General features: G+C 40.4%; 1 protein-coding gene across 1 annotated transcript; it reads left to right on the top strand.

Moving 5' to 3' along the window:
- The first annotated feature begins 25,692 nt into the window (after positions 1–25,692).
- DUSP7 (dual specificity phosphatase 7) lies at positions 25,693–83,529 on the top strand. The gene is made up of 3 exons (XM_053721017.1): positions 25,693–26,390; positions 38,759–39,187; positions 81,571–83,529. The coding sequence occupies exons 1-3, from the start codon at positions 26,024–26,026 to the stop codon at positions 81,876–81,878; spliced, it is 1,104 nt and encodes a 367-aa protein (XP_053576992.1). The 5' UTR covers positions 25,693–26,023; the 3' UTR covers positions 81,879–83,529.
- Positions 83,530–144,179: the final 60,650 nt, after the last annotated feature.

The following is a 144,179-nucleotide window of genomic DNA, read 5'->3' as shown; positions in this document are numbered from 1 at the left end:
GATCAGCCAATGGGATTGAACTTCAATCTGATTGGCTGAATGAATCAGCCAATCAGATTTTTCCTACCTTAATTCCGATTGGCTGATAGAATCCTATCAGCCAATCGGAATTCGAGGGACATCATCTTGGATGACGTCCCTTAAAGGAACCTTCATTCATCGTTAGTCCATCGGGGAAGGAGGATGTTCCGCGTCGGTGGGCTGAAGATGGATCCGGAAGACAGAAGATAGAAGATGCCGCTTGGAAGAAGACATCGCCCGGATGGAAGACCTCTTCTTTGCCGCTTGGATCGAGACTTCTACCGGATGGAAGACCACATCGCCCGGATTGGATGAAGACTTCGGCTCGGCTGAGTGAAGATGGCTCAAGGTAGGGAGATCTTCAGGGGGTTAGTGATAGGTTTTTTTAAGGGGGGTTTGGGTGGGTTAGAGTAGGGGTGTGTGGGTGGTGGGTTGTAATGTTGGGGGGTTATTGTATTTTCTTTTACAGGTAAAATAGCTGATTACTTTGGGGCAATGCCCCGCAAAAAGCCCTTTTAAGGGCTGGTAATAGAGCTGATTACTTTTGAAATTTAGAATAGGGTAGGGATTTTTTTTTATTTTGGGGGGCTTTTTTATTTTATTAGGGGGCTTAGATTAGGTGTAATTATATTAAAATTCTTGTAATATTTTTTTATTTTTTGTAATTTAGTCTTTGTTTTTTTTTGTATTATAGATTAGTTTATTTAATTGTATTTTAGTTTAGCTAATTGTAGGTAATTTATTTAATAAATTTAATGATAGTGTAGTGTTAGGTTAAATTGTAACTTAGGTTAGGATTTATTTTACATGTAATTTTGTAATTATTTTAACTAGGTAGCTATTAAATAGTTAATAACTATTTAATAGCTATTGTACCTAGTTAAAATAAATACAAAGTTACCTGTAAAATAAATATAAATCCTAAAATAGATACAATGTAATTATTATTTATATTGTAGCTATATTAGGGTTTATTTTATAGGTAAGTATTTAGTTTTAAATAGGATTAATTTATTTAATAATAGGAATATTATTTCGTTTAATTTAAATTATATTTATGTTAGGGGGGTGTTAGGGTTAGACTTAGGTTTAGGGGTTAATAACTTTATTATAGTAGTGGCGAGGTCCGGTCGGTAGATTAGGGGTTAATACTTGTAGTTAGGTAGCGGCGACGTTGGGGGGGGCAGATTAGGGGGTAATAAATATAATATAGGTGTCGGCGATGTTAGGGGCAGTAGATTAGGGATTCATAGGGATAATGTAGGTGGCGGCGGTGTCCGGTCGGCAGATTAAGGGTTAAAAATTTTTATTATAGTGGCGGCGATGTGGGGGGGCCTCGGTTTAGGGGTACATAGGTAGTTTATGGGTGTTAGTGTACTTTGTAGCACAGTAGTTAGGAACTTTATATTCCGGCGTTAGCCCATAAAGCTCGTAACTACTGACTTTTTTTGTCGGCAGGAGTCTTGTCGGTAGAGGGTCTACCGCTCACTTCTTCCAAGACTCGTAATACCAGCGTTAGGCAGATCCCATAGAAAAGATAGGATACGTAATTGGCATATGGGGATCTGCGGTAGCCTCGAATCTCGGTAAGGAAGTGAGCGTTAGACCCTTTCCTGGCTGACTCTAAATACCAGCGGGCGGCCAAAAGCAGCGTATGTGTCTCATAAGAGGTAGCAAAATGTGCCAAGGTACGCGCCAAGTGTCTGAAAAACAGCCATTCATCAAACGAACCCATACACGCACGGCAACCCAGACAAAGCTCACACTTGTACCACAAAGTGCCTATACAACATTCTATCACATAAACACCCACGCTAAGGACTAAATTAAAAACAAGACACCCGCCTAACAAAACTGAGCCACATCATCCATAACAACAATCCCATACTACAAAAATTAATATCACAACATAATCAGCACATGAATTTGTACACAAAAACCAATAGCACCATCTTAACTAAACTTCACATATATACCAGATTCATAGTAACACATATCAGTTTAGAAACAGTAACTTCAAACATCGCCACCTTGTTGGAAAAAGGACCTATTACACAGACCCATGCATATTAAGATATGCCTATGCACTGTTCGGCTATTAATTATTTTCATAACAAGAGCCATCACCACCCAGGTTCCTCTCAAACACCCTAAATGAAACAAGGGCTATCCATACTGGAATCAAGCGATCTTAAACATATCACAACATTCATAAACCAAGCGTAGCCATTCGTACATATGAATCAACAACCAAACAAAACACCAAACATCCTCAAAACAGTCTCATCGCAGCTCACACGCAACAAATATACTAAAGATGTATACAGTTACTCAGCCACTCAGACCACTATTGAGCCAGACCAACGGTTCCAAAATCCTGACCGCATCACGGTGTCTCAACATTAATCACAAACAATATGTCTTATAAAAAGTAGCAAAATATGCCAAATTACACGCCAGGCATATGAAAAACAGCCATACATCAAACTAACCCATGCAGGCACGGCAACCCAAACAAGACTCACACTTATATAACAAATGTCCTGTACCACACTATACCACATACACACACACGCTTAAAACTGAAATAAAAACAGAGCACCCGCCTAACAAAACTAAGCCACACCATCCATAACAATAATCCCATACTACAAAAAGTCATATCACAGCACAATCAGCACATATATTTGTACACAAAAACCCATACCACAAACATAGTATCACATATCAGTTTAGAAACAGTAACCTCAAACATCGCTGTATTGATGAACAAGGACCGATTCCACAGACCCATACATAATTGGATATGCCTATATACTGTTCGGCCATTATTTTCATAACAAGAGCCATCACCACTCAGGTGCCTCTCAAACAACCTAAACGAAACATGGGCTATCCATACTAAAATCAAGTGATCACACACATACCTCAACATTCATAAACCAAGCGTAACTATTCGTACATATGAATCAACAACCAAACAAACCACCAAATATCCCCAAATCAATTCCTTCACAGCTCACACACAACAAACATCCTCAAGATATATACAGTTACTCAGCCACTCAGACCACAATTGAACCAGACCAATGGTTCCAAAGTTGTGACCGCACAAGGGACCATTCCCAAGCAATATTAATCCAATAACTTCAACTGGTCAGGAACACATGCTCTGGAACACTGCTAGCCAGGACCTTCAATACCTAAAGGGGAAAAAAAGAAAGAACAACACAATGGCTTCATAAAGAACACAGAACAACCTATAGAAAACATTGATAGTCCATGGTCATATTAAGACTCTTGGGATGCATGGTGTCCAAGTTATAAATCCATTGAAGCTCTCTTTGGAGTAGGTGTCTTGCCCTATCCCCCCCTCTTGGGGGTATCGGAATGTGATCGATAATAATATATCTTAGGTCCTGGATGCCATGCCCATTCTGTACGAAATGCCTGGCAACAGGTTGCTCAGAGTCCCCATTTTTAATGGCATTCCGGATGGCAGACTGATGGTTCGCCATCCTCGTACGAAGATCATCCTGAGTTTTACCCACATAGAATCTGCCACACGGACAGTGTAGCAGATATACTACGTGGGTAGTGGTGCAAGTCACCCTGTGTCATATATGGAACTTCTTATTGGTCCACGGATGAGTGAAGTTGGAACTCTGGATGAGACCCCTGCATGTAAGGCAACCACTGCATCTGAAACAACCTATCTTTTTCAGATTCAACATGGTGTGTTTATTGTAGCTTTCCCTGTTGTCCGGTCATAGCAGAAGATCTTTTAATGATCGGCCACGTCTGTAACCGACCATCGGGCTTTTCATATGACTAATGGGGAGTGTTGTGTCACTAGCGACAATGTCCCAATGACCCAAGATGAGATTGACATTTTTGTGAACCATCTGCTACAATTGGAGATTATTGACAAACAGTTGAGAGATTACTTGTTTACTGATTTCCCGATCATACCAGTGATTTACACCCTCCCGAAAGTCCATAAAGATCTTTTGCATCCCCCTGGCAGACCTATTGTCTTGGCCAGGGGTTTGATTTTGCAACCACTGGATACATATGTAGATTCTCTTTTACAGCCATTGGTCCGCAATGTTCTCTCATTTCTGTTGGATTCTATCGAATTAATTAAGATATTGCAGGACTGGAGCCAGTTTAGCTCATCCGATGTGCTGGTCACTTTGGATGTGACCAGCCTTTATACGATTATTCTACATAAATTGGGCATGGCAGCTGTTGGGAAACATTTGCTTAAGAGTCCGTATGTTGGGCCTGCAGTGGATGTTATTTTGCAGCTATTAGATTTCTGTTTTAAATATAATTATTTCAAATTTGAAAAGGACTTCTTTTTACAGATTCGGGTACGGCGATGGGGTCCAATGTGGCCCCATCCTTTGCTAATTTGTTCATGGCTGATTTTGAGTTGGAGCAAACGGATCTGTTTACAGATTGCAGGATCAAATTGTTTCGTAGGTACATTGATGATCTCTTCATTATTTGGGGTGGCACCTATGATGATCTTCTTTTTTGGTTCAGTAACCTTAACAAGACGAATGCAAAAGTCCAATTTAAGATGACGGCCAGCACTGAGACTGTGCTACTACTTTGTTCAAAAAGTTGACAGACAGAAATTCGCTGTTGGAGGTAACGAGTTGCCATCCCCCAGCCTGAAAAAGGCACTTCCAAGGTCCCAGTTTAAACGTGTGGTAAGAAACAACACTGATGACCAACAGAAACGTGTACAGTTAGAGGAGATACACCATCGCTTCATGGAGAGGGGATATGGAAATGCATACACCCAGAGGGCATTACAGGATACCCACCAGATGACCCAGGATCAAGCCCTGATCAAAACTACTTGCAAGGATATGGGTAAACGTATGGTGTTCAGTACTACCTTCACACCTGAACGACTTCATGTCTCTACCTTGTTGAAGGATCATTGGGACATTGTCGCTAGTGACACAACACTCCCCTTTAGTCATATGGAAAGCCCGATGGTCGGTTACAGACATGGCTGATCATTAAAAGATCTTCTGCTATGACCGGACAACAGGGAAAGCTACAATCAACACACCTGGTTGAATCTGAAAAAGATGGGTTGTTTCAGATACAGTGGTTGCCTTACATGCAGGGGTCTCATCCAGAGTCCCAACTTCACTCATCCATGGGCCAATAAGAAGTTCTATATACGACACAGGGTGACTTGCACCACTACCCACTTAGTATATCTGCTACACTGTCCGTGTGGCAGATTCTATGTGGGTAAACCCCAGGAAGATCTTCGTACGAGGATGGCGAACCATCTGTCTGCCATCCGGAATGCCATTAAAAATAGGGACTCTGAGCAACCGTTTGCCAGGCATTTCGTACAGAATGGGCATGGCGTCCAGGACCTACGATATATTATTATCGATCACATTCCGATACCCCCAAGAGGGGGGGATAGGGCAAGACGCCTACTCCAAAGAGAGCTTCAATGGATTTATAACTTGGACATCATGCATCCCAAGGGTCTTAATATGACCATGGACTATCAATATTTTCTATAGGTTGTTCTGTGTTCTTTATGAAGCCATTGTGTTGTTCTTTCTTTTTTTCCCTTTAGGTATTGAAGGTCCTGGCTAGCAGTGTTCCAGAGCATGTGTTCCTGACCAGTTGAAGTTATTGGATTAATATTGCTTGTGAATGGTCCCTGGTGCAGTCACGACTTTGGTCTGGTTCAATAGTGTTCTGAGTGGCTGAGTAACTGTATATATCTTGAGGATGTTTGTTGTGTGTGAGCTGTGATGGGATTGATTTCGGGATGTTTGGTGGTTTGTTTGGATGTTGATTCATATGTACGAATGGTTATGCTTGGTTTATGAATTTTGTGATATGTGTAATTTGGCATATTTTGCTACTTTTTATGAGACATATTGTTTGTGATTAATGTTGAGACATTGCCCCCCTTTCGTGATGCGGTCAGGATTTTGGAACCGTTGGTCTGGCTCAATAGTGGTCTGAGTGGCTGAGTAACTGTATACATCTTTAGTATATTTGTTGCGTGTGAGCTGTGATGAGACTGTTTTGGGGATGTTTGGTGTTTTGTTTGGTTGTTGATTCATATGTACGAATGGTTACGCTTGGTTTATGAATGTTGTGATATGTTTGAGATCGCTTGATTCTAGTATGGATAGCCCTTGTTTCATTTAGGGTGTTTGAGAGGCACCTGGGTGGTGATGGCTCTTGTTATGAAAATAATTAATGGCCGAACAGTGCATAGGGATATCTTAATATGCATGGGTCTGTGTAATCGGTCCTTTGTCCAACAATGTGGCGATGTTTGAAGTTAATGTTTCTAAACTGATATGTGTTACTATGAATCTGGTATATATGTGAAGTTTAGTTAAGATGGTGCTATGGGTTTTTGTGTACAAATTCATGTGCTGATTATGTTGTGATATGACTTTTTGTAGTATGGGATTGCTGTTATGGATGATGTGGCTCAGTTTTGTTAGGCGGGTGTCTTGTTTTTAATTTAGTCCTTAGAGTGTGTGTTTATGTGATAGAATGTTGTATAGGCACTTTGTGGTACAAGTGTGAGCTTTGTCTGGGTTGCCGTGCGTGTATGGGTTCGTTTGATGAATGGCTGTTTTTCAGACACTTGGCGCGTACCTTGGCACATTTTGCTACCTCTTATGAGACACATTGTTTGTGATTAATGTTGAGACATTGTCCCCCTTTCTGATTTTCCTTAGTTACTGTGGTGCTTGGCTTGTTATTGTTGTGTGCTGGTCGCTGGGCAACCACATATAGCCGATACTTTGAATGTAGATCGTGGGTGTGACTAGTTTGTATTACGAATGTATTTTATTATACACAATGATCCCCAACATTGCCCGTGTTTGCTTTTACATATGTAACATTTGATCATTGATTGTTTGCTATGTGTATGAGATAGCACGGATAAGTGGTGTAATCTTGAGGTGATTGCTTTTTCTATGCTGTTTTTTGTCCTTTAATGTGTTCCGTAGCAGTTCTGCACTTGTGCAGAGGCGCTTGGCAGATGTGCAGGGACACAGCTGTTTGGGATCACACAGTGATGGGCTGGTCAGCTCTATCCATGCACTCACTCCTATTTCTTCAACTTTCAGGCCAGGTGCATCCTTATTCTAAACACAAAGTTCAATCCCTGAAGGGCACTCTTGGATCTTGTAATAAAAGAATCTTTGTTTTATTTTAAATCCATTAAAATTCAGAGTTGACTTTTTGGCTTATCTATAAGCTTTTCTCAAGACATCAATTTTTTTTTTTTTTTTTTTTAAAGATCAGTTTTATTAAAATTTTGCATCATTTGAAAAAACATACTGATCACAAAGACATCAATTTTTGCTTAGTCTCAAGGCATCACCGCTGTTCTCCCAATAAATAAATAAAAGCCAATGGAAAGCTCAAATACAATAGAGGATATAATTTTTTTCTCTTCGTAAAGCGCCTTTTATGTGGAACGTTATCAGCTCTCAGGACGCTTCAAAGGTTGCTATAGCAACCACTTCCGATCGTCTTACTCGTGAAGGCGCACAGAGGAGCGGATACATTTTTGATTGATATTTTGTACCCCGAGCTTCTTTGCCATAGCTGCGAGGAGCTAGACAAAAGCTGCATTGCGCAGACTCCGACTTGTATGTCAGTTGTACAACTCACAGGATAATTGAAGGCTGAATCGCTGCTTTCAAGCGGAAGAAATATAAATTTGTAAGAAAAATATTGTTAAAACAATAAAATTACATGTAATAGATATATAATAATGAGATTTGATGTGTCATGAACTTTTTATTGACCCTTTATGTAAAAAATGACTATTATGGTCAGGGCCGTCTTTAACACAGGGCAAAAGGGGCAGCTGCCCAGGGCCCAGTCTTTGTTGTGGGGCCCAAGAGTCCTTAAAAAAAAACAACAAATTTTTTTTTTGGTTCAAGCAAGACTGCTGATGTCAGTCCTAATACTGTCACAGTCAAAAGTTATCTGCTTATATTTATTTGTGAGAAACTGTGCCAGACCGTGCTGGGATCATGTGACATGCCAAGCTAGTGCCATGTGCTGTTTTAGGTGTGCAGTACTGAATGCTAAGCCCTAACTTGGCATCCAACCAATCATACTGTATAAGCAAAGGTCCTGCTGGGGTTACCACTGTTACCAGGTAACTGCTCTGGTGGTGGGGATTGTTCAGGGTAGGGCATACTGTAGGCGCATGCAGCAGAAAGCTGGAGCGGCAGGCACGTGAGGATTTGAACATCTGTGCAGCTGCAGACACTGCTCTCTTCCGTCTTGAGGCACACATATAATGTATTTTTAATATTGGATTATATAGAGTGTGTACATAAATTTGTGTGTGCTCTGTAGTGTGTGTTTGTGTGTACATGTATATGTGTATGCTCTGGAGAGTGTGTGTGTATATGGGTTAGGGGAGTTTGTTATGTTAGGCATTTCCTTGGTATTCATGAAAGTGATAATTTTGCTGTACAGTGGCTGTCTAAACAATAAATATGTAGTGAATATCCCAAAACTGGTGAGATGCTTTTAGGGGGGCCCAAAATAAATTCTTGCACTGGGGCCCTGTAGACATTAGGTCCGACACTGATTTTTACTGTGCAAATTAAAAAACATCATTTAATTAATTAATTAGTAAATATTTTAAATTAATCAGCAGTGGAGGAAATTATATATTTATTTACTTATTAGTACTGCTTAGGTCCAGTAATATAAATCATTACAATATGTATTATTCATCATTTTAAAAGGATTTTACCTTTAAATCTTTTTTTAACATCATTTCTGCAGTATCCTTTACTTCCTATCCCAGCCCCTCAAGGAGGAGGAGGCCTTTACTGGAAGACAAAGGTATAGGGGTATATTTATTATAGTGCGGACGGACATGATACGATTGCTTATGCAATACCGCCCCCTGCAGATTTGCGGTCAATCGGCTGCTAGCAGGGGGTGTCAATCATCCCTATCATATTCGATTGGGTTGATTTCTGCCGGCGCCTCAGAGCAGGCGGACAGGTTATGGAGCAGCAGTCTTTAGACCGCTGCTTCATAACTTCTGATTCCGGCGAGCCGAAAAAAGGGGCATCAAGCTCCATACGGAGCTTAATAAATTGACCCCATAGTGTTTATTTAGACGCATTGCTAGGAGACACCATTAAATAGCTCAGATTAGAGGGGCGCCTCATGTGTATATCAGTATGCCAACCAATCAAATATAAGAAAAAGGGAGAAATTTATCAGCGCTAGACTGGATTAACTATCTGCGGCTCCTAAAGCTAAGGGTCCTTAGCTGACCCTAAAGGAGGATAAGCATATAAAATAAACGCTAAGGAGCGCCAAGATAGGCAGAGATAGTATATTTAATAAACAATGCAATTGCAAAAATAAAGATAAAAATTACAATAATAAAAATTTGCATAGTGTATATACATACAGTGTTAATATTCAATACTGTAAAACATACAATATTATAATTCATGGATCCATGATAATAGGTATTAAAACATATAACATATAATGATAATACACTAATAGTAAAACCAAGGTGATGCGGTATAAACACTGGTAGCAATATAGATGGAAAAACAGATGAACAAATCAGAATATATGAATACAATAGATCGTTAGTCCATGGATGAAAATAATATATAATATATGAGTCCCTGTAAACAATAAGATAAAATGAACTGATAAAAGTGTGTGGTCCTGTGAAAAAATGTGTAAAATTACAAAAATGTAAAAAAATGTATATAAAAGGTAAAAATACAAAAATGTGAAAAAATAATGTTCCTAAAAAATGGTGTTCCAAAAGATGGTGTTCCAAAAAAATATATAATTCAAGTGATGAAAAACAACAATGTGACCTAAAAGTCTAATATCATCCAAGTCGTGTAAAAGTAAATAATTAATGAATAGTTCCTTAGTAGTTGTGACAATGTATTCCAAAAAAATATATATCCAATGTATTCCAAAAAATATATCCAAAAGTTAATATGTGTTAGAGAATCAATAGATAGTAGTGAAGAGTCAAAAAATATATATCCAAGGATTTTCTCAAATATTCATCTCCTGTGACCCTGTAAATAAAAAACAATACATAGTGCAATACAGCTTAAAAGTCAAGTATAACAATTGAAAAGAAGCTCACCATAAATGTCAACGCGTTTCGGCCCTTTATATGGGCCTTTTTCAAGACTATGTTATGGTATGGTGAGAATAATCCTTAAATAGTTCAAGCAGCCAATGAGTGTGCTTCTTTTTTGTGCCAAAAAAAAAAAGCTTGACACTTAACCCGGAACCAGATGTGGAGTGACTGAAATTTGCTTCCTGTTTATTCAAAAAACAAAGTTTAAGGTCTGCTTAAATGATCGAATTATTATTAGACCCATTGTTTGGTATTACTAGAGGCTTTGTTATCGAACAGTTAGCAAATTTCCTGTTTGTGAGTATCATACAATATCTTTTAGTATCCACTTGCCTTCCAATATTTTACCTGTTGCCGGAACCGGAAATGAAGGGTTCACGCGTCACTTCCGGTTGTGAAGGATTCACGCGTTAACTTCCGGTTATGGTCAACCGGAAGTTTACCATTTCTACTTCCAGTTTCTAATGTTCCAAAAAAGATGACAGGTATCGGCGCTATTGGCTGTGTTTAAGTGCTAGGCTATGAGATCAGAATAAGATCATATGCCTATGTAAATTTGAACATCAGGTCTGAATATATGGGTTAAAAATTGGATGTAATCAACATCCTGATAGTCGCATATATCTTCTAAAAAATATTATATATAAAAGTTATAAATGAAAGTGAATCTAGATATTAAAACAAGTATACAGTAAAACGTCCTAATAGGTGTATAAGGCTTCTCTGATAATGATATACATATAAATAGTATAGTAAACAGATTTAAAAATGTAGCTATAAAAAATGTAGCTATAAAATACAGCTATAAAAAATACAGAGAGATATAAAATATATATATAAAATATATAAGTACAATATATATATATATATATATATATATATATATACAAAAAGTACTTATTGAACAAGTGTACCCATAGATACATCTGTGGAATTTAATGCATAATCTTAAGATCAGAGAATAGTGATAGTGGTCTCTCTGAGAAGATAGATCACTTCCAGGTATAGGATTGAGAGTAGTAGGAGAGGTGAATACCACCCTAGGGTATATAGTCAATTGTCTACAGTTGCCTATATCCTAAGGAATAAATATATGAGAAGGGAATGGGAGATGGAGTAAAATTAATCCAGGATTAAGACTAAATAACTATAATTTGGAGCCACTTCCAGCCTGCTCTCCATGCTTGTCTATCCCATGCCACAGCCACTGCCCTCCCCCCGCCTACCAGCACAGCACAGGTAACTCCCTTTGTTTAACTTTCTTCCTACAGCCACTGCCCTGCCCCCCGCCTCCCAGCACCTATTTAATGGAAGTTGCTGCTGCCTTACTCTGAGACTGCAGCCACTTCCAGCCTGCTCTCCTTCATGCTTGTCTCTCCCATGCCACAGCCACTGCCCTCCCCCCGCCTACCAGCACAGCACAGGTAAATCCCTTTGTTTAACTTTCTTCTTACAGCCACTGCCCTGCCCCCCGCCTCCCAGCCCTCCCACCTCCCAGCACCTATTTAATGGAAGTTGTGCGTCCGAGGCACTGGCAAAGACAAGCCTGTCTGTGCCCGTCTGCGCCTGGACCACATCCAGCGGCACTAACCCTGGCTCCCACAACCAACGCCACTACGACGCCAGCACCCTCCTCCATCTCAACACCGGTAGATCATCTGCCTGCCACCACGCATCCCTGACGAACACCATCGGACCCTTCACCTGCCGCAACTGCGCCTTCTCCTCCCTCCGAATCACTAACCTGCCAGTCACCTCTCACGCCTTCTCCTCCCTCCGAACCACTAACCTGCCAGTCACCTCACGCAAAAACAACCGCAACCTCCTCAACTGCATCCTCCTCAACACCCGCTCCGTCCGCAAGCACGCCGTCGAAATCTGGAACCTGCTCAACTCCACCTCCCCGGACGTTGCCTTCCTTACTGAAACCTGGCTGAACCCCACATCAATGCCGGACATCGCCATCGCCATCCCCGACGGATACAAGATCTCCCACAAGGACCGCAGCAACCGACCGGGAGGAGGCATAGCCATCGTCCACAAACACTCCCTCCACGTCACAACCAGCTCCGACTACCACTCACCAGGCTTGGAACACACCTACACTTCAAGATCCAGGTCAGTCCCAACACTACCCTCCGTGGAAACCCTCATCTACAGACCTCCCAGACCTCGTCCTGCCTTCTGTGACTCATTGCACCCCACGCCCTCCCCTCAACAGACTACATCCACCTCGGTGACCTCAACTTCCACCTAGACAACCCCAATGACCACAACACTGCCAACCTCTTAGAAAACTTTGAAACCATCGGTCTAAAGCAACTCGTCAACTCCCCAACCCACTCAGCCGGACACACACTCAACCCTATCTTCTCTGCAGGCAACCACATCTCAGTTAACCACATCACCGAACTCCATTGGACCGACCACCATTGCATACATTTTTCCTTCAACAAACCCACCGCACACCTCCAGCAGCACCACCCACCCCGCAAAAACTGGAACAACATCACCGAAGACCAACTGCACTCCACCCTGAACAAGTGTCCCCCAGCCACCTCCACAGATGCCAACTCCTCCACCCACAACCTCCACCACTGGCTCACAGACTGCGCCAACACTGTAACCCCTCTCAAGAAACTGTCCAACCGCCAACCCACCAACAAGGCTAGTTGGTTCACCCCTGCCCTCCAGGACTCCAAACGCCACTGCACGCGATTGGAAAGGACCTGGAGATCCAGCAAGACCCCCTCAAATAAAACAGCCTACAAAGAAGCCATCACTATCCACCACCACCTTATCAAAACCACCAAGAAGACAGCCATCCAAGATAGAATCAATGCCAACGTCCACAACAGCAAGGAGCTGTTCACAGTAATCAAGGAATTCTCCAATCCCAACAGCAACACCAACGACATCCAGCCCTCCCAGGACCTCTGCGATAACCTTGCAATGTACTTCCACCGCAAGATTGTCAACATCTATGACAGCTTCGTGCCCCAGAACTCACCCACCACCGCCTACCCACCAACTCCCACCAATACCTCACCCAAATACACCACCACCTACCCCCCACTGACCATCTGGAGTCCCCTCACCACAGAGGACACCATCAGGATCATGAGATCGATCCACTCCGGAGCACCCTCGGACCCATGCCCGCATCACATTTTCAACAAAGCGGTTGACACCATCGCCCCCAAGCTCTGCAGCACCATCAACTGCTCCATCGAAACCGGCACCTTCCCGGATGACTGGAAGCATGCAGAATTAAAACCCCTACTGAAAAAAACCACGACTGACCCAAATGATCCGAAGAACTACCGCCCAATCTCTTTGCTCCCCTTTGCGGCCAAAGTCATCGAGAAGTCCATCAACGGGCAACTCGTTGACTACATTGAAGCCAACCACACCCTGGACCCCTACCAATCCGGTTTCAGGAGCAATCACAGCACCGAAACTGCCCTCCTCGCCGCCACAGACGATATCCTCGCCCTACTCGACCGAGGAGAGACCGCCGCCCTCATTCTCCTAGACCTCTCAGCAGCATTCGACACTGTCTCCCACCTCACCCTCCGCAACCGACTACACGATGCCGGCATACGCGACAAAGCCTTGGAATGGATCACCTCCTTCCTCACCGGCAGAACCCAGAAAGTTAGACTTATACCCTTCACCTCCAAGCCCACAGAAATCAGCTGTGGTGTACCCCAAGGCTCTTCTCTGAGCCCTACCCTATTCAACATCTACATGGCCCCTCTCTCCGCCATCGCCCGACGACACGACCTCAACATCGTCTCCTACGCCGACGACACCCAGCTAATCATCTCACTCACCAGTGACCCCACCACCGCCAAGAGAAACGTCCACGAAGGGCTGACAGCAGTCGCCACCTGGATGAACTACAACTGCCTAAAGCTGAACGCAGACAAGACCGAAGTCCTCCTCCTCGGTCCCACCACATCCGTATGGAATAACTCCTGGTGGCCCACAGCCCTCGGACACCCTCCAACCCCCACCGACCATGCACGAAATCTAGGCGTAATCCTGGACTCATCGTTCTCCATGGACTGGCAAATCAACGCCGTCTCTTCTGCATGCTTCCACACACTTCAGCTGCTGCGAAAGATCTTCAAATGGATCCCAACCGAGACCGGGAAGACTGTAACTCACGCCCTCGTCAGCAGCCGACTGGACTATGGTAATGCACTCTACGCCGGCACCACCATCAAGCTCCAAAAGAGACTACAGCACATCCAGAACTCCTCGGCCAGACTAATCCTTGACATCCCTCGTCAATGCCACATCACCAAATACCTGCGGGACCTGCACTGGCTCGCCATCAACAAAAGAATAACCTTCAAGCTTCTCACCCACGCATTCAAGGCCCTGTACAACATTGGTCCCGAATACTTGAACCACCGCGTTACCTTCTACACCCCTGCCAGACAATTTCGATCGGCCGACCAAGCCCTCGCTGTCATCCCCCGCATCAGGAAAACCACAGCGGGAGGCAGATCCTTCTCTCACCTGGCTGCCAAGACTTGGAACACCCTCCTGCTGCACCTTAGACAAGCTACCGCCCTAACTAAGTTCAGAAAGGACCTCAAGACCTGGCTCTTCGACTGAACTGCAACCCTCAGCGCCTTGAGACCCTTACGGGTGAATAGCTGCGCTTTACAAGAACCCAATAGATAGAGAGATAGAGATAGAGGGAAGTGAGTATATAGTGCCAACTATTTGTTATATAACTATTTATTTTATAAATATAAGAAAAAGCCAAATGGGTACTCACATTTAGCCCAAGTACACTTATGTACTGGTAGGTGCAGGCTGGTAACTTGGGGTGTACCAGCTAACCCTCTACAGGCGTAGATTGATCAGTGCAGGGGGATCCTGCCACACTCAGTATGAGTAATAAGTAGGTTGCAGTGTTTGTAACTGTTCAAGAAGGTGATAATCCAGTGCTTGTATAAAACAAGTTAGTTTATTAAAAACAAAATTAAAAACATTAACAAGCAATGGTAATAATGCAACGCGTTTCTCAGCCCCAACATGGGCTGTTTCATCAGGCATAGTACACCTTCTAACTAATAACCTATTTAAACTAGACCTTGTTCGTTAGAAGGTGTACTATGCCTGATGAAACAGCCCATGTTGGGGCTGAGAAACACGTTGCATTATTACCATTGCTTGTTAATGTCTTTAAAAAACTAACTTGTTTTATACAAGCACTGGTTTATCACCTTCTTGAGCAGTTACAACCGCTGCAACCTACCTATTACTCATACTGAGTGTGGCAGGATCCCTCTGCACTGATCAATCTACGCCTGGAGAGGGTTAGCTGGTACACCCCAAGTTACCAGCCTGCACCTACCAGTACATAAGTGTACTTGGGCTAAATGTGAGTACCCATTTAGCTTTTTCTTATATCTGATTGGTTGGCATACTGATACAAACATGAGGCGCCCCTCTATTATCCTATTATCTTTGCAGTTCCGGTTAATTCTGTGAGGAGGAGAGCAGCCCTGTCATTTGTGCCCCACGGCTAGAGTTGGATTTTTCCACCATATTTGACATACCACATCGTCTATTGTCTACAAATTGGAACTCTCTACTGGGACATTCCCTAATAACATCATGTGAAATACCTGGTTTGATCTCTGTGTCTATTGAGATTTATCTCATATATATATATATATATATAAAACTTGAATGAAAAGTCCAGACAGGGAGCTCAAAGCAAAAGTGAGTATTTTATTTACAATGTGTAGTTTTAAAAGCTCCTAATATTATTTGAATAGGCAAATGGCTTTGATGTATGGCAGAGAGAGGGGCTGGGGTGGGCGTCTGACGCGTTTCAGCTCCTTGGGAGCCTTAATCATAGACAGAATACTGCCCTAATGCCCTGTTCTAACTGATATAGACTATGTTGGCTAGCTATTGGTTGTTCAGACCTACCTGTGTTACTGGTGGGCGTGTTTCTGCTTTGGAGAACTGCCTGTTTGAGTAAAGTACCATTATCTTTCATGTGTTACAAGATAGTGATTTTCTTGTATTTTAACCCTACAGTTACCCTACCTGATTCGGTCTAATAGATAAATGAATAATTGCTACTCGTCCTTTCTGATAATTTTATATGATATATATTATTGCAAGACTACAATTAGTAATCATACACTTTTTTTACTCGATATAGATGAATGCAACTTATTCTATTATACTGCTATAGACACTTACTAATTTTAGATTAATTAACAGTGGGTTTTATACTAGATCCTTGGTACACAACTATATAGCATAATTGTTGTTTGTTTGAAGAGAATTTGAATAGTTAAATACATGGTATGGTCCTTTGTTGATAAGGGTGAGGGCATACAACAAATCTAAATGACAATTAATATTGTAAAATACTATCCTTTGAACTATACATGCTTAGTTTTTGGAAGTATAAATTTTGTAATGTCAAGTTGTTATTTCGCCCTCTAACCAATCAACCAAGGTCCCAAGTTATAGTAAACTAAACTAAACTAAAATAAGTGGGTGTGCTTGAAAACTACAAGTGTTTACAAGTGTATAATTATATACAGATATTAACTTCGCTCAGTTATTTATTCAAAGAATAAATAGAAAGAGGAGGGAGCAGAAGAACATGAGAAGATTAGAAGATTGGAAGATTAGAGAATCCTTTACCAGTGGTTGATCAGATCCGTCTCAATATTAAGACCGGATGGTTGCTGGCTGCCTAGGGTGAAGATCCAATACACCTCCTTTGCAAGGAGGTCTTCCGATCTATCTCCACCTCTTGGCTTCTTTCTTATCTGGTCAATCACCATCCAGGTGAATCCACTTATGTCTTTGTTGTGCTCTTCCACAAAGTGTTTAGAGGCTCCAGTGGGTGTAATACCTCTCTCGATGTCAGGTGAGCTCGAATCCTCTCCCTGGCCTCACGAGAAGTGCACCCTACATATTGCTTCTGACATAGACTACATGTAATCATATAGATTACAAAAGTAGATCTGCAATTTGTACATTGTGATAATGAGTACACTTTTTGTGTGGCCAGGGATTGGAAAAGTTTACCAGTGGCAACATGCCTGCAAGCCTTGCAGGTACTGTTGCCACATTTATAGTGCCCCTTCTGTGACAACCAGATGCTTTGTGGTCTAGGTTTCTTGAGCATTGATGGCAAAATTTGGTTACCGATGGTTGTATTGCGTCTACAATTCTTGATATCATCTTTGAGAAAATCATCTCCCAACAGAATTGGCAAATTTCTGCGCAATATTTTGCAGATGGAGTAATATTGAGGACTGTAGGTAGTCACAAAGGTAGGCTTCTGTCTAGCTTCCTTGGTAACTGTCCTGGTCTCAAGGAGGAAATTCCTATTGAGGTGCTTGACATCATCCAGTGCTTGGTGCACCACTTTAGTGTCATATCCACGTTCCAACAGCCTCTTGGTTAGTGTTTGACTCTCTACCAGGAAGGTGTCATCCTCCGAGCAATTACGCCGGATTCGTAAAAATTGCCCTTTAGCTATACCATAACTGGTATGTGGAGGATGATTGCTTCTGGCATGCAAGAAGGTGTTAGAGGAAATTGGTTTGACATATAATGAAGTGCTTACTCTGCTTTCCCCTGGAAGTCCTTTCAGGATTAGATCCAAGAATGGTATCTCGCTCCTCTCAAAAGTGAAGGTGAATTGTAATCCAGCTTCGTTGTGATTTAAGTAGCTAACAAAAGATTCACTGTCTGATTGTGTACCAGACCACACGAATAGGAGATCATCAATATATCTTTTATATCCAATAATGGAACGAAAGAAAGGATTTTGATCATTATAGATGTATTGATGCTCCCACCAGCCCATAAAGATGTTCGTGTAGGCTGGGGCAAATTTGGCCCCCATGGCCGTACCTCTCTTTTGTAGATAATGGTCTCCCAAAAATTCAAAATAATTGTGTGTTAGTGAAAATTTCAAAGCTTGGAGGATATAGCCTTTCAGGTTGGCAGAGTAATCACTGAATGTGTCAAGCATGTATCTTGTAGCTAGTAGGCCTTTTTCGTGTGGGATGGCTGAATATAGCCCCACCACATCTATGGCCAGCCAGGACATGTTGTCATCCCATTCGCAAGTGCTTAGTATGTTTAGTAGATGTTTAGTGTCCCTTAAAAAGGACAGCAATTAATATACCAGGGGTTGCAATAGCGATTCGAGCCAATTACCCAAGTTCTCAAGGAGTGATCCTATTCCCGAAACTATAGGGCGTCCTTTCACCTCCTCCAAGGACTTATGCACCTTGGGGAGGTGATGGAATATTGGTACCACTGGATGTTTAGTATTCAGGAAATCAAAAGTGTCATCATCAATTAGTCCTTGATGTCTGCCATCATCTAGCAGGTCTAGGAGTAATGCTCCAAAAAGCCGTGTAGGGTCTCCCGGCAGCTTTTCATAGACATCTTGGTCCAAGAGCTGTCTTTGGGCCTCAAAAATGTAATATGCGCGATCCAACACAACTACAGAGTCCCCTTTATCAGACTGCTTAACTATGATTTCTTCTCTGTTCTGAAGTTTATTCAGAGCCAGTCTCTGTCCCCTTGTCAGGTTACTTTTTGTTACCTTTTGTTCCCGATCTAGTCTAACTAGATCTTCCTCCATGCGTCGATGAAACGACTCTAGAGCTAAACCTCTACAGTAGGTGGGGTAAAAAACAGATTTAGGCTTGAAACCTTTGTGGGAGTCAATAGTTGCTTCCTCATGCATGCCCTCCCTCTCCAATGTGTAGAGGCTTAGAAAGTCACTGGCTTCTGTTATGTTGAAGTAATCATGTTGTGGAGTGGTGTCTGGAACTGTAGTACCTACATCTTCAGTGGGGTTTATTTGTTTATTTTATAAAACTTTTTTAATGTGAGGCTGAGAATAAATCTATTTAGCTCTAGCAGTGTGTTGAAGACATTGAATTTGGTAGATGGCACAAAATTAAGGCCTAAGCTGAGAACTTCTATCTCTTGCCTAGTTAATTGGACACTGGATAAATTGATCACATTTGATCCCTGTATCTGTTGCCTTGTCTGCCCCGCCTCAATCTGTAATGTTCTCTCTGTGACCCCTGTCTGAGTATTCCTCTTCCTCCTCCTTCTTCTTGGCCTTGTGCCACCTGAAAAACCTGCTGGCCTACTTTAGGATCTACCTTGGGGGTAAGCTGTGCCTTTTTATATTTATTACCCCTGGGTGGCTTTGGAGGATCTGGTTTATTAATATGAGCTTGTTCGCCTATCGGCTCATGTAATTGTATGGGAGGTGTAGTATCAGGAAGTGGGATATTTGCATGGGTCAACTGGGGAATTGGAGGGGATGGATGGGATGCGGTCACAGTCATCTGGCTGGATGCTCCACCGTCGTCTTCTGAGGACTGTTCGCTGGTCATGAAGTTGACAAAGTCCTGCAAGTCATCGTCCTCATTAGACTCTGGGTCAGTATCTGAAAAAGAAACTCTTTTCGGAGGCTTATTATCTCCTTTTCCCTGGAGCATCTTTTTATTTCCCTGTTTTCTTCTTGGGAATTTCCTTGATTTCCAATTGTATACTCTGTGATTCTTATAGTCCTCAGAATCTCTGGTGTATTTCTTGTATTTGATGGTATCTAATTCCTTCTTTGCTTTGTCCACCATGGACATATATATCTTCACATGGTATATGATAAGTATTCTGTTGCAGGTTATATACATTAAACTATAGAGCGCCCCCTCATTACTCAGTATATAAATAGCTCAGTTTATTGCCCATGATCAATATAGGACTTCTGCTGCAAAAAAGTATATGACCTAAAACTGAAGTTTTGCAATGTCAGCGTCCTTGTTTAGCTGTAGGCAGAGGCTAGACTGAGAATATATAGTGCTCATTTTGCAAGAAAACAAATAAGTGATTTTTTTAACACAATCTGTTTCTTTTTATGTTTACTTTAAAGGAATAGTCTAGTCAAAATTAAACTTTTGTGATTCGGATAGAGCATGCCATTTTAAGCAACTTTTTAATTTACTCCTATTATCATTTTTTCTTCGTTCTCTTGGTATCGTAATTTGAAAAAGCAAGAATGAAAGCTTAGGAGCCGGACCATTTTTGGTTCAGAGCCTGGGTAGCACTTTCTGATTGGTGTCTAAATGTTGCCACCAATCAGCAAGCGCTACCCCGGTGCTGAATAAAAAATGGGCTGGCTCCTAAGCTTAGATTCAAATAAAGATACCAAGAGAACAAAGAAAAAATTATAATAGGAGTAAATTAGAAAGTTGCTTAAAATTGCATGCTCTATCTGAATCATGAAAGTTTAATGTTGACTAGAATATTCCTTTAATCTAAAGTAAAGTAATATTTGTTACGATAAGAAGCACTGTTTTATATCCCCTTAAACGGGATATTCCAGCCAAAACTGAAATCCACATGGATGTATTTCAGTTTTCAATAAAAGCATTTTTGTAATATATATGTTTTAGCAAAAATGCTTCTAATAAAAGCTATAGCTATTTCAAGTGTATTTAAGTAAGCACCGTGCACCAGCATTTTAAACACAGCACTTGTTCAGAGAGCCCAAGGTGCTTGTACTATCGTTTAATTACTTGGTTTGTTCATTGCTGATATAATACAAGCCCCAACTGCTGCTCTGAGCAGCTGCAGTATTTAAAATGCTGGTGCACTGATAATATCTAGCTATGCTTTCACATGCACATGCAGAGAACAATTTGTTAACACTAAGATTCCTTTTTTAACTTAATAAAGTTTACTAGAAGCATTTTTGCCAATACATGTATATTGCAAATATGTTTCTATTCAAATATTTAATTCACCAATGTGCATTTAAATTTTGACCGGAATGTCCCTTTAAGGGAACTTACATTACTGATGAGACTTTTCACCCGAGTGGAGAACTTTAGATCATTGGGCCCAATGTGTTTAACCTCTGAAATTGTGTTCAACACATAACTAAAATGTGTGCACCTTGACAAGCTTCGCTACCATTTCTGAGATATCAAGGTGATTGGCTGCTACCTGCATATGCCACGCGATTGACTTGTCAGTCATGCTTAGGAGATGCAATGTGCTGCCAGACGGAAAGACGTTGCCCGTGTAATACGCTTTTGTTTAATAATTAAAGGCTGTGATGAATTAGGGCTTTAAAGGGACAGTCTACAATAGATTTTTTATTGTTTTAAAAGATAATCCCTTTATTTTTTTATTAAATTGTTTATTTATCATCTCAGATGTTTACAGTCAAGAATCGAACATTAGGTACAACCAAAATCCTCCAAACAAATTCACATACAATCATAAATGTCTTTTACAGGCCATAATGTCCATTATAGGTAAACGTCACATGTACGTTCCTGTGGTTACAGTCAATAAGAACATCTTCTGAGATTCCTTTTTTAACTTAATAAACAGACAAATAAAACTTTACAACAAACTAATTAATCAACAAAATAACATAGTACAGTTATGTTCCGTTGTGCGATCATGACCCCCTCATGTCCCCCAATTAATATCGTTCTTTGAGATCACTAACACTGCATTTGTGGGCCAGTTATATCTATTTCTAGGCATTATTGGTCAAAGTTTAATTACCATTATCCTCTCAGTATGACATTGAGTATGAACTCTGTATTCCTTATAGGGTATAATAACTGTTTTTGTACTTGCTGGGGTAGATTATGTATAAAACATCCCCACTTATTCATAAAGCCATGTTTTCTGTGAGACATGTCTTCCATGGAATCATGTAACTCAATGGTCAACTGATGAAGAAGGGAATTTTTAAGTTGTGTTACTGTAGGTATGGTTTTGGAGTTCCATGTTTTAAACACTAATTTCCTGGCTAGCAATATGGATGTGCCTAGCAACTTGTCCCTTTTGTGTAACCCTTTGGGTAGTCGTAGGAAAAGTATTGTCTCATTATTTTTTGCGAATTCAAGGCTACAGTGTATATTAAGCCAGTAGGCTGTTGAGTTCCAATATTTAACCAGGTGTGGACAGCGCCACAACAGGTGGGTAAGATTGGGGTTTTCTTTTTGACATTTAGGACATATATTCTCTGTGTGCGGTGCCCATTTCTGGTATATCTTGGGAGTTATATAGGCTTGATGCAATAATCTAATATGTGAGTCCCTTAGGTCTTGTGACAGTGTACTTTTGCGGAGTGTTGTTATACTACAGTTTTGCATAATCAACAGTTACATTTAATACACTTTTTACCTCTGTGATTACCTTGTATCTAAGCCTCTTCTGACAGCCCCCTGATCACTTGACTTTTTATTTATTATCTATTGACTTGCATTTAGTACTGTGTTGTGCTAACTCTTAAATAACTCCTTTGGTGTAAACACAATGGCCTAGATTTGGAGTTTTGTCGGTAAAGACCCGCGTAGCTAACGCCGGCATTTTTCTGGCCGCACCATAAAAATAACTCTGGTATTGAGAGTCCACATAAAGGCTGCGTTAGGCTCCAAAAAAGGAGCGTAGAGCATTTTTAACGCAGCTTCAACTCTCGATACCAGAGTTGCTTACGCAAGCGGCTAGCCTCAAAAACATGCTCGTGCACGATTCTCCCATAGAAAACAATGGGGCTGTTTGAGCTGAAAAAAAACCTAACACCTGCAAAAAAGCCGCGTTCAGCTCCTAACGCAGCCCCATTGTTTGCTATGGGGAAACACTTCCTACGTCTGCACCTAACACCCTAACATGTACCCCGAGTCTAAACACCCCTAACCTTACACTTATTAACCTCTAATCTGCCGCCCCCGCTATCGCTGACCCCTGCATATTATTATTAACCCCTAATCTGCCGCTCTGTAAACCGCCGCTACTTACATTATCCCTATGTACCCCTAATCTGCTGCCCTAACATCGCCGACCCCTATATTATATTTATTAACCCCTAATCTGCCCCCCACAACGTCGCCTCCACCTACCTACACTTATTAACCCCTAATCTGCCGAGCGGACCTGAGCGCTACTATAATAAAGTTATTAACCCCTAATCCGCCTCACTAACCCTATCATAAATAGTATTAACCCCTAATCTGCCCTCCCTAACATCGCCAACACCTAACTTCAATTATTAACCCCTAATCTGCCGACCGGAGCTCACCGCTATTCTAATAAATGTATTAACCCCTAAAGCTAAGTCTAACCCTAACACTAACACCCCCCTAAATTAAATATAATTTACATCTAACGAAATTAATTAACTCTTATTAAATAAATTATTCCTATTTAAAGCTAAATACTTACATGTAAAATAAATCCTAATATAGCTACAATATAAATTATAATTACATTGTAGCTATTTTAGGATTAATATTTATTTTACAGGCAACTTTGTAATTATTTTAACCAGGTACAATAGCTATTAAATAGTTAAGAACTATTTAATAGTTACCTAGTTAAAATAATTACAAAATTACCTGTCAAATAAATCCTAACCTAAGTTACAATTAAACCTAACACTATACTATCATTAAATTAATTAAATAAAATACCTACAATTACCTACAATTAAACCTAACACTACACTATCAATACATTAATAAATACAATACCTACAAATAACTAGAATGAAATAAACTAACTAAAGTACAAAAAATAAAAAAGAACTAAGTTACAAAAAATAAAAAAATATCTACAAACATAAGAAAAATATTACAACAATTTTAAACTAATTACACCTACTCTAAGCCCCCTAATAAAACAACAAAGCCCCCCAAAATAAAAAATGCCCTACCCTATTCTAAATTACTAAAGTTAAAAGCTCTTTTACCTTACCAGCCCTGAACAGGGCCCTTTGCGGGGCATGCCCCAAGAAGTTCAGCTCTTTTGCCTGTAAAAAAAACATACAATACCCCCCCCCAACATTACAACCCACCACCCACATACCCCTAATCTAACCCAAACCCCCCTTAAATAAACCTAACACTAAGCCCCTGAAGATCTTCCTACCTTGTCTTCACCATACCAGGTTCACCGATCGGTCCTGAAGAGCTCCTCCGATGTCCTGATCCAAGCTCAAGCGGGGGGCTGAAGATGTCCATGATCCGGTAAAAGTCTTCATCCAAGCGGGGCAGAAGAGGTCTTCCATCCGATTGAAGTCTTCATCCAGGCGGCATCTTCTATCGACATCCATCTGGAACGGAGCGGCAGCATCCTGAAGACCTCCGACGCGGAACATCCATCCTGGCCGACGACTGAACGACGAATGACGGTTCCTTTAAATGACGTCATCCAAGATGGCGTCCCTCGAATTCCGATTGGCTGATAGGATTCTATCAGCCAATCGGAATTAAGGTAGGAATATTCTGATTGGCTGATGGAATCAGCCAATCAGAATCAAGTTCAATCCGATTGGCTGATCCAATCAGATTGAGCTCGCATTCTATTGGCTGTTCCGATCAGCCAATAGAATGCGAGCTAAATCTGATCGGCTGATTCCATTCCAACGCTGGTTTTCACATCTATATGGCCCACATGAACTAGAAGTCTCCTGTTGTGAAAAGCAAATAAAAAAGCATGTGATTAAGTGGCTGTCTGTAGTGGCTTAGAAACAGACAGAAATTTAGAGGTTTAAATGTTATAAAGTAAATTAATATATCAATGTTGGTTGTGCAAAGCTGGGGAATGGGTAGTAAAAGGCATTATCTATCTTTTTAAACAATAACAATTTTAAAGAAGACTGTAACTTTAATACAAGGGTGATACCAGCATTTTTAGCACATCCTGAGATGTAAAAAAGACGTTCAACAAAATGATTTGTGAAAAGGGAAGCTGTTAATTAATTTACAAATTCCCCTAACAGGATATAAAAAGAAGCTTGAGCTGATTGTGAAGCAATTCCAAAAACCTAACCTATGAACTACATCCAGTCTCACAGTAAGCGTATACTCATATATACTGGAAATGTGTAAAATAATTTAAACTTCCCATTTCACAATCAATAATTACAGGAGTATGTGTTAACTTTATTTTATGAATCATGTCTAGTACATAGATCGGGCAGTAATATATCACATGCCTTCCTGCTCTTTCTTCATGTAATCTTTTGTAGATCAGGAAGTGAAGTTATGCAAACGTCAGTTTATTGATATAGGAGATTACATTTGTCCGTTCATGCTCAGTAACTTTAGAACTAGGCTTCATGCCAGGCGCGTCCCCGCTACCGCAGCTACTAACCCTTTGGCAGGTAAGGTTTTGGAATTTGCACGCTCTTTTTGTATAAAGTGGAGGTTGAGTTACGCGCGCCCACGCTCTCTAGCAAGCACGTGTTCTTCGCACTCCTAATGCAAAAGCGCTTCTTTCTAACTTTATGGCAACCCTATCAGTGCGCGCTCACCTCTAATTTTGTTGGCATGTCAGTGCGCGCTCCAGCCTTACTAAAGGGTAACCTCCCTCTATCTGACATCCCGACCAGTGAGCACTACCTCCCTACTTTAGGGAAACCCTAGCGGAGGGACGCGGTGCGCGCTCCCGACAAGGGAATGTGGTAACTATCTTCAACAACTTGTGAGCGCCGCCTCAAGAGGGCCGTGAAGAGAGGACGAGAAATACACTTTTTTTTTTCTCTTCAACAAGAGGAAGTGACAGTTTCTGGAAACATATGGAAAACAGTGTCGTTACAAATTAATGTCACCGTGAATATTATGACCCAACATTCAATTGAGTCTGTAGCTACTTGCAGGACGGGACTTTGAACTTTTATACTTTATGTTCCCCACAAAGTGACTTCAACATCATGGCACCGATGTGATCCGCATAGGGGCAGCGCTGGCCATGGCGGTAATGCCAAGTAAAAGCGCGGAGTGGCTTCAGGAGGAGTTGGAGTCCGGGGGTAACACGCTTCTTTTACTCGACTGTCGTCCTCATGAGCGCTACGAGTCTTCTCACATCGAGGCGGCCATCAGCGTGACTATCCCCAGCCTCATGCTACGGAGGCTTCGAAAAGGCAACCTGTCCATCCGTTCCGTCATTCCTAATGACGCGGACAAGGAGCGATTCGTCAGGCGGTGCAAGGCAGACACGGTGCTGCTGTATGATGAGGCCACACTGGAGTGGCAGGAGGGCAGCACTACGGGCACCGTGCTGGGGCTGTTGCTGCAGAAGCTTCGGGATGACGGCTGCAAGGCTTATTACCTTAGAGGTAACGAGAGATGCCAATCACTGCTCCATGGTTACTTTATAATCCCCTCCTTCCTATATAGATGAACGGGACTTATATAGCCCACTGTAAGCAGCATCTACACTTCCTGCACAGTTTCTGAGCTGCAGTCACTATGGCTCATGAGCTTATAATATCTATCTCTGTTTATCACCCCTTATGTATGTGTATGACATATGCATTAACATGACACAAATCATACACAGGTATAGGAATCAATGTAGGGAGCCCTGTATAAATGAACAACATTTATATGGTTTACTGCAGAAAGCAGTGTAAACTTGTGAGCAATGGCTCATGAGTTTAATAGTAGCTTCTCTGTTAATTACCCCTTATGTATTTGTATCAGGTATGCCTGTTGCTGATTCTGATGCCTAAAAAAAATACCAACACGTATGGGGAGCAATGTAAGGACCTCTATAGTGATAAACTGGACTTATATAGCTCACTGCAGGAAGCAACTGGCTAAACTTCCTGTACATGTTCTGATACAGCTTCTCTGTATACCCCCTCTAATGTATCTGTATGAGATATGACCTTTGTTTATGGCAATGCCTAAATTTATTATACACAGCCTACAGAAGTATAGGAAGGGAGCCCTATATAGACTTATATAGCCCACTATTGGACGCAACAGGCTAAATGTCTTGTACAGCTTCTGAGATGCAGCTTCTCTGTATATCCCCTCTGTATGTGTATGAGATATGCTCATTGTTTATGGTAATGCCTAAATTATTATACAAAGGCTACAGAAGTATAGGAAGGGAGCCCTATATAGACTTATATAGCCCACTGCAGGAAGCAGTCTAAACGTCTTGTACAGCTTCTGAGATTCAGCCACAATGACTCATGAGCTTATAATTGCTTCTCTATATATCAGCCATAATGTATGTATATGAAATATGACAGTTACTTATTGTAATGCCTAAAATAATTACACAGAACAAACATGTATAAAAAGCAGTGTAAGGAGCCCTATATACAGATGAAAGGGACTTATATACAGAGGTACAGGGAGCAATGTAGGGACCTGCGGAAAGCATTACAACTTCAAATATAACCATAAAAAAACTTACACTAAGACTATCGCAGTATATGTATGGTAAAAAATCTCAACATATTAGTAGATTAAAAGATCCATCTGGAGATCCTGATGGAATAAATTCTTTTACATCGACAGAGCCGAAAGTTTACGTTTTAAGGGACATGTTAAAGGAACAGTCTTACTCCAGAAATGTTATTGTTTAAAAAGCTAGATAATCCTTTTATTTACCATTCCCCAGTTTTAATATATTTTTTACCTCTGTGACTAGCTTGTATCTAAGCCTCTGCAGACTGCCCCTTTATTTTAGATCTTTTGACAGACATGCATTTTAGCCAATCAGTGCTGACTCCTAGGTAACTCCACGTGCATGAGCACAGTGTTATCTATATGGCACACATGAACTGACACCCTCTAGCTGTAAAAACTGTCAAAATGCCCTGAGATTAGAGGCGGCCTTCAAGGGCTTAGAAATTAGCATATGAGCCTGCCTAGGACGGTTTAACTTTCAACAAAGAATACCAAGAGAACAAAGAAAAATTGATGATAAAAGTCAATTGGAAAGTTGTAGCCTGTCCCTTTAAATGCAATAATGTGCTAATTTGTCAGAGCATTTTATTATGACATATATCTGTTGGCAACAATGTGTTTGTAACTGCCGCAAAGATGTTAAACTTCCACTCAGGAGCTGCAGTGAATTACTACTGCTGAGCAGTACAAGCCAGTGGGCAAATCAGGAGTGGTATATGCAGTTAGCTACCAATCACCTGCTGTGTTCTGTTCATGGTTGGCTCCGCAGTGTGCTTGGCAGGAATCAAAGGGACATAAAACCCAAATATATATTTTTTTTTCATGATTCAGAAAGAGCATTCATTTTTAAACAACTTTCCAATTTACTTCTATTATTTAATTTGCTTCCTTCTCTTGCTATCCTTTGCTGAAATGTTTATCTAGGAAAGCTCAGGAGCAGCAAAGAACCTAGGTTCTAGCTGCTGATTAGTGGCTGCATATATATATATATATACCAACTGTCATTGGCTCACCCATGAGTTCATTTAAAAAACAGTAGTGCATTACTGTTTTTTCAAACAAATGATACCAAGAGAATAAAGCAAATTTAATATTAGAAGTAAACTGGAAAGTTGTTTAAAATTGTATGATCTGCCTAAATCATGAAAGAAAATGTTTGGGTTTCATGTCCCTTTAAATTCATAGTTACAAGGAAACTAAGTTAAGTACAAAAAAACAAGTGAACCAATCAGAGTACCCTATAATTGCATTTCCATTTTTGTTTAAAAGTGGGAACACTGGTACACATTTTATTTAATCTTGTATGAAATGCATGTTTTTTCCATAACTAATTCTAAAGTATCTGTTGCTCACGGCATAGTAAAACTTACAAAGGGACAACTGTCCATAACGGTAACAAATAATAATAGTAACAAATAACATTAGTGTTATTAGAAAATGTTGCAAGTCTACCCCACAAAGGGATTACATGCATAGTTAAAGTACCACTTGGGACTAACAGTTTTCTGCAGATGACCTAGTCAGCAGCACCCAACCAGTTAGACATCTGGGTCGAATTAAAGCATGTCTTTTTTTTTTTTTTTTTTTTTTTCTACTAGAATGGCCCTGTAATATTGTGTTTTTTTTTTTAAATAAAACAAATATAGAACACATTGTTCCTTAATCCAAGGGATGACATTTATTTTAAATGTAGAGGCCAGCCAGAATATTGATGTAGTGCTGCACACTTTTTAGGAGCCAGACAAGGCTCTTTGTATATAAATATATACATAATAATCCAAAAAAAGTTAAAGGGACATTAAAACCAAATTTGTACGGTAGTGCATTTTTAAAAAAAGATAGCAGATCCTATCTTACACAGATTAGCTGTTGTGTGAATGTGCATATTACATGCGTGCATGCTCAGTGCTGTGATGTCATCGTCACATGTATTAGCATACAAGTAATGAGCGCATGTGTATAGGCTTGCCTGCTTAGAAAAAAAAAAAATGCAGTTTGCATTAAAAAGTTATCACAGAATGTGTGCTGTTTACCAGACACAGATTTGTACAGCATTTAAAATATAAAATATACTTTTAAGAGATGTGGCTCCAGAATTTTTCACATTTCTGCTTTAATTTAAAAAAATACTAAGCATCAGACTCGTTTCTCTGAATTACATTACTGCTTGTCAGAAATAAGCTCATTGATTTTATAGTTATTTACTGCCTAAAATCTGTAATAAATATTAGTTGTTTTCTCATTTGTTTGTAATAAAGATCTCATGCATGAAGGGGTTAATCCCAGCAGCCTACACATTTTGTGTGGGAGGCAAATGATTCTCATGCTAAATGTGGGGCATATACCAACTAGCAAGAAGGTTGAGTTGACAGCTTACATTTTTTCTAAGCGTTAGGATGTTTCTTTCAGCTTGTCAGGTCTTGTAGTAGTGGAGGGAGTATCTTGTTCTTTATGAAATATATTTTGCCTTTGGGCGTTTTAAAGCATAGGGAATTTCACCTAAGAATATTCTTTCATAGTGATATTTTTTAATTCGTATTTTAAGGAGCCATTCCCATGTACATTTGAATGGTGTTAATTGGTCCCAGCATCACATTTTAACAAGATTGCAATATTTCCTTAAACAAAAGTTATCTTATTTAGTTTTTTTTTAATACCCTAATGTTCCTGTGTCTGAGCAACTCCGCAGCTGATTGATATATATGTGTATGAATGACCGTTAACAGGACATGAAAGCCAACAATTTTCTTTCATAATTCAGAAAGAGTATATAATTTTAAACAACTTTTATTATTTAATTTGCTTTATTCTCTTGAAAATTTGTTATAGGAGCAGCAATGCACTACTGGGAGGTATCTGAACAGCCTATTTGATGGGCACACCACCCAGCTGATTTTACTGACCACCCAGCTAAAATTTGAGCCAATATTAAAGGGACAGTCTAGTCAAAATTAAACTTTCATAATTCCGAAAGAGCATGCAATTTTAAGCAACTTTCTAATTTACTCCTATTATAAAGTGTTCTTTGTTCTCTTGGTATCTATATTTGAAAGCAAGTTTAGGAGCAGGCCCATTTGTGGTTCAGCACCTGGGTAGCGCTTGCTGATTGTTGGATACATTTAGCCACCAATCAGAAAGCGCTGCCCAGGTGCTGAACCAAAAATGGTCCGGCTCTTCTGCTTACATTCCTGCTTTTTCAATTAAAGATACCAAGAAAACAAAGAGAAATTGATAATAGGAGTAAATTAGAAAGTTGCTTAAAATTGCTGCTCTGTCTGAATTATGAAAGTTTAATTTTGACTAGATTATTCGTTTAAACTAAAATTAGCTAATATAAATTATTTGCAATGTTTGTTGCACAAAATATCATTAAAGGGACATGAAACCCAAAAATTTTCTTTCATGATTCAGATAGAGAATACAATTTTCTAATTTACTCATATTATCTAATTTGCTTCATTCTCTTGGTATCATTTGTTGAAGTAGCAGCAATGCACTAACACATGGGTGAGCAAATCACAATATATATATATATATATATATATATGCAGCCACCAATCAACAGCTAGAACCTATGTTCTTTGCTGCTTCTGAGCTTTCCTAGATAAACTTTTCAGCAAATGATAACAAGAGAAGGAAGCAAATTAAATAATAGAAGTAAATTGGAAAGTTGTTTAAAATTGTATTCTCTATTTGAACCATGAAAGAAAAATTTTGGGTTTCATGTCCCTTTAAGTCAATTTATGTTAAATTATGCAATTAATTTGTGCTTTGGATATCTTAAAAGGATATGAAACCGAACATTTTTGCTTTCAGGGCTGAGATAGGACATACAATTTTAAAAAACTTTCTAATTTATTTATTTTATCAAATTTGCATTGTACTTTTAGTATCCTTTGTTGAAAGAGAAGCAATGCACTCTTGGGAATTAGGTGAGCACATTGGATGAGACAATAACAAGAGGCATATAAGTTCTATCTGAATCATGAAAGAACAATGTTTGGTTTCATTCCCCTTTTGAGTACATTTAGAAATAACATGACATGTTATAATATTGCAAAGTATTACACTGCCCCCACCTGGCTACTTACAAACGCCACCCAGCTGGCAACATTTCCTGTGGTGGACACAGAGGTATATATGTGCAGCCACCAATCAGCAGCCCCAGAGGCAGAACTTTTTTGCACTTTCTGCAATGAGATTTTTTTTTTAGTGAAAATTTCCTGCAGCTCATTTTTAAATAAAATTTAAAAATTAGGCAGTTACACTTAAGCACACGTTTTAATTGCAATATGTTGATTAACTGGAGAATAAAGCAATTTTAAAAAAGTTGTATAATGTAGTACAGTAGTTGAAAATTGAATTGCAAATTAGATGCAGCCAAAAAAATGAATTGTCTAATATAGAAATCTACTGCATATTCAAACACTTTTCCTGGATGCACTGTTATAAGGAAAATTTACACTGTGCAGCCAGAGCACAGCGCTGTTTGAAGAGAACAGCCTTATGTGGAGAAGTGCTGAAAAGTTAAATCTCTAACAGTTCCTGTATGTGTCCTGTTCTTTCTGCAGAGATGATGCATTTTCTGTGATGACATCTCAGATCACTGTATGTTCTGCCTTGGGGTCAGCAGCTAGTTCCTAGTAGTGCATTTCTGCTCCTGAGCCTACCTAGGTTTGCTTTTCAACAAAGAATACCAAGAGGATGAAGCAAATTTGATAAAAGAAGCAATTTGGAAAGTTGCTTAAAATTGCATGCGTTATCTAATTCATTAAAGTTTAACCCCTTAGCGACCACAGCACCTTTCTGACCATTTGGTACCAGGGCTATTTTTACATTTCTGCTGTGTTTGTGTTTAGCTGTAATTTTCCTCTTACTCATTTACTGTAACCACACATATTATATACTGTTTTTCTCACCATTAAATGGACTTTCTAAAGATACCATTATTTTCATCATATCTTATAATTTTACTATACTTCTTTATAAAATATGATGAAAAAAATAAACACCTTTTCTAACTTTGACCCCCAATAACTGTTACACATCTACAACCACCAAAAAACACCCATGCTAAATAGTTTCTAAATTTTGTCCTGAGTTTAGAAATACCCAATGTTTACACGTTCTTTGCTTTTTTGCAAGTAATAGGGCAATAAGTACAAGTAACACTTTGCTATTTCTAAACCATCCCCCCCCCCCCCCCCAAAATTACAGAGTTACATTGGAACACTGATATCTGTCAGTAATCCCTGAATAACCCTTTACATGTATATATTTTTTATTTAGTAGACAACACAAAGTACTGATCTAGGCCCAATTGGTATATTTAAAGGGACACTGAACCCAAAAATTTTCTTTCGTGATTGACAGAGCATGCAATTTTAAGCAACTTTCTAATTTATTCCAATTAATAAATTATAAATCCCCTCAAACAGCTGTCTTCCCTCCCCCACCTCACAATTGTCACTGCCATCTTTAGTACTGGCAGAAAGGCTGGCCAGTACTAAAATAAAATATACATACATACATACATACATACATACATACATACATACATACATACATACATACATACAGTGGGGAAAAAGTATTTAGTCAGCCACCAATTGTGCAAGTTCTCCCACTTAAAAAGATGAGAGAGGCCTGTAATTTTCATCATAGGTATACCTCAACTATGAGAGACAAAATGTGGAAACAAATCCAGACAATCACATTGTCTGATTTGGAAAGAATTTATTTGCAGACTATGGTGGAAAATAAGTATTTGGTCAATATCAAAAGTTCATCTCAATACTTTGTTATATATCTTTTGTTGGCAATGACAGAGGTCAAACGTTTTCTGTAAGTCTTCACAAGGTTGTCACACACTGTTGCTGTAATGTTGGCCCATTCCTGCATGCAGATCTCCTCTAGAGCAGTGATGTTTTGGGGCTGTCGCTGGGCAACATGGACTTTCAACTCCCTCCAAAGGTTTTCTATGGGGTTGAGATCTGGAGACTGGCTAGGCCACTCCAGGACCTTGAAATGCTTCTTACGAAGCCACTCCTTCGTTGCCCGGGCAGTGTGTTTGGGATCATTGTCATGCTGAAAGACCCAGCCACATTTCATCTTCAATGCCCTTGCTGATGGAAGGAGGTTTGCACTCAAAATCTCACGATACATGGCCCCATTCATTCTTTCATGTATACGGATCAGTCGTCCTGTTCCCTTTGCATAGAAACAGCCCCAAAGCATGATGTTGCCACCCCCATTCTTCACAGTAGGTATGGTGTTCTCTCTCCTCCAAACACGACAAGTTGTGTTTCTACCAAACAGTTCTACTTTGGTTTCATCTGACCATATGACATTCTCCCAATCCGCTTCTGGATCATCCAAATGCTCTCTAGCATACTTCAGACAGGCCCGGACATGTACTGGCTTAAGCAGGGGGACACGTCTGGCACTGCAGGATCTGAGTCCCTGGCAGCGTAGTGTGTTACTGATGGTAGCCTCTGTTACGCTGGTCCAGCTCTCTGCAGGTCATTCACTAGGTCCCCCTGTGTGGTTCTGGGATGTTTGCTCACTGTTCTTGTGATCATTTTGATCCCACGGGGTGAGATCTTGCGTGGAGCCCCAGATCGAGGGAGATTATCAGTGGTCTTGTATGTCTTCCATTTTCTAATTATTGTTCCCACAGTTGATTTCTTCATACCAAGCTGCTTGCCTATTGCAGATTCAGTCTTCCCAACCTGGTGCAGGTCTACAATTTTGTTTCTGGTGTCCTTCGACAGCTCTTTGTTCTTCACCATAGTGGAGTTTGGAGTGTGATTGTTTGAGGTTGTGGACAGGTGTCTTTTATACTGATGACAAGTTCAAACAGGTGCCATTAATACAGGTAATGAGTGGAGGACAGAGGAGCCTCTCAAAGAAGAAGATACAGGTATGTGAGAGCCAGAAATCTTGCTTGTTTGTAGGTGACCAAATACTTATTTTCCACCATAATTTGCAAATAAATTCTTTCCAAATCAGACAATGTGATTGTCTGGATTTGTTTCCACATTTTGACTCTCATAGTTGACGTATACCTGTGATGAAAATTACAGGCCTCTCTCATCTTCTTAAGTGGGAGAACTTGCACAATTGGTGGCTGACTAAATACTTTTTTTCCCCACTGTATATAATCTCTATCAGTGTTAGATCCCCCTTAGCCCCAACCTCCCTGATTCCCCCCAACAGCTCTCTAACCCTCCCCCCTCTACCTATTTGCCGCCATCTTAGGTACTGGCAGCTGCCTGCCAGTACCCAGTTTGCTAAAAAATTTGGATTTTTTGAAATAGAAAATTTAAAAAAGCATTCTTCTGTAGTGTAGCAGCCCCCATACCCTACCCCCCTCCCAGATCCCTTTTCCAGCGTTAATTACCCCCTCCCTCTTTCCAATATAGTTATTAATGGGCTTAAAATCACGGGTGCGTGCGCACATGCACCCTCGCGTTCACCCAGTAACATGCGCGCAATTGAAGGACAAGATCCGGAAAGGCCTACAGCAATGGGCCGCCCACCCGCAATCGGCATCATCGCTGGCTGATGCAGAGAGGGCCACAGAGTGTCTCTCTCTGCATCAGTGGCTAACAAAAGGGTATTGCAGGAGGCCTCAATATCGAGGCATCACTGCAATACCCTGGAAGCGATCACGATCGCTTCCAGAGCTTCAAACCCCAGAGGATGTGTCAGGCACGTCCTTAGTCACTAACTGTATTTTTTTTGTAGGACGTGCCTGACACGTCCTTGGTCGTTAAGGGGTTAATTTTGTCTTTATTATCCCTTTAAGCACAGGTACAGTGGGTATGTGACAGTCCATTGCTGTATATTTTTGAATTTTATGGAGTGTTGACAAAAGCACTAGACTTGGAATAATAAAAAATATCAAAAACATTGCAAGCTGGTTAAAAACATGATTCTGGAGCCAAATAGCCAATTGATATTTACGGCCTTTTGTTAAAGTTAATATTGAAAATCATAGTGAAAAATGCACGTTATGTTTTAGGTACTTGTTTACAGTATAGGGAACTGATTTTTCAACTTTGATGTCTAGATATTCTAGTTTGGCACAGCATCTGTTCGGAGAGAACTAGGTCTGAAGTTGATGTGTGATGAAATAAAATAGGCGAAAAGGTACATAAAATATAACCTAATTTGCTAAATATTACATTTGGGTTTGACATAATTATTTAAAGTAGTATATTCAGTAGTCAGCTGCATAATTTGTAGGAGCTAAGAATGGATTTTATGTAAAGGTGTAATAAGCACTTTATTAGTCTAGGCGGGTACTGCAAAGCCAAAAGCTTTATGAAACGGCAGTATAGAAGGCTGTTTTTAAAAGCTTGACTTGTAATTATCTGTTGTATCATCTTCTATAATTTATTCCAAGTTTTTATTTACAGTTTACTATAAAATAATATCACCTTTACGCTACTTTTGTTATCTTCTCTTACAAAAAGCTATCTGCTTTCAACTGCTCTTCTGTTCCATCTCTAGAAATTCCTTTTCCGGTTTGAGTAATAACACGGTGTAACAAATTTGGATGCTTTCCAAAGCAGGCTGTTTTATTTAAACTTGCAGCACTATCCTTGGCAGAGAGAAAACCATGTATGGCAGTATATTTACTTCTGTATTTCGATGTTGGTAGTCTGTTTAGAAAGCTAGAAAACACGATTTGGTTGACCACCTAAACTTATTTTATACAGTGATTTGAAAAACAGGAAACATGGGTAATACAAATATTTACAAACGCAAACCTAAGAGTATAAATAAAGATGCTGCTTAGAAGATTAAATGGAAAATGTTTTGATGTCTGTTTTTTTTCCTCTCTCAAATCAACACAATTAGAAAATAACACTTAAAAGGAGGTTAACCTCTTAAGGACATATGACGGAATTTTTCCATCATAAAACAATTGAGCAAACTGAAAGCTGTGTCCTTAAAGGGTTAAACATACGTTTTATATTTCCAACGTTGTATTTGCTGTCCCTTTATTTGCATGTGAATTGATCCCTTTTGTCTAATACCACTTTCACAAGGTTTTTATACTCCCAAAGTTGCCAGGTTTAAATATTCACTGTCTGCCTCTCCAGAAACCCCATCTTTTTATTTTCAATATATGGCATCACTGGGCTATATCATTAATCAGAAGCAGTAAAGCTCTGTCTGTTGGGAAGAAGCCGTGTGCTCTTCTTCACCTCTGCTGTAACTGAATAGAAAATTACTATCCTGGTTAAAGGGACATGAAACCCAACATTTTTCTTTCATGATTTAGATAGATTTTGGTTCATTTAAGAATGTAAGAAAAACTAAACACCCCCCCCCCCCCCTGTACTGATGGTATTGGTCTCTTGTTTCACCCCTTCACTATCCAACCAACAAAGTTCTGAATCTTGGTGTCCTTTGTTGAAGAAACAGCAATGCAAAAAGGTGAACCAATAACGTTATGAATATATGTGCAGCCACCAATCAGCATCTCTTGAGCCTACCTATGTATGCTTTTTCATCAAAGGGTACTAAAAAACGAAGCAAATTAGACAATAGAAGTAAATTAGAAAGTTGTTTAAAATGACATGCTCTCTCTAAATCGCGAAAGAAAACATTTAGGTTTCATGTACTTTTTAAGAATGTAAAAAACTAAAAAGCAAAACTCTTCGCCCCCCCCCCCCCCCGTACTGATGGCATTGGCATGTTCCATCCCTCCACTATCTAACCAACAAAATTCTGAATCTGCTTGACCCAAGGGCTATGTAAATTTTACAACCCTGCTTACTATTTTTTCCTATTCTTCCTATTTTTTTTACTTATACTAGAAGCCTATATTGACACAGTTGACTTTAAGTGATCACCTACCGGTAGTTAAAAAAAAAAAAAAAAAAAAAAAAAAGTGCTAAACTCACCCTTTCATCTCTCAATGAGTTGACGTTTCCACTTCTAAAACGATAGCCGTGCTAGTCATCTGACCGTGTTCTGTATGCTAGCACGGCTATTGATTTAGAGGTGGAAAAGTCACCTCATTGGTAAAGAGCGCTGTGCAGTGGGCGGACACTTTTTTTATTTTTAGTTATGGTAAATCCTATTGTTTTTTTAAACACTCAGATTTACTATCAGTTTAACTTTTTTCCAATTTGATGCATTTTATTTGTGTCAACTCGGTCTATTCATTTTAGCACCTACCTTAGAGCTATAGCTCCAGCTTATGATAAAAACCGCTTCTAGGTATTGAACTTTTTTCTTTTTGTCTATTCTGATGTTTTCCCTGTACTTTTCAAGAAGGAGAACTATCTTTTACTCTCACCACACGGTACCAATTGGTTTCCTGGATTGAGTATTTTTTGCGCAGTGTTTATTGCTTATATCACTTTTTATTTAATTTTTATGTTTGATTTCTGGCACAAAATGTGTATTTATATTTATTTGCCCATCAAAACAAAGTTTAAATGCAACCTTCCTTTTTTTTTTTTTTGGAACCGCATCTCTATGTGAAAGGTCCAATTCTTCGACTGTTATAACGTGTTGGAGTATAGTTGGGAGATGCATAGAATACATAATTGTATTTCTGTTAATATATAATGCAGGTATTTTTATTCTAACTTAAACAAGTTACTTTATGCAAGATAATATTATTATTAATACTAAAATGACTATGAGAGTTCTTATTGTCAAGTCCTCAGTTGCCATGACTTGGCTATAATTTTTAGGATGTGTTTTTTTTTTTTTTTATAAATGCTAAAATTGACTGAACCTGATTGGCTCACCTGTGTTACTTGACTGAAGCAAGTCGCTTAGAGAGAATGCATTTTATGGCCCCATATATTGTGTGTGCACTGTTTTGTTTTTAAAGGGACATGAAACCCACAATTTTTCTTTAATGATTCAGATAGAGAATACAATTTTAAACAACTTTCTATTTTACTTCTATTATCTAATTTGTTTTATTCTCTTGGTATAATTTTTTTTAAGGAGCAGCAATGAACTACTGGTTTCTAACCGAACACATGGGTGAGCCAATGAAAATCGGTATTTATATGCAGCGACCAATCAGCAGCTAGAACCTAGGTTCTTTGCTGCTCATGAGCTTGCCTAGATAAATCTTTCAGCAAAGGATCACAAGAGAAGGAAGCAAATTAAATAATAGAAGTAAATTAGAAAGTTATTTAAAATTATATTCTCGTTCTGAATCATGAAACAAAATTTTTGGGTTTCATTTCCCTTTAAGTGTGATATTATTTAAAATATTTTTTTATTATTTCTTTAGGAGGTTATAACAAGTTTCATATGAAATATCCAGAACATTGTGAGTCCAGCCTGGATAATTCTAGCCCCAGTGATCCTTCACCAACATCTGTCATAGGATTAAGTGGATTAAGGATCAGTTCGGAATGTTCTGATGGCGAATCTGATCGGGACCATAGCAGTGCCACAGAATCTGATGGGAGCCCAGCCCTCACAAACCAGTCAACATTCCCAGTGCAGATACTTCCATATTTATACCTTGGATGTGCAAATGATTCCACAAACTTGGATACATTGGCAAAATATAATATAAAATATATTCTCAATGTTACCCCTAATCTACCAAACAAGTTTGAACACAATGGCGACTTCAAATACAAACAGATTCCAATCTCTGACCACTGGAGCCAAAATCTTTCTCAATTTTTTCCTGATGCCATATCATTTATTGGTAGGTATTCCTAATCCAACCCGTTTTTATTTTGTTTAAAGATGCCCTGACCACATTTAAAGGGATAGAAAGGTTGAAGTTAAAATGTACATGGGTGTATTTCAGTTCTAAATAGAGGCATTTTGCAATATACCTTCATTAGAAAAAATGCTTCTAGTAAACTATTACTGTTTTCCAGTGGCATACTCAGATATGCTGCGAGGGCCAATGCACCAGTATTCGGGCTCAGAGAGTTGGCAGTGGTGATGTGAATACTTAGTTTGTGTCATATAAGCCACTATTGACTATATGAGAAGGTGTAATGCCCCAAAGCTGTGATCTGAGATGTGATTGCAGAAAGAATGGGGCACAAGCAGGAACTGTTTGCACTTTGCTTTGCAGTGTTGCTCCAGATCAGGCTGTTCTCTTCAAACAGCATTGTGCTCTGGCTCCACTATGTAAGTTTTCCTTACACTGTCTGAAGAGAACACATTGCAACTTTAGTGCAACTTGCCTAATTTTAAATTTAATTTTATTTCAAAATGACCTGCATAAAACAAAATTTGTAAAAAAAAAAAAAAAAAAAAAATGTTGCAGAAAGTGAAAAAACATTCTTCCTCTGCGGTCTAATGAATACTGGTGCTCAGCCCTCACAGGATATGAAAAGCACTAATAATTTTTACTAGAAGCATTTTTGCTAATGTAAGTATATTGTAAAAATACTTCTATTTAAAAATGAAATGCACCTGTGCATATTTTAATTTGGACTTTTTGTATATACCTTTTACTCCTATTATCAAATTTTCTTCATTCTCTTGGTATGTTTATTTGAAAAGCAAGAATTTAAAGGGACGCTGAACCCAAATTTTTTCTTTTGTGATTCAGATAGAGCATGCAATTTTAAGCAACTTTCTAATTTACTCCTATTATCAAATTTTCTTCATTCTCTTGGTATGTTTATTTGAAAAGCAAGAATTTAAGTTAAGATGCCGCCCCATTTTTGGTGAACAACCTTGGTTGTCCTTGCTGATTGGACAGCACCAATAAACAAGTGCTGTCCATGGCTCTGAACCAAAAATTTGCTGGTTCCTTAGCTTAGATGCCTTCTTTTTCAAATAAAGATATCAAGAGAACAAAGAAAATTTGATAATAGAAGTAAATTAGAAAGTTGCTTACAATTGCATGCTCTATCTGAATCATGAAAGAAAAAAAGTTGGGTTCAGTGTCCCTTTAACTCATTTGATAACTTGTTTTTTCATAGATATATTATATACATAAAATTAATACATTAGACCATGGCTTCATATGCCATGCTCAGTATAAAAATAAAGCAGATCCCACACTACAGAATTCCATCCTATGTGTAGCCTCCTTGTACATTGCAGCAAAAGAATGAGAAATTATATTATTTACTAGTTGAGTTAAAAAGTCACTTGTAAGTAGAGAGAAGATTGCTAGTTTACTAAATTTCTTAAGGGACAGTCAACACCAAAATTGTTATTGTTTAAAAAGATAAATAACGCCTTTACTACCCATTCCCCACATTTGCACAGCCAACATTGTTATATTAATGTAAGTTAGAACATTTAAAACTGTGCTTTCTCCTATGGAGTGTTGGCTGACACTGCACTAATTAGCTAAAATGCAAGTCAATCGATAATAAATAAAAAGTCATGTGATCAGGGGGCTGTCAAGAGGCTTGATTATATACAAGGTAATCACAGAGGTAAAAAGTATATTAATATAACTGTTAGGTTGTGCAAAACTGGGGAATGGGTAATAAAAGGATTAGCTATCTTTTTAAACAATAAGCAATTTGGAGTTGACTGTCCCTTTTAAATATAGGAAAAAGCGCGCGCCCCCCCCCCCCCCCCCCTTGCTTATTGCAAACTGAGAAGTAGTGGGATTTCTCCAACATTGGTGTGTCCGGTCCACGGCGTCATCCTTACTTGTGGGAATATCTCTTCCCCAACAGGAAATGGCAAAGAGTCCCAGCAAAGCTGTCCATATAGTCCCTCCTAGGCTCCGCCCACCCCAGTTATTCTCTTTGCCGTTGCACAGGCAACATCTCCACGGAGATGGTTAAGAGTATGTGGTGTTTAGTTGTAGTTTTTTTAATTCTACTATCAAGAGTTTGTTATTTTAAAATAGTGCTGGTATGTACTATTTACTCTGAAACAGAAAAAGATGAAGAGTTCTGTTTGTGTGAGGAAGATGATTTTAGCAGACAGTAACTAAAATCGTTTGCTGTTTCCACATAGGACTGTTGAGATGAAGTAACTTCAGTTGGGGGAAACAGTTAGCAGACTTTTCTGCTTAAGGTATGACTAGCCATATTTCTAACAAGACTGTGTAATGCTGGAAGACTGTCATTTCCCCTCATGGGGACCGGTAAGCCATTTTCTTAGTCTCAAACAGAATAAAGGGCTTAATATGGGCTATAAAACTGGTAGACACTTTTATGGGCAAAATAGATTGCTTTATTTGGGCATTTTATACATGCTTATGCTTGTAATTCACACTTATAAGCTTGGGGAATGTTTTTTTAACGTCAGGCACTGTGTTAGACACCTTTCCAGACAGGAAGGGCCTTCCCAGTTGTAGGCTGAGCCTCATTTTCGCGCCATTACTGCGCAGTTACTTTTGAGAGCAAGACATGCAGATGCATGTGTGAGGATCTGAAAGTAGTTGGAAAAGTTCCTAGAAGGCTTCATGTGGTATCGTATTCCCCCCTGGGTTTGGTAAAATCGCAGCAAAGGCTGTAGCTGGGACTGTAGAGGGGTTAAAACTGTAACCGGCTCCGGTTTCTTTATTTTAAGGGTTAAAGCTCTGAAAATTGGCGTGCAATACTTTGAATGCTATAAGACACTGTGGTGAAAATTTGGTAAATTTTGAATAATTCCTTCATACTTTTTCACATATTCAGTAATAAAGTGTGCACTGTTTAAAATTTAAAGAGACAGTAACGGTTTTGTTTTAAAACGGTTTTTGTACTTTTTTGACAAGTTTAAGCCTGTTTAACATGTCTGCACCTTCAGATAAGCTATGTTCTATATGTTTGAAGATCAATGTGTGTCCCCCTTCAAAATTGTGTGATAATTGTGCCATAGCGTCCAAACAAAGTAAGGACAGTATTGCCACAGATAGTAAAGTTGCCCAAGATGATTCATCAGATGAAGGGAGTAGACATAGTTCTACATCATCTCCTTCTGTGTCTACACCAGTTTTGCCCACGCAGGAGGCCCCTAGTACTTCTAGCGCGCCAATGCTTATTACTATGCAACAATTAACGGCAGTAATGGATAACTCCATAGCAAATATTTTATCCAAAATGCCTGCATATCAGAGAAAGCGTGATTGCTCTGTTTTAAACACTGTAGAGCAGGAGGGCGCTGATAATTGCTCTGTCATACCCTCACACCAATCTGAAGGGGTCATGAGGGAGGTTTTGTCGGATGGGGAAATTTCAGATTCAGGTAAAATTTCTCAACAGGCAGAACCTGATGTGGTGACATTTAAATTTAAATTAGAGCATCTCCGCACACTGCTTAAGGAGGTGTTATCTACTCTGGATGATTGTGACAACCTGGTCATTCCAGAAAAATTATGCAAGATGGACAAGTTCCTAGAGGTTCCGGTGCACCCTGACGCTTTTCCTATACCCAAGCGGGTGGCGGATATAGTGAATAAGGAGTGGGAGAAGCCCGGCATACCTTTTTGTCCCCCCTCCTATATTTAAGAAATTATTCCTATGGTCGACCCCAGAAAGGACTTATGGCAGACAGTCCCTAAGGTCGAGGGGGCAGTTTCTACTTTAAACAAGCGCACTACTATTCCTATCGAGGATAATTGTGCTTTCAAAGATCCTATGGATAAAAAATTGGAGGGTTTGCTTAAAAAGATTTTTGTACAGCAAGGTTACCTCCTGCAACCCATTTCGTGCATTGTTCCTGTCACTACAGCAGCGTGGTTCTGGTTCGAGGAATTAGAAAAGTCGCTCAGTAGAGAGACTCCGTATGAGGAGGTTATGGACAGAGTTCACGCACTCAAGTTGGCTAATTCTTTTATTTTAGATGCCGCTTTGCAACTAGCTAGATTAGCGGCGAAAAATTCAGGGTTTGCAATTGTGGCGCGCAGAGCACTTTGGCTAAAGTCTTGGTCAGCGGATGTATCTTCCAAGACAAAATTGCTTAATATCCCCTTCAAGGGTAAGACTCTCTTTGGGCCAGAATTGAAAGAGATTATTTCAGACATCACTGGGGGAAAGGGCCATGCCCTCCCACAAGATAGGCCTTTCAAAGCCAAGAATAAGTCTAATTTTCGTTCCTTTCGCAATTTCAGGAACGGACCGGCCTCTAACTCTGCATCCTCTAAACAAGAGGGTAATGCCTCTCAAACCAAACCAGCCTGGAAACCGACGCAAGGCTGGAACAAGGGTAAGCAGGCCAAGAAACCTGCTGCTGCTAACAAAACAGCATGAAGGAGTAGCCCCCAATCCGGGACCGGATCTAGTAGGGGGCAGACTCTCTCTCTTTGCTCAGGCTTGGGCAAGAGATGTTCAGGATCCCTGGACACTAGAAATAGTTTCTCAGGGTTATCTTCTGGAATTCAAGGAACTACCCCCAAGGGGAAGGTTCCACATGTCTCACTTATCCTCAAACCAAATAAAGAGACAGGCATTCTTACATTGTGTAGAAGACCTGTTAAAGATGGGAGTGATACACCCAGTTCCAACGGCGGAACAAGGAATGGGATTTTACTCAAATCTGTTTGTAGTTCCCAAAAAAGAGGGAACTTTCAGACCAATTCTGGATTTAAAGATCCTAAACAAATTTCTCAGAGTACCATCGTTCAAAATGGAAACCATTCGAACGATTCTACCCACAATCCAGGAAGGTCAATTTATGACTACCGTGGATCTAAAGGATGTGTATCTACATATTCCTATCCACAAAGAACATCATCAGTTCCTAAGGTTCGCCTTTCTGGACAAACATTACCAGTTTGTAGCACTCCCATTCGGGTTAGCCACTGCTCCAAGGATTTTCACAAAGGTACTCGGATCCCTTCTAGCGGTTCTAAGACCAAGGGGCATTGCAGTAGTACCGTACTTGGACGACATTCTAATACAAGCGTCGTCTCTTTCAAAGGCAAAGGCTCACACAGACATCGTTCTGGCCTTTCTCAGATCTCACGGATGGAAGGTGAACATAGAAAAAAGTTCCCTGTCTCCGTCGACAAGAGTTCCCTTCTTGGGAACAATAATAGATTCTTTAGAAATTAGGATTTTCCTGACAGAAGTCAGAAAGTCAAAACTTCTAAACGCTTGTCAAGTTCTTCATTCTATTCCTCGTCCTTCCGTAGCTCAGTGCATGGAAGTAGTAGGATTGATGGTTGCAGCAATGGACATAGTTCCTTTTGCGCGAATTCATCTAAGACCATTACAACTGTGCATGCTGAAACAGTGGAATGGGGACTATACAGACTTGTCTCCAGTGATTCAAGTAGATCAGAAGACCAGAGACTCACTCCGTTGGTGGCTAACCCTGGACCACCTGTCCCAGGGAATGAGCTTCCGCAGACCAGAGTGGGTCATCGTCACGACCGACGCCAGACTAGTGGGCTGGGGCGCGGTCTGGGAATCCCTGAAAGCTCAGGGACTATGGTCTCGGGAAGAGTCTCTTCTCCCGATAAACATTCTGGAACTGAGAGCGATATTCAATGCTCTCCGGGCTTGGCCTCAACTAGCAAAGGCCAGATTCATAAGATTCCAATCAGACAACATGACGACTGTTGCTTATATCAATCATCAGGGGGAACAAGGAGTTCCTTGGCGATGAAAGAAGTGACCAAAATAATAAAATGGGCAGAGGATCACTCCTGCCACCTATCTGCGATCCACATTCCAGGTGTGGAAAACTGGGAGGCGGATTATCTGAGTCGTCAGACATTCCATCCGGGGGAGTGGGAACTCCACCCGGAGATCTTTCCCCAGTTGACTCAATTATGGGGCATTCCAGATATGGATCTGATGGCGTCTCGTCATAACTTCAAGGTTCCTTGCTACGGGTCCAGATCCAGGGATCCCAAGGCGACTCTAGTGGATGCGCTAGTAGCGCCTTGGACCTTCAACCTAGCCTATGTGTTTCCACCGTTTCCTCTCATTCCCAGGCTGGTAGCCAGGATCAAGCAGGAGAGGGCCTCGGTGATCTTGATAGCTCCTGCATGGCCACGCAGGACTTGGTATGCAGACCTGGTGAATATGTCATCGGTGCCACCATGGAAGCTACCTTTGAGACAGGATCTTCTTGTATGTACAGGGTCCATTCGAACATCCAAATCTGGTCTCCCTCCAGCTGACGGCTTGGAAATTGAACGCTTGATTCTATCAAAGCGTGGGTTTTCAGATTCGGTGATAGATACTCTAGTTCAAGCCAGAAAACCGGTAACTAGAAAAATTTACCATAAAATATGGAAAATATATATCTGCTGGTGTGAATCCAAGGGATTCTTATGGAATAAGATCAAAATCCCTAAGATCCTTTCCTTTCTACAAGAGGGTTTGGATAAAGGATTATCAGCGAGTTCTCTAAAGGGACAGATTTCTGCTTTATCTGTCTTATTACACAAACGACTGGCAGCTGTGCCAGATGTTCAAGCATTTGTTCAGGCTCTGGTTAGGATCAAGCCTGTTTACAGACCTTTGACTCCTCCCTGGAGTTTAAATCTAGTTCTTTCAGTTCTTCAAGGGGTTCCGTTTGAACCTCTACATTCCATAGATATTAAGTTGTTATCTTGGAAAGTTTTGTTTTTGGTTGCTATTTCTTCTGCTAGAAGAGTTTCAGAGTTATCTGCTCTACAGTGTTCTCCGCCCTATCTGGTGTTCCATGCAGATAAGGTTGTTTTGCGTACTAAGCCTGGTTTTCTTCCAAAGGTTGTTTCTAACAAAAATATTAACCAGGAGATAGTTGTTCCTTCTTTGTGTCCGAATCCAGTTTCAAAGAAGGAACGTTTGTTACACAATTTAGACGTAGTCCGTGCTCTAAAATTCTATTTAGAAGCTACAAAAGAGTTCAGACAAACTTCTTCTCTGTTTGTCGTCTATTCTGGTAAAAGGAGAAGTCAAAAAGCGACTTCTACCTCTCTTTCCTTTTGGCTTAAAAGCATCATCCGATTGGCTTACGAGACTGCCGGACGGCAGCCTCCAGAAAGAATCACAGCTCACTCCACTAGGGCTGTGGCTTCCACATGGGCCTTCAAGAACGAGGCTTCTGTTGATCAGATATGTAAGGCAGCGACTTGGTCTTCACTGCATACTTTTGCCAAATTTTACAAATTTGATACTTTTGCTTCTTCAGAGGCTATTTTTAGGAGAAAGGTTTTGCAAGCCGTGGTGCCTTCTGTTTAGGTAACCTGATTTGCTCCCTCCCTTCATCCGTGTCCTAAAGCTTTGGTATTGGTTCCCACAAGTAAGGATGACGCCGTGGACCGGACACACCAATGTTGGAGAAAACAGAATTTATGCTTACCTGATAAATTACTTTCTCCAACGGTGTGTCGGGTCCACGGCCCGCCCTGGTTTTTTAATCAGGTTTGATGAATTATTTTCTCTAACTACAGTCACCACGGCACCCTATAGTTTCTCCTGTTTTTTTCCTCCTGTCCGTCGGTCGAATGACTGGGGTGGGCGGAGCCTAGGAGGGACTATATGGACAGCTTTGCTGGGACTCTTTGCCATTTCCTGTTGGGGAAGAGATATTCCCACAAGTAAGGATGACGCCGTGGACCGGACACACCGTTGGAGAAAGTAATTTATCAGGTAAGCATAAATTCTGTTTTCCTTGTTTCTATGTTCTTGAGCTGAAGTCTGAGCTCCAAGTCATGTTAGTGTTTAATTCAAAAACATAAATGAGGGTGTTTGTATTAATTTATGTGGGTTACATTAGGACTGGTACATTTATTTATATTTTGGAAAGGATTTTTATTGATCTATCAAGGACAAATCAAGGTGCACAGGAGTTGTTACATTCGTGGTCCAGCTTCTTGTGTAAGAAACAAAGTCATAGACTTAAAATTACATATAATAGTTTGATAGGATTGATTTCAGTAAATTCAGATTCATTATTTGTGTCAACCTTAATTCTGGAAAATAATTCCAATTTCCTAACAGAAGCTGCTCTCTATGCAATAGGTAGTTTTAACAGTTGCAAAGATCTGTGAGTAAGGAGTTTTCAGTTTACAAAATGGTTCAGGAGCCTAATAGAGACATTTCAGGGGAGGGGGTGCAAAATAATAGTTAAAATAGCCCATCATGCCACCATCTAAAAAAAAAAAAATCGTAAGTGAAAATATAGAGTTTAGAGGGACTATTTTTATCTATGGTAAATATTCAAATTGTATGAAATCACTTTTTTTTTTTTTTTTGGAAAGGGATTTCAAGACTGTTATGAAATAAACCAAAACAGAAAAGAGTGGCAGGCTCTCAAGTCCAAATACTATAAAATCAAAAATTTATTGGGCAACTTAAAAAAGTACACAGACATGGCAGTAAAAGCTAGAGCAAAGAATCTTACATGTTTCGCGCCCCCTACAGGCACTTAATCATAGATGAGGTACTCTGTGAGAAACCTCATCTATTTATGCAGTGAGTAACATAGATTAACTATTTCCTTGCCTCACAAACACAAATAGAAAAAGGCTAAAAACAGAATGCTGAAGCAGTTAGATACAATGGTAGAATCTCAGTAGGCTAGATTTCAAATATAATAGAAAGGAACAGACAGTGCAGGAGATAACAGACAAATTATGCATGATAATGACACTGAAGAAATGAGATATTACATTTTGTATGGTAAAATCTTAGAGATGTTAACAAAGAATGGAACTAAGATAGCATCATGTCAAAAAATTCTCCATGTACATAAAGAATATATGTATAATGTACAAAGAAAAATTTCTTATAAAAATTTCTTATAGATATATGTAAAGTTGCGTGAAAGATATATACATAAAACTATAATTATACATATAACCATAATTCTAAATTTTAAATTTTAACACTTTGCAATGGGAACAGCAGAATGCAAATAGGTCCCTAAGGAGAAAGATCAATTGTTTCATATAGGAACAGGTGGGTACAGATAGATACATAGGGATACATATAGATACATATAGGTCAGGGCATGGATAGAGAAGGTGCATAGGAGTAGAGTTGTAATTTAAACGTCAGTTTAGTTATCAATAAAGTAATCTATATCACATTCCCTATTCATGCCCTGAGGGGCGAGAGTCTTAAGTTTAAGGATCCAATAAAGTTCCTTCTTTTCCAAAATTTTAGCCTTATTGCCTCCTCTAATGGGGACCACAGCCATATCTATGATCTGGACTGAGAGACTGGCCTTATATGTTAGATGAAAATTATTAAAGTGATTGGCAACTGCGGAATCCTTATTATAATTTTTGACATCTCTAACATGTTCGCTATACCTGGTCCTGAGCATCCTCGTCGTTTTTCCCACAGATGCTCAGGACCAGGTATAGCGAACATGTTAGAGATGTCAAAAATTATAATAAGGATTCCGCAGTTGCCAATCACTTTAATAATTTTCATCTAACATATAAGGCCAGTCTCTCAGTCCAGATCATAGATATGGCTGTGGTCCCCATTAGAGGAGGCAATAAGGCTAAAATTTTGGAAAAGAAGGAACTTTATTGGATCCTTAAACTTAAGACTCTCGCCCCTCAGGGCATGAATAGGGAATGTGATATAGATTACTTTATTGATAACTAAACTGACGTTTAAATTACAACTCTACTCCTATGCACCTTCTCTATCCATGCCCTGACCTATATGTATCTATATGTATCCCTATGTATCTATCTGTACCCACCTGTTCCTATATGAAACAATTGATCTTTCTCCTTAGGGACCTATTTGCATTCTGCTGTTCCCATTGCAAAGTGTTAAAATTTAAAATTTAGAATTATGGTTATATGTATAATTATAGTTTTATGTATATATCTTTCACGCAACTTTACATATATCTAAGAAATTTTTATAAGAAATTTTTCTTTGTACATTATACATATATTCTTTATGTACATGGAGAATTTTTTGACATGATGCTATCTTAGTTCCATTCTTTGTTAACATCTCTAAGATTTTACCATACAAAATGTAATATCTCATTTCTTCAGTGTCATTATCATGCATAATTTGTCTGTTATCTCCTGCACTGTCTGTTCCTTTCTATTATATTTGAAATCTAGCCTACTGAGATTCTACCATTGTATCTAACTGCTTCAGCATTCTGTTTTTAGCCTTTTTCTATTTGTGTTTGTGAGGCAAGGAAATAGTTAATCTATGTTACTCACTGCATAAATAGATGAGGTTTCTCACAGAGTACCTCATCTATGATTAAGTGCCTGTAGGGGGCGCGAAACATGTAAGATTCTTTGCTCTAGCTTTTACTGCCATGTCTGTGTACTTTTTTAAGTTGCCCAATAAATATTTGATTTTATAGTATTTGGACTTGAGAGCCTGCCACTCTTTTCTGTTTTGTGCTATTTTGGCTTCCTGATCCCGGCCTTCCCGGCTACGGCTCTCCGTGCTTTAGTTGCTTTTGACTTTGGGACTCTTTTCAAACCGCATTGCATAGCGGCTTGCTCTCTGGGAACAGACTTCCGGTTTGTGGGGGATCGATAGGCTGCGTTTGCCGTTCACTCTACTCAGTGTTATGAAATAAAGCCTCCATTAAAAAAGAAATATCATTCAATAGTGTTTTAGAGTAATGATAGCCAAAAAAATACACACATGTCTCACACTAGTGGGAGCTAGCTACTGATTGGCGCCTGCACACATTTGCTCTTGTAATTGGCTAATTGGATTCATCTAGCTGTTAGTAGTGCAATGTTCTTCCTTCAGCAAAGGATAACAAGAGAATGAAGCACATTTGATAAGAGAAGCAAATAGGATCATTGTATGTTCTATCCAAATCATGAAAGACAATTTTGGGTTTCCTGTCCCTTAAGTCTAAGGGGTGGATGATCAAAAGAATTGCTGCGTCCGACTATAAATATTAATTTCACTCAAGCAATGGTCAAGGCAGGTAAAATGTTCTAAAAAAAGGGGGGGCTTCCATCTTTGCACAGGCGATTCACAATGTTGTTTCTATAGGAAACTATAGTTCTCACTACCTTAGCACATTCTAAAATCTTTATTAATGATGTCAGCAGTGGGAAAGGGGAATATTTTCAACAGATGCTTATTTACAATATAATGTGCGTTTCTAAAATCTGAAAATAGGCTATGTTTTGTTATATGTCAGACAATCTAAATGTAAACTCATTTTCAAAGTAAATTACGTATATAATATAAAAAAATGCTAATTTCGCCAATGAAAATGTGACAAGACGTGTGTATGTGTAAAATGTTAGCCATTGCTTGCAAATATTATTTAGAACATACCTGTAACGTTTCATTTATGCCCATGCCTAGTTCACACTGTACAGAATAGGGTTTAGTTGCATGATCCTGATATGTGCTGTGATAGTTTAAATGTTAGATATCTCACAATTTTTCAAAAAACGGATTTACTTGTGCCCACTATTGAAAATGGGAAAAGTTGTGGCCTCTTCTGTGAGACAGTAATATCCTGTATTGTTATTTTGTTTCTAGACCAACACCTCTCTAAATGATTATTTTTTTTTTTTACAATAAATGGAAGTTAGTAAAATTATATAATAAGCAATTTTACAGTGTAGTGCATATATATATATATATATATATATATATATATATATATATATATATATATATATATATTCATACATACAAGCACAAAATACCCATAATGCCCCAGCTCAAATGGATTATTCATTTGCTAGTTTTCTTCATAAATGGAAAGAGTCCATATCTGCATTCATTACTTTTGGGAATTAAGAACCTGGCCACCAGGAGAAGGCAAAGACACCCCAGCCAAAAGCTTAAATACTCCTCCCACTCCCCTCTTCCCCAGTCATTCTTTGCCTTTCGTCCCAGGAGGTTGGCAGAGAAGTGTCAGAAGTTTTTCCTCTTATGGAGGGTAGTACTCTTCGTCATGGGACGGGAGCTTTAAGTAATACTGTCAGTAAGGGCCTAGATAAAAGTTAGAGTCCGGAGATGCAGGTAGAGTCTTCTTTCTGCGAAACCATCGCGACTTATATTAACAGCTCCACAAGCAATCAGTGTTGTCTAACTTCGCTTCGCTGCCTGCTTTCTTCTCAAGTCTATGGCAGAGGCGCTCTACTATTCATCACACTTGAAGGGCCATGTTCCTGTTCCACGGCCTAGATTCCGGTAAGATCGTTTCATTTTACTTCATCAGCATGTACTGTAACTTATTTGTTTTCCGTAAGGAACTATCTTGCGGGACTTAAGTATAATATAGGCCTCAGTGAGGCTCCTTTGGTATCTTGGAATCGAGGGTTAATATCTCCCGAGGGGGATTATTGAACAGGGGGGTTTTAAATCATGTTTATGTGATTCAATCCTCTTATGTGTAGTGTTAACTGGGCTCTTGGCTTAGAACATAAAGGCCTTTGGAAGTGACACAACCTTATGGTTGGGCGCGCTTTCTTTGGAGTGTACGTTTTGGTCTTCCATTTCCGCATTTCTGACCGTGTGGCGACTAAAGAAATTAGAATCTGCTAGTGTCTGGTTTTAGGAGGTGGTGAGTGCCCCAGCCATTGTGGGTGTCAGGTGCCGTTTAAGTTTTTTCCTTTAGTCCATAATTATTATTTTCTCATTCTAGTTATGGAGGATTCTGATGCTGAGACTGTTCAAATTTCAGATTCTTCGACATGTGAAGAATGCAAATTGGCCCCGTTGACACAGGTCAATCAGTTATGCCGTGTTAGAGCGCCCTGTTCCTCGGACTCGGGGGTTCTGTCTTCCGAGAGACGAGTTCCTTACCGCTCCCTACTACTACACATGCGGGTAACTAAGATTGTTTATCCCTCCTTACAGGGCGGCTCAGAGGTTGCAGCTCATTTTCACTTGTACATATTTTTGCCGATTATGCATCTGCAAAGTCCAGACGTTTATTTGTGCTTGTGCCCGATCGTCCCGGGTCTACCGGCCTTGGGGGGCCTATACAGTTCCCTGCTGGTGTAGCTGTCCCTGAGTGTTGTGCCTTTTGTTACAGAATAGCGCGCCTCTGCGTTTTTACTCAGACACGTTTTTGAGTTATTAGAGGATCCTATCCTTAATGGATATGGGAATCTGCAGTATTCTGCTTTGAATTGTTCACCTCATTAGTCATGTGGGGATGACGTAATCTCCTGATTGTCATTTGTTGTTAAGATTCTTCACAGTTTTTGTTGGAAGATCAGGGTTCCGTTTGGCTGGTCCTGCGAGTCTGCCTGTTCTTCTTAGGCGTTTGCCTACGGGCTGCCTTATATTCTCGCTGTTACTTCTGCATAAGTTGTTAAGGGACATGTTAGTCCTATGTTTGTCTGTTATCTCTTCCCCTCTAAGGGAGGCTTTAGGCAGCTTGACAGTTATGGCCCTGTTGCAGGCTGGTCCGGTTGCGGCGCAGAGTGCTTACTTTATTATTTGTGTTTCTTGTTTTCTTTTGAAAAGTTTCAGCTAAGCGTTATCAAGAGGGTCCGTGAGGCTGGAAGGATCGTTTCAGTCCATATCAAGCCTTCAAGTTGGATGACTGGTTCAGCGGCGTTCCGCTGCGTCACTCATTTTGCTTTTGGGTCTCTCGGGACCTAGAGTATTCTTCCTCACGTGGGAGGATTGGAGGTTTAGCGCCTCCCTACCGCTGGTTTAAGACAGTTTGGCCTTTTGGAGGCTCTAGGAATTGCCCTGTTGAACATACTCCTTCCAGGGTTCTCTGGTCAGTGAGACCTTTGGAATTCCCCATGTGGGTTAAGTCTCCTTATGGGGCCCTGGGTTTCCGTTCGGGAGAGGATTGCTCTTTTTTTAAAACTTTTTGGATTTGTACATTCCTCCATGTGAGTTGGGTCTCCTTTGGAGACCTGAATTTCCCTTTGTGAGTTATTTTTGGCTCTGCTTGGGAGTGTTCTGGATCTGGGGATGTTCCGCATCCTTGGTTGCAGGTTTCCCTCTGTGTCGTATGGTGAGGTGGAGACTAGTCTTGATCGAGTGACCTTGTCCTTGTGGTTTTCCCTTGCTTGGGTAGTCTTGTGGCATTCAAACGCCTATGGGCTCTAGTGTCTTGGTTCGATTTACTGAGTACCGATTTCATTGGCTTTGCGTAGGCTCAATGAACGTTTTCCCATGGAGGGTTTGCTTAAGTACCCCGATGGCCTCGCGGTTCTGCAGGCAAGAGGTTATAGGGATAACCACTGCAGTTTATGCAACCTTCTGTGTGCTAGGTTTCATGGGATTCCTTGCAGGTTCACCTGCATTGGAGAGTGTTCTCTTATTCTGCCTCGTGGGCAGGTACTCTGTCTCTAATGGCCCCCTTTTTCTTAGGGGGGCTTGTTCTCCTATAAGAAGGCCTTGTTTAGGATTTTTCCTAGGATTCAAGGGATGGAACAGAGAGTTTAACCTATTTAGAGAGCAGCATGCACTCTGGGTTGTTCTGATCTTCCGGTGTCTTGCTGACTCCGCGCCCGTTGCTAGACTTCTGGGTCTTCGGCCTTGTAGACTGTCTTCTGGAGCCTCGTTTTTTTACGCTCTTTTTTGTGTGAGTGGGTGCCGTTTTCGGACCTACTGATGCTTGGGCTGGCCCGACTGGGAGTAGATCCTAAGATCGTTGTTCTGCGGGGATGTAATGGGCCTAGTTGAGGTTCTATACTTCTCCCCTTTGGGACCTATGTGTCGGTCTTGCGGCTGGTATTGCCTATCCTGTTTGGCTGCCTTTTACTTTTCGTAAAGTTTTTCTGACTTGGGTGTTTACTCGTCTGGGTCTGCTACACGTATTTGTGTTGAATACTTCAGTATTTTAGGTGCTGACGACTTGAGGACAAGTTTTCTGTGGTCGTTTCGGTGCTTCCACTCGTTGTGGAGAGTAATAATCGGTGTTTCGGATGCCCGGTCCTAGGCCTTGTGTTATGTTGGTCTAGGCGTTGCCTCCCTTTATTTGTTTGGACCCATTTGGGTCTTTGAGCTTGGCTCGTTATAGGGGTCTTCCTTTCTGGAATTTTGTGGCGTCCTTTCAATTTCCTTTGTTTTTTTCTTGCCCTGTCTCTTTTGGAGTTTTGGGCTGGTGTTCCCTTCGCTAGTAAGGGGTGTGTGGTTTTGGGCCGACCAATGGGCGACAGTGTCTCCTGGAGGACTGTTGGTTCAGTTGAGTCTGATTTTGCAGTCTCTAGCTAGGCTTCCGGACTATCTGTGGGTCAGTGTCCTTGGGGCCTTTTCCTTTCAATGTTCTCGGCTTTGGATGAAGCAGGGTTTTGTTGGGTAGTGGTTTCAGGCCTGGTGCCCTCAGAATGGGCCGCCTCTTGTACGCTTCCGTCTAGGCATTCAGTGTTCTCTATAGCTTGGGTATTTTTTTTCCCCAAAAGTAATGAATGCAGCTGTGGACTCCTTTTTTAAAAAAAATTTTTTTTTTATTTATGAAGAAAAACATAAATTATGCTTACCTGATCATTTTCTTTTCTTCAGATGGAAAGAGTCCACAGCTCCCCACCCGTATATTTTTCTGTGGGGCGTCTGTATTTTTATTCTTCTGGCACCTTTTTCACCCTGATATTTCTTCTACTGTTCCTTGTTCCTTGGCAGAATGACTGGGGGATGAGGGGAGTGGGAGGAGTATTTAAGCTTTTGGCTGGGGTGTCTTTGCCTCCTCCTGGTGGCCAGGTTCTTAATTCCCAAAAGTAATGAATGCAGCTGTGGACTCTTTCCATCTGAAGAAAATAAAATTATCAGGTAAGCATAATTTGTTTTTCTTCATAAATATTGTTTTGAAACTAAATAGGTTAAATTCACATATTTATTGTCATCATGCACTATACAAAAGGATCAGTTACACTAACCTTTGCTGCCCATGGCGAGACTGCAGTATTAATCTTTCCGCAAACTGAAGAGAACCCCTCGCATCATACTATGAAGTGTACTAAAACGCCTCTTTCAAGGATTACTTTCAAACAATAATTTGATCACTTTAGAACATTTCACATGCACTTTTAATTTGCTATGCGGATACCTTTTATATTTTGACGAGTTTTAGATCTTCAGATCCTAAGTGAGGTTGAAATCCCATAAAAGATTAAATACGAATAGTGGACAACACAGCAAGAGTTGTTGCGCTAGCGTTGGTGGTATGTTTAGGATCCAAGGGAGTATATGATTTAACATGATACATGGTAGTACACTTTTATGAACATTTAAAGAGGTTTTTTTTTAATAAATGCATCCCTTAAATACGTTTTTTTCTTGTTATGCTTGCACAGTCTTCACCAATAGAGCTGCAGGAGATGCTTTGTTTGCCATGTCCTGCTGGCAGCCATTTTACTCACCTTTCTTACTGAATCTGGTACAGAGTGTGTGATGCTGCTCATTTCCTGCATGCCCTCTTATGGCCAGACTGTTGTAAATCATCTGTGTGAGACAGGTTGCAGTTTCAGAATTGTGATGTCATCACTTATTATTTAAAGGGCCTCTGTTCAGTATGCTTTACCCTTGCGTTGTCTCAGACCTGCTTGTGTGTTCCAGTGTATTACCTGGCTAGTCTGAAGTCTCTTCTGGTTCCTGATCCCTGGCTTCTTTCTGACTTTGCTGTTCTCCTTGTTCCTGATTCCGGCTCGCCTGACTACTCGCTTTTTCTGCTCCTGACTCGACTCGTCTGACTACCAGCTCTGGTTTTGACTCCTGGCTTGTTATTTGACTTGTGGACTTTTAATTATTTTTGTTATTAATAAAGGTGTGATTATTTTTGCACTTCTCATCTCAGGCTGATTCCTGGCACCCTGGCATTACGCAAGGGCCATGAATCCTGATGGTGCTAATAATCCACCTTTTACCTACCATAATTTCCAGGATTGATGAACAGGATCACCGCTTGGATCAATTTGCACTAGCCCTGCAAACCCTGCTGACTCGCACTGCACATTTGGACCAGAGTGTCCCACAAATTAGGGCTGCTCCTGTTTCCACTGCTGCACCTAGGCCTACCAGGAGCATGTCCTGTTCTGCACCTCTACCTCAGCGTTATGGACGCAATCCTAATCAGTGCAGAGGGTTTTTGACAGCTATGGTGGGATTTCTCATCTCTTTACTCTCTGACACGGCCCTTGCCTGGCCTAATCCCTTGTGGGAGACTAATAAACCTGTGATTTCTAATTACTGTGAATTTGTGGCCTCCTTTTGAAGGATATTTGATGTTCCTGCTCGCTCATCTGCTGCCAAACGACTCATGTCCATTCAGCAAGGTACGAGATCTGTTGCTCAGTATGCAATTGAGTTCTGTACACTTGCCCCAGAGGTTGGTTGGAACAATGAAGCCCTTGCTGCTGCCTTTCATGGGCTTTCTGATGCGATTAAAGACAAAGTTGCTGCCAGAGATTTACCAGAGTATCTTGAGCTTTTGGAGTTTTTTTTTTAATCCTAATTGACATCAGACTCAGAAAGAGGCACTCTTTCAAGGAGCGCTTGCAAAAGCCTCCTGTTCAGTTGTCTCCTACGTTGTCATTCCCACCCATGCCTCCCTCTCCTCCCATGTCTCCTGGTCCCAAGTCACCAGGTACTGCTGTGCCGATGCAGTTGGGATTCACGCCTTTAGGAGGAGGGAGGGGCTCTGCCTCTATTGCGGGTTACAGGGCCACCTTTTGAAGTCTTGTCCTACACGGCCTGTTAAACGCTAACACCTAAGGTCCTGTCAGGGGCAGACCTTGGGTGGTTTATCCTCGTCCCCGGAACCGCTAAAGGAAAAACCTTTGGTCATGGTTGTCCTTTCCTGGATGGACTCCTCCATAGTCACCCAGGCTCTCGCTGACTCCGGTGCTGCGGGCTATTTCATTGACAGAGCTTTTTTATAAATGTGTGTTGTGGTGTACTTAGATGATATCCTCATACATTCACCCACTCTTGCGGCTCTGATGTTACACGGTTACGTCAGACTATGTAAGAACGGCCTGATTTGTAAACTCGAGAAATGTGAGTTCCATCAGACTCAAGTAACCTTCCTAGGTTATGTAATCTCCATGGATCCTGACAAGTTGTCTGCAGTGGCCTTCGCTCTATTCAAAGTTTTTTGGGCTTTGCCAATTACTATAGGAAGTTTATTAAAAACTTTTCTTCCTTGGTCAAACCTATCACAGACATGACTCGTAAGGAGAATGATCCACTCCATTTGTCACTTACTGCCAATAAGGCTTTTGAGAGTCTTAAGACTGCCGCTCCAGTTCTGGCTCATCCTAACCCTGTCCTGCCTTTCGTTCTTGAGGTCGATGCGTCTGAGACTGGAGTAGGTGCTTTCTTGTCTCAACATCCTACGCCTAATGGTTCCTTGCATCCGTGCGGTTTCTTCTCTAAGAAATTGGCTCCGGCGGAGTGCAATTATGAAATTGGCGACAGGGAATTACTGGCCATAATTTTGGCACTCAAGGAATGGAGGCACCTTCTCGAGGGTACTAGCGTACCAGTGCTCATTCTTATCAACCACAAGAATTTGACTTATCTATCCGAAGCAAAACATTTGTCGCCCGACAGGCCAGATGGGCGCTATTTTTGTCTTTGTTTAATTATGTGCTCTCCTACCTGCCTGTTAGTAAGAATGTTAGGGCTGATGCCCTCTCTCGTCAATTTTCGCCTCTGTCAAAGGAGTCGTCTGTACCTACTCCAGTTATACCTCCTGACCATATTTTGGCCACCATACATACTAATTTGACTTCTCCCTTAGGGGAGGAGATCATGGCTGCACAAACCAATGCACCTCCTGAGAAACCTAGTGGTAAGTGTTTTGTACCTAAGAATCTTCAAACTAAACTATTTCACACTTACCACTATCCTAAAGCTGCAGGTCACCCGGGCAAGAACCAATTGATTTGGTCTGTCACTCGACAATTCTGGTGGCCAGGTATTCGTTCTGATGTTGCTGCGTATGTTGCCTCCTGCTCAGAGTAAGACTCCTTGACGTCTACCTGTTTGTCTTCTTCAACCTATTGCTAATGGTGAGCATCCTTGGACACATCTTTCTATGGACTTCATTGTCGAGCTCCCTGTTTCCAATGGCAATACTGCTATCCTAATGGTGGTTTACCGTTTTTCTAAAATGTCACATTGCATTCCCTTGAAGTTGCCTACTGCTCAGGAGTTTGCTTCAATTTTTGCCTGGGAGGTCTTCCGTTTACATGGGTTACCCAAGGGAGATAGTGTCGGACAGAGGTAGCCAGTTTGTCTCCAGATTTTGGTGTTCCTTTTGTGCTCAAATAGGGATCCAGCTTTCCTCCTCCTCGGCATATCACCCTCAATCCAATGGGGCTGCGGAACAGTCTAATCAAGCTCTGGAACAGTTCCTCCGTTGCTATGTCTCAGATCACCACAATAATTGGTCTGAACTGTTACCTTGGGCAGAGTTTGCTCGTAATAGTGCTATTAATGCTTCCTCCCAGTTATCCCCGTTCATGACTAATTATGGGTTTCAACCATCCTCGTTGCCCGATTCATTCATGTCTCAGGGTATTCTGGCTTTGTAGGAGCATCTCCAGCAACTCTGTTCCACGTAGGTGCAGATCCAGGATTGCCTTCATCGTTCTATGTAGCGCCAAAAGTTCCAGGCTGATCGTAGGCGTCTGCCTGCGGCTTCCTACCAGGTTGGTGAGAGGGTTTGGCTGTCCTCCTGCAACTTGAACCTTCGTGTGCCTTCCAGTAAACTGGCTCCCCTTTATTGATCTGTTGGAGGACCCAACAGGTCCTCCGACAGATCAATCCTGTGGCCTACGCTCTTGACCTTCCTCCTGCAATGCGCATCTCCAATGTTTTTCATGTCTCCCTCTTGAAACCATTGGTTTGCAATTGGTGTACCACTGTGTTGCCTCATCCCCATCCTATCTCTGACAACCATGAAGAATATGAGGTCAGCAACATTGACTCTCGTATGTCCAGGGGCCGCGTACAGTATTTGGTTCATTGGAGGGGCTACGGTCCAGAGGAGCATTCATGGGTTACCTCCTCTGATGTTCATTTTCCAGCCCTCCTCTGTGCCTTCCATGCCGTTTCCCCAATAAGCCTTTTTGTCCTCCCGCTGGGGAGGGGTCGTTGAGGGGAGGGTACTGTCAGGGTTTTTTCCCTGCTTTGTTTGCCATGTGCTGCTGGCAGCAATTTTACTCGCCTCCTTTCTTACTGAATCTGGTACAGAGTGTGTGATGCTGCTCATTTCCTGCACGCCCTCTTATGGCCAGACTGTTGTACATCATCCGTGTGAGACAGGTTGCAGTCTCAGAATTGTGATGTCATCACTTATTATTTAAAGAGCCTCTGTTCAGTATGCTTTGCCCTTGCGTTGTCTCAGACCTGCTTGTGAGTTCCAGTGTATTACCTGGCTAGTCTGACATCTCTTCTGGTTCCTGATCCCTGGCTTGTTCCTGACTTTGCTGTTCTCCTTGTTCCCGATTCCGGCTCGTCTGACTACTCGCTTTGTCTCCTTACTCGGCTCGTCTGACTACCAGCTCTGGTTTTGACTCCTGGCTTATTTGACTTGTGGATCTTCCAGCAGTAGGAGAGAAGTCTCTAAAGGGGGATTTATCGTGTCAATACAGAGGACTGGGTTGCAGCATACTAGTCAAACCTATGGTGTTGCTGATCTCTGGAACACTTCATCGATAATCTGCTGGAGTACAACTGATCTGGATTTTCGAGAGAGAAAGTTATCTGGACGACTTCTAAGAGTCCAGGAGGCTTCTGTGACACTTCTCGTGTCTTTGCTCCTGTAAGTACAACAATACTTGCGCTGAAGGGGTTTTTATGTTATTGATTGTGCACTATGGTGGCGCCTTCTTCTTTTGTTCTTTTAACATCTGCAGATTTATCACCTTGAGACACCAGCAAGCGTTTTGAAGGGGTTGTCTGCCACCAATTCTTGGATATCAAGATATCATTTTTTATGGATAATTTCATCCAGTTTGGGACATAATTTCTTTCTTTTTTGGTCAAGTGGACTGTTTGTATATGCACTATTACTTTTGGTTGCATTTATTCACGTTTTCACATTGTGTGTTTTTATTGTTGATTATTTTGCCACTGTTTTTGGCGCACTGATTTATTTATATATTTTTATATATTATTTGTATTGTTCCTGACTTTGCTGTTCTCCTTGTTCCTGATTCCGGCTTGTCTGACTACCAGCTCTGGTTTTGACTCCTGGCTTGTTATTTGACTTGTAGACTTTTTATTATTATTGTTATTAATAAAGGTGTGATTATTTTTGCACTTCTCGTCTGTCTGATTCCTGGCACCCTGACACTCATTAAGCCACCACTTTGTTTTGAGAGAGTTGGAGGATAGAAAGCTATGCTGTGTTTAGAAGGTCCCTAGACATTAAAATATATATCAGTAATTTATGGTACCACATTCTTCTAGAATTTTACCCCTGACTACTAACTTTTTGGGTTATTCTCTATGTATCTTTATACAAATAACATTGTCTGGCTCCTAAATATTCTTATTGGCTCCTAAATTTTTAACATATTTGTTGACCACTGATATAAGAATTAATGACAATTTGCTAGCAGTTATCCTTCATTGCTAGGTAATTAAACAAAGTTTTCCTCTTAGTAGAAACAGTTTAAAGTCTTCTAGCATATTAATATGCCACTGAATCTACAAGATTCAGTAAAAAAATAACTACATTTCTATGGTAATTCTGTTATCAATGGGATGGGATTTGGTTTAATTGATATAGGGGGCAAACTTATTACCTATTGCTTCAGTTTTAGACCTGTTGTGTTTGTATAATAATAAGATACTATACTACTAAAGTATGTGTAGGAACAGCAGTCGTATCACAAAAAGAAGGTGGGACTGAAAGACCATTGTGGACACTCAATTACAACTCAAAGATAAGTCCTGGTTTTCTCCGAAGGAACATCTTGTACTTGGAATGTGCTCTTTAAAAACGCAAATTCCCCCGATTTAGAGATTTACACTTCATGTCTATAGTTAAATTGTTTTTATTTGTTTTTAATAAATGAGTTTACATTTATATATTTTGGAGTGATTGGTGCACTTGTGAAAGAAACCTCTAACACAAGCCGAACATACTTCTAGCTGGAGGAAAAGCAAGTTGTAGCCTATTAGTTTCTCATTCCGGTTCGGGGAATTTCCTAGTAATCAAGAACAGTAATTACTTGCAGATACTTTTTTTTTGTCCAATGACTTTATTTATAGCCTTTATTTTGTGTATGGAGCCGTCACTTACATTTTATCATTCACATTAAAGTATGTGTAGTAGTGGGAACATATAGGCTGCTAGGTGAAATTTGAAAGAATTTGATCTGTGAACAGTTTAAATTAAGTTGATGCTATTTGAGATCCACTAAATATCTAGGGAAAATTGAATAGCCACTATTACATAAAGCATCAAGGACAGAAGACATCCCTGGTCAGTGCCATTGGTGAAGGAAACTGGTACATAAATGAACCCCATGTAATCTGCTTGGATTGTCAATGATGCATCTGAAAAAGGATGTAAATATTCCAAGCATCAACAGAGAGGAGTAAAATAGCACAAACCCACCATGTCAAAGGACTTTGCCATCTCAACAATAGAAGATTTGTAAGGGTTTTCAAATATTACACTCAATAAACTTATTTCAATAAGCATGTACCGGTCTTGATTATTATCTTGGGTAAATAATGAGTTATCAATATTTTGGAATAGAGTTTTAGTCATTGTTCTTTAGGGAGATTGGTTTGTGATTTGTAATTCTGGGTTTATGCTTGGTTTTGGGGTAGCGGAAAAACTACTTTTATTATTTCTAATGGGATCTTGCCAGTATAGGACATATCATTTTTAAAAGTTCATTAGAGGTAGAAAGAACAGGAGAACAGTCAGATTGGTATAACAAACGGTCTCCATGTGGGCCAAACAATTTTGTGTGTGTGATAATGAATAAATAGTATGTTGAAAGTCCACAATGGTAATAAGCAAGTTTAAGAAATTTTAGACCTTGGGTGGTAACGTTGGAAGAGGGAGGCTAGATAGAAAAGGCATGTTTGAGAATCATTGGGGTGGGGTTGGGAGCTCTCAAATGTTAAAGTGAATGTAAACGAGCATAGTTGCTCAAGTCATAGGAAAGAATTTAAAAAATGAATAAGACTTTCATTCATCGAATGTGTAGGATAAACTTACCTTGTGAGATTTTCACCTTGTAATGTCAGATCGATAAGCGGCGTTCCTCTGCCCGCCATATTCTTCAATTGATTGACAGATGACTCCTCTGCAATCCATCAATCGTTTTTTCCGCACCTTTACACAAACGTCACGCCCGGGGGGGGAATGATTAGTGGATTGCAGATGAGTCATATGTCAATCAATTGATGAATATGGCGGGCGGAGGAACAACGCTTACCGTTCTGGCATTACAAGGTGAAAATCTCATAAGATAAGTATATCCTTCACATTTCATGAATGAAAGTCTCATTTATTTTTTAAATTCTTTCCTTTGACTTGAGCGACTATGCTCAAGTTTACATTCACTTTAAGTTATATAAGAAGAAATATAATAGTAGCTCTAACTTGTCTGGTGGCAAAACTATTGTTTTGAATTCAAGATTAAATGTTTGTATTAAAGCATCTACCGGTTCTATTGCCTTTATAACATTGATATAGTATTAATATCAATATATTCAGTTAAATGAAGATTGATGAGATTTTTAAGGGACATGAACCCAATTTTGTTTCTTTCAAGAATCAGAGCATACAATCTTAAACAACTTTCTAATTTACTTTTTTCTTTTGATGTCCTTTGTTGAAGGAGCAGACTTGTACTACTGGGTCCTAGCCAAATACATTGGGTGAGTGCAGACACACCCAGTAGTGCATTGCTGCTCCTGAGCCTGCCTATGTATGCTTTTTAACAAAAGATACCAAAAGAACAAAGCAAATAAGATAATAGAAGTAAAATGACGTGTTCTGTCTGAGTAATAAAAGCTTAATTTTGACTTTACTGTCCTTTTAATATCTAAAATATTTTGTGTTTCTTCATTAAAAAGTTATTTTCACAGTTTAGAAATTTCAGTATTTTACATACGAAACGGAGTCCTGTGTAAGTCCTGTGAACATCTGGAGAACGGGGGCGCGATCCGATATGCAGCGTAGTTTGCGGCGCAAGCGAGAGAACCCCCGCCGCCCGTAGTTTCAGCTCGCAATTCGAGCTATCCTATAAACTCCGCCGGCGTTGCTAAAGTGCCGTAAGTCGGATAAACCAGCGATGTCCAGAAATCTGCGTAAGTACAAATTTCTGGAGTCGCCAGTGACTTACGGCACTTTAGAAACTGCCGGCGCCTACAAAACCTGACTAAAGTCTAAATCTCCCGTACTGTCTAACACGCCTCTCCCAAGTAAGCCCGACACGTCTAACCCTCTATCCGCTATCCCCCCTCACTATCCTAACAATAAAAAATGTATTAACCCCTAAACCGCCGCTCCCGGACCCCGCCGCCACCTAATAAAGTTATTAACCCCTAAACCGCCGCTCCTGGACCCCGCCGCCAGCTATATTAAATCTATAACCCCCTAAAGTGAGCCCTAACACCGCCGCCATCTATGTTACCTACCCCCTAATGTGAGCTGCTACCCCGCCGCCAGCGATATTAACCAGTATCTAATCCTCCTACCCCGCCGCCAGCTATAGTATCTATTAGTGATGTGCAGTCACTAGAGGCAGGTGAGGCAGTGCTTCATCTCTCATATGGGCAAAAATATATATTTTTTTTATTGGCTTTAAAAAAAAAATTGTAATTTTTTTTCCCAGCATTTTTTTTTCTCACAGCTATATGTTGTGCAATGGAGAGGCACAAGCAGGTCTGCCCACCATTACACAACATGCTGCGCCACCTACTGGATGCAAGTGGTTAAGATCATTGTATGGCCCATTAACTGCCTAATTGAGGCAGTCCTAATTGGGCTGAACCAATCCAGCGAGAGGCATTAGTAAGTGGAACATAGGGTTGGGGCTGGATGTTAAAACAAAACAAAAATGGAAAAAAACAACTTTCATATATTTTGTTGCTGTCCTGTGAACCTGCTAGCTTTGCTAAAGTGAAAAAGAGAGTTCTGTTCTTCCCCTCTAAGTGCAGTGGAATGTGCAACTGTCACTTCCTGAATCCTTACAGAGCAGGAAAAGAGGCACAGAGAGCAGTGTTTCAGCCACATCTTATTAAAGTAAGATTTTACTGAAAGGGATTCTGTTAGTGAAAATGATCATTTAATGAATGTGGTTTAGTGTTTGTTTACTCTTTTACAGCAGGGTCGTTTTTGTATTTTGTTTACTCAAACTTTACACCCACTAACTTAGCAGCTTTCCTCTGTACTTCACACTAAATTATAGAGTCATTTTCTGAACTCTCTGTAGCTCTGCTGTTTTATTACTTAAAAATGCAGTGATCCCTCCCTCCCCCCCTTGTGTGTGTGTGTGTGTGTGTCTCTCTCTATCTAGCCATCTCTATCCTTATGTGTTGTTCTCCCCCATGGTCTCTTTCTCTCTCTCTGTCTCTCTTCCTCCCCCTCTGACTCTCATCCCTTTATGTAATGAAAGAATCTATAAGTATAATTTGCAGCATTAAAGTAAAAAGTGTGCTTTAAACATATTTTAATGGGCATGGATTTCTAGATCTCATAATCAGAGCAAGCATTGTGTTATCTGGCAAGAGTTTCTGTTACAATCCTTTTAGACTAAAATCAGATGTTTACTAAGTTGACCAGTTTTCCAAGACACCATTTAAAGGGACACGAAACCCATATGCAAATTTAAATAACTTTCCAATTTACATCTAATATCTAATTTTCTTCATTCTTTTGATGTCCTTTGTTGAAAATCATATCTAAATATGCTCAGTAGCTGCTGATTGGTGGCTGCACATAGATACCTTATGTGATTGGCTCACCCATGTGCATTGCTATTTATTCAACAAAGGATATCTAAAGAATGAAGGCGTATCCTGCCACTGCCTCACCAGCCTCTGACGTCACTGCACGTCACTTCTATATTAACCCCTAATCTAATCCCCCTAAAATAATTATCTCTATTGCCAGCCCTTAAAAGGGCCTTTTGCGGGGCTTTGCCCCAAAGTAAACAGCTCTTTTGCCCTATAACCTGCCCTCCCTACACCGCCGCCACCTATATTAATAGTGTTAACCCCTAATGTAAGCCCCTTACACCGCCGCCATCTATATTAAAATTATTAACCCCTAATTTAATCTACCTACCCTGCCGCCAGCTATATTATCTATATTAACCCTAAGTATATTACAGTTAATTTAGTTATTATATATATTAACCCTAATTATATTAGGGTTAATATAGTTGCTATAGTATTTATATGAACTATATTAACTCTATCTAACCCTAACACCCCTAACTAAATTCTTATTAAATAAATCTAATTCATATTATAAACTAAAATATTCCTATTTAAATCTAAATACTTACCTATAAAATAAACCCTAAGATAGCTACAATATAATTAATAATTACATTGTAGCTATGTTAGGGTTTATTTTTATTTTACATGTAAATTGTTAATTATTTTAACTAGGTATAATAGCTATTAAATAGTTATTAACTATTTAATAGCTACCTAGTTAAAATAATTACCTGTAAAATAAATCCTAACCTAAATTACAAATACACCTACACTATCAATAAATTAAATAAACTACAAATATCTATCTAAAAATACAATTAAATAAACTAAACTAAATTACAAAAAAAAAAAAGATTACAGCAATGTTAAGCTAATTACACCTATTCTAAGCCCCCTAATAAAATAATAAAGCCCCCCAAAATGAAAAATTCCCTACCCTATTCTAAATGATAAAATACCCAGCTCTGTACCAGCCCTTAAAAGGGCTTTTTGCAGGGTATTTACCCCAAGTTAACAGCTCTTTTGCCTGTAAAAAAAAAGAACACAACACCCCCCCCCAACATTACAACCCACCACCCACTTACCCCTATTCTAAACCCACCCAAACCCCCCTTAAAAAAACCTAACACTACCCCCCTGAAGATCTCCCTACCTTGTCTTCACCCAACCGGGCCGAACTCCTCATCCGATCCGGGCGATGTCTTTATCCAAGCGGCAAAGAAGAAGTCTTCATCCCGGCGATGTCTTTATCCAAGCGTCAGCAAAGTCTTCTTCCATCCGGCGGCATCTTCCATCAAGCAACATTTTCAATCTTCTTTCTTCGCTCCTCCGACGCGGAGCATCCATCCCGGCCGACGACTGAACGACCAATGAGGTACCTTTAAATGACGTCATCCAAGATGGCGTCCGTCGAATTCCGATTGGCTGATAGGATTCTATCAGCCAATCGGAATTAAGGTAGGAAAAATCTGATTGGCTGATTGAATCAGCCAATCAGATTCAAGTTCAATCCGATTGGCTGAACCAATCAGCCAATCAGATTGAGATCGCATTCTATTGGCTGTTCCGATCAGCCAATAGAATGCAAGCTCAATCTGATTGGCTGATTCAATCAGCCAATCAGATTTTTCCTACCTTAATTCCGATTGGCTGATAGAATCCTATCAGCCAATCGGAATTCAACGGACGCCATCTTGGATGACGTCATTTAAAGGTACCTCATTCGTCGTTCAGTCGTCGGCCGGGATGGATGCTCCGCATCGGAGGAGCGAAGAAAGAAGATGGAAGATGCCGCCGGATGGAAGATGCCGCCGGATGGAAGAAGACTTTGCTGCCGCTTGGATAAAGACATCGCCCGGATCGGATGAGGAGTTCGGCCCGGTTGGGTGAAGACAAGGTAGGGAGATCTTCAGGGGGGTAGTGTTAGGTTTTTTTTAAGGGGGGTTTGGGTGGGTTTAGAATAGGGGTATGTGGGTGGTGGGTTGTAATGTTGGGGGGGGTGTTGTGTTCTTTTTTTTTTACAGGAAAAAGAGCTGTTAACTTGGGGTAAATACCCCGCAAAAAGCCCCTGGTACAGAGCTGGGTATTTTATAATTTAGAATAGGGTAGGAAATTTTATATTTTGGGGGGCTTTATTATTTTATTAGGGGGCTTAGAATAGGTGTAATTAGCTTAAAATTGATGTAATCTATTTATTTTTTTTTTGTAATTTAGTGTTTGTTTTTTTGTAGTTTAGTTTATTTAATTGTATTTTTAGATAGATATTTGTAGTTTATTTAATTTATTGATAGTGTAGGTGTATTTGTAACTTAGGTTATGATTTATTTTACAGGTAATTGGGTAATTATTTTAACTAGGTAGCTATTAAATAGTTAATAACTATTTAATAGCTATTATACCTAGTTAAAATAATTAACAATTTACCTGTAAAATAAATATAGACCCTAACATAGCTACAATGTAATTATTAATTATATTGTAGCTATCTTAGGGTTTATTTTATAGGTAAGTATTTAGATTTAAAAAGGAATATTTTAGTTTATAATATGAATTAGATTTATTTAATAAGAATTTAGTTAGGGGCGTTAGGGTTAGATAGAGTTAATATAGTTTAATATAAATACTATAGTAACTATATTAACCCTAATATAATTAGGGTTAATATAGTTAATATATATAATGTAATAACTATATTAACTATAATATACTTAGGGTTAATATAGATAATATAGCTGGCGGGGTAGGTAGATTAAATTAGGGGTTAATAATTTTAATATAGATGGCGGCGGTGTAAGGGGCTTACATTAGGGGTTAATACTATTAATATAGGTGGCGGCGGTGTAGGGCAAAAGAGCTGTTTACTTTGGGGCAAAGCCCCGCAAAAGGCCCTTTTAAGGGCTGGTAATAGAGCTTATTACTTTAGGGGGATTAGATTAGGGGTTAATAATATTAATATAGCTGGCGGCGGTATAGGGGGATTAGATTAGGGGTAAATAATTTTTATATAGGTGGCGGCGGTGTAAGGGGTCAGATTAGGGGATTGATAAGGTAGGTGGCGGCGGTGTAAGGGGTTCACATTAGGGGATAGATAAGGTTGATGGCGGTGGTTTTAGGGGTTCACATTAGGGGATAGATCAGTTAGATGGTGGCGGTTTTAGGGGCTCACAGTAGGGGGTTAGTTTATGTAGATGGCGGCGGGGTCCGGGAGCGGCGGTTTAGGGGTTAAATTTTGCAGGTAGTTTAGGAAGTTACGGGGCTCCAATAGTCAGCGTAAGTCTTCTTACGGCTGCTTTTTGTGGCGAGGTGAAAATGGAGTAAGATTTCTCCATTTTCGCCACGTAAGTCCTTACGCTGTATATTGGATACCAAACTGCGCTGGTTTGGTATACCTGTCTATGGCCAAAAAAACTACAGCCGACGGCAGAAATATACGAGCGTAACTTCTAGGTTACGCCGTATATAGGATACCAAACCCGTGCAGATTTTGGCGTCGCCGGCTTTTGCGGGCGATGATTTATATCGGATCGAGTCCCAGGTGCCAGGTTTTGTTGTTCTGTAGAAATGTAGCTTACTATAATTGTGAGAAGTTCCACCTCTTGATTTTAACATGTCTTACGGGGCAGTAAACTCTGTAAAAGCCGGTTTATTTTTATTTTGAAACTAATAAGAAGTACAACTGGGTCTCATTAACCGTGCCCACTTTTTCCTAGAGCAGGGTTATGATTAACATACTTCATAATCCTTTTTAATATATAATAAAATCAATGTTTTTAAATAGACTAATATGTTTAAAATACATTAAAATGTATGCTGCTTTTCAAACGGGAAACATGTATTAGCCTTAGAATCTATATTTCAGTGCCTTTAACATTGTTTTCTTTTTGGTTTTATAGAAGATATATTGAACTGTATTAACATATCAATACATCGTTTTCTCAGATTTTTGAGTAGTTAGGGGGAAATCTTGGAGTTAATTTCTCATTATAAGTTGTCAACAATTGTTTTTAACCAATATGAATATAGATTATGTTTGTAAAAGTCAAGGTGTAATTCTGAAACCCATTAGACATGCCGTTCTGATAACCATGTTTTAGCACCTTTTGTTGTTTTTAAAGTTTTGTACCATATAGGCCAGGGGTCAACAAATCTGTTAAAAATTTAGAAGCCAGTAAGAATATTAAGGAGCCAGACCTATTAGGAGCTTGACAGTGGTATTTAAGTACAGATATAGGGAGAATAATCCACAAAATTAGGAGCCAGTGGCTCCCTGGGTTTGTTGAGTCCCGATATAGGATTCTGCTAACTTCTGTTTTCGTTATTATGCCCTTACCCAGTGCACACTGACTGGAAAGCAGAACACTCAAGTGCTTTATTGAATGTGACATACTGTAAAATAAAGTTCTTTAAATCAATTTTGGAGGGGACATTAACTTTTAGCCAGAAGGGAGTGAGGTCTAAAAGATCATCTACAATTATAGGCCATCAACATTTGTCCAAAGATTTAGAACTGTGCCAGCTTTTTGTTTATTTTAAAGATGGGAAAAAAAGGTACATGGGAATGCAGGAGTTGAAAAGTTAAGTGCATTTTGGATAAATGGGTTCAGTGCTCAGTAAAAGTCAGATTGATGAAAATGCAGTAGTTTTAGAAAATGAACAGGCTACCACTCTCATACAGGTTAGTTCCATGATGTAGCTCCTTGTAAGTGGAGATATCGGCAACATTGTTGCAATCTTTGCCAAAAATAAGGTAGCTATTGATTAGAGCAGAGCTTTCCAAACTTTTCATGTTGAGGACACTTTTTAGACCTACTTAATTTCACGGCACAGTAATTCAGTTGTACTAGCAAAGAGGAGGTTAACTAACTTGCATTTTTAAGCTTCCACTTCCTATCCATATATCAAGAGCAGGAGCAGCAATGCACTTCAGGGAGCTAGCTGCAAAAAAACAAAAAACTTTAACTTCAGCTCAGCGTTTAAGCTGCCACCCTCAGAGCTCTGTGAGTCCGACTGAATACTGCCCGCGCTGCAAACACATTGCTGTACCACTCACTGACTACACAGGCAGTCACGAGCAGATAGAGGAGACTACATGTGCAGTCAGGAGCCAATTTGTCACCAATGGGAATAGTATCATTTCCCACTGAGCTGTGCCAATAGCTTAAGATGATCTGTGACCCACTAGGTATCAATCACGTGTCAACCATGTGATATGCGTAGCAGCCAGATGGGATGTCGGAAACCAATAAAAAATTTAAACAAAATTTCTCCAACATAGGTGTGTCCGGTCCACGGCGTCATCCTTACTTGTGGGATATTCTCTTCCCCAACAGGAAATGGCAAAGAGCCCAGCAAAGCTGGTCACATGATCCCTCCTAGGCTCCGCCTACCCCAGTCATTCTCTTTGCCGTTGTACAGGCAACATCTCCACGGAGATGGCTTAGAGTTTTTTAGTGTTTAACTGTAGTTTTTATTATTCAATCAAGAGTTTGTTATTTTAAAATAGTGCTGGTATGTACTATTTACTCAGAAACAGAAAAGAGATGAAGATTTCTGTTTGTATGAGGAAAATGATTTTAGCACCGTAACTAAAATCCATGGCTGTTCCACACAGGACTGTTGAGAGCAATTAACTTCAGTTGGGGGAACAGTGTGCAGTCTCTTGCTGCTTGAGGTATGACACATTCTAACAAGACGATGTAATGCTGGAAGCTGTCATTTTTCCCTATGGGATCCGGTAAGCCATGTTTATTACGATGGTAAATAAGGGCTTCACAAGGGCTTATTAAGATTGTAGACTTTTCTGGGCTAAATCGATTCAGTTTTAAAACATATTTAGCTTTGAGGAATCATTTTATCTGGGTTTATTGATATTATAATATCGGCAGGCACTGTATTAGACACCTTATTTCTCTGGGGCTTTCCCAAAGCATAAGCAGAGTCTCATTTTCGCGCCGGTGTGGCGCACTTGTTTTTGAGAGGCATGGCATGCAGTCGCATGTGAGAGGAGCTCTGATACTTAGAAAAGACTTTCTGAAGGCGTCATTTGGTATCGTATTCCCCTTTGGGCTTGGTTGGGTCTCAGCAAAGCAGATACCAGGGACTGTAAAGGGGTTAAAGTGTTAAAACGGCTCCGGTTCCGTTATTTTAAGGGTTAAAGCTTCCAAATTTGGTGTGCAATACTTTTAAGGCTTTAAGACACTGTGGTGAAAATTTGGTGAATTTTGTACAATTCCTTCATGTTTTTTCGCAATTGCAGTAATAAAGTGTGTTCAGTTTAAAATTTAAAGTGACAGTAACGGTTTTATTTTAAAACGTTTTTTGTACTTTATTATCAAGTTTATGCCTGTTTAACATGTCTGAACTACCAGATAGACTGTGTTCTGAATGTGGGGAAGCCAGAATTCCTGTTCATTTAAATAAATGTGATTTATGTGATAATGACAATGATGCCCAAGATGATTCCTCAAGTGAGGGGAGTAAGCATGGTACTGCATCATTCCCTCCTTCGTCTACACGAGTCTTGCCCACTCAGGAGGCCCCTAGTACATCTAGCGCGCCAATACTGCTTACTATGCAACAATTAACGGCTGTAATGGATAATTCTGTCAAAAACATTTTAGCCAAAATGAACCCTTGTCAGCGTAAGCGTGGCTGCTCTGTTTTAGTTACTGAAGAGCATGACGACGCTGATATTAATATCTCTGAAGGGCCCCTAACCCAATCTGATGGGGCCAGGGAGGTTTTGTCTGAGGGAGAAATTACTGATTCAGGGAACATTTCTCAACAGGCTGAACCTGATGTAATTGCATTTAAATTTAAGTTGGAACATCTCCGCATTCTGCTTAAGGAGGTATTATCCACTCTGGATGATTGTGAAAAGTTGGTCATCCCAGAGAAACTATGTAAAATGGACAAGTTCCTAGAGGTGCCGGAGCTCCCAGAAGCTTTTCCTATACCCAAGCGGGTGGCGGACATTGTTAATAAAGAATGGGAAAGGCCCGGTATTCCTTTCGTCCCTCCCCCCATATTTAAAAAATTGTTTCCTATGGTCGACCCCAGAAAGGACTTATGGCAGACAGTCCCCAAGGTCGAGGGAGCGGTTTCTACTTTAAACAAACGCACCACTATACCCATAGAGGATAGTTGTGCTTTCAAAGATCCTATGGATAAAAAATTAGAAGGTTTGCTTAAAAAGATGTTTGTTCAGCAGGGTTACCTTCTACAACCAATTTCATGCATTGTCCCTGTCACTACAGCCGCATGTTTCTGGTTTGATGAACTGATAAAGGCGCTCGATAGTGATTCTCCTCCTTATGAGGAGATTATGGACAGAATCAATGCTCTCAAATTGGCTAATTCTTTCACCCTAGACGCCACTTTGCAATTGGCTAGGTTAGCGGCTAAGAATTCTGGGTTTGCTATTGTGGCGCGCAGAGCGCTTTGGTTGAAATCTTGGTCGGCTGACGCGTCTTCCAAGAACAAGCTACTAAACATTCCTTTCAAGGGGAAAACGCTGTTTGGCCCTGACTTGAAAGAGATTATCTCGGATATCACTGGGGGTAAGGGCCACGCCCTTCCTCAGGATCGGCCTTTCAAGGCGAAAAATAGACCCAATTTTCGTCCCTTTCGTAAAAACGGACCAGCCCAAAGTGCTACGTCCTCTAAGCAAGAGGGTAATACTTGCCAAGCCAGCTTGGAGACCAATGCAAGGCTGGAACAAGGGAAAGCAGGCCAAGAAGCCTGCCACTGCTACCAAGACAGCATGAAATATTGGCCCCCGATCCGGGACCGGATCTGGTGGGGGGCAGACTCTCTCTCTTCGCTCAGGCTTGGGCAAGAGATGTTCTGGATCCTTGGGCGCTAGAAATAGTCTCCCAGGGTTATCTTCTGGAATTCAAGGGACTTCCCCCAAGGGGGAGGTTCCACAGGTCTCAGTTGTCTTCAGACCACATAAAAAGACAGGCGTTCTTACATTGTGTAGAAGACCTGTTAAAAATGGGAGTGATTCATCCTGTTCCACTAAGAGAACAAGGGATGGGGTTCTACTCCAATCTGTTCATAGTTCCCAAAAAAGAGGGAACGTTCAGACCTATCTTAGATCTCAAGATCTTAAACAAGTTTCTCAAGGTTCCATCTTTCAAGATGGAAACCATTCGAACTATTCTTCCTTCCATCCAGGAGGGTCAATTCATGACCACGGTGGATTTAAAGGATGCGTATCTACATATTCCTATCCACAAGGAACATCATCGGTTCCTAAGGTTTGCATTCCTGGACAAACATTACCAGTTCGTGGCGCTTCCTTTCGGATTAGCCACTGCTCCAAGGATTTTCACAAAGGTACTAGGCTCCCTTCTAGCGGTGCTAAGACCAAGGGGCATTGCAGTAGTACCTTACCTGGACGACATTCTGATTCAAGCGTCGTCCCTTCCTCAAGCAAAGGCTCACACGGACATTGTCCTGGCCTTTCTCAGATCTCACGGCTGGAAAGTGAACGTGGAAAAGAGTTCTCTATCCCCGTCAACAAGGGTTCCCTTCTTGGGAACAATTATAGACTCTTTAGAAATGAGGATCTTTCTAACAGAGGCCAGAAAAACAAAACTTCTAGACTCTTGTCGGATACTTCATTCCGTTCCTCTTCCTTCCATAGCTCAGTGCATGGAAGTGATCGGGTTGATGGTAGCGGCGATGGACATAGTTCCTTTTGCGCGCATTCATCTAAGACCATTACAACTGTGCATGCTCAGTCAGTGGAATGGGGACTATACAGACTTGTCTCCGAAGATACAAGTAAATCAGAGGACCAGAGACTCACTCCGTTGGTGGCTGTCCCTGGACAATCTGTCTCAAGGGATGACGTTCCGCAGACCAGAGTGGGTCATTGTCACGACCGACGCCAGTCTGATGGGCTGGGGCGCGGTCTGGGGATCCCTGAAAGCTCAGGGTCTTTGGTCTCGGGAAGAATCTCTTCTACCGATAAATATTCTGGAACTGAGAGCGATATTCAATGCTCTCAAGGCCTGGCCTCGGCTAGCGAGGTCCAAGTTCATACGGTTTCAATCAGACAACATGACAACTGTTGCGTACATCAACCATCAGGGGGGAACAAGGAGTTCCCTAGCGATGGAAGAAGTGACCAAAATCATTCTATGGGCGGAGTCTCACTCCTGCCACCTGTCTGCTATCCACATCCCAGGAGTGGAAAATTGGGAAGCGGATTTTCTGAGTCGTCAGACATTGCATCCGGGGGAGTGGGAACTCCATCCGGAAATCTTTGCCCAAGTCACTCACCTGTGGGGCATTCCAGACATGGATCTGATGGCCTCTCGTCAGAACTTCAAAGTTCCTTGCTACGGGGCCAGATCCAGGGATCCCAAGGCGGCTCTAGTGGATGCACTAGTAGCACCTTGGACCTTCAAACTAGCTTATGTGTTCCCGCCATTTCCTCTCATCCCCAGGCTGGTAGCCAGGATCAATCAGGAGAGGGCGTCGGTGATCTTGATAGCTCCTGCGTGGCCACGCAGGACTTGGTATGCAGATCTGGTGAATATGTCATCGGCTCCACCTTGGAAGCTACCTTTGAGACGAGACCTTCTTGTTCAGGGTCCGTTCGAACATCCGAATCTGGTTTCACTCCAGCTGACTGCTTGGAGATTGAACGCTTGATTTTATCGAAGCGAGGATTCTCAGATTCTGTTATCGATACTCTTGTTCAGGCCAGAAAGCCTGTAACTAGAAAGATTTACCACAAAATTTGGAAAAAATATATCTGTTGGTGTGAATCTAAAGGATTCCCTTGGGACAAGGTTAAGATTCCTAGGATTCTATCCTTCCTTCAAGAAGGATTGGAAAAAGGATTATCTGCTAGTTCCCTGAAGGGACAGATTTCTGCCTTGTCGGTATTACTTCACAAAAAGCTGGCTGCTGTGCCAGATGTTCAAGCCTTTGTTCAGGCTCTGGTTAGAATCAAGCCTGTTTACAAACCTTTGACTCCTCCTTGGAGTCTCAATTTAGTTCTTTCAGTTCTTCAGGGGGTTCCGTTTGAACCCTTACATTCCGTTGATATTAAGTTATTATCTTGGAAAGTTTTATTTTTAGTTGCGATTTCTTCTGCTAGAAGAGTCTCAGAATTATCTGCTCTGCAGTGTTCTCCTCCTTATCTGGTGTTCCATGCAGATAAGGTGGTTTTACGTACTAAACCTGGTTTTCTTCCAAAAGTTGTTTCTAACAAAAACATTAACCAGGAGATTATCGTACCTTCTCTGTGTCCAAAGCCAGTTTCAAAGAAGGAACGTTTGTTGCACAATTTGGATGTTGTTCGCGCTCTAAAATTTTATTTAGATGCTACAAAGGATTTTAGACAAACATCTTCCTTGTTTGTTATTTATTCAGGTAAAAGGAGAGGTCAAAAAGCAACTTCTACCTCTCTCTCTTTTTGGATTAAAAGCATCATCAGATTGGCTTACGAGACTGCCGGACGGCAGCCTCCCGAAAGAATCACAGCTCATTCCACTAGGGCTGTGGCTTCCACATGGGCCTTCAAGAACGAGGCTTCTGTTGATCAGATATGTAGGGCAGCGACTTGGTCTTCACTGCACACTTTTACCAAATTTTACAAGTTTGATACTTTTGCTTCTTCTGAGGCTATTTTTGGGAGAAAGGTTTTGCAAGCCGTGGTGCCTTCCTTTTAGGTGACCTGATTTGCTCCCTCCCTTCATCCGTGTCCTAAAGCTTTGGTATTGGTTCCCACAAGTAAGGATGACGCCGTGGACCGGACACACCTATGTTGGAGAAAACAGAATTTATGTTTACCTGATAAATTTCTTTCTCCAACGGTGTGTCCGGTCCACGGCCCGCCCTGGTTTTTTAATCAGGTCTGATAATTTATTTTCTTTAACTACAGTCACCACGGTACCATATGGTTTCTCCTATGCAAATATTCCTCCTTAACGTCGGTCGAATGACTGGGGTAGGCGGAGCCTAGGAGGGATCATGTGACCAGCTTTGCTGGGCTCTTTGCCATTTCCTGTTGGGGAAGAGAATATCCCACAAGTAAGGATGACGCCGTGGACCGGACACACCGTTGGAGAAAGAAATTTATCAGGTAAACATAAATTCTGTTTTTAAATAAAAAAAATTTGTGCTGAAGCAGGGACACACCTACACACTGCTGCCGACACACAAATGTGTCACGACACACAGTTTGGAAAGCACTGGATTAGAGGGATATGTTTATTGAGAAGTTTGATAAGAATTTGGTAAACATTTACTAGAATATATGTAATGATATGGTGAATATGATATTATGGTGAAAACTATTTACCATGATGAATTTCCATACACATGTTCAGAGTGCATATAAAATAAAGGCTTCCTCTACAATCTCTTTTAAATGACAAAGTTCATGTACTATTGGCCCAAGAAACACAAGATCTATATGGCTGTGCAACAGAAGGTTGAGTTGCTGCTAATTTAATATAATCATTCCTACGTGACTTGACAAAACCAGGTAACCACAACTCCTAAAATGTCACTTCTGGGCTCCTAACTTTTAGGACTGTTCTGTTTATAGTTATAATAGATTTCTTTCTCTGGCTCCTCTTTCTGTTCCCTATTCATTTGTCAGCTGTTGCCTTAAACCTCTTGAAATGGAGCTATGTGAGGATGTCTCAAAGCATTGAATTAGGTTCTGATTTTGGCTTGGGCAACAGGTATGTTCTATTAGTTTGAGTGTTAGGAGTTTGGTGATCTGGAGCATTAGTATGAGAAAGTACTTAAGAAATCCACTAAAATGATCTGATAGCAGTTTTTTGGAGATTTTACACATTTGTCATTCTGAATTTTGATCCAAGATTTGTGACTGGTTGTGGCTAAGTTACAGCTGATTTGTTTAGCGATATATCAAACAACTGCTATATTTTTTTTCCAGGTGGGTTAAGATCAACTTTGAGTCAGTTTAATCTTTTTAAACTCAGTGGTATCGGCACAATAAACATATCTTTTGGTAATAAGGGGAATTAGTTATTGTGACAAGATCCTGAACAGGGATTCTGAGGTATTTGGAATATATGCAGTGACCACTGAGGGATTCAGACTGATGTTTGTCTTCTGACCATTTGTTCTTCTTCCTTCAGGGATCCAAAGGATCAGCTGGGACTAGCAGCAAGTGGTCTTCTAGCTCTGGCTGTGCACCATAAAAGGTGGCAGATAAGTCTGACCCTAGCTTGAAACTTGCAGTCCGTATTTATGAAGCAGCAAACAGATTGGCTGTGCTTGGACAGGTGCACAAGAGCACTGAATAGCGTTCTTGTGCAATGCTGAATTCCAGCAGGGAATTAAGCTCGCCAGAGGCGAGGTGTGGTGGACAGAGGCTAATATGTACGCCCCTGTCCGCCGTAGCTTGATAAATCGACCCTTAAATGTAGTTGTAACTTGGGTGAGTACCATCCCTTAAGACAAGCTAAAATAACTAGTACCAGTTAAGTACCATCAGAATGTGGAAGAAAAAAAGATTTATACTTTACTCAGTAAATTAATTTCTTTATATTATATAGTATCATCCTGACATATCTATTCTATTTTCTACAGTACTGATTGGGGATCATCCACTTTCTCATTGATCTTTCCAAATAGGTCCTCTCTTATTTATATGTGAATTGATGCTGGCAGGAAGGTGAGGGGTATCTACTCCAAAAAGGCATAAATATATATCATACTTGGATATAAATGTAGCATTATTCAAGTGTGGGGAAAAAAAGTGTTTCTCTGGGTTTTTTTTATAAAATAATTTTCCTCGTAAGTGACCATTTATACAACAGAACAAAGAGAATACTAAATAAAGCACAATAATATTGTTTCTTTTAATAGTAGCATTACTTTAAGATCCGTTCACAGGTGCTTTAGCAGTCTAAAGTAAAAATACAAATAGAAACTATTGTAAAAGGTTCTCTCTGTTGGACATTTGTGCTCATAATTAACTGTTGCATATCAGATCAGACCTGTAATCTTTGCACCTTGTACCAAGTCCTGAAGAGAGAGTAACTGGAAGGAATGGAGGAGAAAGACGTTCTGTCTGGTAAGAGGCACATTCTATAGAGATGAGGAGTGACATTACTAGTACCTTGGACCTCAAACCTCAGGAGTTAAAGGGACTGTACTGTAAAACTGCTTTCCCCTTAATGCTTGTACAATTACTTGTTTTACCAGCTGCAGAGTGGAAAATTGCTACTTTATGTATATTAATATATATGAAATAGCTGTGCTTGCTAATTGAAACCACAACCCAATGAAATGGGCCAAGCTTCCACGGAGAGCAGACCTTATTTCTCTATATTTATACAAAATCCTCCCTATCTTTCTATACACAGTGAGGCCAGTACTAAAGGTCTGATGAACAAAAACTTGAAGGCATGGATAAAAATCATGCAAAATCTTTGGGGGTTCTTTTGACCATTATATTGTAACGTATGTGTGTGTGTCCTTCATTTCCAGGACCTGCATAGTGAGATGAACAGTTCTGCAGATAATAGTGCTTTAGATTATCGGGCACAATTGTCGACAACAATTGAAGATGAACATTTTAGTACCTCTCTGTCCAACTCCCCCCCTGGGACTTTATTTGTTTTCTAAATGTTCTCATTTAAATAGATTGTTTATAACCAGTACTTATGTACTACAATTTTCAGTACAGGTGGGGATACAACAGATAACATTAGCTATTTCAAATTACAAAATAAAGCTAAAAGAAGCTATTTGGAAACAATACATCCCAGCAGGTAAAATGGATTATTGGGAACATATCAAAGCAGAGAAAAGGAAATCACAGTACGCTGTACCTTTCAAGTAGAAGTGAATGAGGAGATCTTAGCTATGACAGTAAAATCATAATAGAAAAAGAGAGCAGCACACAAGGAGTTGACCACATACAGGAAGGCGTGCCATGTTATGAGGGCTGTACCTCACTGTCCCCCCAAGAGCTGGTCATCAGATAGAAGGGAGCAATGTAAACTGTGCCAAGTCCTAATATTAAGCTGCAATTGTGACCTTGTACCTGTAATATGTATAGGTTTGCTAATTATATAATGCAGGTGTCCAAAGAAAACTAGCTTTAAAAGGGACACTCAAGTCAACATTAAACTTTCATGATTCAGATAGAGCAGCGATTTTAAACCAATTTCCAATTCACTTCCTTTAAGAAAATATGCACATTCTTTTTATATTTACACTTTTTGAGTCACCAGCTCCTACTGAGCATGTGCAAGAATTCACAGACTATATGTATATGCATTTGTAATTGGCTGATAGCTGTCACATGATACAGGAGGAGTGGAAAAAGATAAAAACTACTCATTTGAAATTCAAGCAGCGGATGCCCCTGAAGTTTCAGGTCCGCTTGAAATTTAAGTTAAGAAGCAGCAGTCATAAGACCGCTTCTCCTTAACTCATTTGCCACCTCTGAGGTGGCGGACAGCAATCACCCCGATTGGATACGATCTGGATGATTGGCCCCCCCCTGCTAGCAGCCGATTTGCCGCAAATGTGCAGGGGGCGGAATTGCACAAGCATTTCACCAGAAGTGCTTGTGCAATGTTAAATGCAGATAGTGTATGCTGTCTGCATATAGCGATAATGGGCGCACACAATCCATTTGGCGATGACTGGCGCACATGTACCGCTACAGTGGATCATGTCCATCTGACATATGATAAATCTACCCCTAAGTGCTATTGCATTGTCTTTATCATGTATGTGTTTATTATGCAGATCTACCGTATTTACTCTGGTACTTTCAAATCAAAGCTTGGGGTACTCTGACGATCAGAAGCCCCCTTTTATAGGGACCCTGGAACCTGCTGTATTGGTACCGATTTTTATAATCCCCCCCCCCCCTCCCGCCCCACAAAAAAAAATCTTTATTTTTTATTTTTTGGCCAAATCATGTTATGTATTTTACTGGCTGTAGATGATATGCAGTGTAAATTTATATTTACAATTGAAATTCTTGGTGAACTGAATTTAATATTTTGTTTTGTAAAATTTAATATGAATGGTTAGTGAACTCACAATAAGAGAAATTAGATCAAATAAAGAACCAATGAACTTCTTATTAGGTTGGAAGAAACCTAATCAATCAGCAGTAGCACATTGGTACAAAACTGTAATATAGTAATAACCTGAAAATGAGTTTGAGAGCGACAGCAGAAAATAAAGAAAAGACATAAAAAAGAGTCACAGGTGTAGCCTTTTTACTATTAATTACTGGTTAATTAATGGTCATCTATGCTAATAATTAAAGGGAGATGAAACCAAAAATGTTTCTTCAATGATTCAGATAAACCATACAATTTTAAACAACTTTCCAATTTACTTCTATTATCAATTTTGCTTTATCATCTCTGTATCCTTTATTGAAGGAGCAGCAATGCCCTACTTGGTGCTAACTGAACACATCAGTAAGCCAATGATAAGAGGTATATATGTGCAGCCACCAATCAGCAACTAGCTCTTGGGCCTGCCTAGGTATGCTTTTCAACAAAGGAAACCAACAGAACAAAGCAAATTAGATAAGTAAATTGGAAAGTTGTTTAAAATCGTATCTGATTCATGAAAGAAAATGTTTGGGATTTCATGTCCCTTTAATGCATTTATATTATTATGACAACATGCAATGATCAAATTTGAAAGACAGCGAGAAATATTCTACTTCTGTGTATTATCATACCCCACATTTTACATTCTTCTTAAAGGGACAGTCTAGGCCAAAATAAACTTTCATGATTCAGATAGAGCATGTAATTTTAAACAATTTTCCAATTTACTTTTATCACCAATTTTGCTTTGTTCTCTTGGTATTCTTAGTTGAAAACTTAACCTAGGAGGTCCATATGCTAATTTATTAGATCTTAAAGCCCACCTCTTTCAGATTGCATTTTAACAGTTTTTCACCACTAGAGGGTGTTAGTTCACGTATTTCATATAGATAACACTGTCTCGTGCACGAGAAGTTATCTGGGAGCAGGCACTGATTGGCTAGACTGCAAGTCTGTCAATAGAACTGAAAAAAGGGGCAGTTTGCAGAGGCTTAGATACAAGTTAATCACAGAGGTTAAAAGTATATTATTATAACTGTGTTGGTTATACAAAACTGGGAAATGGGTAATAAAGGGATTATCTATCTTTTAAAACAATAAAAATTCTGGTGTAGACTGTCCCTTTAATTCATTTAAGTAGTATTGTTTGTAAATTGATGAGGATTAAAAAAAATAATATATGTAATGAATGATGGTTTTATGGTAATATTCTACATCAGTTTATTTAGTGTTGTATTTATTTGACTAACCAAACCTCTTTTTTGTTGTTGTTGCAGAGGAGGCTCGCTCAAAGAAATGTGGGATATTGGTGCATTGTTTAGCTGGAATTAGTCGCTCGGTGACAGTCACTGTTGCCTACCTGATGCAAAAACTGAATTTGTCACTAAATGATGCCTATGATTTAGTGAAAAGAAAAAAATCCAATATTTCTCCAAACTTCAACTTCATGGGTCAGCTGCTAGACTTTGAGAGGACATTGAGTTTAAAAAGCCCATGTGACATCCGATCGCCAACTAACCAGCTGTACTTTAGCACGCCAACCAATAATAATCTTTTCCAACTTGATAGTTTGGAATTAACATGATAAAACAATACTAGAACAAGAGACCTGAGGTGTTTTACATTTGTGTGACTTTGAAATGGCACAAAAAAAGCCATTATAAATGAACCGTTTGCCTGACGGCTGATTGTTATTTTATAACTGATGTCACTTTCTTTAATTCTAGCATAATGGATGAAAAATACTTTTTTTTTTTTTTATTGGATACCTATGCACTTAGCAATAATGGCCAACATAATTATCACACATTAATCATGTTTCCTTTTAGGTAAGCTATATTGTCACTTGTATTTTCTTAATTGCCTGTTTTAATATACAGTACGTTGATGGCAGGAACCTTCCTCTCCTGCTGTGCGTAGGATATGTTTCAGAAACTGACACTGCGATACCTACAGAATTTATAAACATTTGTTAGGACTTTGGAGGGATTAACTGTTTGTTTTCTGTAATAATTAAAGCACTGCAGTGATGGGCCAAAAATGTTCAGTTTATATATGTCATTTTGGGGTATGGGGTCTTTTTAAGCTAAATTAAAGGGGCATGATACCCAAATGTTGAAACACTTAAAAGTGATACAGCATAACTGTAAAAAGCTGACTAGAAAATATCACCTGAACATCTCTATGTAAAAAAGTATATTTCACCTCAAAATATCCTAAGTATTCACACCCCATTGTAAAGGACTTTAAGCAGCCAATCAGTATGCCTATCCCTGGACTTGCAAGGGAGCGTGCCTTGTGCACTCTCATGTTATTTTCCTATTCAACTTAAGGAAGTTTACTATGAAATCTCACAAGATCACAGTAAAACAATTCATGACTAAAGCACTGCTGATTGGCTGCCGTTCATTTCTTTTTTATTTACTTGCAGCTGGACAGCAGCTGAAGTATAACTGTTTAGACAGCACTTACTCTGGTGAGCTGAGGAAATCGTGAGGTAAAATATTTTCCTTTTTTACACAGAGATGTTCAGGTGATATTTTTTTGTCCGTTTTTTACAGTTATGCTGCATCACTTTCAAGTGATTTAGCATATGAGTATTATATCCCTTTAAGCTTTATTTCAACTGAATGTATTTTCCCTTTTTTGTTTCCTATGTAAAAATCCATATTTGCCTTGTCTAAAGCCAAATGATTTATATTGACCAAATGCAGTTTGCACACTTTTTGAAAGCGTTTTAAATTGTTATATAAACCGAAAAAAAATGTCTTTTTCTATGTAACCATGATAGAAATTATAGGTTTGTATCTTTTCAGTATTTGTCATGCAGCCTACTTCATAATTTCTTCAAGATCAGCATTGTATCAATGAGCATTACTTTGTATTTTTATAGTTCATTATTGCTATTCCAATGTATTTGAAAATTACTTATTGAAAAAAAGAATTGTATAGACATATGCAGCATATATATGCAAAATCTCAAAGTTCTGTATTTTGTAACCATATTTTAAACTTAAAAACCACAAATGGTTAAAGCTAAGGGTTAAAAATAGATGACTTTTCTATGTAATTGTAGAGAAATGCCTAGCGTGCTAAATGATTTCAGCACATTTTGTCATTTTGAAAATGATGTGTTAAATAATATTTCAACTTTGATTGAAAAAACAGTTTGGCAGTAATGATCATTGTAATACCTTGTATGTGTTCATTTGTAATACAGACACCACATATTCTAATCCTGTCTTTAATTTGTTGATTTTAATGTTGTTTTTTTTCCAATTAAGAAATCCTGAGATAAAGCATTTAAAGGGACAGTCAAGTATAAATTAAACTTTCATTATTCAGATAGGACTTTTAATTGACTTTCCAATTTACTTTTATCATCAAATTTGCTTTTTTCTCTTGGTATTCTTAGTTTAAACTAAACATAGGTAGGCTCATATGCTAATTTCTAAGCCTTTGAGGGCTGCCTCTTATCACATTCTTTTTAAATCTCTTTTCAACACAAAGAGACAGAAAGTACACGTGGGCCATATAGATAACACTGTGTTCAGGCACAGGGGGGTTATTTAAGATTTAGCACAACACAATGCTAAATTTAAGACAATAGATAATAAACAGTCACAGTCATATGATCAGGGGGCTGGAAGAAGGTTCCTAGATACAAGGTAATCACAGAGGTAAAACGTTTATTAATATAACTGTGTTGGTTGTGCAAAACTGGGGAATGAGTAATAAAGGGATTATCTATCTTTTAAAACAATAACAATTCTATGGTTGACTGTCCCTTTAAATTAGGCCCACTTACAATCATATACTGCAAATGAATAGTCCACGACCAGTGATTGGCGACTATGTATGTCTGCTTCTTCTTAAAGGGACATTAAACACTAAATTATTGCTTGAATGATGTATTTAGAACAAAGATTAGCCTGAGGATAATGTGTACATGTATTTTTGAAAATTATATTAATTGTTTAAATATTGAAAAAATAAGGATACAGTTCATATTAAAAAAATCAGTGTGCACCACCATATTGTAACTTAGGTTACACTGAGGCAATTAGGAAGGGTTATAAATGGCTTACTAGTGTGTGCAACCAATGATTGTGTGAAATACAGCTGTCTGCACGTCCATGTTTAAAATAAATGCGATACAAATCCAAACAAAGGATATAAATGTGAATGAGTCTTTCTATCTCCAATGAGCTCCAAGTGGTGTGCCACATGAATCAGAAAGTCAGTTATTCAATCCTGGGTTCCCAGTGGATCTTAAAGAAAAAATCTGATATAGTGTAATATCTCAATGGATCAGATGTATATAGTATAAAAAGCTGTGTAATTTTTCAGATCTATTTTAAGCTCATGTATATGGCAGTCCTGATTCACAACGCTGTCAGGATCAGCGATACAGATAACTGGAAATTCTATGTGTGTGTGTGTGTATATATATATATATATATATATATATATATATATCCGATAGAAGACAGCACTCTCTGGTCTTAAATGTAGAAAAAGATTTATTGCAGTGACGTTTCGGGGAATACTCCCCTTCCTCAGACAGGTCTGAGGAAGGGGAGTATTCCCCGATACATCACTGCAATAAATCTTTTTCTACATTTAAGACCAGAGAGTGCTGTCTTCTATCTGCTATATCATTATCCACATTCTAGCACCCTGGCATTTGTGATACCGTTCGTGAGAGTGCACTTGTCTTTGTATTATATATATATATACTGATAAAAAAGGGGTACAATAGTGTGATATCGTAAACACACCGCTCAGATGATTTTACTACAGGTGTATACTCACACTTAAGGGAGCTGATACACAGCTCTGGGGGAATCGCAGTCTCGGTATAAGTCATCGAGTCAGCTATACAACAATACAGGTACACTTGGTAAAATAGTAAAAATTTAATAAAATCAAATATACAAATTATAAAATAAATGTCAGTGCACAGTCACTCAGGGGTAAAGTATAAATATACTAATCTGTTCAAAGTATATTTATACATGAATTGGAAAGCTCACAATATTCAGAATTAAATTACAGGAAAGGAGAACAAAAAAAATAATGAAAGTATATGGCAAAGTTGTTTTACTACATGTGACTAAACAATTTAAAGTAATAGCTTGAGGTGTTTAATGTCCCTTTAATGGCTCACTGGCCATGCCATGCTTAGGAGGAGTGATGCAAGGGTTAAACACATCATTATTAGCAAACATTAATACAATGCTCTCACCCATTAGAACACGGTTCTTGAAACTTTTCTCCCAAGACCCAGTGCAATGATACCACAAATTTACAAAGTAATATACAAGATAGCTGCAATTTTTGACTAAAATGTGTGTGTACTTTATTCCAGATTGTAGTCAGACTTGAAAGTGTTGTAAAAAGTAATACATTCTCCTACAAAACACACACATTCATACAACACGCACCACAGACGCCTGTACAACAGTAATGGTTCGTGACACGTGGTTTGAAGAACCCTGCATTAGAACAAAACATGCTACTCCAGAATTTTTATTTAAAAATAAAGATACTCCCTTTATTACCTATTCCCCAGTTTTGCATAACCAACATAATTATATTAATAATTAAATTACTTTTTTGCTCTGTGATTTTTTTTTTGACAAACTTAAATTGTAGCCAATCAGTGCAGACTCATAAATAACTCCACTGGAGTGAGCTCAATGTTATCTATTTGGCACACATATACTCACTGTGAAAAACTGTCAAAATGCACTGAGATAAGAGGCAGCTTTCAAGACCTTAGAGATTAGCATATAGGCCTACCTAAGTTTAGCTTTCAAAAAAGAATACCAAGAGAACAAAGAAAATTTGATGATACAAGTAAATTGGAAAGTTGTTTAAAATGACGTGCCCTATCTGAAACATGCAAGTTTAATTTTGACTAGACTGTCCCTTTAATGGAATGTACTTCATTGCAACAAATAAGGTTATCAAAAGTGTTAATAAAACACCCTTGCAGTGTTTAAAGGGACAGTTTATTTTAAAATTATCTTCCCATTAATATGTTTACAATAATTCATTTTACCTGCTGGAGTGTATTCAATTATTTAAAGGGAAAGTCTAATCAAAAACAGAATTTATGCTTACCTGATAAATTTCTTTCTCCTACGGTGTGTCTGGTCCACGGCTTCATCCTTACTTGTGGGAATATTCTCTTCCCCAACAGGAAATGGCAAAGAGAGCACAGCAAAAGCTGCCCATATAGCTCCCCCTCTGGCTCCGCCCCCCAGTCATTCGACCGACGGTTAGGAGAAAAAGGAGAAACCATAGGGTGCCGTGGTGACTGTAGTGTATAGAAAGAAAAAATTTGGAACCTGACCAAAAAGCCAGGGCGGGCCGTGGACCGGACACACCGTAGGAGAAAGAAATTTATCAGGTAAGCATAAATTCTGTTTTCTCCAACATTGGTGTGTCCGGTCCACGGCTTCATCCTTACTTGTGGGAACCAATACCAAAGCTTTAGGACACGGATGAAGGGAGGGAACAAGTCAGGTTACCTAAATGGAAGGCACCACGGCTTGCAAAACCTTTCTCCCAAAAATAGCCTCAGAAGAAGCATAAGTATCAAATTTGTAAAATTTGGCAAAAGTGTGCAGAGAAGACCAAGTCGCTGCCTTACATATCTGATCAACAGAAGCCTCGTTCTTGAAGGCCCATGTGGAAGCCACAGCTCTAGTAGAGTGAGCTGTAATTCGTTCAGGAGGCTGCCGTCCGGCAGTCTCATAAGCCAATCGGATGATGCTTTTCAGCCAAAAAGAAAGAGAGGTAGCAGTAGCTTTCTGCCCTCTCCTTTTACCAGAATAAACCACAAACAAAGATGATGTTTGTCTGAAATCCTTTGTTGCTTCTAAATAGAATTTTACAGCACGGACCACATCTAAATTGTGTAACAAACGTTCCTTCTTCGAAGCTGGATTCGGACACAGAGAAGGAACAACTATTTCCTGGTTAATATTCCTGTTGGAAACCACTTTTGGAAGAAAAGCAGGTTTGGTACGCAAAACAACCTTATCTGCATGGAATACCAGATAGGGTGGATCACACTGCAAAGCAGACAATTCAGAAACTCTTCTAGCAGAAGAAATAGCAACCAAAAACAGAACTTTCCAAGATAGTAACTTAATATCTATGGAATGCAAAGGTTCAAACGGAACCCCTTGAAGAACTGAAAGAACTAAATTTAGACTCCATGGAGGAGTCATGGGTCTGTAAACAGGCTTGATTCTGACTAAGGCCTGTACAAATGCTTGTACATCTGGCACTGCTGCCAGGCGTTTGTGTAACAAAACAGACAGATCAGATATCTGTCCTTTTAGAGAACTTGCTGACAACCCTTTATCCAAACCCTCTTGGAGAAAGGAAAGAATCCTAGGAATTTTAATTTTACTCCAAGAGAATCCCTTGGATTCACACCAACAGATATATTTTTTCCATATTTTATGGTAAATTTTCCTAGTCACAGGTTTTCTGGCTTGGACCAGAGTATCTATAACTGAATCTGAAAACCCACGCTTAGATAAAATCAAGCGTTCAATTTTCAAGCAGTCAGCTGCAGAGAGACTAGATTTGTATGTTCGAATGGACCTTGTACTAGAAGATCCTGTCTCAAAGGTAGCTTCCATGGTGGAGCCGATGACATATTCACCAGGTCTGCATACCAAGTCCTGCGTGGCCACGCAGGAGCTATCAGAATCACAGAGGCCTTCTCCTGTTTGATCCTGGCTACGAGCCTGGGAAGGAGAGGAAACGGTGGAATCACATAAGCTAGGTTGAACGACCAAGGCGCCACTAATGCATCCACTAGTGTCGCCTTGGGATCCCTGGATCTGGACCCGTAGCGAGGAACCTTGAAGTTCTGACGAGACGCCATCAGATCCATATCTGGAATGCACCATAATTTAGTTAACTGGGCAAAGACCTCCGGGTGGAGTTCCCACTCCCCCGGATGGAAAGTCTGACGACTCAAATAATCCGCCTCCCAGTTGTCTACTCCTGGGATGTGAATTGCAGATAGATGGCAGGAGTGATCCTCCGCCCATTTGATGATCTTGGATACCTCTCTCATCGCCAAGGAACTCTTTGTTCCCCCCTGATGATTGATGTACGCTACAGTCGTCATGTTGTCCAACTGAAATCTTATGAATCCGGCCTTCGCTAGTTGAGGCCAAGCCCGGAGCGCATTGAATATCGCTCTCAGTTCCAGAATGATTATCGGGAGAAGAGACTCTTCCCAAGACCATAGACCCTGAGCTTTCAGGGAGTCCCAGACCGCGCCCCAGCCTAATAGACTGGCGTCGGTCGTGACAATGACCCACTCTGGTCTGCGGAAACTCATTCCCTGAGACAGGTGATCCTGAGTCAACCACCAACGGAGTGAGTCTCTGGTAAACTGGTCTACTTGAATCTGGGGAGACAAGTCTGCATAATCCCCATTCCACTGTTTGAGCATGCACAGTTGCAATGGTCTTAGATGAATTCGAGCAAAAGGAACCACGTCCATTGCTGCAACCATTAGACCTATTACTTCCATGCACTGAGCTATGGAAGGCTGAGGAATAGATTGAAGAACTTGACAAGCATTTAGAAGCTTTAATTTTCTGACCTCTGTCAGAAAGATCTTCATTTCTACAGAATCTATTATTGTTCCCAGAAAGGGAACCCTTGTAGACGGGGACAGGGAACTCTTTTCCACGTTCACCTTCCATCCGTGAGACCTGAGAAAAGCTAATACAATGCCTGTATGAGCCCTTGATCTTGAAAGGGACGACGCTTGGATTAGGATGTCGTCTAGATAAGGTGCCACTGCAATGCCCCTCGGTCTTAGAACCGCTAGAAGGGACCCTAGCACCTTTGTGAAAATTCTGGGAGCAGTAGCTAAACGGGAGAGCCACGAACTGGTAATGTTTGTCCAGAAAGGCAAACCTTAGGAACTGATGATGATCTTTGTGGATAGCAATATGTAGGTACGCATCCTTTAAGTCCACGGTAGTCATGTATTGACCCTCCTGGATTGTTGGTAAAATCGTTCGAATGGTTTCCATTTTGAACTATGGAACTCTGAGGAATTTGTTTAGAATTTTTAAATCCAGAATTGGTCTGAAAGTTCCCTCTTTTTTGGGAACTACAAACAGGTTTGAGTAAAACCCCCAACCTTGTTCCACTGTTGGAACTGGGTGTATCACTCCCATCTTTAAAAGATCTCCTACGCAATGTAAGAATGCCTGTCTCTTTATCTGGTCTGAAGATAAGCGAGACATGTGGAACCTTCCCCTTGGAGGAAGTTCCTTGAACTCTAGAAGATAACCCTGAGAGACTATTTCTAGTGCCCAGGGATCCTGAACATCTCTTGCCCAAGCCTGAGCAAAGAGAGAAAGTCTGCCCCCTACTAGATCCGGTCCCGGATCGGGGGCTACCCCTTCATGCTGTCTTGGTAGCAGCAGCAGGCTTCTTGGCCTGTTTACCCTTGTTCCAGCCTTGCATTGGTTTCCATGCTGGCTTAGCCTGGGAAGCGTTACCCTCTTGTCTAGAGGTTGCAGAGTTAGGAGACGGTCCGTTCCTGAAGTTGCGAAAGGAACGAAAATTAGATTTGTCTATCCTGTGGGAGGGCATGGCCCTTTCCCCCAGTGATGTCTGAAATAATCTCCTTCAATTCTGGCCCAAAAAGGGTCTTACCTTTGAAAGGAATATTAAGCAATTTTGTCTTGGATGACACATCCGCCGACCAAGATTTTAGCCAAAGCGCTCTGCGCGCCACAATTGCAAAACGTGATTTTTTTGCCGCTAATTTCGCCAATTGCAAAGCGGCATCTAAAATAAAGGAATTAGCCAACTTTAGTGCGTGAATTCTGTCCATGACTTCCTCATATGGAGTCTCCTTATTGAGCGAATTTTCTAGTTCCTCGAACCAAAAAGACACCGCCGTTGTGACAGTAATAATGCTCGAAATTGGTTGGAGAAGGAAACCTTGCTGAACAAATATCTTTTTAAGCAATCCTTCCGATTTTTTTATCCATAGGATCTTTGAAAGCACAACTGTCCTCAATGGGAATAGTCGTGCGTTTGGCCAACGTAGAAACTGCCCCCTCAACCTTAGGAACTGTTTGTCCATGCGTCCCTTCTGGGGTCGACAATGGGGGACATTTTCTTAAATATAGGAGGTGGGACAAAAGGTATACCTGGCTTCTCCCACTCCTTAGTCACTATGTCCGCCACCCTTTTGGGTATCGGAAAGGCATCAGCGTGCACAGGGACCTCAAGGAATTTGTCCATTCTGCACAATTTCTCTGGAATCACCAAAGAGTCACAATCATCCAGAGTAGTTAGCACCTCCTTAAGCAGGGCGCAGAGATGTTCTAACTTAAATTTAAACGTCACAATATCAGGTTCTGCCTGTTGAGAAACTTTTCCTGAATCGGAAATTTATCCCTCCGACAGACCCTCACTGCCAATTCTGACTGGTGTGAGGGTATAACAGATAAATTATCGTCAGCGCACCCTTGCTCATCCTCTGTATTTAAAACTGAGCAATCACGCTTTCTTGGAAATCCTGGCAGTTTGGATAAAAGATTAGCTATAGAATTATCCATTACTGCCGTTAATTGTTGCATAGTAACAAGCATTGGCGCGCTAGATGTACTAGGTGTCGCCTGCGCGGGCATAACTGATGTTGACACAGAAGGAGAGGATGATGAACTATCCCCACTACCTTCATTTGAAGAATCATCTTGGGCAATCTTATTAAATGTGACAGTACTGTCTTTACTTTGTTTGGACGCCACGGCACAATTTTCACATACATTTAAAGGGGGAACCACCTTGGCCTCCATACACACAGAACATGTTCTATCTGAAGGTACAGACATGTTAGACAGACTTATACAGGCTATTAATGCAATAAAACCGTTTTTAAACAAAACCGTTACTGTCTCTTTAAATGTTAAACAGAGCACACTTTATTTCTGCATGTGTGAAAAACTATGAAGGAAATATCCGATCCTTACCAAATTTGCACCCTAGTGTCTTAATGCTTTGAAAGTATTGCACACCAAATTTCAAGTTTGTAACCCCTTAAATGAGCAAACCGGAGCTATTTGTTCAATTTACCAGTTTAAACCCACTACAGTCTCTGCCACAGCCTTTGCTGCGGCTTTACCTTTCCTTGGGGGTTATTCACCACAGAAATAAGCCTTCTAGAATCGTTCTTTATGGCCACAGGACCCTCTCACATGAAGCTGCATGCACTGCTTCCAGAAGTAACTGCGCAATTAAGGTGCGAAAATGAGGCCTCTTCCCTCTGCATACCAGAGTGAAGGGCCCTTCCTGACTAGATTAGGTGTCTAAACAACTGCCAGGCGAATAAAAAACGTTCCCAAAGTGTTTTCAAGTTCCAAAACACTCCAAAAAACATATAAATATTGTATAAATCAATCGATTTAGCCCACAATAGTGTCAAAAAGTATATAGCCCATTAATAAGCCTTCATTCTGTTATGAGTCTAAGAAAAATGGCTTACCGATCCCATAAGGGAAAATGACAGCCTTCTAGCATTACTATGTCTTGTTAGAAAATGGACTAGTCATACCTTGAGCAGAAAAGTCTGCAAACTGTTCCCCCCAACTGAAGTTCTCTGGGCTCAACAGTCCTGCATGGGAACAGCAATGGATTTTAGTTACTGCTGCTAAAATCATACTCCTCTTTAAACAGAACTCTTCATCACTTTCTGTTGTAGAGTAAATAGTACAAACCGGCACTATTTTAAAATAACAAACTCTTGATAGAAGAAATAAAAACTACAACTAACACCACATACTCTTTACCATCCCTGTGGAGATGCTACTTGTTCAGAGCGGCAAAGAGAATGACTGGGGGGCGGAGCCAGAGGGGGAGCTGTATGGGCAGCTTTTGCTGTGCTCTCTTTGCCATTTCCTGTTGGGGAAGAGAATATTCCCACAAGTAAGGATGAAGCCGTGGACCGGACACACCAATGTAGGAGAAATTAAACTTTCATGATTCAGATAGGGCATGCACGTTTAAACAACTTTCCAATTTACTTTTATCATCAAATTTGCTTTGTTCTTTTGATATTCTTTGTTGAAAGCTAAACCTAGGTAGGCTCATATGATAATTCCTAAGCCCTTGAAGGCCGCCTTTTATTTCAGTGCATTTTTGACAGTTATTTTTACAGCTAGACACTGCTAGTTTCACGTGTGCCATATAAATAACATTGTGCTCACTCACATGAGTCCCAACTGGTTGGCTAAAATGCAAGTCTGTCAACAGAACTAAAATAAGGGCAGTCTGCAGAGGCTTAGTTAAAGATAATCACAGAGGTAAAAAGTATATTAATATAACTGTGTTGGTTATGGAAAACTGGGGAATAGGAATAAAGGGATTATCTATCTTTTAAAACAAAAAAAAATCTGAAGTAGACTGTCGCTTTAAAATTAGATAACTTTCAATCTAAAAAGAAAAAAGCGCAAACAGGACTCAAGTGCAATAAAACACAAAGTGGCACCAGCGCTCTAAAATTCACACTTACAATGTTTATTAATAAAAAAAAGCACTTAGAAACAATCAACAGCAAGCGGCATCCGACATTCAAATTCCCAATACTCAGCTACTCGAAACGGCTCTCCCTTCTGTGGTTGTACAGTCTGTTTCACACATCCACCGGAACTTTGAAAGTTTAGGAGAGATTTGCTGCTCAAGCTACGGAAGCCCTGTATATCCAAGAAAAGCAAGCGTATTCCTCTAGAACACTTGGGACTACGGATCCTCTAAGTGGTCACAAATCCTCAACGATTACCCCAACGCATTTCATCTGCTACCGTGCAGACTTCCTCAAGGAGAATAGTAAGTATCGTAATGCCGGATTACCTAGAATCACTTTAATAAAAACCCTCCATTGTCTTTCCATTGGTTATTGGCCTTTCTGTTAAATCGTCAACTAATACCACAGGGTCCTAAAACCCCAACCCCTAAACCACAGACGGAAAAAATCTAAATAATTAAAATACACACTATTGCATAGATATACATCAAATCACCAGTAATTATACATATTTCATATGGCGACTAGACAATTAATCCACATTAAAAATATAAATACATATATAGATCTATATGGAGGGTTTTTATTAAAGTGATTCTAGGTAATCCAGCATTACGATACTTACTATTCTCCTTGAGGAAGTCTGCACGGTAGCAGATGAAACGCGTTGGGGTAATCGTTGAGGATTTGTGACCACTTAGAGGATCTGTAGTCCCAAGTGTTCTAGAGGAATACGCTTGCCTTTCTTGGACATACAGGGCTTCCGTAGCTTGAGCAGCAAATCTCTCCTAAACTTTCAAAGTTCTGGTGGACGTGTGAAACAGACTGTACAACCACAGAAGGGAGAGCGGTTTCGAGTAGCTGAGTATTGGGAATTTGAATGTCGGAAGCCGCTTGCTGTTGATTGTTTCTAAGTGCTTTTTTTTAATAAACATTGTAAGTGTGAATTTTAGAGCGCTGGTGCCACTGTGTGTTTTATTGCACTTGAGTCCTGTTTGCGCTTTTTTCTTTTTAGATTGAAAGTTCCTGCCCTACTGCAAGTGGTATGAAGGATACATTTGGCAAATAAGCAGCAGAGGTCTCAAGTGGGATATAGATTATTTCATCCGGAGGTGGTAATATATATTTTTTATATTTTTTTAATATTTCTGTATATGTTTATATATTTGGGTCTTTCCTTTTCTAATAGAAGGATTTAACATTGTTCTTTCTCATATTGGTACATAGCAGTTTGTCATCTTTAATTGTTTTATAAAGGATATTTAATGTGTTATTTTAGTTTATTTTAATAAGTAAAGTGAGTGAGTCAGCTAAGAAACACTATTCATATTCCCAAAGAGTGTTAGCTCCATTGCTTTTCTCTGTGTGTGTTAAAATTAGATAAATTACTTTTATTTTGTAATATGAAATAGCTGCCATTGCCTGTTGAAACTGCCACATATAATTAAATGTTCAATACTGCAGTAATGGATACAGAAAAGATATGTAAACAAGATGCAGCAGTAGAAAACACACTCGTAGTGGGAATGGGAGAGAAAGTGCTAAAATATTCATTTTCAGTTGTTATCTCAGAGATATAGGCCTCTAGTTATCAAGCCATCAACCGCAAATACGCTGGAATTCCGCAGCGTATTTGTGGCGAGGCTGATTCGCCTTAGTTATCAAAGGCTAGAGACCAGCAAAAGTAGAATATAGTGACGTAAGCTACGATCCGCCGGACTCAGTCTGACACAGATCGATTCTTACGTCACTACAGATGTGCCGAATGCAAGTTCGGCACAATCTGTCTACTTTTGCTAGTTATTAAAGAACTAGCAGGTACGCTCACCACTGTTCCGGCCCAGCGTACCTGGTTTTCAATCCTGGAGGCGGCAGATCCCATAGGAATCAATGGGAGACTGACAGCAGCGAAAGCTCATGTTCGCTGCTGCCCGAAATCCCATTGATTTCTATGGGAGATGTCTGCACCTAACACCCTAACATGTACCCAGAGTCTAAACACTGCTAATCTAGCCCCCCTACACCGCCGCCTACATTATACTTATTAACCTCTAAACCGCCACTCCCGGACCCCGCCGCAACTAAATAAACTTACTAACCCCTAAACCTCCGCTCCCGGACCCCGCCGCAACTATAATAAATATATTAATCCCTAAACCGCCGCTCCCGGACCCCGCCACCACCTACATTATACCTATTAACCCCTAATCTGCCGCCCCTATACCGCCGCCACCTATCTTAAAGTTATTAACCCCTATCCTGCCCCCCTACACCGCCGCCACCTATCTTAATGTTATTAACCGCTATCCTGCCCCCCTATACCGCAGCCACCTATATTAAACTTATTAACCCCTCTCCTGCCCCCCCTACACCGCGGCCACCTATATTAAACTTATTAACCCCTAACCCTAACACCCCCCTAACTTAAATAGTATTTAAATAAATCTAAATTAAAATTAATATTATGAACTAAATTATTTATAAAAATAAATACTTACCTATAAAATAAACCCTAATATAGCTACAATATAACTAATAGTTACATTGTAGCTATTTTAGGATTGAATTTTATTTTACAGGCAACTTTGTATTAATTTTAACTAGGTACAATAGTTATTAAATAGTTATTAACTATTTAAAGGGACACTCAGGTTAAATTACATTTTCATGATTCAGATACAGCATGTCATTTTAAACAACTTCCCAATTTACTTCCATTAAAAAAAAATCTGCACAGTCTTTTATATTTACAATTTTTGAGTCACCAGAGGGTCGATCCGATAAAAATCGTCGCCCGCAAAAGTCGGCGACGCCAATATTTCCGCGGGTTTGGTATCACATATACGGCGTAACCTAGAAGTTACGCGCGTATATTTCTGCCGTCGCCCGTAGTTTTTTGGGCCATAGGCAGGTATACCAAACCAGCGCAGTTTGGTATCCAATATACAGCGTAAGGACTTACTTGGCGAAAATGGAGAAATCTTACTCCATTTTCACCTCGCCACAAAAAGCAGCCGTAAGAAGCCTTACGCTGACTATTGGAGCCCCGTAACTCCCTAAACTAGCTGCTAAATAAACCTAACACCTAACGCATGCGCAATGTCTATCTACCTGTCAACCGCGATCTGCTAAATAAAACCTAACGCATGCGCAATGTCTATCTACCTGTCAACCGCGATCCCCCGCCGCAATCCCTAATAAAGTATTTAACCCCTAAACCGCCGCCATCTACATAAACTAACCCCCTACTGTGAGCCCCTAAAACCGCCACCATCTAACTGATCTATCCCCTACTGTGAGCCCCTAAAACCGCCACCATCTAACTGATCTATCCCCTAATGTGAGCCCCTAAAACCGCCACATCTAACTGATCTATCCCCTAATGTGAGCCCCTAAAACCGCCACCATCTACCTGATCTATCCCCTAATCTGACCCCTTAAACCGCCGCCAGCTATATTAATATTATTAACCCCTAATCTAATATCCATAAAGTAATAAGCTCTATTACCAGCCCTTAAAAGGGCCTTTTGCGGGGCTTTGCCCCAAAGTTAACAGCTCTTTTGCCCTATAACCTGCCCTCCCTACACCGCCGCCACCTATATTAATAGTATTAACCCCTAATGTAAGCCCCTTACACTGCCGCCATCTATATTAAAATTATTAACCCCTAATTTAATCTACCTACCCCGCCGCCAGCTATATTATCTATATTAACCCTAAGTATATTATAGTTAATATAGTTATTACATTATATATATTAACTATATTAACCCTAATTATATTAGGGTTAATATAGTTACTATAGTATTTATATTAACTATATTAACTCTATCTAACCCTAACACCCCTAACTAAATTCTTCTTAAATAAATCTAATTTATATTATAAACTAAAATATTCCTATTTAAATCTAAATACTTACCTATAAAATAAACCCTAAGATAGCTACAATATAATTAATAATTACATTGTAGCTATGTTAGGGTTTATATTTACTGATCGGAACAGCCAATAGAATGCGAGCTCAATCTGATTGGCTGATTGGTTCAGCCAATCGGATTGAACTTGAATCTGATTGGCTGATTCAATCAGCCAATCAGATTTTTCTACCTTAATTCCGATTGGCTGATAGAATCCTATCAGCCAATCGGAATTCGACGGACGCCATCTTGGATGACGTCATTTAAAGGTACCTCATTCGTCGTTCAGTCGTCGGCCGGGATGGATGCTCCGCGTCCGTGGAGCGAAGAAAGAAGATTGAAGATGCCGCTTGATGGAAGATGCTGCCGGATGGAAGAAGACTTTGCTGCCGCTTGGATAAAGAAATCGCCCGGATCGGATGAGGAGTTTGGCCCGGTGTGGTGAAGACAAGGTAGGGAGATCTTCAGGGGGGTAGTGTTAGGTTTATTTAAGGGGGGTTTGGGTTAGATTAGGGGTATGTGGGTGGTGGGTTGTAATGTTGGGGGGTGGTATTGTGTTTTTTTTTTGCAGGCAAAAGAGCAGTTTTCTTTGGGGCATGCCCCCACAAAAGGCCCTTTTAAGGGCTGGTAAGGTAAAAGAGCTTTGAACTTGTTTTAATTTAGAATAGGGCAGGGAATTTTTTTTATTTTGGGGGGCTTTATTATTTTATTAGGGGGCTTAGAATAGGTGTAATTAGGTTAAAAATCTTGTAATCTTTTTTTTATTTTTTGTAATTTAGTGTTTTTGGTTTTTTTTGTAATTTAGTTTAGTTTATTTAATTGTATTTTTAGATAGATATTTGTAGTTTATTTAATTTATTGATAGTGTAGGTGTATTTGTAACTTAGGTTAGGATTTATTTTACAGGTAATTGGGTAATTATTTTAACTAGGTAGCTATTAAATAGTTAATAACTATTTAATAGCTATTATACCTAGTTAAAATAATTAACAATTTACCTGTAAAATAAATATAAACCCTAACATAGCTATAATGTAATTATTAATTATATTGTAGCTATCTTAGGGTTTATTTTATAGGTAAGTATTTAGATTTAAATAGGAATATTTTAATTAATAATATTAATATTAGATTTATTTTAATAAGAGTTTAGTTAGCATGTTAGAGTTAGATAGGGTTATTATACTTAATATATATATAATATAATAACGATATTAACTATATGAACCCTAATATAATTAGGGTTCATATAGTTAATATATATAATATAATAACTATATTAACTATATTAATCCTAATATAATTAGGGTTAATATAGTTAATATAGCTGGCGGCGGTGTAGGGGGATTAGATTAGGGGTTAATACATTTATTATAGGTGGCCGCGGTGTAGGGGATGTAGATTGTAGGCAAAAGAGCAGTTTACTTTGTAACAAAGCCCCGCCAAAAGCCCTTTTAAGGGCTGGTAAAAGAGCTGAACTCTTTGGGGCATGCCCCGCAAAAAGCCCTTTTAAGGGCTGGCAAAAGAGCTGTTACTTTGGGGCAATGCCACGCCAAAAGCCCTTTTCAGGGCTATTTGTAGGGTTAGACTTAGGTTTAGTGGTAGGGATAGTTTAGTATTTTAGGGGTTAAATAATTTAATATAGATGGCGGCGGGGTAGGGGGATTAAATTAGGGGTTAATAATTTTAAAATAGATGGCGGCGGGGTATGTGTGTCGGGCTATGTTATGGAGGCGTGTTAGACAGTGCGGGTGATTTCATACTTTAGTCAGGTTTTGTAGGCGCCGGCAGTTTCTAACGTGCCGTAAGTCACTGGCGACGGCAGAAATTTGCACTTGCGCAGATTTCTGGACATCGCTGGTTTATCCGACTTACGGCACGTTAGCATCTGACGGCGCCGTATATGTGATAGCTCGAGATGCGAGCTGAAACTGCGGGCGATGCGTGTTCCCACGCTTGCGCCGCAAACTACGCCGTATATCGGATCGCGCCCCAGATCCTACTGAGCATGTGCAAGAATTCACAGACTATACGTATATGCATTTGTGATTGGCTGATTGCTATCACATGGTACAAGGGGAGTGGAAATATACATAACTTTGAAATTTGTTATAAAAAAAAATCTACTCATTTGAAGTTCAGACTAAGTGCTATTGCATTGTCTTGTTATCTTGCATTTGTTAATTATGCAAATCTAATGTGTTGACTGGTCCTTTAATAACTACCTAGCTAAAATACTTACAAAAGTACCTGTAAAATAAACCCTAACCTAAGTTACAATTAAACCTAACACTACACTATAATTAAATTAATTAAATAAATTAACTACAATTACCTAAAATTAAATTCTATTAAATAAACTAAACTATAGTACAAAAACAAACAAACACTAAATTACAGAAAATAAAAAAGAATTACAAGAAGTTTAAACTAATTACACATAATCTAAGCCCCTTAATAAAATAATAAAGCCCCCCAAAATAAAAAAATGCCCTACCCTATTCTAAATTACAAAGTAATCAGCTCTTTTACCAGCCCTTAAAAGGGCTTTTTGCGGGGCATTGCCCTAAAGTAATCAGCTCTTTTACCTGTAAAAAAAAATACAACCCCCCAACATTAAAACCCACCATCCACATACCCCTACTCTAACCCACCCAAACCCCCTTAAATAAACCTAACACTAACCCCCTGAAGATCTCCCTACCTTGAGTCGTCTTCACCCAGCCGAGCCGAATTCTTCATCCAAGTGGAGCAAGTAGAGGTCCTCCATCCAGTACAAGTCTTCATCCAAGCGGGGCAAGAAGAGGTCCTCCATCCGGTAGAAGTCTTCATTCAAGCGGGGCAAGAAGAGGTCCTCCATCCGGTAGAAGTCTTCATCCAAGCGTTGTCTTCTATCTTCATCCAACCGCGGCTCCATCTTGCAGACCTCCTTCTGGCCCGACGACTACCTGACGAATGAAGGTTCCTTTAAGGGACGTAATCCAAGATGGCGTCCCTCGAATTCCGATTGGCTAATAGGATTCTATCAGCCAATCGGAATTAAGGTAGGAAAAATCCGATTGGATGATTCAATCAGCCAATCGGACTGAAGCTCAATCCGATTGGCTGATCCAATCAGCCAATCAGATTGACCTCGCATTCTATTGGCTGATCGGAACAGCCAATAGAATGCAAGGTCAATCCGATTGGCTGAATCAGCCAATCGGATTTTTCCTACCTCAATTCCGATTGGCTGATAGAATCCTATCAGCCAATCGGAATTCGAGGGACGCCATCTTGGATGACGTCCCTTAAAGGAACCTTCATTCGTCGGGTAGTCGTCGGGCCAGAAGGATGTTCCCCGTCGGAGGTCTGCAAGATGGAGCCGCGGTTGGATGAAGATAGAAGACACTGCTTGGATGAAGACTTCTACCGGATGGAGGACCTCTTCTTGACCTGCTTGGATGAAGACTTCTACCCGATGGAGGACCTCTTCTTGCCCCGCTTGGATGAAGATTTCTACCGGATGGAGGACCTCTACTTGCTCCGCTTGGATGAAGAATTCGGCTCGGCTGGGTGAAGACGACTCAAGGTAGGGAGATCTTCTGAGGGTTAGTGTTTATTTAAGGGGGGTTTGGGTGGGTTAGAGTAGGGGTATGTGGGTGGTGGGTTTTAATGATGGGAGGGGTTGTTTTTTTTTTACAGGTAAAAGAGCTGATTACTTTGGGGCAATGCCCCGCAAAAAGCCCTTTTAAGGGCTGGTAAAAGAGCTGATTACTTTGTAATTTCGAATAGGGTAGGGCATTTTTTTATTTTGGGGGGCTTTATTATTTTATTAGGGGGCTTAGATTAGGTGTAATTAGTTTAAACTTCTTGTAATTCTTTTTTATTTTCTGTATTTTAGTGTTTGTTTTTTTGTACTATAGTTTAGTTTATTTAATTGAATTTAATTTTAGGTAATTGTAGTTAATTTATTTAATTAATTTAATTATAGTGTAGTGTTAGGTTTAATTGTAACTTAGGTTAGGGTTAATTTTACAGGTAATTTTAGCTAGGTAGTTATTAAATAGTTACTAACTATTTAATAACTATTGTACCTAGTTAAAATAAATACAAAGTTGCCTGTAAAATAAAATTAAATCCTAAAATAGCTACAATGTAACTATTAGTTATATTGCAGCTATATTAGGGTTTATTTTATAGGTATTTATTTTTAAATAGGAATAATTTAGTTAATAATATTAATTTTTATTTAGATTTATTTAAATACTTTTTAAGTTAGGGGGTTGTTAGGGTTAGGGTTAGACTTAGGTTTAGGGGTTAATAAGTTTTATATAGGTGGCGGCAGTATAGGGGGGCAGGATAGGGGTTAATAAGTTTAATATAGGTGGCGGCGGGGTCCGGGAGCGGTGGTTTAGGGGTTAAACAATTTATATAGTTGCTGCGGGGTCCGGGATCCGCAGGATAGGGGTTAATAACGTTAATATAGATGGCAGCGGTATAAGTGGTGGCAGATTAGGGGTTAATAGGTATAATGTAGGTGGCAGTGGGGTCCGGGAGTGGCGGTTTAGGGGTTAATACATATAATGTAGGTGGGGGCGGGGTCCAGGAGCGGCGGTTTAGGGGGTAATAACTTTATTTAGGAGCTGGGGGCTCCGGGAGCGGCGGTTTAGGGGGTAAAACAGTATAGTTTAGTGTGGGTGCTTAGTGACAGGCTAGCAAGAAAGCTGCAAAGAAGCCGATGAGCAGCGAGATCGATGACCGCTGCTCATTGCCCCATACTTGGTGCACGGCTTCTTGACAGCTTTCTTGATAACTTTGGCGAATGTATTCAGGTCCGCGGCAGCGATGGTAGGCGAGCTTAGGAGAGCGTATTGGGCCGGCGAATGCAGGAAAGTAGACGGCTTCATACATAGAGGCCATAGTATTTGTGTTTATAATCAATGTGTTAAGTTAATATCTATTCTTTCTGCAAGTTCACCCCTTTTAATGGGTTGTTGTTTCAGAGAGCAAAAACAGCTATTTCATATACAAAAAATAAACTGAAAGGAGCAATACCCATACATTACTTTCCTTTGGCATGGAGAGTCCACAATTTCATTCCAATTACTAGTGGGATATTCAACTCCTGGCCAGCAGGAGGAGACAAATAGTACCCCAGCAGAGCTTTTAAGTGTCACTTCCCTTACCCATAATCCCCAGTCATTCTTTACTTCTATCATCGGGAGGATGTGCAAAGATGGTGTCTGAAGATTTTAAATCCTTTAATGGGTAATTTTTACTGCAAGCAAGGATTGGGGGCTATGCTGTATCCATGTAAATCTCTTTAGTAAGAGTGATGGTGGCTTTTAGCAGTTAGAAGATGGTGAGGTGGTCTTTGCTTAAAGGGACATAAAACTCATATGCTAAATCACTTGAAACTGATATACAGTATACAGTATAACTGTAAAAAGCTGACAGGAAAATATCACCTGAGCATCTCTATGTAAAAAAGGAAGATATTTAACCTCACAACTTCCTCAGCTCAGCAGAGTAAGTTCTGTGTAAAAAAGTTATACTCAGCTGCAGCCCAGCTGCAGGTAAAAAAAAAAAAAGAAGAAGAAATGAACAGCAGCCAATCAGCATCAACAGTGCTGAGGTCATGAACTCTTTTACTCTGATCTCATGAGATTTCACTTAACTCTCGTGAGATTTCATTGTAAACTTCCTTACACTGAATAGGGAAATAAGATGAGTGTGCACGAAAGCTCGCTCCTCCCGATGTCCCGGGACAGACATACTGATAAGCTGCTTAGAAGTCCTTTACAATGGGATGTGGCTACTGAGAAACTTTTGAGGTAAAATATCTTTCTTTTTTACATAGAGATGTTCAGGTGATATTTTCTAGTCGGCTTTTTACAGCTATGCTGCATCACTTTCAAGTGTTTAAACATTTGGGTATTATGGCCCTTTAACTTCTAACATTATTGCTACCCCTACTATAGAAAACCAGGGTTGGTTACTCTGTTTTTTCTTGTATCTACAGGTCCCTGATAGATAGGAGTAAATCTGTCACACCTAAGAAGTGTTCCTGCACTGCAGCCGGAGCCACAGTTAAGTGCTTTTACCTTCTAGGTGGAAGGACAGCACAGGTTAATGCCTCTTTAACAGGTTAATATTCACCTGTTGGTTCCTTGGGAAGGTCAAGTACTCTCTGGTGGGTCTCATTGACTTATATACCCCTTCATATAAGGATTCATAATGGGGCAGAACAGTTAAAGGGACATTGTGCAGGTACTGTGGGACATAAGGGGTTAATGAGTTTCCCTTAAGAGATATCTGGGTTTTGTTATGTGATACAGGGCATTAAGAGTCCTTTATTGTAAATATGGGACGTTATTTTTTTCAAGCCAGGCTAATCCTTTACTTTCTATTTAGGAAATGAGTGCATTGCGTGCTTGTCATTTTGTGGCGCAGTGAAAATTTTGCGTTCACGTGACCTCCGCTCTTCCGCTTCAGCCTTGCACAGTACAGGGCAGAGAGCAGAGTGTAGTGAGAGTTTGGCGGCCATCTATTCTTTCTTAGGACAATGAACATAATAGTCCTAGAGTATAGTTAGTGGAGGAGCTAGATCGTCATGGCTCTAAACCGGTGAGAGTTCCGGTTGTTTTCACTAGTGGGGTCTGTCTCCTGGTCACTGGATTGGTGAGTCCTAAGATTTTTGCTATTATTATTTATTTGTCTCGGTTTTTACTTTCTTATTCTTATTTCTTATTCTTGTTTTCTCTTGTTCAGAGAAGAATTGCCTGGTATTTCGGCGCTGTCATTGGGTAGGCTCAGACTGATATGCTACAGGATATTTTTGCTCTGTGAAATGCATAATGTGCTAAAAGAGACTGCACACTGAGTGGTACTGGCCTTGTGGACAAGCATGGAAGTTTTTCTAGCTTTTGTTCTGTCTCAGTTTAGTGTGTCTCTCTATTTTCTTGTTTTTATACTAGAACAAACAAAAACATTTTTTTTTTCTTTCAGTGGGATTGTTTTTCCTTTACTATGGACACTGATCCTACTTTATCAGCCAATCTTGACAAATGTTTATTTTGCTTTGAGGTCCCTATTGTTCCTCCTGAGCAATTTTGTACCACATGTTTAAATAAGACCTTGTTGTCAAGGGATAAGAATTCCCTTTCTGAACCTGTTGTCTCTCAGAAGGATAATGTTGTTCGGGCCATGCCTCAACATTCAAGCGTCCCAAGCGTTATCTGCTTCACATGCAATGCCCTGCGGTTCCTCGTAACAAGTTCCTGGAGGAATTTTTTTACCAGGAGATTTTGCTGCTCAAATAACTTCTGTTGTTGCTGCAGCCCTGTCTGCCTTTCCTGTAACTGGTAAGCAGAAGAGAAAGTCTAGGAAAGCTTCCCAGTCTAAGAGTTCTGACTCCGCTAAGTCTGCACTAGTCGCTCTATCTCAGTTGTCTGAGGAAGATCATTCCTCAGCAGATTCTGAGGGAGAAGTTTCAGACTCTGAGTCTGTAGAGGGTGACACTAGTCCTGGTGTTGCAGATCAAGTGGAAGTTAATTTTAGATTCAAGCTGGAGCACCTCTGGTTACTTTTAAAGGATGTCCTTGCTACTTTGGATGACTCAGATTCTACTGCTGCTGAGACTCCCAAAAAATCTAATAAGCTTAACAGAGTGTTTGATGTTATTCCTTCATCTGTTGAGGTTTTTCCAGTTCCAGACCATAGGGCTCTTTGGTTAAAATCTTGGTCTGCAGATGTAACTTAAAAGTCCAAGCTCCTATCGTAACCGTTCAAGGGTAATACATTATTTGGGCCTGGTTTGGCAGAGATAATTTCTGAAATTACTGGTGGGAAGGGTTCCTTCCTGCCTCAGGACAAGAAGAATTGACCCAAGGGTCGCCAGAATTCAAATTTTCGCACCTTTCACAATTTCAAGGGACAAACGTCTTCATCTTCCTCTTCCAAGCCGGAGTAATCAAGGACTTCATGGAGGTTCAGTCAGCCTTGGAATAAAGGAAAATAAGCCAAGAAGCCCTCAACTGATTCTAAGTCAGCATGAAGGGGCTGCCCCGATCCAGTGGTGGATCAAGTAGGGGGCAGACTTTTCTTTTTCGACAAGCTTGGCTCTGCTATGTCCCAGATCCTTGGACCATGGAAATAGTATCCCAGGGTTACAAAATAGGATTCAAGTCTTGCCCCCCAGGGACAGATTTATCCTGACAAGGTCCTCAATCCAGGTGAAAATAGAGGCCTTCTTAAACTGTGTAAAGGACCTATATTCCCTGGGAGTGATAGTTCCAGTAGAGGAACAGGGTCAGTGTCATATATTTATTTACCATGTACTTTACCTTTAAGAAACGAACATCTTAATTAATTTACTACAGCTTTAAGAAAACAAACCTCTTTAATTTTGTACTACAGCTTTAAGAAAACAAACCTTCTCAATCCAACACCTGTATAAATCAGCAGCACTTCCTTTCCTCAGTGCTTGGTAATTCTCATTCACTTCAGGAGATGCAGGATCTGAGAAGCTAAGTCTGTTCTAAAACAACTTATTTGCCTCTATTAACTTTTGGCTAGATTATGAGTCTTGTGTTAGGGTTAAAAAGCAGTGTTGGCCGGTCCCAACGCTGCTTTTTAACGCCCGCTGGTATTACGAGTCTTCAAATGACAGGCTCACCGCTCACTTTTTTGGCCAGACTCGGTAATACCGCAAATCCACTTACGTCAATTGCGTATCCTATATTTTAAATGGGACTTGCATAGCCCCAGTATTACGAGTCTGACCAAAAGTGAGCGGTAGACCCTCTCCTGTCAAGACTGGCACCGCATTTAAAAGTCAGTAGTTAAGAGTTTTACACTACAACACTGTAGCATAAAACTCTTAACTAAAGTGCTAAAAAGTACACTAACACCCATAAACTACCTATTAAACCCTAAACTGAGCCCCCCCCCCACATAACAAACACTAAAATATTTTAACCCCTAATCTGCCTAACTGGACACCGCCACCACTATAATAAATATATTAACCCCTAAACCGCCGCACTCCCGCATCGCAAACACTAGTTAAATATTATTAACTCCTAATCTGCCATCCCTAACATCGCCGCCACCTACCTACATTTATTAACCCCTAATCTGCCGCCCCTAACATCGCCGCCACTATAATAAAGTTATTAACCCCTAAATCTAAGTCTAACCCTAACCCCCCTAACTTAAATATTTTTACAATAAATCTAAATAAAATTACTACAATTCACTAAATAATTCCTATTTAAAACTAAATACTTACCTATAAGATAAACCCTAAGCTAGCTACAATATAACTAATAGTTACATTGTAGCTATCTTAGGGGTTATTTTTATTTTACAGGCAACTTTGTATTTATTTTAACTAGGTACAATAGTTATTAAATGTTATTAACTATTTAATAATTACCTAGTTAAAATAAAGACAAATTTACCTGTAAAATAAAACCTAACCTAAGTTACAATTACACCTAACACTACATTATAATTAAATTAATTAACTAAATTAAATACAATTAATTACAATTAAATAAAATGATCTAAAGTACGAAAAAAAACAATAAATTACAGAAAATAATAAAAATAATTACAAGATTTTTAAACTAATTACACCTACTCTAATCCCCCTAACAAAATAAAAAAGTCTCCCCAAAATAAAAAAAAGCCCTACCCTACACTAAATTACAAATAGCCCTTAAAAGGGCCTTTTGCGGGGTATTGCCCCAAAGTAATCAGCTCTTTTACCTGTAAAAAAAAAGTACAAATACCCCCCAACAGTAAAACCCACCACCCACACAACCAACCCTACTCTAAAACCCACCCAATCCCCCCTTAACAAAACCTAACACTAACCACTTGAAGATCACCCTACCGTGAGAAGTCTTCACCCAACTGGGCAGAAGTGGTCCTCCAGACGGGCAGAAGTCTTCATCCAACCGGGCAGAAGTGATCCTTCAGACAGGCAGAAGTCTTCATCCAGACGGCATCTTCTATCTTCATCCATCCGGCGCGGAGCGGGTCCATCTTCAAGACATCCGACGCGGAGCATCCTCTTCAAATGACGGCCAACGACTGAATGAAAGTTCCTTTAAATTATGTCATCCAAGATGGCGTCCCTTCAATTCCGATTGGCTGATAGAATTCGGAATTAAGGTAGAATTAAGGTAGAAAAAATCCTATTGGCTGATGCAATCAGCTAATAGGATTGAACTTCAATCCTATTGGCTGATCCAATCAGCCAATAGGATTGAGCTGACATTCTATTGGCTGTTCCTATCAGCCAATAGAATGCCAGTTCAATCCTATTGGCTGATTGCATCAGCCAATAGGATTTTTTCTACCTTAACTCTGATTGGCTGATAGAATTCAATCAGCCAATCGGAATTGAAGGGACGCCATATTGGATGACGTCATTTAAAGGAACCTTCATTCAGTCATCGGCCGTCGTTTGAAGAGGATGTTCCATGTCGGATGTCTTGAAGATGGACCCGCTCTGCGCCCTGGATGGATGAAGATAGAAGATGCCGTCTGGATGAAGACTTCTGCCCGTCTGGAGGACCACTTCTGCCCGGTTGGGTGAAGACTTCTGCCCGTCTGGAGGACCACTTCTGCCCGGTTGGGTGAAGACTTCTCACGGTAGGGTGATCTTCAAGGGGTTAGTGTTAGGCTTTTTTAAGGGGCGATTGGGTGGGTTTTAGAGTAGGGTTGATTGTGTGGGTGGTGGGATTTACTGTTGGGGGGGTATTTGTATTTTTTTTACAGGTAAAAGAGCTGATTACTTTGGGGCAATGCCCCGCAAAAGGTCCTTTTATTGGCTATTTGTAATTTAGTGTAGGGTAGGGCTTTTTTTATTTTGGGTGGCTTTTTTATTTTGTTAGGGGGATTAGAGTAGGTGTAATTAGTTTAAAAATCTTGTAATTATTTTATTATTTTCTGTAATTTAGTGTTTGGTTTTTTCATGCTTTAGATAATTTTATTTAATTGTAATTAATTGTATTTAATTTAGTTAATTTAATTATAGTGTAGTGTTAGGTGTAAATGTAACTTAGGTTAGGTTTTATTTTACAGGTAAATTTGTCTTTATTTTAACTAGGTAGTTATGAAATAGTTAATAACTATTTAATAACTATTGTACCTAGTTAAAATAAATACAAAGTTGCCTGTAAAATAAAAAGCTACAATGTAACTATTAGTTATATTGTAGCTAGCTTAGGGTTTATTTCATAGGTAAGTACAGGTGGCCCTCGTTTTACAACGGTTCAATTTACACCGTTTCAGAATAACAACCTTTTTTCCAATCATGTGACTGCTATTGAAAAGCATTGAGAAGCAGTGCATTTATTAAAATAGCCAGTAGGTGGAGCTGTCCGCTTGTGTTGCAGCAAAGCCAAGCAAGCTGAAATAAGTTTAACCAGACCTGAGCTATCGAGCAGATTTCAAAGGAACAAGATCTTCCTGTCTATAAATCAGTCCAGATTGGAATGCATAGAAAGAACTGTTTACAGAAAAATGCAAGTGAAGTCTGTGTTGTGTGATTATTTTATTAGGTTTATAATGCTGCTTAGCAAATGTTTTTGTTCATTTAACTTAGTTTAATTATATATTCTGTGTTGTGTGATTATTTTATTAGGTTTATAATGTTGTTTAGCATTTAAAGTCTTCATTTCAAAGCTTTAGAAATAATGTATTAGGTGTTATTATGACAATTTTGAGAGGGGCTTAGAACCTATCTCCCTCACTTCCCATTGACTTACATTATAAACTCAGTTTCAATTTACAACGGTTTCAATTTACAACTATTCCTTTTGGAACCTAACCCCGGCGTAAACTGAGGACTACCTGTATTTAGTTTTAAATAGGAATTATTTAGTTAATTGTAGTAATTTTATTTAGATTTATTGTAATTATATTTAAGTTAGGGGGTGTTAGGGTTAGACTTAGGTTTAGGGGTTAATAACTTTAATATAGTGGTGGCGACGTTGTGGGCGGCAGATTAGGGGTTAATAAATGTAGTTAGGTTGCAGCGACATTGCCGGCGGCAGATTAGGGGTTAATAAATATAATGTAGGGTTCGGCAATGTTGGGGACAGCAGATTGGGGGTTCATAAGTATAATGTAGGTGGTGGCGGTGTCCAGAGCGGCAAATTAGGGGTTAATAATATAATGTAGGTGGCGGCGATGTCGGGGGCGGCAGATTAGGGGTTAATAAGTGTAAGATTAGGGGTATTTAGACTCGGGGTTCATGTTAGGGTGTTAGGTGTAGACATTAAATGTATTTCCCCATAGGAATCAATGGGGCTGCGTTAGGAGCTAAACGCTGTTTTTTTGCAGGTGGAAATCGTTTACAAGCACGTTTTACCAGCTCACCGCTAACGTAAGCGGCGCTGGTATTGAGGTGAGATGTAAAGCAAAATTTTGCTCTTCGCTCACTTTTTTGCGGTTAATGTCGGGATTGTAAAAACCTGTAATACCAGCGCTGTCTGTAAGTGAGCGGTGAGCATAAACTGCTCGTTAGCACCGCACCCCTCCTAACGCAAAACTCGTAATCTAGGTGTTTGTTTGCAGGATCTACACTTTAATTGCACAGATTAAATCTCCTTTTGGATTCTCTTACAGCATTTCCTTGCTGTTCTGTTTAAAGGGACATTAAACCCATAAACTTTCTTTCATGATTCAGATAGAAAATACAATTTTAAACAACATTCCTATTTACTTCTATTATCTAATTTGCTTCATTCTTTAGATATCTTTTGTTAAAAAAATAGCAATATACATGGGTGAGCCAATCACATGAGGCATCTATGTGCAGCCACCAATCAGAAGCCACTGAGCCTATCTAGATATGCTTTTCAGGAAAGAATATCAAGAGAATGAAGCAAATTAGACAATAGAAGTAAATTAGAAAATTGTTTAAAATGGTATTCTCCATCTGAATTATGAAAGAAAAAATGTGGGTTTAATATCCCTTTAAGCTCTGCCTTCAGCTGTGACATCACACTCCAACTTAATCTGTTTCACAGTTTGCACTGCACAGGATTCATCTACCAATTTCTGGATAAGGTTTGGTCTTCATTTCAAAATATCTGCAGTGTTTCTCATCATTCATTGATTCAGGTAGAACCTTTCATGTCATTACTTTTGCTTGAATATAAAAGTAACTCTTTAACTTGTCATATGCTAAACATTATACATAAATATATACTAATTTAAAGGGACAGTCTACACCAGAATTTTTATTGTTTTAAAAGATAGATAATCCCTTTATTACCCATTTCCCAGTTTTGCATAACCAACACATTTATAATAATATACTTTTAACCTCTGTGATTATCTTGTATCTAAGCCTCTGCAAACTGCCCCTTTTTTCAGTTCTTTTGACAGACTTGCAGTCTAGCCAATCAGTGCCTGCTCCCAGATAACTTCTCGTGCACGAGCACAGTGTTATCTATATGAAATACGTGAACTAACACCCTCTAGTGGGGAAAAACTGTTAAAATGCAATCTGAAAGAGGTGGGCTTCAAGGTCTAAGAAATTAGCATATGAACCTCCCAGGTTAAGCTTTCAACTAAGAATACCAAGAGAACAAAGCAAAATTGGTGATAAAAGTAAATTGGAAAATTGTTTAAAATTACATGCTCTATCTGAATCATGAAAGTTTATTTTGGCCTAGACTGTCCCTTTAACTTAAACTCCTGTATGCATACAACACTATTCATCTGTGCACACATTTGCTAACATATTTATAACTATAGCAAATTATACAAAGGTTGTGATTTCATGTTTACTCTGTTGCGCTTCCCCATTACAACCATAAGGCAACATTAGAGTTAAACTAAAATCTTTACCTAAGAATAATTAAGCAGAATCTTTGCTCAATTCTGTGAATTATTTACAACAACCTGTTGCAATCCTATTTGTTTTATATTTTCACTTTGCAAGATTTCTGCTTCATAAAATGTATTACTAATAAAAATAATAAGAATCTGCAGTTGTGGGGGGACTTCCGGGCGGTGGCCATCTTACTGGTCGCACTGAGCTTCAGCTCCTTAAGTTTTCTCCAAAACTAATAATTCCTGTGAAGTTGAACTGGATTTATCCTATTCAAAATAGTTGAGAAGCTTAGCTGTTGGCAACCTGATCTGAGGTATAGGGTTTTGGATCTAGACGCGGCTTAATTGCCCTCAGTACCGGGCTATTTTACTTGAGGCCTTCCCCTATGCCAGAAGCCTCAACACCGTCCCCACAACTAGCTGTGCCCTGAGTGCGCAGTCCTTTCTCTGAAGCTAGCACTACCCCTATTATTACTAAGAGGACTGAATATTTGCAACAAAGTGAGATTAATCATAAAATACATCCACGCTAGCTCCTACATGCAAAACCATCCTCTGAAAATGGAAGACACCTACTTTATCACGCAATTGCAGGCAATATTGCAGGAGCATGCCCAGAGAATGGAGGAGAGAATGATCGAGATTATCTATCCTACTCTGCATACACCCGATGGATTGTTGCCAACCACCTTGCAGAAGATTGAATCGTTGGGCTCTGGTCTGAAAGGAGCAGAGATGGATAGAGGGGATTACCTAATAGCGGAAAAAGAAGCTCCCTCTCTACAGACTGCCGGAGGGGAGATCCAGTACGTGGAGACAGCTGATACTCCAGAGCAGCTCAACCCCAGCCGCCTGATAAGTAAAGCTTACGAGGGACCCGAGCCTAGTACCATTACAACTCAGCCCCATATGATCTCTCCCCCTGAAGTGGGAGCTACTAAGCTAGATGATGAGAAGCGGCAAACCAAAAGCAATAACCGCTCGCATCAGGGGTGGGAGAACCGGACCAGAGAACCAGCAGATGGAGGATTTGGACTTCCCTCTAAGAAAGTGCAGCTACCAACGATCCTCTCTACCCTGTCAGGAATTGGGGCATGTGTACCTGCTCATCTGGATCCTATGGATAACAGACCATGTTCGCTGCGACCTTACCTCCCACGATCATTCTGTACAGGAGCAGCTTTGAAGCTCCCCCTGCTCCGCAGCATATCACAGGGCTCGATCCAGATCTATGCGCAGAGAGGCCCTCTGGATCAAAATATAACCCAAACACATGAAGCGATATAGCCGCATCTAGAATACACTCCAGCGACACTGCTGTTTCCCAAGGTCTCCTGCTGGGTGGACTGGCTGCTACTCCCCGGTAAATAAGGTGATCAGCCTTACATATCAGGGAGCTACTGTCCCCCAATAAGATCTGATGTAGGGTAAATGTGAACTCCGCCTCAAGGGACTCTTATGTTCCAAAAGATGTTCCCCGGTACAACCCTAGTCTGTATTCATAGACTGTGTGACAGCCTGTTTAAAGTGTATATATCTTCGGTAGGACAAATATTAGGGTATTATTGTTCACTCTCCCATCATTGCCCAATATATTACATTATGCTCACCAATCTTAAAGGATTCTCTAGGTTTACACAGGTCTAGTTTAGCATGAGTTCAAATGCATGAAAGCTACATGAATGCTAAAGTACTTAGTCTCTGTTTTTTATGTGTATAATATCCTCGTAGACGCATCCCTCTGCAAACTCAGTACTCTCATTATTAGATCCAATGAGCCGCATAAAGTAATATCCCCATGTACAGTTAGGTTAACCACCACTGTTTATAACGCTGTTTTGCCATATTGTTCTATTATTTAAATCTACATTTGTTTTTAAATGGCAACCACCCTCATTGTTTAGAATATATTCTCTAAATACTTTCAGTCCTCTATATATCATAGAAATCATAAGCGGGCTTCAGTGCTCATATACTCCCTCTAAAGATTTATCCTAATAAAAATTAAAAAATGAGGCTAACTAGTTGAGATCCACAAGGGGTCTCTTGTTTTAGAGTGCCTTTTGCTATACCAAAACATCTATAGGAGGTCCATAAGTGACCCCATAATCATCATAGGAGGTACATAATATTGTAAGCAAACTGTCTAAGTGTTGTTTCTCATGCAGGTTTATTTATCTGCCATAGAATACTGGAAATTCTTGCACTTATCCTGTCTTGTTTCCTTTTATTCCCTAACCATGATGTCAACCCCCAAAATTGTATATTCTCTTAACACTGTCAGCATTACATTGTTTTGTATGCCTTGAAATTAGCCTGAATAAAAATCTTTTAAAATAAAGAATCTGCAGTTGTGGTTCAAATCAAATATTATACAATATAAAACCTCTTATAGGAATTAAAATCCTTTACAGTCAGGGATTTTACTCAAATCTTTTTGTAGTTCCCAAAAAAGAGGGAACTTTCCGTCCCATTTTGGACCTAAAATATCTCAATAAGTTCTTCAAGGTACCGTCTTTCAAAATGGAAACTATTCATTCCATTTTTCCTTTAGTTTAGGAGGGTCAGTTCATGACGACCCTAGACTTACTTAAGGACGCCTATCTCCATATTCCCATTCACAGGGACTATCACCAGTTCTTGCGGTTTGCCTTTTTGGACAATCATTACCAGTTTGTCGCCCTTCCCTTTGGCCTTGCTATGACCCTTTTAAATTTTCACAAAGGTTCTGGGGGCCTTTTGGCGGTGGTCAGATCGCAAGGGATAGCGGTGGTACCTTACCTGGACGATATCTTGGCTCAAGCGCCATCTTTTCAACTAGCAACATCTCATACAGAGATGTTGTTGTCTTTTCTGCGTTCCCACTAGTGAAAAGTGAATCTGGAAAAGAGTTCCCTAGTGTCAGACAACAGGGTGTGCTTCTTGGGTACAATTATAGATTCTCTATCCATGAGGATTTTTCTAACGGAGGTCAGAAAATCAAAACTTCTTGCTTCTTGCCAATCACTACAGGTCTCTGTACGTCAATCAGTGGCTCAGTGCATGGAAGTAATTTGTCTAATGGTTACTTCCATGGATATCATTCTGATTGCTCGGTCCCTTTTGAGATCCTTACAACTATGCATGCTCAGTCAATGGAACGGAGATCACTCAGATCTCTTGCAGAGGATAGTTCTGGATCCCTCTACGAGAGACTCTTTTTCGTGGTGTACTTCACAGGATCATCTGTCTCGGGGGACATGCTTCCTGAGACCTTCCTGGGTGATTGTGACCACGGATGCCAGCCTGGTAGGCTGGGGAGCAGTTTGGGGCTCTCTAAAAGCTCAGGGTCTATGGATGTGGAAGGAGTCTTCTCTTCTCATAAACATTCTAGTTGAGGGCGATCTTCAATGCGTTGATGGCTTGGCCTCAACTAGCTTTAGTCCGATTTATCAGATTTCAATCAGACAACATAACCTCAGTGGCATACATCAACCACCAGGGAGGGTCCTGGAGTTCGCTGGCAATGAAGGAGGTGTCCTGTATTATCTCCTGACGGCCATCCACATCCTAGAGGTGGACAACTGGGAAGCGGATTTTATGAGCAGACAGATCTTTCAACCCAGGGAGTGGGCTCTCCTTCCGGAGGTGTTCTCAATGATAACCCTCAGGTGGGGAGTTCCAGAATTAGATCTGATTGCATTACGTAGAAGGCCAAGCTTCCAAAGTACGGTTCAAGATCAAGAGATCCTCAGGCAGTTCTGATCGACGCTCTGGCGGTTCCTTGGGACTTTGGTCTGGCGTATCTGTTTCCCCTGTTTGCTCTCCTTCCATGAGTCGTTGCTTGTATCAAACAGGAGAGAGCGTCAGTGATTCTCATAGCTCCTGCCTGGCCTCACAGGATCTGGTTTGTGGATTTAGTGAGGATGTCATCTCTTCCTCCTTGGAGGTTGCCTCTGAGGAAGGATCTTCTACTTCAAAGTCCCTTCTTCCACTCAATCCTAGATTCTCTGAAGCTGACTGCTTGGAGATTGAATGCCTGATTTTGGCTAGACGTGGCTTCTCAGAGAAGGTCATTGATGCTATGCTTAAGACGTGTAAACCTGTTACCCATAAGATCTACCATAAGGTATGGCGTAAATACCTTTATTGGTGTGATTCGAAGGGTTTTTCTTGGAGTAGGTTAAGAGTACCTCGAGTTTTGTCTTTTCTTCAGGAGGGCCTGGAGAAGGGTTTATCAGTCAGCACTCTGAAGGGTCAGATTTCTGCACTGTCTATTCTTTTACACAAACGCCTGGCAGATCTGCCTGATGTTCAGTCCTTTGTTGAGGCCTTGGTCAGAATCAGGCCTGTGTTTAAACCTGGAGCCGTAAAAAGTTTTGCAGCAGGCTCCATTTGAGCCAATGCATTCAGTTGATATTAAATTGTTATCTTGGAAGGTTTTGTTTCTTCTTGCTATTTCGTCTGCTTGTATAGTTTCTGAGCTCTCGGCTCTGCAGTGTGATTCCCTTTACCTAATTTTTCATGCGGATAAGGCGGTTCTTCATACTAAATTGGGATTTCTCCCTAAGGTGGTATCGGATCGCAATATCAATCAGGAAATCGTTGTGCCTTCATTCTGTGACCTCTAGCTTGGGTATTGGTTCCCACTAGTAATTGGAATGAAATTGTGGACTCTCCATGCCATAGGAAAGAAAACTAAATTTATGCTTACCTGATAAATGTCTTTCTTTCTTCCCGGGCATAGAGAGTCCACAACCTGCCCTTATTTAAAATTAAGATGGCAGTTTTATTGTACAAACCTCAGGCACCTTTATACCTTTGTGTTATCTTTTCTTTCCATTCTCCTTTGGCCGAATGACTGGGGAGTTATGGGTAAGGGAAGCGACACTTAACAGCTCTGCTGGGGTGCTCTTTGCTTCTTCCTGCTGGCCAGGAGTTGAATATCCCACTAGTAATTGGAATGAAATCATGGACTCTCCATGCCCGGAAATAAATATATTTATCAGGTAAGCATACATTTTGTTTCTATACTCTGCAACTGGTAAAGTCATAAGACATTTTACAGTACACTGTTTGTATAAAACACTAAGGTTATCACTGTCTGGCATTTTTCACTGCTCATAAAAAAAAAATCCCAATGAATTACCGCGATACTGACTCTGGTTTTTGAAAATCTTATCTATTTTACAAGCTTTGATGAAATTTAAATTTGCATGAAAATACAATGCAGTTTGGCTTTATGAGCATAAACTTTTTTAATTCTTATTTTTTTGTCTGCATATTCGATTTTGCACCCATGAAATAAAGAGACATAGGGGTAGATTTATCAAATGTCTGGCGGACACGAATCATGTCCGCCCAAGATCACTAAATGCCAACAGCATACGCTGTCAGCATTTATCATTGCGCAAGCATTTCTGGTGAACTGCTTGAGCAATGCTGCCCCCTGCAAATTCACGGTCAATTGGCCGCTAGTAGGGGGTGTCAATCATCCCGATCGGGATGATTGCAGTCCTTCACTTCAGAGGTGGCGGATGAGTGCATGATAAATCCACCCCATAGATGGGGTCAACAAGGGCCTTTAAAACTAATTCATCAAATTTAAAATACCAAAGAATAAATTTAAAAGATAAAAAAAATAAAAGGTCTTAAATGCGTGGTATTTGTAAAAACTATATACTAAAGGGACATTTTGCAATATTCTGGGCTAGTGGAGCGCAAACATTTTATGATTGCTTGAGTTTTTATCTCCATTGACTTCTATGGGGGAATACGCTATATTCTAAGTTCAGCTTTTTGCGCTCGTCAGGTTACAGCAAGAGCGAAAACGGTTTACTTTCAACTCATAATACGAGCGCAACCCGATGACCGCAAAAAACTTACTTCTAGCCTAATTTACACTTGAGCAGGAGTGTTAATTTGCGATAGACTCATAATCTGACCCTTTGTGTTTAATCCCCTGCAAAGGGGTTAAAGGCATAGGTAATGGCCTGCTCGGGAGTCACAAGCATTGACGCTCCTAAGCTGCTGCTTATTGGTACACTTGTTTTTTCCAGCTTGGGACCAGTGGTTCTGTGAAACTCTGAACTCGACCTTTTAAAGGGGTTAAACATATTGGGCTAGATTTACTAACCCACGCGCGGACATATCTGCTCCTCTCCGGCCGGCATTGCAGCTATCGGCGAGCAATATGCTGCTCGCATTTATCATTGCACACTTTACCTTGTGTGCAACGCTGCCCCCTGCTCGCATTGGCCGCCAGTCTCCCTGGTCGAGGAAGTCCAGTGGGAGTGAAGTACCCAACTATACAGTTGGCATATAACTAAGAAGCAGCTCCAAATGTACATTCATAGGCCTAGATTTAGAGTTCGGCGGTAGCCGTCAAAACCAGCGTTAGAGGCTCCTAACGCTGGTTTTGGCCGCCCGCTGGTATTTGGAGTCAGTGATTAAAGGGTCTAACGCTCACTTTTCAGCCGCGACTTTTCCATACCGCAGATCCCCCTACGCCATTTGCGTAGCCTATCTTTTCAATGGGATCTTTCTAACGCTGGTATTTAGAGTCGTTTCTGCAGTGAGCGTTAGAGCTCTAACGACAAGATTCCAGCCGCCTGAAAATAGCAGGAGTTAAGAGCTTTCTGGCTAACGCCGGTTTATAAAGCTCTTAACTACTGTACCCTAAAGTACACTAACACCCATAAACTACCTATGTACCCCTAAACCGAGGTCCCCCCACATCGCCGCCACTCGATTAAAAATTTTAACCCCTAATCTTCCGACCGCCACCTACGTTATACTTATGTACCCCTAATCTGCTGCCCCTAACCCCGCCGACCCCTATATTACATTTATTAACCCCTAATCTGCCCCCCACAACATCGCCGCCAGCTACTTAAAATAATTAACCCCTAATCTTCCGACCGCAAAGCGCCGCCACCTACGTTATCCCTATGTACCCCTAATCTGCTACCCCTAACACCGCCGACCCCTATATTACATTTATTAACCCCTAATCTGCCCCCCACAACATCGCCGCCAGCTACTTAAAATAATTAACCCCTAATCTTCCGACCGCAAAGCGCCGCCACCTACGTTATCCCTATGTACCCCTAATCTGCTACCCCTAACACCGCCGACCCCTATATTATATTTATTATCCCCTAATCTGCCCCCCTCAACGTCGCCGACACCTGCCTACACTTATTAACCCCTAATCTGCCGAGCGGACCTGAGCGCTACTATAATAAAGTTATTAACCCCTAACCCGCCTCACTAACCCTATCATAAATAGTATTAACCCCTAATCTGCCCTCCCTAACATCGCCGACACCTAACTTCAATTATTAACCCCTAATCTTCCGATCGGAGCTCACCGCTATTCTAATAAATGTATTAACCCCTAAAGCTAAGTCTAACCCTAACACTAACACCCCCCTAACTTAAATATAATTTTAATCTAACGAAATAAATTAACTCTTATTAAATAAATTAATCCTATTTAAAGCTAAATACTTACCTGTAAAATAAATCCTAATATAGCTACAATATAAATTATAATTATATTATAGCTATTTTAGGATTAATATTTATTTTACAGGCAACTTGGTATTTATTTTAACTAGGTACAATAGCTATTAAATAGTTAAGAACTATTTAATAGTTACCTAGTTAAAATAATAACAAATTTACCTGTAAAATAAATCCTAACCTAAGATATAATTAAACCTAACACTACCCTATCAATAAAATAATTAAATAAACTACCTACAATTACCTACAATTAACCTAACACTACACTATCAATAAATTAAATAAACACAATTGCTACAAATAAATACAATTAAATAAACTAGCTAAAGTACAAAAAATAAAAAAGAACTAAGTTACAGAAAATAAAAAAATATTTACAAACATAAGAAAAATATTACAACAATTTTAAACTAATTACACCTACTCTAAGCCCCCTAATAAAATAACAAAGCCCCCCAAAATAAAAAATTCCCTACCCTATTCTAAATTAAAAAAGTTACAAGCTCTTTTACCTTACCAGCCCTGAACAGGGCCCTTTGCGGGGCATGCCCCAAGAAGTTCAGCTCTTTTGCCTGTTAAAAAAAACATACAATACCCCCCCCCAACATTACAACCCACCACCCACATACCCCTAATCTAACCCAAACCCCCCTTAAATAAACCTAACACTAATCCCCTGAAGATCTTCCTACCTTGTCTTCACCATCCAGGTATCACCGATCCGTCCTGGCTCCAAGATCTTCATCCAACCCAAGCGGGGGTTGGCGATCCATAATCCGGTGCTGAAGAGGTCCAGAAGAGGCTCCAAAGTCTTCCTCCTATCCGGCAAGAAGAGGACATCCGGACCGGCAAACATCTTCTCCAAGCCGCATCTTCTATCTTCTTCCATCCGGTGCGGAGCGGGTCCATCTTGAAGCAGGCGACGCGGATCCATCCTCTTCTTCCGATGTCTCCCGACGAATGACGGTTCCTTTAAGGGACGTCATCCAAGATGGCGTCCCTCGAATTCCGATTGGCTGATAGGATTCTATCAGCCAATCGGAATTAAGGTAGGAATTTTCTGATTGGCTGATGGAATCAGCCAATCAGAATCTAGTTCAATCCGATTGGCCGATCCAATCAGCCAATCAGATTGAGCTCGTATTCTATTGGCTGATCGGAACAGCCAATAGAATGCGAGCTCAATCTGATTGGCTGATTGGATCAGCCAATCGGATTGAACTTGATTCTGATTGGCTGATTCCATCAGCCAATAAGAAAATTCCTACCTTAATTCCGATTGGCTGATAGAATCCTATCAGCCAATCGGAATTCGAGGGACGCCATCTTGGATGACGTCATTTAAAGGAACCGTCATTCGTCGTTCAGTCGTCGGTCCGGATGGATGTTCCGCGCTGGGGGTCTTCAGGATCCTGCCGCTTCGCTCCGGATGGAAGAAGATCGAAGATGCAGCTTGGAGAAGATGTTTGCCGGTCCGGATGTCCTCTTCTTGCCGGATAGGAGGAAGACTTTGGAGCCTCTTCTGGACTTCTTCAGTGGATGTCTAGCCCCCGCTTGGGTTGGATGAAGATATCGGAGCCAGGACCGATCGGTGATACCTGGATGGTGAAGACAAGGTAGGAAGATCTTCAGGGGATTAGTGTTAGGTTTATTTAAGGGGGGTTTGGGTTAGATTAGGGGTATGTGGGTGGTGGGTTGTAATGTTGGGGGGGGGGGTATTGTATGTTTTTTTTTACAGGCAAAAGAGCTGAACTTCTTGGGGCATGCCCCGCAAAGGGCCCTGTTCAGGGCTGGTAAGGTAAAAGAGCTTGTAACTTTTTTAATTTAGAATAGGGTAGGGAATTTTTTATTTTGGGGGTCTTTGTTATTTTATTAGGGGGCTTAGAGTAGGTGTAATTAGTTTAAAATTGTTGTAATATTTTTCTTATGTTTGTAAATATTTTTTTATTTTCTGTAACTTAGTTCTTTTTTATTTTTTGTACTTTAGCTAGTTTATTTAATTGTATTTATTTGTAGCAATTGTGTTTATTTAATTTATTGATAGTGTAGTGTTAGGTTAATTGTAGGTAATTGTAGGTAGTTTATTTAATTATTTTATTGATAGGGTAGTGTTAGGTTTAATTATATCTTAGGTTAGGATTTATTTTACAGGTAAATTTGTTATTATTTTAACTAGGTAACTATTAAATAGTTCTTAACTATTTAATAGCTATTGTACCTAGTTAAAATAAATACCAAGTTGTCTGTAAAATAAATATTAATCCTAAAATAGCTATAATATAATTATAATTTATATTGTAGCTATATTAGGGTTTATTTTACAGGTAAGTATTTAGCTTTAAATAGGAATAAGTTATTTAATAAGAGTTAATTTATTTCGTTAGATGTAAATTAAATTTAAGTTAGGGGGGTGTTAGTGTTAGGGTTAGACTTAGCTTTAGGGGTTAATACATTTATTAGAATAGCGGTGAGCTCCGATCGGAAGATTAGGGGTTAATAATTGAAGTTAGGTGTCGGCGATGTTAGGGAGGGCAGATTAGGGGTTAATACTATTTATGATAGGGTTAGTGAGGCGGATTAGGGGTTAATAACTTTATTATAGTAGCGCTCATGTCCGCTCGGCAGATTAGGGGTTAATAAGTGTAGGTAGGTGTCGGCGACGTTGTGGGGGGCAGATTAGGGGTTAATAAATATAACATAGGGGTCGGCGATGTTAGGGCAGCAGATTAGGGGTACATAGGGATAACGTAGGTTGCGGCGGTTTACGGAGCGGCAGATTAGGGGTTAAAAGTGTAATGCAGGGGTCAGCGATAGCGGGGGCGGCAGAATAGGGGTTAATAAGTGTAAGGCTAGGGGTGTTTAGACTCGGGGTACATGTTAGAGTGTTAGGTGCAGACGTAGGAAGTGTTTCCCCATAGGAAACAATGGGGCTGTGTTAGGAGCTGAACGCTGCTTTTTTGCAGGTGTTAGGTTTTTTTTCAGCTCAAACAGCCCCATTGTTTCCTATGGGAGAATCGTGCACGAGCACGTTTTTGAGGCCGGCCGCGTCCGTAAGCAGCTCTGGTATCGAGAGTTGCATTTGCGGTAAAAATGCTCTACGCTCCTTTTTTGGAGCCTAACGCAGCATTTGTTTTAACTCTCGATACCAGAGTTAAATTTATGGTGCGGCCAGAAAAAAGCCCGCGGAGCGTTAACAGCCCTTTTACCGCCGAACTCTAAATCTAGGCCATAGCTTCTTAAATGGAACCCCTAGAGTTCAATGGTAAATAGTTCTCAAATTACACACTCTAACAAATTAGAGAATGTCATTTTCCACTACAATGTCCCTTTAAGTCAGTCCTCAGGACCCTTAACAGGCTAGATATTCATTAGATCTTAGCTAGAGCACATGCAAATAATCAGCAGGTGGGTGCGCTAATTATTTCACCTGTGCTTTAGTTAAAGGGACATTCTACACTAGATTTTACTTTGCTTCCGTGTTTTGCAGATGATCCATTTATATAGCCCTTCTGGTAGTGTTTTTGTAACAATGTATAGTTATGCTTATTTTTTAATAACATTGGGCTGATTTTCAGACTCCTAACCAAGCCCCACAGTGTCAGATGAATACGTCCGTTTACAGACTCCTGCTGACTCCTGTTTATGTTATCTGTCTTTTCATATGCAGGGGAGGGGGGAGTGTCTGCTTTTTTTATTTCCCCAGCCCCTTTTAGTGGATGTCCCAGTGCTAAACTGGGAGCTTCTAAGTAAGTATTTAAAAGGTTTTATACTGGATTTTTATATCAGTATCTGTGCATATTCTTCTTTATATTAGTTTCTATTACATGCAGTTATTTGAAAATTTGTGTATACTGTCCCTTTAAGATAAAATTAATATCTTGCCTGTTAATGGACCCGAGGACTGGAGTTGGGATACGCTACTTTAAGTGAACAAATGATAGCTTTTGAAACATTTTTTAATGCATATATTAATTATATTATTAAGCTTTTGTCCATCATCAAATAATAATAAAATATACACAGCTTTTCATGGATTGGAAGTACGGTTGCCAGGTGTCTGCCACAAAAATACCGGACAGATAAACGGGGGCGGAGAAATGTATATATATATATATATATATATATATATATATATATACATACAATGTATAAATATAAAAAAAAGTCATGTGACAGAGTTAAATAAAGATATACAAAGTGTGTGTGTACACAATATTATTATATTATACATATATTATTAAATATACTTATATAAATTGTCTGTGTATATATATATATATATATATATATAATATCAATGTAAATATTTGCATTGGAAATTAGCACATCTAGGCAAGTATCCCGCTTGCTTTTTCCCCAGAAATACCTCATATACAATGTTACCAATGCACAAGAGAATTCTGGGTAAGATATGCAAATTAGATATGCAAATTCTCATTTTTTTTGCTTGAAAATTAATATATTATAATATAATATATATATATTAATATATATATATATATATATATATATATATATATATATATATATAAAAAAAATTGTGGGTGAAGGGTGATATTAAATTATAACTATTATTTAAATGTATATTTATTTATTATAACTGAGACATACCTCATTGTTTGATTTTATTTAATTGTAGAGTCTGATCAAAGATCTGGTAAAATCTGAGTTTAGCGTTCCTAAGATCTCACAGCTCACACACACTGACAACTTCAAGTGACCAATTCAATGCAGGCGCTGCTTGGCTGCAAATTAAACTATTTAAAGATCCCAGACTTCCAGTAGGTCCTATCTTGCTGGCTCTGACAGTTACTGAGTGAATTCACACTCAAAGTCACACAGCAACGCCAGCATGTGTAGTAGACAGTGCAGCGGTTCTTCTTGCTGTCGTGACGTCGCGTGTGATCACGTGACGTCCGACAGTCTAACATAGGCAGCATGCACGGCGCAGGCTGAGGCACATCAGGATGCAAGCGCAGAGTCCTGCTGCTGCCGTTACAGCTGAGACTAGTAGGGCTAGAAGGGAAGGGACCCCGGTGGAACTTACTTGACACAGACTGGGCTTGGGTAACCGGAAGTGAAAAAAAAAATTAAATTTAAAAACTCATCAGCTACCTAAGGCTATGTCCGTTTTTTTGTAAATAATATTACGGGGCAGTAACCTGAAATACCGAACACCTGGCAACCCTAATTGGAAGATCAGCACTGGCTTCATAAACAGGACAAAAGAGATGTGGTGCACAGACAGTGACTGTTGGGTAATAAACTGTCAGACAGTCTCCTCTTATTCTTATGTGATTAAAGGGACAGTCTACACTGCAACTGTATTTACATTATTGTAATGCTTGCCCAGTGATTACACAGTATAATATTATCCCCAGGAACATTTTTATTGGCCGTTTTGAAGTGGCCTCCTGATCCCTCCTACATGTAATAGCACTATGTCCATGGTGTTGTGGATGCAAATGGTGGCTGTGTATCATGCAGAACGAGTTACGCTCGTGCATAGCGATTCACGCATGCACATTGCACACTAAGTACCGCTACAGACCTTTCTCAAGTTAAGTTCCGTGTTCAGAAAGGTCTGCAGCATTTAGTGCACATGCACAAGGGCAGTGGCGTCACTAGGGGGGGGGGCGGGGGGGGCGGGCCGCACCCGGGTGACACCCTCCAGGGGGTGACACCAAAAAAAAAAAAAATTTTTTTTTTTTTTTTTTTTTTTAAATTTTATTGAAATTCAAAGAAATACAATGTTGAGATGCATAGATTTTTTTTTTATTAGAGGGGCTGGCATTTGTGAACATTGGTGGGACTGGGGAAGTTGTAGACACACAATTTTTTTGCCCCTTGAGCCAGTGCTGCAATTTCAACAAATAGTTTTCCCGGCTGCTTTTGCTTGTTTGTACTTTGCTTCTCCCCTGCCCAATTTCGCTATGAATGTTGTGGGCATGCCGTGGGGCTTGCAAAGTTGCGCTGCTAGCCTAAACCTGCCTGCCTATCTGTGCTCACTGCTCAGTGACATGTGGAGCAGTGGAGTCACTCACTGCTGTGCTGTCTCTCTAAACGGGAACTGGCAAATCATGAGGGGATGCCTGGCACCTGACCGCATGACTGTTTGACACTGTCTTTAAAATGAAGGAGCCAAGTATGATGCCCACCAGACCATTACGGTTATGGTACACTAAGTGCACACTGAACAGGTAGGAGGGCGGGCGGGGGTCTGGGGGTGGGCAGAGTGCAGAGGTGATTGGCCATAAGAAGCGGTAGGCACGCGGCCCGGGGCTGTGCACTGACAGGCTTGGAACAGAGTCAGAGAGCAGAATTTTCATAGTTTGCACCTAAAACTTTTCTTTAGTGATTTATTTTTAGAGTGCTCTGTTTATCTTTCATTTGATGCTCTGCTGAGCCAGGGAGCATCTCTAGGCATGAGCTTTATAATTAATGCAGTGCAGTTTACATATTTTGTAAGTGTGTGTCTGAGTTTTTGTGTGTGTGTGTGTCTCAGTGTTTTTGTGTGTGTGTTTTTGTGTGTGTGTCTGAGTGTGTTTCCGAGTGTTTGTGTGTGCATCTGAGTATGTTTTTAAGTGTGTCTGAGTGTTTGTATGTGTGTGTGCCTGTGTTTTTGTGTGTGTCTGCTTTCTGGGGGGGGGGGGGGTGACACCATAACTTACCGCACCGGGTGACACCAACCCTAGTGACGCCACTGCACAAGGGTAACTAATTCTGCACAATACACAGCCACCATTTGCATTCACAAAAAAACAGAATTTATGCTTACCTGATAAATTACTTTCTCCAACGGTGTGTCTGGTCCACGGCGTCATCCATTACTTGTGGGAAATGTTCTCCCCCACAGGGAAAGGCAAGGAGAGCACACAGCAAGAGCTGTCCATATAGCTCCCCCTCTGGCTCCGCCTCCCAGTCATTCGACCGACGGTTAGGAGAAAAAGGAGAAACTATAGGGTGCCGTGGTGACTGTAGTGTATAAAGAAAAAATTTTTCAACCTGATTAAAAAAAACCAGGGCGGGCCGTGGACCGGACACACCGTTTGAGAAAGTAATTTATCAGGTAAGCATAAATTCTGTTTTCTCCAACATTGGTGTGTCCGGTCCACGGCGTCATCCATTACTTGTGGGAACCAATACCAAAGCTTTAGGACACGGATGAAGGGAGGGAGCAAATCAGGTTACCTAAACAGAAGGCACCACGGCTTGCAAAACCTTTCTCCCAAAAACAGCCTCCGAAGAAGCAAAAATATCAAATTTGTAGAATTTGGCAAAAGTGTGCAGAGAAGACCAAGTCGCTGCCTTACATATCTGGTCAACAGAAGCCTCGTTCTTATAGGCCCATGTGGAAGCCACAGCCCTAGTAGAGTGAGCTGTGATACGGTCAGGAGGCTGCCGTCCGGCAGTCTCATAAGCCAAGCGGATAATGCTTTTCAGCCAGAAAGAGAGAGAGGTAGCAGTAGCTTTTTGACCTCTCCTCTTACCAGAGTAAATGACAAACAAGGATGAGGTTTGTCTAAAATCTTTTGTTGCTTCTAAATAGAACTTTAAAGCACGAACAACATCTAAATTGTGTAATAAACGTTCCTTCTTTGAAACTGGATTCGGACACAAAGAAGGAACAACTATTTCCTGGTTGATGTTCTCGTTGGAAACAACTTTTGGAAGAAAACCAGGCTTAGTACGCAAAACAACCTTATCTGAATGGAACACCAGATAGGGTGGATCACACTGTAAAGCAGATAATTCAGAAACTCTTCTAGCAGAAGAAATAGCAACCAAAAACAGAACTTTCCAAGATAGTAACTTAATATCTATGGAATGTAAAGGTTCAAACGGAACCCCTTGAAGAACTGAAAGAACTAAATTTAGACTCCAAGGAGGAGTCATGGGTCTGTAAACAGGCTTGATTCTAACCAAAGCCTGAACAAAAGATTGTACATCTGGCAAAGCTGCCTGTCGTTTGTGCAACAAGACGGATAATGCAGAAATCTGTCCTTTTGGAGAACTAGCTGACAATCCTTTATCCAAACCTTCTTGGAGAAAGGAGAGAATCTTTGGAATTTTAATCTTACTCCAGGAGAATCCTTTGGATTCACACCAACAGATATATTTTTTCCATATTTTATGGTAAATCCTTCTAGTCACAGGTTTTCTGGCTTGGACCAGAGTATCAATCACAGAATTTGAAAACCCACGCTTGGATAAAATCAAGCGTTCAATTTCCAAGCAGTCAGCTGCAGAGAAACTAGATTGGGATGTTCGAATGGACCTTGTACTAGAAGGTCCTGTCTCAAAGGTAGCTTCCATGGTGGAGCCGATGACATATTCACCAGGTCTGCATACCAGGTCCTGCGTGGCCACGCAGGAGCTATCAGAATCACCGAGGCCTTCTCCTGTTTGATCCTGGCTATGAGCCTGGGGAGGAGAGGAAACGGTGGAAACACATATGCTAGGTTGAACGACCAAGGCGCCACTAATGCATCCACTAGTGTCGCCTTGGGATCCCTGGATCTGGACCCGTAGCAAGGAATCTTGAAGTTCTGACGGGACGCCATTAGATCCATGTCTGGAATGCCCCATAATTGGGTTAACTGAGCAAAGACCTCCGGATGGAGTTCCCACTCCCCCGGATGGAAAGTCTGACGACTCAAATAGTCCGCCTCCCAGTTGTCTACTCCTGGGATGTGAATAGCAGATAGATGGCAGGAGTGATTCTCTGCCCATTGGATTATCTTGGTTACTTCCTTCATCGCTAGGGAACTCTTTGTTCCCCCCTGATGATTGATGTACGCAACAGTCGTTATGTTGTCCGACTGAAATCTTATGAACCTGGCTTCCGCTAGCTGAGGCCAAGCCAGGAGCGCATTGAATATAGCTCTTAGTTCCAAAATGTTTATCGGGAGAAGCGACTCTTCCCGCGACCATAGGCCCTGAGCTTTCAGAGAGTCCCTGACCGCACCCCACCCCAAGAGGCTGGCGTCGGTCGTGACGATGACCCACTCCGGTCTGCGGAAACTCATTCCCTGAGACAGGTGATCCTGGGTCAACCACCAGAGAAGTGAGTCCCTGGTTACCTGGTCTACTTGAATTTGGGGAGACAAGTCTGTATAGTCCCCATTCCACTGATTGAGCATGCACAGCTGTAATGGTCTTAGATGAATTCGAGCAAAAGGAACCACATCCATTGCTGCAACCATTAGTCCTATTACTTCCATGCATTGAGCTATGGAGGGTTGAGGAATAGAGTGAAGAACTCGACAAGCTTTTAGAAGCTTTGTCTTTCTGACGTCTGTGAGAAAGATCTTCATTTCCACAGAATCTATTATTGTTCCCAGAAAAGGAACCCTTGTGGACGGTGACAGTGAACTTTTTTCTATGTTCACTTTCCACCCGCGAGATCTGAGAAAAACCAACACAATGTCTGTATGAGCCCTCGCTTTGGAAAGAGACGACGCTTGGATTAGGATGTCGTCTAGATAAGGTGCTACAGCGATGCCCCTCGGTCTTAGGACCGCTAGAAGGGACCCTAGCACCTTTGTGAAGATTCTGGGAGCGGTGGCTAAACCGAATGGAAGAGCCACAAACTGGTAATGTTTGTCCAGAAAGGCGAACCTCAGGAACTGATGATGAGATTTGTGGATTGGGATATGCAGATACGCATCCTTCAGATCCACGGTAGTCAAAAATTGACCCTGCTGGATTGTTGGTAAGATTGTCCGAATGGTTTCCATCTTGAAGGATGGAACTCTGAGGAACTTGTTTAATATCTTTAAATCCAGAATTGGCCTGAAAGTTCCCTCTTTTTTGGGAACCACAAACAGGTTTGAGTAAAACCCTAGACCTTGTTCCCCGGAGGGGACTGGGTTTATCACTCCCATTTTTGATAGGTCTCTTACACAATGTAAGAATGCCTGTTTCTTTATCTGGTCTGAAGATAAGCGAGACAGGTGGAACCTTCCCTTTGGAGGAAGTCCCTTGAATTCTAACAGGTATCCCTTGGAAACTATCTCTAGTGCCCAGGGATCCAGAACATCTCTTGCCCAAGCCTGAGCGAAGAGAGATAGTCTGCCCCCTACCAGATCCGGTCCCGGATCGGGGGCTACCCCTTCATGCTGTCTTGGTAGCAGCAGCAGGTTTCTTGGTTTGTTTACCCTTGTTCCAGCCTTCCATGGGCTTCCAAGCGGGTTTGGGCTGGGCCGCGTTACCTTCTTGTCTAGCGGCAGTGGAGTTATTAGCCGGTCCGTTCCTGAAATTGCGAAAGGAACGAAAATTAGACTTGTTCTTAGCCTTAAAAGGCCTATCCTGTGGGAGGGCATGGCCCTTACCCCCAGTGATGTCTGAAATAATTTCCTTCAATTCCGGCCCAAAAAGGGTCTTACCCTTGAAAGGAATATTCAGTAACTTAGTCTTGGACGACACGTCTGCCGACCAGGATTTAGCCAAAGCGCCCTCCGCGCTACTATAGCAAAACCTGAGTTTTTCGCCGCCAATTTCGTTATTTGAAAGGCGGCATCCAATATAAAGGAATTAGCTAACTTTAATGCGTGAATTCTGTCCATGACTTCTTCATAGGAAGTCTCTTTCTGGAGCGACCTTTCTAGTTCTTCGAACCAAAAGGACGCCGCTGAAGTGACAGTAATAACACACGTAGCTGGTTGAAGGATGAACCCTTGCTGAACAAAAATCTTTTTAAGCAATCCTTCCAATTTTTTATCCATAGGATCTTTGAAAGCGCAGCTGTCCTCTATAGGAATAGTTGTGCGCTTCGCTAGTGTTGAAACAGCTCCCTCAACCTTCGGGACTGTTTGCCATGCGTCCCTTCTAGGGTCTACTATGGGAAACATTTTCTTAAATATAGGAGGTGGGGCAAAGGGTACACCTGGCTTCTCCCACTCCTTTTACACTATGTTCGCTACCCTCTTATTTATTGGAAAAGCGTCGTCGTGCACTGGGACCTCTAAAAATTTGTCCAATTTGCACAACTTCTCTGGTACTACCATGGAATCACAGTCATCCAGAGTAGCTAATACCTCCTTAAGCAAAGCGCGGAGATGTTCTAGCTTAAACTTAAATGCCACTAGATCAGGTTCTGCCTGTTGAGAAATTTTTCCTGAGTCTGAAATTTCACCCTCAGACAGCCCTTCCCTTGGATTTAACCGTTTTTACACACCACAATCCCAGCTACAGCCTTGCTGCAGCTTTTTACCTTCCTTAGGGGTCACCATTCACAGAAAAAAGCCTTTTGGAGTCACTTTCTGAACCACAGGACCCTCTCACATGAATCTGCATGCACTGCCTTGAAATTCAACTGCACAGCTGAAGTGCCAAAATGAGGCTTCCTCCCTCAGCACACTAGAGTGAAGGGGCCTTCCTGACTAGATTTAGGTGTCTAAAACAAGCCAGATCAATAAAAAACGTTCCCAAGTGTATGTGAGCTTATAAAATATTTCAAATGGTATAATATTGTAATAAAAACCAATCGATTTAGTCCCTAACAGTGTCTACCAGCATAAAAAACAAAAAGGGGAAGCCTGTTATCTTTTTTGCTGAGGTGAAAGAAAAATGGCTTACCGTTTCCCCTGAGGGGAAAATGACTGTCATCTAGCATTAGCCTGTGTTGTTAGAAGGAGACTAGTCATACCTGAAGCAGATGAGTCTGCAAACTGTTACCCCCAACTGAAGTTCTCTTGTTTCAACAGTCCTGCGTAGTAACAGTAATGGATTTTAGTTACTTGTGCTAAAATCATAGCCCTCTTAAACAGAAATCTTCATCACTTTTCTGTTATAGAGTAAATAGTACAAGCCAGCACTATTTTAAAATAACAAACTCTTGATAGAAGAATAAAAAACTACAACTAACACCACAAACTCCTCGCCATCCCCGTGGTAGATGCTACTTGTTCAGAGCGGCAAGGAGAATGACTGGGGGGCGGAGCCAGAGGGGGAGCTATATGGACAGCTCTTGCTGTGTGCTCTCCTTGCCTTTCCCTGTGGGGGAGAACATTTCCCACAAGTAATGGATGACGCCGTGGACCGGACACACCAATGTTGGAGAAAAAGTGTATTAATGTAACTGTTGGTTATGCAAAGCTGAGGAATGGGTAATAAATGGATTGTAATCTATTTAAACAATTACAATTCTGGGGTAGTCCGTCCCTTAAACTTAAAATGTGCTCAAGCAATCTCGCTTACTTTCAACTTGTAATACAAGCGCAACACCCGACACGAGCAAACAGACACGATACACCCCTTTTTCGTGCTTAACTCTTAGCACGCCACTTGTAAGCTGGCTTTATGTATGGTATGTGCCTTTTAAACTGTATAAACACTGGAAAAAATGTATTCTGTGTGCTAATTCAAACTGCACAAGTGAAACATCCAACAACATCATTAATCTGTGAAGGTTCACCACTTTTGTTACAGTACAAGGAGGATATGTGAGCTCCAATATGGTGACACCCAGTAAGATGATGCAAAGCTTCACCAATCAGAACCTGTAAGGGATTAAAATAGGCTTCAATATCATTTGTATGCCGATGATACCCAAATCTACCTCTCTGCACCAAAACTACCTCCTTCCTTGCTAACCCGTTTCTCTAACTGTCTCTCTCATATCTCATCTTGGATGTCCTCTCACTACCTCAAGCTAAATCTCTCCAAAACTGAGCTCCTTATTTCCCCCCCTTCTTCCAAAATCTCCACCCCCCATGTCTCTATAACTGTTGATAACTCCATCATTACCCAACCTCACATGCCCGATGTCTTGGGGTCACACTGGACTCAGATCTTTCTTTCACTCCTCACATTCAGTCCTTGGCTAAAGCCTGCCGCTTCCACCTTAAAAACATCGCTAAAATTAGACATTTCCTTACACAAGACACAACAAAGATTTTAATCCACTGTCTCATCCTTTCCCGCCTCGACTACTGCAACTCTATCCTCGCTGGTCTTCCCACCTGCCGCCTAGCTCCTTTACAATCCATAATGAATGCCTCTACCAGGCTCATCTTCCTTGCACGTCGCTCTTCATCTGCCGCACCTCTCTGCCAATCCCTTCACTGGCTTCCTCTTGCCTCCAGGATTAAACACAAAATTCTCACTCTGACACACAAAGCCCTCAATTGCACTGCTCCCCCCTACATCTCAGACCTTGTCTCCAGATACTCTCCCTCCCGTCCCCTTCGCTCCGCTTATGATCTCCTACTCTCCTCTCGTGTTGCCTCCTCACATTCCCGTCTTCAAGATTTCTCAGGATTGGCTCCCATCTTATGGAACTCTCTGCCAAGAATCTCCCCTAGTTTTAAAAGCTTGAAGTGCTCCCTGAAGACTCTACCATTCAGGGACTCTTACAACCTACACTAACCTTCCTATCTCCACTGCTATCCCCTTAAACCCCATAGCTAGTAAGCCTATGAGCCCAGCTGTTTGTAGTTCATCTTCATAAGAGCCGACTACAACAGTGCAACTCTCGGCAGGACCCTCTCTCCACATTTGATACCTGTAATCGTTTTTATATACCACCTATGTTCATAGCGCTGCGGAACCTGTTGGCGCTCTACAAATACCTGATAATAATAATAACAATAATAAAATAAGAGAATAGCACTTACACTGAATTTTAAATAAGCAGTAGATTTTTTTTCTTACAAATTTAAAAATGTACTTCAATTTGCCAGTCCCTGTATCATGTGACAGCCATCTACCTATCACAAACCCATATACATATACACTGCACTCTTGCACATGTTCAGTAAGAGCTTTTGCCTCAGAAAATGTGCATATAAATAGACTGTGCAGAATTTGATAATGAAACCAGCGCTATGGAATTTTGCTGTGCTATATAAATAAAGATAATAATAATAAAAAGAAAATTGGAAAGTCTCTTAACACTGCATGTTGTGCCTGAATTATGAAAGTTTTATTTTTTAAAGGGATAGAACGGTCAAAATTGAAATGGTCATGAGTGAATTTCAATTTTAACTATAAACATTTTTGCAATCTGCTTCCATTTGAAAAAAATGCTTCTAGTATTAATAGCATTCACTTGTTTTCCTTGCATTTGTAAATCATATTTAATTATGCACGTGTACATTTGTTTGTCTCACATGTATTTGGTGTAATTACACCTATTTTCTTTGTATTACCTGACAATTTTTATTATATTACCTGACAATTTTTATGTAACTAATACACCAGATTTATTTAACAAATCTAAACTTTTATGAATTGGATTACTTTAAAAATATAATTTTTGTAATCACAGTGTATTAATATAACAGTGTTGTTTATGCAAAACTGGGGAATGGGTAATAAAGGGATTATCTATCTTTTTAAACAATAATAGTGTAGACTGTCCCTTTAAATCAATAGCGCTCTTATCCTTGTGTTCATATTACAAATTGAACGTAATTTTTTTTTTTTAAACTCAAGCAAAAGCATCAGGCTGGAGGACGGATAGCACGGCCAAGCTAAGTACTTTTTCCCATAGATTTCTATGTGGTGCGCTATAAAAGCCTTTTCTGGATTAGCTTGCACACATTGTATAACATTTTATATATAGCAATATAAATTGCTGGCATATAGTACTACAGATGTTAACACTCCTAAACTACCTACTTTACAACAAAGGATACCAAGAGAATTAAGCAAATTAGATAATAGAAGTAATTTGGAATTTATTTATTTTTTCATTTTAAGCTTTCTGAATCATGGGAAAAATTAAGCTTGAATTCATGGACCTTTATTGGCAGAAACAATTAAAGGGATACGGACTTTATGAATAACCTACAGGGAGTGCAGAATTATTAGGCAAGTTGTATTTTTGAGGATTAATTTTATTATTGAACAACAACCATGTTCCAAATGAACCCAAAAAAATCATTAATATCAAAGCTGAATAGTTTTGGAAGTAGTTTTTAGTTTGTTTTTAGTTATAGCTATTTTAGGGGGATATCTGTGTGTTCCGGTGACTATTACTGTGCATAATTATTAGGCAACTTAACAAAAAACAAATATATACCCATTTCAATTATTTATTTTTACCAGTGAAACCAATATAACATCTCAACATTCACAAATATACATTTCTGACATTCAAAAACAAAACAAAAACAAATCAGTGCCCAATATAGCCACCTTTCTTTGCAAGGACACTCAAAAGCCTGCCATCCATGGATTCTGTCAGTGTTTTGATCTGTTCACCATCAACATTGCGTGCAGCAGCAACCACAACCTCCCAGGCACTGTTCAGAGAGGTGTACTGTTTTCCCTCCTTGTAAATCTCACATTTGATGATGGACCACAGGTTCTCAATGGGGTTCAGATCAGGTGAACAAGGAGGCCATGTCATTAGATTTTCTTCTTTTATACCCTTTCTTGCCAGCCACGCTGTGGAGTACTTGGACGCGTGTGATGGAGCATTGTCCTGCATGAAAATCATGTTTTTCTTGAAGGATGCAGACTTCTTCCTGTACCACTGCTTGAAGAAGGTGTCTTCCAGAAACTGGCAGTAGGACTGGGAGTTGAGCTTGACTCCATCCTCAACCCGAAAAGGCCCCACAAGCTCATCTTTGATGATACCAGCCCAAACCAGTACTCCACCTCCACCTTGCTGGCGTCTGAGTCGGACTGGAGCTCTCTGCCCTTTACCAATCCAGCCACGGGCCCATCCATCTGGCCCATCAAGACTCACTCTCATTTCATCAGTCCATAAAACCTTCTTGGCCCAGTCTTGACGTTTCAGCTTGTGTGTCTTGTTCAGTGGTGGTCGTCTTTCAGCCTTTCTTACCTTGGCCATGTCTCTGAGTATTGCACACCTTGTGCTTTTGGGCACTCCAGTGATGTTGCAGCTCTGAAATATGGCCAAACTGGTGGCAAGTGGCATCTTGGCAGCTGCACGCTTGACTTTTCTCAGTTCATGGTCAGTTATTTTGCGCCTTGGTTTTTCCACACGCTTCTTGCGACCCTGTTGACTATTTTGAATGAAACGCTTGATTGTTCGATGATCACGCTTCAGAAGCTTTGCAATTTTAAGACTGCTGCATCCCTCTGCAAGATATCTCACTATTTTTGACTTTTCTGAGCCTGTCAAGTCCTTCTTTTGACCCATTTTACCAAAGGAAAGGAAGTTGCCTAATAATTATGCACACCTGATATAGGGTATTGATGTCATTAGACCAGACCCCTTCTCATTACAGAGATGCACATCACCTAATATGCTTAATTGGTAGTAGGCTTTCGAGCCTATACAGCTTGGAGTAAGACAACATGCATAAAGAGGATGATGTGGTCAAAATACTCATTTGCCTAATAATTCTGCACTCCCTGTATAGCTGTATAGTCTAATCAACTGAGCAAAAAAAAAAGATAAATAAATAAAATGCACGTCTTTAAAGTGTTTCAAAACAGACTATTTCTTTCATGTAAGTGGCAAGAGTCCATGAGCTAGTGATGTATGGGATATACATTCCTACCAGGAGGGGGCAAAGCTTCCCAAACCTCAAAATGCCTATAAATACACCTCCCACCTCACTCATACCTCAGTTTTACAAACTTTGCTTCCTTTGGAGGTGGTGAAGCAAGATGTGCTTGATTTTCTTATGTGAAAGGCGCTTCTAAGCATTTTGAAGCCCAATTCCTCTCAAAGTACAGTGTTTGTCTGTGTTTGTCTGAGGGATGTGAAGGGAGTATTGCCTGATGATAATGTTTTCGCCTATGGGAAATCTATTCTAGGGCTCTCTGTAAATCGGTCGCAGGGATTCATCTGCTGCCTCCCTTTACAGATCAACATTATTGGTACTGGTTTGGCTGTCTGCTATATGTGGATGGTGTCTTCTGGTAAATAGATATCATTTTTTAAGACACTCTCAGCTATATTTGTCACTTTATATTATAAAGTTTTTAATTTATATTATTATTATTATCGGTTATTTGTAGAGCGCCAACAGATTCCGCAGCGCTAAATATTATATTGCATATATTTGCTTGCATTCTATTGGCTTGCATTCTATTGGCTGTTCCAATTGAACGTCAATCCTATTGGCTGATTGGATCAGCCTATAGGATTTTTTCTACCTTAATTCTGATTGGCTGATAGAATTCTATCAGCCAATCGGAATTGAAGGGACGCCATCTTGGATGACGTCACTTAAAGGTACCGTCATTTAGTGTTAGTCGTCAGAAAGAAGAGGATGCTCCGGGTCGGATGTCTTAAAGATGGACCCGCTCCGCACCGGATGGATGAAGATAGAAGATGAAGACTTCTGGCCGTCTGGAGGACCTCTTCTGCCCGGATAGGATGAAGACTTCGGACCGTCTGGCGGACCACTTCTACCCGGCTGGGTGAAGACGTCTCAAGGTAGGGTGATCTTCAGGGGGTTAGTGTTAGGTTTTATTAAGGGGGGATTGGGTGGGTTTTAGAGTAGGGTTGGGTGTGTGGGCTTTGGGTTTTAATGTTGGGGGTATTGTATTTTATAGGTAAAAGAGCTGATTACTTTGGGGCAATGCCCCGCAAAAAGCCCTTTTAAGGGCTATTTGTAATTTAGTATAGGGTAGGGATTTTTTTTATTTTGGGGGGCTTTTTTATTTTATTAGGGGGATTAGATTAGGTGTAATTAGTTTTAAAAAAATTGTAATAATTTTATTATTTTCTGTAATTTAGTGTTTTTTTTCGTACTTTAGTTTATTTAATTTAATTGTAATTAATTGTAGTTAATTTAGGGAATTAATTTAATTATAGTGTAGTGTTAGGTGTAATTGTAACATAGGTTAGGTTTTATTTTACAGGTATATTTGTACTTATTTTAGCTAGGTAGCTATTAAATAGTTAATAACTATTTAATAACTATTCTACCTAGTTAAAATAAATACTAAGTTGCCTGTAAAATAAAAATAAACCCTAAGCTAGATACAATGTAACTATTAGTTATATTGTAGCTAGCTTAGTGTTTATTTTATAGGTAAGTATTTAGTTTTAAATAGGAATAATTTAGGTAATGATAGTAATTTTTATTTAGATTAGTTTAAATTATATTTAAGTTAGGGGGGTGTTAGGGTTAGGGTTAGACTTAGGTTTAGGGGTTAATACATTTAATATAGTTGCGGCGACATTGGGGGCGGCAGATTAGGGGTTTATAAATGAAGGTAGGTGTCGGCGATGTTAGGGACGGCAGATTAGGGGTTAATAAAAATGTAACTAATGTTTGCGAGGCGGGAGTGCGGCAGTTTAGGGGTTAATATATTTATTGAAGTGGCGGCGATGTCTGGTCGGCAGATTAGGGGTTAAAAAGTGTATTTAAGTGTTTGCGATGTGGGGGGGCACGGTTTAGGGTGTTAATAGGTAGTTTATGGGTGTTAGTGTACTTTTTAGCACTTAGGTTAAGAGTTTTATGTTACGGTGTTAGCCCATAAAACTCTTAACTACTGACTTTTAAATGCGGTAGGAGTCTTGAGAGGAGAGGGTCTACCGCTCACTTTTTCAAAGACTAGTAATACCGGAGTTAGGAAAATCCCATTAAAAAGCTAGGATACGCAATTTACGTAAGTGGATTTGCGGTATGCTCGAGTCGCGGAAAAAAGTGAGTGGTACACCTGTACCTGTCTGACTCGTAATACCAGCGGGTGTTAAAAAGCAGCGTTGGGACCTCTCAACGCTGTTTTTTAAGGCTAACGCAAAACTCGTAATCTAGCTGATAGGCTTTTCGGAAAGTGGGTTTCAGACCTAGAGTTTTCAGGGGTTATTGTCCCAGTTCCTCAGCAGGGACAGGGTTTGGGTTTTTATTCAAATCTGTTCATTGTCACAAAGAAAGAATCTGGAAGATGAAAGAAACAAGAGAGGCGCCTGTGTGTACCAGTAGATACAAATGATAATTTTAAAAGAGCCCTAATCAGGGTACTCACATTGCAAAGAGCACTCAGACAGTGCTATTAAAAACAGGTTGGATGTTTGACAGCAACCCAGCTCACTGATTGCAGAAACAAAATGGCATCAAATCTGGAGAAGATAAGACAAAACAGGGCGCCTGTGTGTACCAGTAATAAACCAAAAAGATATCAGTGTAGATTCTCATTCAGTATAATGAATAATATGAATAATGTATGATTAACAATATCTGACCATTTATGAATAATTTATGGAGGCTGAAACATACACAACATACAAAGGGTTAAAAATCCTGTGGAACTCCCCATGGAAGGAGGGGTTGATCACAGGTGTGTGTGATTTACAGTAAATCAATTTTAAATTTGATTATTGGAACCGTGCCTTTCCTACCTACCTGTTACTCCTTAGGGAGTTATAGGCTGCATTTGTTGCAATCTATTCTGCAGTTTTAGTTTATAGTCTCCATCCTTTGAGACTCTTCTATATATTTTGGAGTACCTGTGTTCCAGTGCCTGTGTTACCATCATATCAGTAAGTTGGTTTGCTGCTAAATATCCAGCTTGTGCCTAATAGCACTGTCTGAGTGCTCTTCACAAATGTGAGTATACTGAATGAGAATCTACAATGATATCTTTTTGGTTTATTACGGGTACACACAGGTGCCCTGTTTCGTCTTATCTTCTCCAGATTTGATGTCATTTTGTTTCTGCAATCAGTGAACTGGGTTGCTGTCAAACATCCAGCCTGTTTCTAATAGTACTGTCTGAGTGCTCTTTGCAAATGTGAGTACCCTGATTAGGGCTCTTTAAAAATTATCATTTGTATCTACTGGTACACACAGGCGCCTCTATTGTTTCTTTTCCAAGATACGATGAGTACATGGATTTCATCCTTACTTGTGGGATATCGCCTTGTGGTCAGCAGGAGGAGGCAAAGAGCACCACAGCAGAGCTGTATAAATAGCTCCTCCCTTTCCTCCCAACCCAGTCATTCTCTTTGCCTGTGTTAGTGATAGGAAGAGGCAAAGTGAGGTGTTAGTTTAGATTCTTCAATCAAGAGTTTATTGTTTTTAAAATGGTACCAGTGAGTGCTATTTTATTCAGGGTGTAGCTGTATTCCTTGTCAACCTCTAGAGTAGAGCTACAGGTGGCTTTTAAGCAATGGGAACTGGGGAGATTTTCATTCTCTCTGTGCCTCCCATACTATGTGCTGCCCTACTGATGATGGTCTTAGCAGATATTATCTAAGACCCTGTTTGTTCCGACATACCTACAGGAGGAGAGGAGGACCTCTTCATCGTGTGGGACAAGTCATGATGTCACTAAGCATTGAGGTATGTGCAGTCTTTTGATTTCTGGGACACTAAGTAACTCAGAACAGACTGTCCTTTATTTCCTATATAAAGTAAGGGGTAATCAACTTGCTCAAGTCCTTATATGCATGTGTGTATTCTCCTCATTACTCTGTGACAGCCGTAATTACTATGGGCTTTTTATACTGCTAGCCTGATTGGCTGGAGTGTGGGCTTGATGTTGGGGATCTGTAGCTTGGAGTTATATACTCCGGTGTACTCTGCTCTAGTTTTTGCCATAATAGGCAGTGCGCTTTGAGGGGACACATTGACTGTTTTCATGAGTTTCACTTTGTCTGGCATTAGTTTTTTTCTATATTACTTTTCCGGGTTACTTCGAGTTAGTTTACCGCCCACGAAGGGCGGGGCTTATCGTTCGCGCGCTTAGCCGCCCAGTTGTTATTCTGGGACTGAGGAAGTGACCCGATCGGCTGTGTGCTTCGAGGCTCCGGTGTTTCCTAAGACTTCATGTTTCAGTGATATCACAGGCGGTCTCAGGCACGCCACACACAAGGAGATAGTCGTTGTCTCGTGGGGACAGGTAGGTGCCGCAGCAGAGCTGTGGCGAGGTGGTGCAAGTGTTTGGTTATTGCTCTTAAGGAATTGCTAAAGTTCAGAGGGTTTATTTTTAAAATAAAGTAAAAAACGTAGTTTCTTCTCTGTTTTCCATTATCGAGTGTTGAGTAGTAAAATTTAATTTTTAAAGGCACAGTACACTCGGTTTTCAAAAGTTTTTTTTATCAGTTATATTAGGCTGATTGTATATTATTTATGTTTTGAATTCATCACATAATTATCAGACCACGACCAATAGTGCATTTGCTTATTTTTTGTCATGGAAGACCTTCAAAACAGTACATGTTCTATGTGTTTGAATGCCAATGTTACTTTTTGTCCCTCATGCACTGAGAGGGCATTAGAGTTTAGAGAGCAGATTTTCTTTAACAAAAGTATATATAAGGCGGATGTTTCTCAGGGTTCGGCTGATGAGACTCAGAGTATGCCGCAACTTTCTCCCCAAGCGTCACAGCCCTTAACGCCCACTCAAGCAGCGCCAAGTTCCTCTACAGCTTCTGCTGCAATCACTCTGCAGGACATTGCTGCGTTTATGTCATCTACACTTTCTGAGGCGTTATCTGCCTTTCCGGTACTCCAAGGCAAGCGCAGTAGGAAGGATAACCACATGGTCAATACAGCTTATGATGCTTTGATGGCAATCTCAGATGTACCCTCCCATGGCTCTGAATTGGAGGGTATGGAGGTTCTATCCGAGGGGGAACTTTCTGACTCAGGAAGTGGCTTACCTCTGACGGATCCAGATACGGTTTCCTTCAGGCATAAACTTGAACACCTCCGCCTGAGGGAGGTTTTGGTGACTATGGACGACTGTGATTCAATTGTGGTTCCACCAGAGAAATTGAGTAAGTTGGACAGATACTTAGAGGTCCCTTCTTATTCGTATGTATTTCCAGTTCCTAAGAGAACTTCGGAAATTATTGCTAAGGAATGGGAGAGACCGGGTATTCCTTTTTCCCCTTCTCCCATTTTCAAGAAGATGTACCCTATAGCTGACGCCATTAGGGACTCTTGGCAGACGGTCCATAAGGTGGAGGGAGCTATTTCAACCTTGGCTAAACAAACTACTATCCCTATTGAGGATAGTTGTGCTTTTAAGGACCCTATGGATAAGAAATTGGAGGGTCTTCTTAAAAAAAAATATGTTCATCAGGGGTTGCTATTGCAACCGGCAGCCTGCATTGTTACAGTTACAACTGCGGCTGCTTATTGGTTTGATGCTTTAGAAGAGTCTCTTAAAACTGAGACTTCTTTGGAAGAAATCCAAGATAGAATTAAAGCTCTTAAGTTAACTAATTATTTTATTACAGATGCTTCTTTTCAGATTACCAAATTGGCGGCTAGAAGTTCAGGATTTTCCATTTTAGCACGCAGAGCTTTATGGTTAAAATCTTACGCCTAGATTTAGAGTTTGGCGTTAGCTGTCAAAAGCAGCGTTAAGGGGTCCTAATGCTGCTTTTTACAGCCCGCTGGTATTTAGAGTCAGCCAGGAAAGGGTTTACCACTCACTTTCATTCCGCGACTCGAGGCTACCGCAGATAATTGTAGGTAGGTGGCGGCGATGTTAGGGACGGCAGATTAGGGGTTAATACAATTTATTATAGTGTTTGCGAGGCGGGAGTGCGGCGGTTTAGGGGTTAATACATTTATTATAGTGGCGGCGAGGTCCGGTCGGCAGATTAGGGGTTAATAAATGTAGGTAGGTGGCGGCGACATTGGGGGGGCAGATTAGGGGGTAATAAATATAACATACTGGACTCGAGGCTACCGCAGATAATTGTAGGTAGGTGTCGGCGATGTTAGGGGCAGTAGATTAGGGGTTCATAGCGATAATGTAGGTTGCGGTGGTGTCCGGAGCGGCAGATTAGGGGTTAATAATAAAATGCAGATGTCAGCTATAGCGGGGGCGGCAGATTAGGGGTTAATAAGTGTAAGGTTAGGGGTGTTTAGACTCGGGGGTTCATGTTAGGGTGTTAGGTGTAGACTTAGAGAGTGTTTCCCCATAGGAAACAATGGGGCTGCGTTAGGAGCTGAACGCTTCTTTTTTGCAGGTGCTAGGTTTTTTTTCAGCCATCTCAGCCCCATTGTTTCCTATGGGGATATCGTGCACAAGCACGTTTTTCCAGCTTACCGCTACCGTAGGCAATGCTGGTATTGAGGGTTGAAGTGGAGCTAAATTATGCTCAACGCTCCCTTTTCTGAGGCTAACGCAGCCATTCAGACAACTCTAAATACCAGCGTTGTCTTAAGGGTGCGCTGGAAAAAAAAGCAGCGTTAGCACCGCGGGTCTTTACCGACAGAACTCTAAATCTAGGCCTTAGTCTGCAGATGTGTCATCTAAGTCTAAGCTTTTGGCTATTCCGTACAAGGGGAAGACCCTGTTTGGACCTGACTTGAAGGAAATTATTTCTGACATTACGGGAGGCAAGGGTCATCTCCTCCCTCAAGATAAGAAATCCAAACAGAGAGGTCGTCAAAGTAATTTTCGTTCCTTTTGAAACTTCAAGGGAATTCCTCCTTCCTCTTCCTTTAAGCAGGAAGGTAACTATTCACAAACCAAGTCTACCTGGAGACCGACTTAGTCTTGGAACAAGGGTAAACAATCCAAGAAGCCTGCTGCTGCTCCCAAATCAGCATGAAGGGTTGGCCCCCGATCCGGGACTGGATCTAGTAGGGGGCAGACTGTCTTTCTTCATCCAGGCTTGGATGAGAGAAGTTCAGGACCCCTGTGCATTAGAGATAGTGTCTCAGGGATACCAGCTGGAATTCAGAAATTCCTCCCCCAGAGGAAGTTTTCTTCTTTCTCGATTGTCTGTAGACCAGATAAATAGAGAGGCATTCTTATGCTGTGTAAGAGAACTCTCCTCCATGGGAGTCATCTGTCCCGTTCCTATTCAGGAACAGGGACAGGGGTTTATTCAAATCTGTTTGTAGTTCCCAAAAAGGAGGGAACCTTCAGACCTATCTTAGATCTCAAGAGTCTAAACAAGTTTCTCAGAGTTCCATCTTTCAAGATGGAAACTATCCGCACCATTCTTCCATTGATTCAAGAAGGTCAATTTATGTCAACGGTGGATTTAAAGGATGCATACCTTCATGTTCCTATCCACAGAGATCATCACAAGCTCCTAAGGTTTGCCTTTCTGGACAAACATTATCAGTTTGTGGCTCTTCCTTTCGGTCTGGCTACGGCGCCCAGAATTTTCACGAAGGTTCTGGGGTCTTTATTGGTGGTTCTACGACCGCAAGGCATCGCAATGGTGCCTTATCTGGATGACATACTGATTCACGCATCATCCTTTCAACTAGCAAAGTCCCATACCGACATTGTACTTTCCTTCCTAAGGACCCACGGGTGGAAGGTAAACCTGGAAAAGAGTTTGTTAGTTCCTCAGACAAGAGTACCCTTTCTGGGAACCTTAATCGACTCTGTTTCAATGAAGATTTTTCTGACGGAGGTCAGAAAGTTAAAGATTCTAACTACTTGTTGGTCAATCCACTCCAATCCTCGTCCGTCAGTGGCTCAGTGCATTGAGGTGATCGGATTGATGGTGGGGGTAATGGACATTATTCAGTTTTTTCGTTTTCATCTCAGACCTCTGCAACTAAGCATGCTCAGGCAGTGGAATGGAGATTATACAGATTTGTCTCCTCAAATAGATCTAGACCAGGAGACGAGGAACTCTCTTCTATGGTGATTGTTGCTGGATTATCTATCCCAGGGGACCTGCTTTCGCAGACCTTCGTGGGTGATAGTGACGACGGATGCCAGCCTGGTAGGATGGAACTCTCTAAGAGCTCAGGGTGTGTGGACTCAGGCAGAGTCTCTCCTTCCCATCAATATCCTAGAGTTGAGAGCAATATTCAATGCGCTTCAGGCTTGGCCTCAGTTGGCTTCAGCCCAATTTGTCAGGTTTCAGTCGGACAACATAACGACCGTAGCTTACATCAATCATCAGGGAGGAACAAGGAGTTCCTTAGCGATGACAGAAGTAGCCAAGATAATACAGTGGGCGGAGTCTCACTCTTGGCATCTGTCAGCGATCCACATCCCAGGGGTAGAAAACTGGGAGGCGGATTTTCTGAGCAGACAGACGTTTCATCAGGGAGAGTGGGGACTCCATCCGGAGGTATTTGCCAAACTGATTCTCAGATGGGGCAGGCCGGAGTTGGATCTTATGGTGTCTCATCAGAATGCCAAGCTTCCGAGATACAGGTCCAGGTATCCCCAGGCCGAGCTGATAGATGCCTTGGCAGTGCCTTGGTCTTTCAGCCTAGCTTATGTGTTCCCTCCATTTACTCTCCTTCCCCGGGTGATTGCTCGAGTCAAACAGGAGAGGGCATCAGTGATCCTCATCGCTCCTGCGTGGCCTCGCAGGACTTGGTATGCCGATCTGGTGGACATGTCATCTCAGCCACCATGGAAGCTTCCATTGAGGAAAGACCTTCTCATTCAGGGACCCTTCCATCATCCAAATCTAGTTTCTCTGCAGCTAACTGCTTGGAGATTGAATGCTTAATTTTATCTAAGCGAGGGTTTTCTGATTCGGTCATAGATACCTTGATTCAGGCACATAAGCCTGTTACTAGAAAAAGTTACCATAAGATATGGCGTAAATATCTTTATTGGTGCGAATCCAAGGGCTACTCATGGAGTATCATTGGGATTCCCAGGATTTTGTCTTTTCTCCAAGACGGATTGGAAAAAGGGTTGTCAGCAAGTTCCTTAAAGGGACAGATTTCTGCTTTATCTATTTTGTTACACAAGCGGCAGATGTTCCAGATGTTCAATCTTTTTGTCAGGCTCTGACTAGAATCAGGCCTGTGTTTAGACCAATTGCTCCTCCTTGGAGTTTGAATTTAGTTCTTAAAGTTCTTCAAGTGGTTCCATTTGAACCTATGCATTCCATAGATATTAAGTTATTATCTTGGAAATTTTATTTTTGGTTGCTATTTCTTCTGCTCAAAGAGTTTCTGAGCTTTCGGCATTACAATGTGATTCTCCTTATCTTATTTTTCATTCCGATAAGGTGGTGTTACGTACCAAACCGGGTTTTCTTCCTAAGGTTGTTTTGAATACAAATATCAGGAAATTGTTGTTCCTTCTTTGTGCCCTAATCCTTCTTCTAATAATTTGGACGTGGTCCGTGCCTTGAAGTTCTACTTACAGGCGACTAAGGATTTTCGTCAATCGTCTTCCTTGTTT

The sequence above is a fragment of the Bombina bombina genome, chromosome 7 (genome assembly GCF_027579735.1).
Source record: "Bombina bombina isolate aBomBom1 chromosome 7, aBomBom1.pri, whole genome shotgun sequence".
Taxonomy (NCBI): domain Eukaryota; kingdom Metazoa; phylum Chordata; class Amphibia; order Anura; family Bombinatoridae; genus Bombina; species Bombina bombina.
This window is presented reverse-complemented; position numbering and strand designations above follow the sequence as displayed.

What these genes read in the sequence shown, in the direction of transcription:
- DUSP7 (XM_053721017.1), top strand. Translation starts at nt 26,024, where the DNA reads ATGGCGGTAATGCCAAGTAAAAGCGCGGAGTGGCTTCAGGAGGAGTTG. An exon ending in CAAGGCTTATTACCTTAGAG is followed by an intron (nt 26,391 to 38,758) that starts GTAACGAGAGAT and finishes TTATTTCTTTAG; the next exon opens with GAGGTTATAACAAGTTTCAT. An exon ending in TGATGCCATATCATTTATTG is followed by an intron (nt 39,188 to 81,570) that starts GTAGGTATTCCT and finishes TTGTTGTTGCAG; the next exon opens with AGGAGGCTCGCTCAAAGAAA.